The following is a 144,179-nucleotide window of genomic DNA, read 5'->3' on the forward strand; positions in this document are numbered from 1 at the left end:
GTGCCCCAGAGGGCAGAATTTGAAAGCCACACACTGAGATACCTCTGTGGCCTCTTTCATGGGATTCTGTGGCTGGATGAGGGACAGGGGTGCAAGGCTGAGTGGACAGGCAATTGGAGTTGGGTTTCATTAGAGCTGTGTGTTTTGGTCAGCAGAAAAGCAGAACCCAGCCGTCAGGGATTGCCAGCCGGGCCACCACATCCTGTCCATGTTTTTGTCCCTTTCTTTTCACAAACCCAGTGGTGGTGGCCTCCAGTTGTGCTCTGGAGGTTGTGAGGCTGGTGCTCCTGGCAGGTTCACGTGACAAAGTGGTGGCCTATGGAAGTGAGCATGGCTGTTGGGAACTTCTGTCCAGTCCCAGAGCTTATTACACAGGGATGGTGGGGCTCACAAGGTGGGACCTCTTTCCCAGGACAGCTGGCACCACTCTGGCCCCCGATCCTACTCTCCCAGGTCTCAGGCTTCAACTCTCCCACTCCATCTCCCAGACCTCTGGTGTCCTGATTCCTCAGCCTCCACATCCTCCCTGTTCTCTGCACGCTGCTCGCCGGGCACTCCTCTCCCACCGAAACTCCCAGTTTCGCATGTCCCATCCTAGGGGCATGTGCTGAACTGGAGTCGTCCATCCTTCTTCACCTCCTGAACCATGTGTGGAGCCTGCTCTAAGCTCAGTTGAGCAGAGGAAGATTGCGGCCAGGGACTTCTATCCACAGGAGACAGCAGGGAGAGCCCTACAGCTCCAGCCACGCATTTCCTGTAGCGGAGGAACTAAGCATTTCACAGGATCTTAACTTTCTCCTGAAAGAAGAGAAGAAGAGAATCAAGCCATCTCAGATAGCGTTCCTGTCCCTGGCACTTCAGGGGCTGGGTTCAGGGTGGCCAGGAAGGCCTGAGGAGGGGTCAGCCGTTCCAGTCCTCCCAGAACAATCCATGGGTCCCAGCATCTGGCTCAAATTCAAGCCATATCAGCATCAGCCACCAACTCCTATGCCTTTGTCTCCAGCCTATGTGAACAGATTTACCCTGCTATTAGCTTGATGCAGTCTTTACCTAACCATGGGCTTAAGAGAGGACTGGGGGCGCTCTCTGCCAGGAGGCTGAACCCGCTGGGGCTTCTGTCTCCTCACTTACTGCAGTCCCAAGATTGGCCGCGTCTGCTCTTGGGTTCCATTTATTTTGTCAAAATGCGTTGCTGGATGTCGCATGGTCCCCAAGGTGGCAGTGACCTCTGCCTTCTTCCAAAGAGGCAGAGGCCATGAAAAGCCTGGTTCCATCCTTGGGAGGCTTTCTGCATAGTGAGGTGTGGGTGACCGTACAGGGGGTGAAGAGCCTGCACAACATCCTCTGCCACAGTCAAGGCAGGGACATCCAGGTGCTCTGTGGCATTGCCAGGCAGCTGCATCCATCGGTTAACATAGAGGCGAACATTTTCAATCTAATACTGGCAAATCTAACTCAACGGCACATGAAAAGGATCATTCACTATGATCAAGTGGGAGTTATCTCAGGGATACAAGGGTGGTTGAATGTGTACAAATCTGTAAATAGGACAAACGACACTCACAGAATGGAGGGCCAAAGCCATAGGATCCTCTCCATGAATGCAAAGAAAGCATTTGACAAAACTCAGCAAATTCAGTATAGAAAGAATGTACCCCAATACAAGAAGGCCACATGTGACAGGCCCAAAGCTAACATCATATACAATGGTATAAAGTTGTAAACTTTTCATCCAAGATATCTGCAGCCCGAGGTGTATTGCAGTACTGTTCACGATAGCTGAGATACAGAATCAATCTGTCGATCAGCAAATGAATGCATAAAGGCAATGTGGCATATATGTAACAATGGAATACAATTTAGCCTTTAAAAAAAAAGAAGGAAATCTTGTCATTCATGATACGAATGAACCTGGAGGGCATCCATAACATTAAAATAAGCCAGGCACAGAAAGGCAAAACCACACAGTGCCACATGTGGAAGCTGAAAAAGTTGAACTCGTAAAAACAGAGAGTAGACTGGTGGTTATCAGGGGCTGGAGGTGGTGGTTGGGGAGACTTTGGTCAGTTAGGCAGGAGAAAGACGTTCCAGAGATCTACTGCATGACGTGGTGACTGGAGTTAACACCACCGTGTAGACAGGAAAATTGTGGCAGGAGTAGATTTGAAGTGCTCTCACCACAGGTAAGTGTGTGGGGCCATGCACCTTACATAACTCTGTGTGATTCTTCCACAGCGTGTTCACAGTTGAAAAGCACTACATTGTGCACCATAAATGTATCCAATGTTTACTTTTCAATGAAAAATATGAGGCAGATATTCTGCAGGCAGACCAAGCTGGGGAAGCAATTCAAGGTAGAGGGAACAGGCCAGGTGTGGTGCCCCCTTGGCGTGGGGCGGGAAGGGCACCTGGCACATGCTCAGTACATGGCAAAAGCTGGGTGGACCTGGTTCTCTTTCTCCTTCATCCAAGCCATGGTCAATGGTTTGCTGTGAGCATGATTTATGCCTGGGTACTACCTACCATTTAAACATACCCCTGAATGCCCTGTATTCACGCCCCTCTGACAGCCAAGCATACGGCCATCAGCTGGTGATTTTGATTCAAAACACTATCAAATCCAAGGATCCTGCCAAGGTCACAGCAGCCCTGCAAGTCTTCAGGGATGTGTTCTGCAGAGGTGAGAGGGAACGGGGCAGGGTCCTGGGGTTCTAGGACTCTATCATATTCCTGGGAGTTCTCCTTTTGCTGGAGACAGTCCAATATAGTAGTTAGAAGCACCGTTTTTCCCCTCTTTTTTAAATTGCATTTTAGGTTTTGGGGTACATGTGAAGAACATGCAAGATTGTTGCACAGGTACACACGTGGCAGTGTGGTTTGCTGCCTTCCTCCCCATCACCTATATCTGGCATTTCTCCCCACGCTATCGCTCCCCAACTCCCCACCCCACACTGTCCCTCCCCTATTTTCCCCCAACAGACCCCAGTGTGTAGTGCTCCCTCACCCCTGTGTCCATGTGTTCAACACCCGCCTGTGAGTGAGAACATGCGGTGACTGATTTTCTGCTCTTGTAAAAGCAGAGTCATCTCAGTGGGTTTGGATGTTGGCTGTCGTCTCACTAGCTATGCAGCCTTGAGCAAATGACTTTTAAGTCTGTGCCTCTACTTCCTCATTTGAAAAACAGAGGTAAAAATGATTTTTACCTTTAGGAATTTTTCATGAGTGTTAAAAACAAGTAGTTTAGGCAGTTCCTCTTCAAAGAGTTTCACTTTGTTTACAAACAAGCTGTTCTTCTCTAAGAGGTCGTTACTTCCTTGTACTGTCTGTCCTGAAGTATTATTTGCGTGTTCTTTGTCTAAAGTAATCTTGCCTGCCAATCCATCAGCCCCTCCCGCTCTGTTGTGCTCAGCCGTGCCTGCCAAGAAATCGCCCCCTCCCTGCTGTGACAGCTTTCCCCACCAAAACTGTTCTTTCCTGTGGTCTTCAAATTTGCTAATCGCATTTAGATTAGACTGTGTGGTATGACCCCAACCAATAGGGGAACAACACAGATGCTAAGGCCAACTGCATTAGGAATTAAAATCCCCTGCTTCCCTTTGTTCGTGGTGCTCTCACCATTGCTCCTTCTGTGAGATGCAACCTTCTGCAGAAGTAAATTTGCTTTGCCGAGAAAACTTACATTTGAGTGCTATTTCTTTTGTGGCATGAAAAATTTGTTTCTAACAATGTGGTGGCCTGTATGGGGAAGCCATTCTCTTCTGGAAAGGGTTCCAATCCTCTCCCATGAGGAGGAGAGCACTCCTGCCTTGTTAGGGTAAGGAGCTGAGACCCACCCAGTGTGATGAATAAACCCAGACTCTTAGCAACGTGGGAGGACAAGGCCTACAAACACCACAGTGACCAAGTAACTCTGTGCACGGACCAAGCGGGAGCTGGGAAACTATTTCCTTGGTGGTCGGGACCAAGGTAAGAAAAGCCTCAGGGGTGGTGAAGTATTTCTTAGTTGGGACCAAGTTAAGAAAAGCCATGGGGTGGTGAAGTATTCCTTGGTTGGGAACCACCAAGGCGAGAGAACCTGTGGGGATAATGAAATACCCCTGAGTTGGGGTATCTTGGAGGTTGGAAGGGTGTGGATGAGATGCACAATGCAGTACAAGTCCAGGTCTGTGAGTGTTGAGTCCGGATCTACAGTTCCGTGCTCACCTCATACGGCTTAGGGTGGCTCTCCTATAAAGGAGTCTGGATTGGGAGTTTATATCAACCCACCAATGCCAAGAGGGACTTAACATCCCCTTGAGGGAAGCAGCTAGAGAAGGATGAAGGGAAAGGGAGAGAGGCGAGAAATCTCCAGTAGGGGGACTGAGCCTCACACGAACTTCCAGTAGTAGGGAAGTCAAGAAATTTCCAGTAGGGGAAATTGAGCCTCACCCCAAAAGGCGAGAAATCTCCAGCAGGGGAGATTAAGCCTCATACCAAAACCGTCAAGATGGGAAATACCCGAAGAAAGGTAGGAGATGAAGAGAATAAAGCTAGCGACAATAATATTCCCCTGATAGTCCCCTAGGCCTAATGTTAAAATATTAGAAGGATGATAAAAAGACGTTAGAAAAATGACAGTGAAAAGAATTCGAGAGTCTGTACTCTGCATCCAAAACATTACAAAAGCTTTCAATCTACAACAAGGAAAAGATAAAAGACCTATACAACTCCTAGAAAGTCTCAAAGATCAAAGAAGGAAATATGTGGGTCTAGAATCAGAAGACCCTCTTGGATGAGGGATGTTAATCCTAGAAAGATAAACCTATAGAAGAATTTCTAAGAGAAGTTCAAAAAGTATATGTAAGAAGAGAGAAAAAAACTGGGAGAAAGGAGGAAGGGAGAAATCAACGAGGGAGAGAGGAAACGGGATGACAGAGAGACAAAGAGCGCAAATGAGAGAGAGACTTGAGGAAGAAACCCTGTGAATCTAGCAACAAAAATGTTAAACCCTGTGAGTCTAACAACAACAAAAGTTTCTGTGTTGGAAACAGAAAGTTTAGCGATTGGAGAGAATGAGTGAGAGAGAAACTGGAAGAGACAGAGATCAGAGGGCCACAGACGGTGAGACTGAGAAGAGCGATCGTGTAGAAGAGAGAGGGAGAGACGGGAGACAGATGAACAGTGCGAGTGAGCAGGTGAGGAGAGAGACTGAGAACGATGAGAGACAGCAACCAGGAGACAAAGGAGGTGGGACCCCAGAGCTGGCCCTTGCCAGAGGAGAGCTGACCTTGCAGCCTGAGCCTGGCCAGCAGGGCCTCCACCGTCTCCCCACTCAGCAGCCCGAGTCCCAGGCCGTATGTGATGCAGTTCTCAGAGTCGATGAATGTATAAAGACTTACATTTTGGCAAGACAGGTGACAGATAGTTGCTTAGTGTGTAGGAAGACTAATAAGCAGACCCTCAGAAAACCATGTCTTGGGAGGAGGGATCCAGGATGAAGACCGTTCCAAAGTATTGAAGCTGGTTATACCAAGATGCCCCTAATGGTCATCTGAAGTGCTTATTAGTAATAGTAGATCACCTTACTCGTTGGGTAAAAGCTATTCATTTTTAAAGTACAACAGCTAATAATGTAGTCAAGGCGTTAGTTGAAAATATTATACCCAGGTTTGGATTAATAGAAAACATTGATTCAGGTAATGGAAATCATTTCACTGCACATGTCATTTAAAAATTAGTCCAGGTACTGGATGTAATATGGGAATATCATACTCCTTGGCCCCCACCTTCATCAGGAAAAGTGGGAAAATGAACCAAACTCTAAAAAGCCACTTAACCAAATTGGTCTTAGAGACTCGGTTGCATGGACTGGATGCCTTCCCATTGCTTTATTGAGAATCCAAACTGCTCCTTGGAGAGATGTCGGCTTATCCCCTTATGAAATGTTATCTGGGTGGCTTTATCTACACTCCACTGCTGACATTCCCATGTTTGAGACAAATCAGTTTCTCAAGAACTATATACTTGATCTATTTTCCAATTTCTTTTCCCTCAGAACTACAGGTCTTTTAGTACAGGCCCAGCACACCGGCATCAACTGGAGATCACGTTCTCATTAAGAGCTGAAGAAAATGTCAACTGGCTTAGGAAGGACCCTATCTAGTACTTTGAGCCACGGAGACCACAGTTTGAACAGCAGAAAGGATGGACTCCACACACCCAGGTCAAAAGAGCACCACCCCCTCCAGAATCACGGACAGAGATTCCAGGGGCAGCTCCGACCAAGATAGAGCCAAGACGGGTTTGATCCTCTTATGTTACATCTCTTTCTTTTCCCCTTCTATGACTAGTCCTCCGGTTAGGAATGTAACTAGGTTGAGTTTACCCCAAACTATTACTTTTAACGCATGCCTTGTGGAGATTTCCCAAGCCAGCGGCAACTCTCCACTTCAGAAAAGTATCTCCATCCTTCCTAGCTCTCCTCAGACTGAAAACCTGTTAACTGGGATAAGTCAGTTTAGAAAGAGTTTGACAAAGATTCCAGTATAAACTGGGAGTTTTGTCCTTCTAGAGAGGAGCTTCTCTGCTGAAGTTGATCAAATGCTCTGTGAGATGCTAAAGAGCAAGGATGGACCACCCCAGCTAGTACTTACAGTTTCTTAAAACCATATATTCATTTTACTAAAGGAGTTACCCCTGCCAACTGTCAGCTGAACCAATGTAACCAGTAAAGATTAACATCTCTGCTCCCTAAAGTTCTTCCCCTTCATTAAACGGTTTCTATCGTATAGAAACGGAAGTCTCAGGGAAGGACCCCGTAGGATCCTTTAAAACGTACTCGCCACCTCCCGCACCTCCTTCTCTCTCCTTTAAGTTCTCCACTAACCAAAACTTTTCTCATTCATTATATGCCCAGTGATAAAACCAAAGCAGCTGTGTAGAGGTTAAAGATTTAAAGCAAACGACAACAATCGAAACCGGGTATCAAGACACAAATGCCTGGCTGAAATGGATTACATATCCTGTTCACAAGCTGAACAAAATCAACTGTATGTTTGTGCGACAGGCAGGCCGGAGAGCCAGATTATCCCCTTTCCACTTGGGTGGTTCTGTCACAGAACCCCACAGTCTGGGGCGATGAGTCATGCAAGATTCTTTTGCTGTGGTTCCCTGAGGTCAAGAGCCCTTTGAGTCAGCCCCCAAGAGCCATCGTGCCCCTAGGCCCCATATTAACTTCACCTCATGCCTTTCATGGGGGTGGGGGGGGGAAGGTTAGCTTTCCTTGAAGACTTAACAGGATGCAGTGAAACCACGCCTTTTCAAGAGCTTACCTATCAGTCTGCCCCTGTTCGTCCCTGAGCAGATGTGCGGCGGTATCGTGGGTCACTATTGCTGGGTACTCTGCTAGGTAATTAGAGCGACATTTGAGCCTTAGTCCAACTGCCGTCCGCTTCACCCTGGCATTTCATCAGCCAAGAAAGATAAGAGCAAAGCACCATGAAACAGGAAATGTACCTCGTGAGTCCTTTAACCCTCATGTTTATATAAATGCTATCAAAGTTCCACGAAGAATACCAAATAAATGTAAGGCCCCTGATCAAACAACTGCAGGGTATGATGAGTGCATATTGCTCTGGTAGTCAACTATACGTCAAAGTGTAGATTAAATAAATTACATCTATTACAACCAGCGGCAATTCGTTAATTATGCCAAAGATACTATTAAAAGAATAGGTAAACAATTAAGGCCCACCAGTCAAATGGCTTAGGAAAATAAGATAGCATTAAATACAATATTAGCAAAAAAAAAAAAAAAAAAAAAAAGGTAGAGTTTGTGTTATAAAAAAATTCAGTGTTGTACTTTTATCTTTAATAACACTGCCCTCAATGAAACCATAATGAAAGCACTACTCATTTGTCCAATGAGCTAGCTAAAAATTCTAAAATAAATGGTCCTTTCACTAATTTAATGGTAAAACGGTTTAGCGAGTAAAAAGGCCTGTGTCCTCAATCCTCACTTTCTTTGCTATTATACTAAATGTGTTTATTCTTGTTGAGTGTTTTACTATCCCTCAAATTCACAGGCTAATTGAGAGGCTTCTAGAAACCGCTCTCACTAAAACCCTCCCCAATTCTCCCCCACCCTATTCAAACTTTTCCTTCTAAATAATCAAAAAAGAACAATAAATTCAAGCCATGTTAAATAATTTGCGGAAGGAAGTGTATACATTCAAGAGGGGGAATATTGTTAAAAACAAGTAGTTGAGACAGTTCCTCTTCAAAAAGTTTCACTTCGTTGCAAGCAAGGTGTTCTTTTCCAAGAGGTCTTTACTTTCTCGTACTGTCTGCCCTGAAGTCTTATTTCCATGTTCTCTGTCTAAAGTAATCTTGCCCACCGAGAGGCTCAGGCGTGTCCACCAAGAAATCACCCCCTCCCTGCTGTGGTAGCTTTCTCCGCAGAAACTGTTCTTCCCAGAACTCTTCAAAGTAGCTAATTGCGTTTAATTTGGACTGTGCCCTCAGACCCCAACCAAAACCGGAACGACACAGCAGTGAAGTCCAACTGCTCTCGCCGTGACTGCAACTGCCAGACGCTCCTTTCTATGGAAGTAAATTTGCCTTGGGAGAACATTTATGTTAGAGGGCTGTTTCTTTTGCAGCACCAAAAATGTGTTTCTAACGGCGAGGGTGCAGTGAGCAAACACATGTGAGGTGCTGAGAACGGGGCCTGCTCTGCGTTGGTTTCACGGGGGTTTATCTGTGATGACTGCGGATGTGACATAGTGGCCTAGAGTTAGAACCTGAGCAACATCATTTTATAAAAGACAAAGCTGTTTTTAAAATAAGTTGTAGCGGCTGCCCCATTCTCCTCACAATGACTGCTGGTCTTGGCTTCTGTAAATAAAACTGCTAGTTTGCTCTGCAAAATAACCACTACGTAAAGTTGCTTACCTTTGCTGATCAGTGACTGCTTTCCGTAACCCTAATGTGACAGGCAAGCTGTCCTAACCCACGCCATCTTGGCTCCTGCGACTTGTATAATAAGTAACCAAGGTCTGTAATTTACAACGTGTAAACTAACGTTTGTCTTGACTTCTGTGAACCACTTAAGTAACAATCGGAATGACAAAAGTCTCCTGGCCCGTGGAATGTCCGGAGCCCCCTCACCCTCGTCTCTGCCCAGGAGGTGATTTACAGAATCCATTAGCCCTCGGAATGTCTGAAGCCCTTTATCCCCATCCCTGCTCCTCACCCTCACTCCTAAGGTGGTTTTATGGGTATAAAATGTCTTGGCACCTTCCTTTCGGGGCCACAGGTTGGAGAGACGCAAGTCCTCCATGGCCACCGGCAATAAAGACCCTGCAATTTGGCATACTTTTGTCTTGGTGTTGACTATCTATGCCCGGTCCAGTATAACACTTCGAAGAGCAGGCTTCATCTCCAACCAGGGGCAGATGTTAAACTTTCGCTGTGTGCTGAGCACTGGGCCAGGCACTGAGAATACACATAGAGAAGACAGCCCCTGCTCTCAGCGAGCTCACGGTAGGGTAGCAAGGGTGAGGTTTCCCACATGGTGACAGTACAGGGCAACATGCTCTGGGCTGCTGAGACAGGAGCGGTGATGCCCACAGGAAGGCGGGCGGGGGGCAGGTGGTCAGGGGAGCTGGGGTGGGCTTTATGGAGAGGATGGGGCCTAAAGCAGGGAGGAGCGTGTGACTACAGATCAGGACAAGGAGGCCACAGGGGAGGGGAGCAATGGCCGAGGTTGGAAAGGTTGAGAAGGATGCTGAGGAGGACAGCTCGGCTGGAGAGGTGGATTTGTGTGGGCAGTGGTGGGAGACTGCTAAGGGGTGGGGGAAAGTGCCGGCCAGGCTGGTGGTATCAGTGTGGTTGGAGGCGCAGGGATGGCTGAAATGCCAGCGGAGACTCCACCTGGCCTTTGACAGCCAGGACTGTACCTGGCGTTCCTCGCACCTGGCTGCCATCTGATGTCTCCCTGAACAGCAGAGGTGGGGAGGGGGCTGACCTCCAGCTGCGTGCCTGTGTTTACTCGTGCCCCAGACGTGGACCCTGAAGGGGGAGCTGATGAGTTCAGTGGTTCTGCTGATACAGGAAGATCAGAGACCCATGAGTGCAGAGGGTGTGTGTTTGCACTGGGAGGACAATTGCTTTCTTTCTTTCTTTTTTAAAGACGGGGTTTCCCAAAACCTAAAATGCAATAAAATGCAATAAAATAAAAAATAAAAAATAAAAAAATTAAAGACAGGATTTCACCATGTGGGTCAGGTTGGTCTTGAACTCCCGACCTCAGGTGATCCGCCCGTCTTGGCCTCCAAAGTGCTTGGATTACAGGCGTGAGCCACCGCGTCCAGCCGGTAATTGCTTTCTTGAGACCCTCACATCATGTAAATGGAGAGGGGAGGGAGATGGGGAATAAGGCACCCTCACCAAGCTAATTTAGCCCAAGACCCCTGCCCTTGGGGTACATTTGGGTTATTCAAAACCAGCGAAGAGTTTAAGAAGCACAAAGGTGGTTCCTACCGAGGTAACAGGTGGGCCTTGACTCCAGAAGTTGGGTCTACCCTGGACCAGATTGAAGACTGGCTAAACAGGGAAGGGGGGAAGCACCTGTCCACAAGAAATGCCTCCCAGTGCCATTCCAGTTTACCATTGCTATGGCAATGTCCAATGCTATCACCCCTTTTCTAGAAATTTCTGAGTAGACTGCCCCTTGGTGTGCATTTAATTCAAAGGGAGTATAAATGTGACTGTACAGCCGCCCCTGAGCGGCCACTCCCGACAGGTCGCCTATGGGGTCGCCCCTGCTCTGCAGCTGCCGCCTCAATAAAGCTACATTCTTCTACCACGGGCTTGCTCTTCTTTCCTCAGTGAAGCCAAGAAACTCCCTTGGTGAACCCCCCAATTTTGGGGCTCGCCTGCCCTGCAACACTACTTGCCTTCTTCTGAGCCTGTTCTGTGGGCAACACTGTGGTGTCCTTAGGGGAGACACGGAGCTCCAAATGACACTGACCGGGGCACTGAGAGCCCGCAGGCTGCTTGCGGGGAGAAACCCTCAAGCATCATGGCTGCAGTGGCGCCTGGGAAGCTCATATTTTTAGCAAGCTCCACAGCCCGGGGTGCAGGCAGCAGAGACTCCCAGCTGTGATGGTGCAGGACACCGCACCGGGACTGCAGCAGCACGGAGAGCTGGGTTTGAGTGCTAAATAGGGAACAATGCATCAGCCTGGAAGGAAAGGGCGCAAGTCCCCAGAAGGGTCGTGGGAGTCTGCGCTCTGTAGGGCTGGGCCCTCCGGACTTGCTGGATTGGTTCCTGGCTTTCCCTACGAAGACCACCACGTGAGACCTTTCCTTGACTCGGACTCTCTGGCACCAACACTCCTGCCAATTTCAGTATCTGCGAGCACATGAGGTGTGGGAAGGAAGTGCTTGGAGTTCTTCAGGAGAACAGTGGGGCTGGATGGGTCAGAACTGCAGGGCAGAGGCCAGAAGTGGGCAGGTCCAGCCATGGGTAGTCTGCTATGTCCATGGCACCCACGGAAGAGTCACAGTGGACTTGGAGTCAGGAGGTGCATGGCCCTTTAAAACCTTCCTGACCTGCTCTGATCCTCTGTGTGCTCACCTGGAACGGGAGGCCATCTGGAGCCCCGTTCCTGTCCCGCATGTGATGGTTTGTTACTCACAGGTATGCACGGCCCTGCTGGTCTGCCCTGAGATGCTGAGGCAGCGCGGCTACTTGACCCTGCCCCAGGGAACAGCATCATCCACCACCTTGTTAGGCTCAGCCAGCCGGGGCCCTCAGTGAGCAGGGCCTGGGGCAGGTGAGGGCGCCGGGAGTGGAACAAGCCAGGCGCAGGGGACAGAGAAGGGCAGGGGTGGCAGCAGAGACACGGAATAGGGGCCTGGCTGGCCTGACGGGGAGGGACTTTGGCATCCACACTCCTGATTGATCAGTGGGCCAGGGGAGGCCTTGACCCATGGGTCTCGGCTAGCATTGGTTTCAGATTTTAATTCTTCTCTTTTTCCAGAATGAAAGCACTCCCAGCACATGTGCACCAGGATCCTACAAATGGTAGACACAGTTAGGGCCAAAGAGGCCTTTCCATTTCCTCCTCCTCTGACTCCCCAGATCACTCCTCTGCCCCACTAGACTGCCTTATTTCTCCCCTCCCCTCCGTCTGACCCCCTGTACTGCCTCTTTCTCCCTTCCCGATCTCCGTCCCTTCCTGCTTGAGGGCCTGGGGATCCGCTCAGAGGTGGCTCAGCGGAGCAAAAGACAGGCATTGGACGGTGAATCTGGAGACCTGAGCTTGAGTCCCTCTGCGAGTTTCTAGCTGTGAGCAAATTGCTCTCTGAGCTACACTTTCTCTCTCTACATTCGAGGAGGAGATTCCCTGCTCTGCTCACGGCAACCTGCAAGAATTCCTGAAGACTCCTGTGGGCTGACGCACAGCTGGAGTTGGCCAGAAGGCCCTGGGAGGGGAGGATTGCGCGTTCTCTCCTCCCAGAGGCAAGCTGCTGGCCCAGACAAACCCGGTCTTCTGACCTTTAACATTCCTTCTCCCCTGGAATATTCCCAGGCAAAGGAGATGATGAATCACACCATTTCAAATTTTAAGCCACCCTTCTATCTAAGCATTGTTGGGGGAATTAGCGATGGAAGAAGGGTTTACAGTGTGCCTACATAAACTGGTTATAAGTACTGTATAAAAGAAATCAGGAACAGTAGATTGCCGGAGGTCGCAGGAGGCTTCTGGGGAGGAAAGCCTATTTCCCGTGTGTTCCCAGGTGTGGAGTGTCCTAAGCTCTGGGATTCTGAACATAGTACCCAAGGGCATAGCACTCCCTTGAAGCACTGGAATGTAACCAGACTTGTAGGCTCCTTGCCAAGCCTGCTCCCACCAGCTGCTGCATTGTCTGTAGATAAGCACATGCTTTTAGCTCTTGAGAAACTCGGGTAAACCTGACTCACAGCCTCCCTTTCACCGATTCACCCCACCATCTGCACTGTAGACTAAAGTGATCGTATTCAGTAAATACTGTTGAAAACCAGAGCTCGGGGCCTTCGCAGCTTCCAGTTTCGCACTGGCCCCTGCTCCCACTTTATGCATTTATCTTGGTGTTTGTTATCCTTATTATTATTATTTTCTTTTTTATTCTTCTTGGATACGTCTTTAGCAGCAGTACCCTGTCTTTTTCTCATTCATTGGTCGCCACCAAACTTGGGGTACCCATGGGTGGTGTGTGGGGGCTGGAACCCTACAAAGTATGTCCTTCCTAGTGTGATCTTCATAAGGACCTTGGTGACATTTTACCACTATGGGGCAGGAGGGGAGAGAGCAAGAGAGGAAGAGGCAGAGATGGGGTCAGATGGGGAGAGCGGGCTGTGCGTCCAGGCCTCTCTTGCTCCTCCAGAAAAGTGATCCAAGGTCATGGGATTGGAGAACTCGTGACGGGGCTGATTTGGGCTTGGCGTTGATGTCCTTGCATGTCACCTGCCAGGTGTCCCTGCCAGAACTCATCAGTTTCCTATGCCAGCCATACCACAGCCTTCATGGTTTTTCACTGGAGAGAGGAGCAAATTTACTTGCAGTTGATAGGTGTCAAAGAACAGCCCTCATTCTCGCCATGCAGTGTGGATCAGCAAACATGGTTAGCCTTCTTCTGCAGCAAAACATTGACATCTTTTCTCAAGATATGTTTGGGAGCACTGCGGAAGATTATGCCATTTTAAATCAGTTGACTGGCATTCAGCAACTAATTTTTGAATATAAGAAAAAACAGACACCTGAAAGTCTTCCTCAAAATAACAATCCTACTACTATGACCGATAGTGATAAGACTTGTGAGAGAGCCAAGAATCTGAACGTTGATGATCAATGTCTCCCTGTATCACCATCAACGTCTAAAAAACAGTCAGGCACCAAAGAATTGGGACAGACGAACTTAACAGAACAAGAAAAGATGAACCTTGGAGTTGGACTTCTCTCAGGGACTAGTACTCTGCATGATGTGTGCCAATCACAGCTGCCAGAAAACAAAGTGAGCAAAGGAGACCAAGACTTAGAGCTGCCGTCAGAGGAAGAGGAAGAAAGGCTTGAAGGAGGTGAGAATAAGCAGCCACAGGCTGAAGAAGAAATGAAGCGGCACACAAGTAATAGCCCGGAGTTATCGGGAAGCCGGCCCGATGGCGCTGCTGCTGGCAGGGATGATGATGGACCTCATCAGCAGTCTCCCAGGAAGGAGAAGGAAGTGCACGACAGGGCTGAAAAGCAAACATCTACTGAAAAGAACAAGGTCAAAAACTAAATACATTCTGGAGCTGACTTTGCTGACTCAAGGCGACCATCTGCAACTGCCTCCGAATGCAGGTCGTCTCACTCTACTTGTGAGAATTTGTTGTTGCTGATTGAACAACTGAAAACGGAGTGGAAAGGTCGGGCCGTTGCATAAATGCAAGACCTTTTAATGTATCCTGCAGTAATGTGTGTATACCTTGCTGAGAACTGATGCATGATAGTGAAGCTCATCCCAGAATGTGCTCAGCGTTAAAATAAAAAGAACAAATGTATAATGTAAAAAAAAAAATAAAAGATCTTCATGGTTTTTAGCCAGGCAGCTATAGAGGCTGCTCGGCAGGCTCCCGCTATGGGTCAGTTCCTCTTCCTCGGCAGCTTCCATTCACAGGCAGCAGTGCAAAGCTGAGTCACCTATGGGGAGGGGACGGCCAGGAATGCATTGGCCGATGCGGGCATGGAGGGATGGGGCGGGCTGGCGCGCTGTGAGGGTGTCACATGAGGAGAGGGCGCAGGTCTGTGGTGCGGGGGAGGCTGCAGATCGAGCCTCGACCAGGATGAGAGGAGAGCGCTTTTCAGAGCATCCAAAATATGATGAAAATCTGCAGTTGCCTCCAAGGCCTTCGAAACACAGTAAGTGCCCCGGTTTCCCTCACTTGTTCTCTGTCCTAACCAAGAAACACAGGTTGCACTCAGCTGCTCTGTGACCCCACCAGCTGCGTATTTTCCCTTGCAGGCATGAACCCAATGCAAGCTGATAAAGTGTTTACATTGCTGCCCAAAACACAGAAAGAAACGGGCCCCGGCTCCGAGTCAAATGCCTTAAACCCTCATATAGAGACTCCACTCCTTGAACCTCTGACTGAGGACAGAACTAGGTAGAACACCCCTTCCTCTTGCTGGCTGCCTTGAGGATCCAGGGCAGTCCATTATCTCCATGGCTTCCCTAATGAATGATCACCCTGGCATCCGGTGCTTCTTTCTCTGGGATCCCAACCCGCTCCATCTTGAGCTGGTTTGGGGTACTCTCTTGTGGGAACTCCCCTGACACCACTGCTGGGTTGACTCCAGCCACGGATTTGGCTAAGACAGAGCACAGTTATTGCTGACTAGCCCAGTCCCGTCTCTGGCAGATGAGATTAGGAAAAACTGTACACTGATGCCTGCACAGTTTACCGCTAGTGCCTTTTAAAGTGTGTCGAAGGGGAAAAATGAAAACAAAAAGAACTTAGCAATTTGCTCTAGGCTTTCAAAATTCATTGCAGGAATGGCCCAATAGGAGGGTGAAAAATGCCCTCCTTGTAATAGTAATTGAAATAAAAGAGTAACTGCTGCACAGACATTGAAGTCCACCTGCAGAAGTAGGGTCTGTCTAAAAGTCATTGTGAATCACGGTGAATAATTAGGGCTGTTGAGATGACCAGATCTCCAGAGCCCTGGAGGCCCAGAGTCCTGATCGAGGCCCTGGGAGACCATCTGTCCTCGGTGTTTATGAAACCCTGAGGCTTGGTGACCTCCCAGTTTCCAGAAATATCATTACCATAAATCCCATTGCTGAAGGTAACCCGGGAGGGTCTCTGTGGCCTTAAGGGAGTCTGACTGACATTTAGGCTGTAAGCATCTGGGGTTTGCAGAGAGAGCTGGGGAGAGCTGGGAGCAGAGAGAGCCACGACGCTGCCACTCTTGACTGTTTCCACCCCACCCTGCCCTTCTCATTCCTGCCACAGTGACAGACTACACCAGCCCAGAAGGAGGCCTTGGGTCAAGGATGTGGGCTCAGTCCAGTCTCTTAAAGTGCAAACATTGAGACAGGCACCTCCATCACTACCACTTGCTGCTCCAGGAAGAAACCACCAGTCCTTCTGCTCCTCCTGGGACTTGGTTCCAAGCCCCTAGAGCTTATGACACGGGTCACCATGTCTGTTTTTAGCCCCCGGGTTCTGCCCAGGGAGGCCTGATGGAAAGCCCTGACACTAGAGTGGGCGCCATCCCTTAAAACCTGTCCTTTCTCGGAGCCAGTTTGAATTTACATCTTTAAAATCTCCAAAATATTGATTTTATAAGGCAGGAGCTGTGCCCCAAAGCTGGTGACGTGGGGACCTAAGGTTCCTTGAAATCACCTGAGTGTGGAAGTGGTGACGTGGAGCTGATCTGAACTCACCAGGCTGACGTGGAGCTGAAAGCAGGCCCTGGTTCCGTCCCTCCATCCCCGAGACCCTCCCCCAGCCCCCATGGACACCCTGTCTACAGAGCCAGTGCTGCATGCCAGCCTCACTCCTGCATTCTGGAGATGCCATTCCAGGATGGCGGCTCCCTCATCTCCCTCCACCCAGCAAACTCCAATGGACAGATCCATACCAGCAACAGCTTCCCAGCCAGGCGCTGGAGGTACGGAGCTCATGGACCTTTCACTTACTAAGAAAAGCATGGTAGAGAGCCTCAGGAAGGCTGGCAGGTTCCAACAGAGCCCCCACCATGTCCCCTGCCCAGCCCCTCCCATCCGACCTCTTCCCTCCACCTGGGCTCAGCACTGTCCTGAGTCTCTGCGTAAGAGGTACGTTGAGTCCTATGGAAAAATAACCAAAGGGGGAACAATCAGTGTAGTTGCCATGAGGCCCTGGGTGCCCAGGACCGGAGGCTTTGATGCCCTCTGACCCGGCCCCTCTCGGGGGATCCTGAGGGCAATGGGGATGTTTGCCTCTCCACACACACGGAGCATCCCATTCCCTGGCTGCCTCTCCACACGGATTACTTTCTTACACCAGAGGTTTCCATGTTTCTTTAAAGGGTTGGAAATTTTGAAATGGTTTTTTTATGTGCTTATTTCTTACAATCTGCTCCTCTGCCTTCTTGCAACTGAGCGTTTTGAAAATACTTTAATGTTTTCATCATGACTTGGGGGCCTGACGATGAACACCATTACTGTGTTGAGGTGTTATTTCCCCCAGAGTGCGGGGACCACGTCTCGGTTCTCTGTGTGCTCCTCGGCACCTCAGCCAGCACGTGGCAATGCTGTGTGCGTCTACGGGGTTCGTCTGACAGAAGCCCACGGAGGCTCTGGCATGGAGGCCGACAGAGCCTCCTGCTCTAGGCGGCTCTGCTTTGTGAATATGCGTGCCTTAGTGTCTTTCCTTAGCATCCTCTCCTGCTATCGGGCTATCAGCTCACCAGATCTTGAAGCCCCTCTTTTTATTTTCACTTTTTAAAAATCGAGATATAATTGACATAAAAATCACCCCTTTAAAGTCGTTTTCATATACATATTCACAAAGTTGTGCAACCATCACCACTGTCCAAGGCTAAACATTATCATCACCTCCACAAAGAAAGCTCATACCGATTGTCAATTTCCATACTTCTTTGCCCTAACCCCTGGTAACCACGAATCTACCTTCTGTCTCTCTGGATTTGCCTGTTCTGCACTTTTTCATAGAACAGAATTCTGTGCCATGTGGTCCTTTTACACACGATATCCAACCCAGAGACAGGGCCGGCTTCCTAAACCCCTCCTGAGACTCACCAGCCATGAGCCCACATCTATAGCAAGCACTTCCAAAGGTCCTCTTTACTGCTGGACATTCTTCCTTTGTGCAAAAAGTCAGTAAACCCGTTTTGGTTCTTGAGGGTTTTTAGCTTAGGAGGTGAGTTCTTGATGCTTTTTAGCTTAGGAGGATTGGCAGAAATAGAGGTTCTCTGAGTCAGCTGAAGACCTTCCCACTTGGACAAGAGCCCCTGACTCAGTTAGGTCAGACAGCTGAGACGCACAGGACGTCTCCCGCTGTCTGAGGCACCAGATGGCCCACAGCTGGGAGGCAGCTGAGGCTGAACGGAATCTGATGTTTCCTTGAGGCCCCTCTGCTTCAGGTGCACTTTGTTCTAGGAATGAGGTACTGTGCGAGTTTTCCTGGTGATCTGATCAGATTTGCACCGCTCCTCGGTAAAACTGCTGTCCAGCCTTCTGAGAAATGCTCCTATGTCTATCTGCTGGTTGAATGTTTTGAGCCTTGTCTCTAAGTGGAAAATTCAGTGGTTGACAGGGTCCCAGGAAGTCTGTGATCAAGCTGGTCTCAGAGGCCACGGTGCTCAGGAGACCCCCTCAGACCAGCATTCACTGGAATCAACTTTGCCCCATGTCGCTGTTCCGCATCTAAGGGAGGTTTCCCCCTCAACCTTGTCTCCATGTACTTCCTGAGAACTGCTCGCTTTAAAGTTCTCTCTGCCTGGAATCAGGAGCATTGGGCGTAATCAGCCTGTGGCCTCTAAGCAAGCCCGGGAGGCACAAGGTTTCTTCTCAGACTGCCGGGGTGCCCATGGGACCTTCTTCATCGGAAGTGGCTCTTCCCTGAACCAGGCACCTGCTGCTCCCAGATTTCCTCACTGTCGTGTAAAGCCATCTTATGTCTCTTATGTGATTTAAGAGACTGTTTGAAATTGCAGTAGCCCCTCTGGGGAATTTTCACATGAAGGAGGGTGTTCATTTGAGAGGTTCTGTGCAGCAAAAAGGGAAGGAACCCCATGAAGAGCTTCTCTTGTGGGAAAGAGACATCTGTTTGCTTAATGCAGGAGGCACAGGCCCTTCCTCCTTTGTTTCCATACTTCAGGGATTAATAAGTGCTGGGTTTTGTTGCACAGATGGAGAAAACTGTCAAAGGCCAAGTTATTATCTAAAACAGGATAATTTCGCTACTAGCTTTGAATGTATTTGTCAAAAATATGTTTTTCTCTTCTAACGTTTCATTTCTAGCAAAAGAGCTGAATTAGCCTGATAGTTACATAATAATTACATTAGCCTGGCAGTCATCATTTCATACTTCCTGGAAGCCAGTTCCCTCTAATTTTTTGTTTCTTTAAAAATTTCTTTCTTTCTTTTTTTTTTACGTAAAGATTTCTGATCCCTCTCTGGATGCCAGGGCCATTTATAGTCACTAGGCATTCATTCAGCAAGTATTTACCAAGCAGCTTCTAGTCTGAGTGCTGGAGAGAGAACTATGAATCACAGTAAAGATGGGGTTTCACCATGTTAGCCAGGATGGTGACCATCTCCAGACCTCGTGATCTGCCCACCTTGGCCTCACTAAGTGTTGGGATTACAGGCGTGAGCCACAGCGCCCAGCCAATAAAAATTTCTTGATCATTCCAGCTCCAGGGAACCCAGCGGAAGCTGCAGGAACAAGAAGGCGAGTTCCGCACCCGTGAACGAGGCCTGCTGGGCTCCCTGGAGGAGGCACGTGCCACTGAAAAGCACCTCGCCCGCTGAAGCTGGAGGCGGCAGAGCTTGGCGCACTGCGACATCCCACCCTCCTCCTCCACAGCAGGTGCAGGAGTGACCATCCTTCTGGTCACTACAGCATGTTACGGTTTTCTGCATCAGTGCCCCTCCTCTTAGGAAGAAACATCCCCGGGCTGGGGTAGCTAGCTACCCCTTTTAGCCGTGCAGAATTTCTCTCTGGGCATTGATAGTGTTGTCCATATTTCTTAAGTGTCTGAGGCTACCTTGGTTACAGAGATGAATCAGGAAAAATTGGACTTTCCTGTGTATGTGTGCAGAGTTCTCCAGGCACAATAAAGCCTAAGTGAGAAGCAGCAAATGCTATTAGCAGGGGGGCAAGCCAGAACTGCCGTGCCCTTTTACACATCCTCAAGTCGTCCGCAAACACACCCATGTAATTATCGCCTTAGTTCATTCTCAAACATGAGATTCTAAATTCCAGGGCCTCTTTACAGCCCTTGACTCCCCTGCTCGAAAAGCTTCGATGACCCCCTATGCCTTCAAATTAAAGTCACAATTCCTTATCCCATCATCCAAGGTCACTTGTGATCTGGTCAAAATCTATTTCTAGTAGTATTGCCCACTGTTTCTTTTGTTTGTTTGTGTTTGTTTTTTTGAGACAGAATCTCTTTTATTTATTTATTTATTTATTTATTTATTATTTTTTTAAGAAGGGGTTTCTCCATGATGGCCAGGCTGGTCTTGAACTCCTGACCTCAGGTGATCTACCCACCTCGGCCTCCCAAAGTGCTAAGGATTACAGGTGTGAGCCACGGCGCCCGGCCCACTGTTTCTATTCCAGGATTTCAACTCAGTCTACCTCCAGCAGATCAGATTTCCTAGAAATAACTGTTTCTCCTTGTAAACTCCATGAAAAAAATTTTTCTGAAAAGGAATTTGGAGGAAAGAGACTTTATTCCAGTGGACAGTTTGCAAATGTGAGTGTTAGGTTTTGAAGGGAAGGCGAGGTTTAAAGAAAGACATAAACACAAGAGAGAGGCTTAACAGCAAATGCAGGCTTTATGTCCAGCGTAAAACCAACAGAAGTGGGGGACCAGCCTGATGCTAGAGCCCACTGCTGCTTACAGGCTGGGGAACTTTATAGGTATGGGCCGAAGGGGTCTGGGAAGTATGGCTTGCAGCCTGGCAGGATATTATAAGCTGTTCTCATGGTGAGATGGTTTGGGCCCTTGCTCCAGTGGGATGTTGTTGTGGTGTTCTGGGTGTTCCTCGGACTTTTGTCCAGCAAGGTATGATAGATGTTTCTTTCACTGGGCCTTTGCCTTGTGGTCATGTGGTTAGGCAGGACGTTTCTCATGGCCTGTTTCATTTTGACCAAGGTCTGCTAAACAGCGGGGAGCTTACAACATGGTGCAGTTTGGACTAACACGAAGAGACCCAGACTTCAGTGTAAAATGGAGGTGTGTTCTGAAAACAAGGAGACGAGTTGGGTTTTATAGCCAAATGTTCTGCCCACGTTCCCGATCAGGTTTGTTTGCATAGGCAGGATTGAAACTAGCTTTCTTCTGACGCAGCTGAGCCCTGATACCCAGAGCAGATGAGCTCTGACTGATTGGTTTCCAAGCCCCAAATTGGGAGTCTCTATTAGACTGTTGCTGGCCGGGGATGGGAGGCGCCCAGCAGCAATTTGTCCTGGGACCAATAGCAGGTGCTGGTTTGGCTTGATTGTGAAAAGGGGGGTCCTGCGATGCTCTTACATCTTTCCGAGAACACAGAGTACGTGACCACTCCCACACCTAGCTGTGGCCACTGGGTTTCTGTTTTAAATGTGAGCACCTCAGTGAGTCATAGGGAGCCCATTTGATCTATGCGCTGTGGACATACTTTAACAATCCCAATCCTGTTCTCTCTTGACAAATCACTTTCTCTACCCAAATACTGATACTGGAGGTATGTGTCTTTCCTCCCCTTAAGGGCAGGACCTCTTGGGCTGACTTTTGTTGGCCCCACCTAGGAGAGAGCCCGAAACATGTTAGGTCTTAATAAACACTGAGCGAAAGAATGACCACATTCTACTAGACATTTCATTTATCTGCCCCTGACTCCATGCCTGGGTAGAACGAACTCCGTCTGAAGATGGGTAATGTCTTGCGATTTTCACAACGGAACATAAAGCTGGCAAGTCGAAGGCAGCGTGACACTGGTTTATTTTTAGGGTTTGTCCTTGACACGGCACACCAGGAGCTGAGGTGATGGGACTGACTGTCCCTGTGGTTTCTGTGCAATTTTTAACCAGGATTCGTGGCTCGGGAAACAAAAGCGCTTCTTTGTCTGTATAACTTTGTTCCCTCCCTTCCTTTATTGCTTTAAATAGGCAAGATGTGGTTTGCATTCCTTTCACGGCTAATGTTGCTCCAATATTTCACTCAGCGGTCACTAAAGATCTCCTCCTCCCTTACACATTCCACTCATTTGTAATCGAGGTTCTCAGTGCTGCTAAAGGAGGGTCCCTCCGCCCCGAATCTTCTGTGCATAAAGTAGTAGGTAGTGGGCCCCGTTATGTTAAACATTGGGTAATATCGGTATCTCGGAACCTAACTATGAGAATCTTAAAGACGGAGGCATCATCCTCTGCTTATGATTGTTGTAGGCAAGAATGTGCACCAGCCCTCTCAGGAGTATAAAGATCATCACCATCACCATTGTAAGGTGGCAGCTCTTTACAGTTCACATATCCTTTTCCTGGGATATGATTTCCTCTTAATCATTGCAAAAGACGTGCAAGAGAAGTGTGAATCTTTCTAGGGCACAGCTGAAACCGTTCATTGTCTTCTCCTAGAGCACACAGCTCAGCGGCACGGACAATGCAATGTTAAATCTGGTGGTTTTTCCCTCTATGCTGCAGGGAAGCTCCGCTAGAGATTTACCTAAGGATAAGGTCTATGCTGGGTCAGATGGCCACCCGGTGGTGCTCTTGTCTGGAAGAAAGTGGTATAAGCCTGGGCACTGCGTACAGAATCATTATCATTAGTATTTCCATAATTATTAATAATTATTATCTTCTCCCTTGCTGTAATCTACTGTTTACCAGCTCCCTTGGCTAAGAAAACTCAAGCCTTTTCCACTCGCTAGATCAGCCGGATGAGCTAGCTGAACCCACCAGAAGCTCTTGAAAGAGCCAGAATAGTAAAAACAATCACTGGGATTAGAGTTTCAGAACTGAACGTACACTTATTTACCTATCCACCTGATACTGCCACCACAAAGATGTTAGGAAGCGGCTTTATCAAGCTTCTGCTACCAGGAAAAGCAAACGACACTCCAGTGAGTGCTCATAATTGCTTAATCAAAGCGCCCGGCAGATATATGTTTGTCTCTTCTCTCCCCTGCCAAGAGACACCTTTGGACGACTGTTCTGTGGCTCGTTAAAGTTTTTTGGAATCCTGTGTGTCAGCTTATACTGAAAAACAGATGAAGAGGACCTCAACCCGGAAGACAAAAGGCGAGTGTGCTAGATTGGAAAGCACCATCCACCCATCCAAGGATAAGAACCAGGGCTACTTTATCCAATGTGAAAGAGCATTCCAGAGCTCGGGGTCCACGGTGGCAAGGAAGGGTGCATGGAAAATAAAGAACTATGCAAGAATAAGGAGGAACGGGTATAAACAAGAGGGACCTGAATAATTAGGGTCTAATTAATATTGGCCATGTAAGGAGAATGAAGTTTCTGTCCCCCAATGAAAATTGAAATGTGGAGCTAGATTTTAAATCAGCTCCACATTTCAATTTTGTAACTTAACTCCTCATCCACGTCTGTATAGCTTTCTAAAGCTGAACGCCACGAGCCACATTAGAAAGATGCACTTGTTTTCTGCTGGACTCATTGGGTAAATATTGATTGAAATCTTGTTTTCTAGCCATGGTGCTTTTTACATATAAATCATGGGGGTGATATGTTCGGCTTTCAATTTAAAGAAAGACCACTCTGACAGCCCCAAGGAAGACAGAAATGTAGGTGGAGGGCAAAGGGAAAGGAAAAGTTACAGTCTGGAGACAACACAATTGTGTATGTCCAGACTAGGATCCCCACAGTGAGAATGGAGAGGATTCAGTAGGGAAGAAGAAATGGAAAGGAATAGAGTGGAAATAGACTGATAGGATCTGTTCCAGGAGAAAGGAGAAGGAAGCCAAATTACTCAAAGTGGAGTGGTCTTGAATAGAAAATAACAACAGCAGCAAGTTTTCTGGCCCAGAGGAGAAAAGGAGAAAAAAAAAGAGATGCTAAGGCAGATGTAGCTCTAGGTGAGGGCCGGGCTTGCGGGAATTTTTATCTCACACTAGGATTTCTCAGTGCACAGTCATTGCTGAGAGAACGATCGAAGAGACATTAGCAGGAGTCGAGAAAGGAGTCAACGTTTAGCTATTGAGAGGAGTGGAAGAGGAGGCTTATTGTGAATTTGTGAAGAAATACTGATCATATAGTGAAAGAACAAAGATTGGAAATCCCAAAGACATTGAGTAGCAGATGTGCTCTGAGTTAAGGGAGTGAGAGAGAAGCTCCACTAGAGATTTACCAAAGTCCTTGATATTTTAACCCAGCGATCAACTTCAGAACAGAGAAAATCTTCCAAAAGAAGATTCCAAAAGTATATTCATCCATCAACCATGACCTTATATTTGAAGGCAGGACTAAACAGACATTCTCAATGAAATCGTCATGAAATCGGTCTTCCAGGATCAGTTACAATCTGGGATTTTGTCTTCATCCTCCCAGATGTCTCTGATCCTGCTGTAACCAATCCCCAAATCCTAGGGCCTTTCTTCTGCTTACTTTACTCTTCCTGTACACATTTTCCAGGCACTTCCACCACTCACCACCCTCCAAAAGGAACTGATCCCTAAACTCATGCTGTGATTAAGGATTAATGACTTTTCCATTTGCCTGCAGTTATGCTACAAGATCTCTAGGCAAGGGACTAGCCAGGTATGCCTAATACATATATTTGTGTGATTTCGCGAACTGGTTTTTTACCATTTTTGGAGTGACGGTGCTTTTTAGGGTTGGTTGCAGGCAAGGGACTGCTGCCCCCTCCCAATTACTTCAGTTTCCTTCCACGGTGTCTCACTGGCTTCTGTCCGTCCCTGCCAGCAGCTCTTCATGGGACCCATTCTAACCCTAAAAGAAAGCAGAAAGTGGCGTTCCTGATACAAAAAGAACTTTCATCTAAGGTGAGTCCTTTTTAAACTATGAGGCCTGGAAAGATGTTAAAATGAGAGCAATCACACCTTACTCTCCGCTTTGAGCTACGTATTCATCTCTCAAGACTGCTTGCTATTGCCACAAGTAGCTATCAATTAATTATAATTTAGGATAATTATTATAGTGTCTCACCAGAACTATAACCCGCACACTATAGCTTAACAATAGCCAATTGCTCATCAGTTTTATTTTTGTAATCCAAAGACAGTTCCCAATAACAACTTTGTACCAGACTGCTGTCCCTGTCCCCCTTCTGCCTTTAAAAACCTGCTTGTAACAAGGGCTCTGGGAAGCTCACAGCCAAGGGTACTTGGGGCTGAGTCTTCCAGGCAGCCGTCCCCACTTTGGTTCAAGTAAACTCTTTAGATTATACTTTGTGTCTCAGCTTCTTCCTTTTGGGTCAATACTGAGGGGAGTAAATGAATGGCCCCTACTCCTTCTCTGTCTGAAGCTTGAAATTCTCCTGAGACGACTTCCTGCTTCGAGACAGGAGGATGTCTCGCTCAGAAGAAGAAGGAGCTCCTGTCTGCTGAGGACACGGGTACATTCAGTGAGGTCAGGTGGGCGGTTGGCGGCTTCCGTTAATTCCGTTGGAGCAGGCACGTGGCAAGTGGCAGTTATTTGAATTGAGGATGCTGGGATGGATTTTTACACGAGCAGTTGACTCTTAGGTTATGAGACCAGCGTAAGCGCCCATGGAAATGGAACAGCAGGGAGAGGGACATCACACACACCACCTCTTGATAGTCTCTGGCTTCCACATCTTTCCCCAAAACCTCAGCCCAACTCAGCCTCATTTTTCCTTCTTTTCACTGTCCCTCCATGGGAGAGCTTCCTTGGTATGGGAATAGCTGAGAAGAGGGAAAGATCAAGGGTAGTAAAAGCTGCCACAGATCATCTACAGAAAGCTTTGCTGGAATTAGGTTGTGCATCTCTGAATCTGAGCTAGATTTATTGGGTCAGGGACCGTGCTTACTGACTGGCCCAGGAATTGACAGAGGAGGTGTCTAAGACATGCTTGTTGGATGAATAAACAGCTGAGTGAGTGTTTACATGAGCCCGAACACTGCCTGCACCGGCACAAAATGAAAGCCCCAAGACCCTAATGGAAAAATATGCGTCAGCCCCAGAAAAATGTGGGTCAAATGGAGCAAACCTGGAGCTACACAGGAAACTGCCCTCCTCCTCTTCTGGCCTCTCTTCCACTGTGAGGCTCGAAATCCCATCAAGGCAAGGCTGGTCATCCAATCAGCAGGATGTAAACGGTCATTCGTCACTGTGGCCATTTAGAAGTGTCCTGGAAACTTGGCTTTCTCCTGACCATTGTTCCATGAGCATGGTGGTGACAAGCTTGAGCTCTGACATCAGAAAGCCCCCAGTTTGAAACCTCTAGCTTCTTCATAGCTATGAGACTTTGGGCAAATGAATCTCTCTAAACCTTAATTTCTCAATCTGTAAAATGGGGGTAGTATTGGGCACTGCACTAAACACGATGTCAGGAATGTAATTAGTGTTCAATTTTATCTTCGTTACCGCCAGACCTCATCCTCCCATTTTCTTTTTTCTCTCCCTCCTGAAAACCCCCAACTTCACTGCTTATGAACAGTGAAAGAGTAAAACAATCACAAAACTGGGCAGTTTTGATGGCCCAGAAGTTATTTACAAGTCCATGTGGTCTGCTCAACTGCTCGGTCTTTTGAAAAGCACATTTAGTCCATGAGCCCACATGCAGATTTGTTACATATGAATACACGTGCCGTGGTGGTTTGCTGTGTCCATCACCTCATCATCTACATTAGGTATTTCTCCTAATGCTATTCCTCCCTGTTCCCCCACCCCATGCTATCCCTCCCCTAACCCCACACCCCTCGACAGGCCCTGGTGTGTGATGTTTCCCTCCCTGTGTCCATGTATTCTCATTGGTGAACACTCACTTATGAGTGAGAACGAGCGGTGTTTGGTTTTTTGTTCTTGTGTCAGTTTGCTGAGAATGATGGTTTCCAGCTTTATCCATGTTCCTGAAAAGGACATGAGCGCATCCTTTTTTATGGCTACGTAGTATTCCATGGTGTATATGTGCCACATTTTCTTTATCCAGTCTATCACTGATGGGCATTTGGGTTGGTTCCAAGTCTGCTATTGTGAACAAGCCCTTAGAAGAAAAGAAAAAATAAGTTTAAAATCTACCATCTGGATACTGTTAGTCCAAACTGCTCCGTTTTGTAAGTTTCCTGCCGTTTCACAGAACTTGGTCAGAGTAAACATTCCCATGGGGGTCCGGCCGTGAGAAGCATCCTGTCCAACCATCAGCCCACAAGGCACAGGAACTTCCTATCCCACCCTGCTGAGCAAAGGCCCAACTGAAGGAACATCTGTGCCAACATCCTCTGGGGTAGAAAACCATGGCACCCAGACCCTTGCCACCCATAGCTGTAAGTACTCCGGACTGTAAGCAGCCGTGGGCTCTGGCCTAAACCTGTCCCCCGCCTCAGCAGGTTGCTCTGGCAACACACCTATGTTGCTGTCCAGCTGCCAACCTTCGTCTTTTTTTAACCCTTTCCTTCCCTTCAAAAATGAACAGATATGTTACCATTTTAATGTATGTTCTTTCTGTTTTACCTGTGCATTCATATGCACATGAATGTACATATGTGTGTATAGATATTTGTATATATGCAGTATGTACATACATAAGTGTATAATCTGGATATATCCAACCCTGTTACCCATACCATTGGATATGTCTACAACAGTAGCATACATATTTTGTAACCTGTCTTAAATTATTTTTGTTGTTAATTATTATTGATATATATTAGTTGTACCTGTTTTATTGGGTACATGTGATATTTTGATACAAGCATACAACATGTAATAATCAAATTAGAGTAACTAGGATGTCCACCACCTGAAACATTGATCATTTCTTTGTATTAGAGACATTCCAGTTCCATTCTTTCAGTTATTTTGAAATATACAATAAATTATTATTAACTACAATCACCCTATTGTCCTACTGAATACTAGATCGTAATTCTTTTTTTTTTTTTTTGAGACGGAGTTTCGCTCTTGTTACCCAGGTTGGAGTGCAATGGCGCGATCTCGTCTCACCGCAACCTCCGCCTCCTGGGTTCAGGCAATTCTCCTGCTTCAGCCTCCTGAGTAGCTGGGATTACAGGCACGCGCCCAGCTAATGTTTTGTATTTTTAGTAGAGACGGGGTTTCACCATGTTGACCAGGATGGTCTCGATCTCTTGACCTCGTGATCCACCCGCCTCGGCCTCCCAAAATGCTGGGATTACAGGCGTGAGCCACCGTGCCTGGCTGTATTTTTTTTTTAGTAGAGACGGGGTTTCACCATGTTGACCAGGATGGTCTCGATCTCTTGACTTCGTGATCCACCCGCCTCGGCCTCCCAAAGTGCTGAGTCCCAGGCACTTTGTAATCCCTACAGGCAGATCGTAATCCTTCTGACTGTATTTTTGTAGCTATTGTCAATCTCCTTAACTTGTCTTTTTTTTAACTTAGTGTGTACATTTCCCAATCATCAAATACCATTTTATAAAATTATTTTAAATAACAGCATTTATAAAACAACCACATTTTATAAAATCATTTTAAGTAACTTCACTCATGAATACTGGGGTAGCTGGGTATACATTTTTAGGCTGATTGTTATTTTCCTTCAAAACGTGGAAGCTGTCATTCTATTGTCTCAGCTGCTGTGGCTGAAGAGATGTCTGCTGTTGGTCAGGTGGTCTTGACTTTGCAGCAAATCTTTCTTTTTTTCTTTTAACCTTTTGGTGTTTCCTCATTGGGGTCCGCTGGGGGGAAATGGGGGAGGGACTGGGGGGTGGGGAGGTGGGAAGAGATGGCATGGGGAGAAATGACAGATACAGGTGAGGGGAAGGAAGGCAGCAAACCACACTGCCATGTGTGTACCTATGCAACAATCTTGCATGTCCTTCACATGTACCCCAAAACCTAAAATGCAATAGAAAAAAAATTTTTCACATTAAAAAAAAGTTTTTATTTTATCCCAGTGTATCTAGATATTGATTTAGCTGCTATCTAATAAATACATTTTTTAATCCTGTAAAAAACTTGATGTGCCTTTTCAATCTGATTGATATTGTTTTTATTTCTGAAAAATTCTCAGCCATTATTACTTCAACCATTACCTCTTGCCCATCCACTCTAGTTGTTTTTTGTTTTTTTTTTTAAAGACGGAGTCTCGTTCTGTCACACAAGCTGGAGTGCAGTGGTGCAATCTAGGCCCACTGACACCTCCACCTCCTGGGTTCTAGCAATTCTCCTGCCTCAGTTTCCACCATGGTGCACACCACCATGCCCAGCTAAATTTCTGTGTTTTAGTAGAGATGGGGGTTTCGTCGTGTTGCCCAGGCTGGTCTCAAACTCCTGAACTCAAGCAATCCACCGGCCTCGGCCTCCCAAAGTGCTAGGATTACAGGCGTGAGCCACTGCACCCAGCCTATTTATTTATTTTTTTAAATTCTCCTTAAGCACATAGTGGAGTAAAACTCTAAATTACTTTTCTCGTGTTTCTATATATCTGTGCTGTATATTGGGTCACTCTGTCTTCCAGTTCACTCATTTGCTCTTTAGCTGTGCCTAGTCTACTGTGAAACCTATCTAGTGAGTTGTTTAAATCAATCTTTATGTTTTTCTGTTTTGGACTGATTAACAAAAATATAACTCCATGTTTCTTTAATGTAAAATGCTACATCTATCTTAAAGTTCTTTTAACTTAAATATTTTTTGATAGTTTAGCACACAGAAAAGTTTATGCAACAATATGTATACCTCAGTGACTTGCCACAAAGAAGTATCTATGTCATCTTCACCTAGGTTAGAAAAAAAAAAAGGGACTTTGCCAGCATTCCAGAACCCACCATTGTGATGCTTCCTAGTCTCTATTCCCTCGCAAGATGAGGAGTAACCTGACGTTTATTATTTAAAAATCATTTTATTGTTTTTCTTTAAAGTTTTTATTTTGAAATTACTATAGATTCACGGGGAGTTGCAAAAGTAGTAGAGAAAGTCCCTTGGATGCTTTACTGGGCTTTCCCTAACAGTGCTATCTTACAGAACAGCAGGACACCATCAAAACCAGGGCACGGGCACTGGTTGACTAGTGTTAGACCACAGACCTTATGCAGTTTTCACAGTGTTTGCTTGTATTCTTTTGCGTGTGTGCGTTCTACGCAAGGCGATTGCATGCGCAATATCTTGTAACCACTTACACCACCGTCCTTGCCAAAGAACTGTTTCATCAGTGAGAGGAACTCACTTGTGCTGCCTCTTTTTAGTCACATCCCTGTACCTTGTCCCTGTCTCCTGGCAACCACCAATCTGTTCTCCATCTTTACAGTTTTGTTAGTTGGAGAATGTCTTATATATGGAATCTTATAGTGTAAAACCTTTTAGAAGATTGGCTTTTTTCATAAGAGAAAGAAACAAATAAAAACAACAATAACAAAAGACGGCTCTTTTCACTGAATTTCCTGCTCTTACAGACCTCCAAGTTACTGCCTGTGTCAATAGTTTTCTTGTTTATTCATGGGTAGTATTCTCTTAGATGGATATGGATCTTTCACCGTTGAAAAATATTTGGTTTCCAGTTTGGGGCTATTTTGAGTAAAGCTTTTAAGGACATTCATGTACAGGTTTTTGTGAACCTGTTTTCATTCTTCAGGTTAAATCCTAAAGAGTGAAATTGCTGAGTCACATAGGAAGTGTACCTTTGGTTTTATAAGAAACTCCAAACTCTTTTCCAGAGTGGCTACACCTTGTTGTAGTGACGCCAGGGATGTCTGAGTTGTCTGGTTTCTAAGCATTCTTGCCAGCATTTGGTGTCATCCTTGATCTTATCCATTGTAACAGACATAGCGATATCGCATCATTTTAATTTGCATTTCTCTAATGGTTACTGATGCTGATCATATTCACATGTGTATTTGCTGTTCATGTTCTTTCTTGGACAAAATGTCTTTTCATATCTTTTGCCCACTTTTTCATGGGATTGTTTTTTTTAAAAAAAATACATTGAGTTTTGAGAGCTCTTCATAGATTCCACATACAAGACCTTTGTCAGCTACATGGTTTGTGGATGTCTTCACTCAGCCTGTAACATGTCTTTTCACCCCTTAATAAACTCCTACACAGAGAAGAAGTCCTCAAAGTGGAGGAAGTTCATTTTATCAGTATTTCCTTCTACAGATTGTTATTTTGGTGTCATATCGAACAACTTAGTCTTGAATATTTCTACTATGTTTTCTTCTGAAAGTTTTGTAGTGTTACATTTTTAAATTTAAATCTGTGTTCTGTTTAAATTTATATTTATATAAGGTAGGGGCTTTAGGTTGAGGTTTAATTTTTGGCACATGAAATTTCAGTTGTTTCAGTAGCATTTGCTGAAAGATTGTCCTTTCTCTATTGAGTTGTCTTTGCAGCTTTGTTAGAAATCATTTTTCCATATCTGTGTAGATCTACTCCTGGACACACTCTATCCCATTGATCTCTGTGTCTATCCCTTCAGTGGAATCACACTGTCTTGACTACTCTCGTATTGGAGCAGAACTTTAAAATTCTGTAGTGTAGCTTCTCCAACTTCATTATTTTTTCTACTTTTTTATTGTTGCTTGTCTTTTTAAATCAGATTATCTAATCTATGACATACCCTTTGCTAGGATTTTGATGGAGTTGCATTGAAGATATAGATCAGTATGGGAAGAATTGAAATCTTTACTATATTAAGTGTTTCAATCCATGAATCCATATACTTCTTCATTGATTTAGGTCTTTGGTGATTTTGTTTACATCATTTTGCATATTTTCAGCATACAGATCCTATATAGACTTAATCATTTCATTTTTCAGAGATAGTACAAAAGCAATTATTTTAAAATGTTGATTTGCAATTATTTATTTTTAGTATATACAAATCAAATTGAGTTTTGTATGTTGATCTTGTGTTACTTCTAGGATGTATGTGTGTGTATGAGTGTGTGTGTGTATGTTTATGTAGTCCTTGGAATTTTCTATGTAGAAATCATCTTGGACCAGGTGAGGAGGCTCATGACTGTAATTGCAACAATTTAGGAAGCCAAGGCGTGAGGATCACTTGAAGCAGGCATTCATGACCAGCCTGAGAAACATAGTGAGACCCTGTCACTCCAAAAAATAAAAAAATTACCTGGGCTTGATGGTATACACCTGTAGTCCTAGCTACTTAGGAAGCTGAGGCAGGAGGACTGTTTGTGCCCAGGAATTTGAGGATACAATAAGCCATGATTGCGCTTAAGCCTGAGTGACAGAGAAAGACCCTGTCTCTTAAAAAAATAGAGAAGAAAAAGAAAAATCATCTTGTTTGTGAATAGAGACAATTTCTTTCTTTCTAATCTTTATACTTTTATTTTGTATCATTTTCATGTCTTATTGTATTGGCTAGGAATTCCAGTACCATGTTAAATAGGAGTGATGAGAGTAGACATACTCGTCTGGTTCTCAATCTTATAAGGAAGGCAGTCAGTCTTTCATCACATAAAATGATGTTTGCTGTAGGCTTTTTGTAGGTGCCGTCCATCAGGTTAAGAAGCTTGCTTCTATTCCTAGTTTGCAGAAAATCTGTAATAGGAAAATATGTTGAATTCTAGATAATGTTTTTCCTATATCAATTGATGTGATCATGTTAGTTTTCTTGTTAGATTATTACTATGGCAGATCACATTGATTGATCTTCAAGTATTGAAGCAGGCTTGCATTCCCAGGAAAAACTCACTTGGTTACGTTGTATTATTCTTTTTATATATTGCTGGATTTAATTGACTAATACTTTGTTGAGTATTTTTATGTCTATGTTCCTATGGAATATTGTTTTTTAGCTTAAGTATCTGGTAAAATTTGCTATGGCAATCATATTTATATGTAGTGTCTTTTTGGAGGGTTTTCAACTATAGGTTTTTTTTTTTTTTGAGACGGAGTTTTGCTCTTGTTGCCCAGGCTGGAGTGCAATGGCGCGATCTCGGCTCACCACAACCTCTGTCTCCTGGGTTCAGGCAATTCTCCTGCCTCAGCCTCCTGAGTAGCTGGGATTACAGGCACGCACCACCATGCCCAGCTAATGTTTTGTATTTTTAGTAGAGACGGGGTTTCACCATGTTGACCAGGATGGTCTCGATCTCTTGACCTCGTAATCCACCCGCCTCAGCCTCCCAAAGTGCTGGGATTACAGGCTTGAGCCACCGCGCCTGGCCCCCTCAACTATAGGTTTTATTTTTAAAACAGTTAAAGGACGATTTGGGTCATCTGTTTTAGATTGAGTAAGTGTGGGTAATTTGTGGTTTGTGAAACATTGGTTCATTTCACCTGTTGAATTTATATGAGTAGAGTTGTTTGTAGTTTATCTTTATGCTTTGAATGTCTGCACAAACTTTTCTTCATTCCTGATATTGCCTTTTTCGCTTTTTCTTTGTCAGTCTTGTTAGATGTTTACCAATGATCAGAGAACCAACTTTTAGTTTTGTTTTTCTCTATTCATTCAATTTATAATTTCCCCTAGGTTTTTCTGTTTTAAATTTCACTGATTTCTCCTAATATCTGTAGTACCGTCTGTTTTTAGTTGTTTTTAAGGTGAAAACTTAGATTATTGCTGTGTGACCTTTCTCATTTTCTAATACAAACAGGGCTATAAATTTCCCTCGAAGCACTACTATAACTGTATCTCATACATTTTGATACGTTATGTTTTCATTTTCACTTAGTTGAAAGCATTGCTTCTGAGGTTCACGTTTTCTTCCCCTCATTCCCAAAGTCTCTGACCCCAGTGAAAGTATCCTCTAGGAGCTGGGCAGACAGCCCAGGCCCAGGGGCAAAGTGCACCTTTCTTTCAAGAAGGCACTTCCTCCTCCCCTAATCAGGAAGAACAGCCCAGGGCATGCCAAGGAGGAGCCTGGACATGGCCAGACAGATGCCCCCTGTTTCAGGCACTTACAGAGTGCCTCAGCCAGTGCCAGCTCACCACCTGGTGCTGAAGGCCGTGGAGAGCCTGACCGACAGCAGTGCTAAGCAGTCTCGGGCTGGGATGCAGCTGATGAGCAAGGTCATGGAAGAGCAGGACCGAGACGTGCCGCAAGCAGTGTGGTGCTGAGGCAGGAGCTCTGCTTGCCAAGTAGGGGCCAGCCTCCCTCTTGGCTCCTCTTTGACCCGTTTTTCTGTTGCAACACCCATGGGCAGCGGTGTAGGCGGTGGAGGGCCTCATAGGCAGGGCACAGAGAAGCCTGTGGGGCATTCATGCCCCTTCCCTGGGGCATCTGGGGTCTTAGACTGTGGATTGCAAACCAACAAGCTGGTGGAGTGACTGTGACCTTGGAATGCACTTCCTTTTTAGGTTATCATGTTAAAACGGGAAGAATTTGCATACAAAGCTACATGTCCCACTTCACTACAAAAATTTTAAATGAGGTCACATAGAGCAACCTGGACTCTCTCACACCTTCCTCCACTCTCTGAGTCCCCAGACACCCATGACTTTCACTCATTTAGGTCACTTGCCTGGCATAGGTACCAGAAATGGAAGGATGCTCTGAAGGCATCTCTGGGAGCACTGCTTTGGAGTTGGCTTCCCAGAGGCCATGTGTTGGTGATGGGAGGGCCAGATCAGAGCAGTGGTCCCCCTCCTGCAATGCCAGCTGTCTCTGTAGTTTTGTGGAAAGTTGATCCCAGCTGGGAGTCGCAGCCCTGAAATGTCTCCAGGAGGGTCTTGTACCTCTTGAATAACTTGGGAACTCTGCCAGGGACTTTGGGGCTGTGGACAGGGTTTTGTTCCAGTGCGCCTTGGCACCAGCTTCTGGAGTTCCTCCTGCAGCCCGTGCTGCTTTGGCCTCTGCCACCCAGACCTCTGCCTAGAGAAGAAAGTCACAGGCAGGACTGCAACTAGGCCTTTTGAGATTGGGAGCTGGTAGAAAAGGAAAGGAGGAAGCCAGAGAGCAAAGGGCCAGGGAGACTTCCTGTGGCTCCTCCCTGGAGATCCAGGAGGTTGCGCAGAGCATCCTGGAGTGGCTCAACTAAACACTGGAGCCCAGCACGAAGGAGAAGACCCTGCAGGCCATGTGCTCGTTGGCACGCAGCAACACCCAGATTACCTCGCCATGCAGCTCAGAGACTTGCTACCTTGGGACAGGTACCTCTTCCATGGCCTGGAGCACATTCTGCAGCCCAAGAAACCCTCCCCTGCTGCCCGGCCCCAAGACCTACATAAAAGTCACCATGCAAGGATGGTTCCTCTCTGTCCCTCCTTCTCTTGGATGCCCATCAAGCCACACCTCCATGTCCTCTGGACAATTATTCTTTGGCCTCACTTCTAGTTCCTGAGAATTGGCTCTTCAAGGGCCCGAGACCAGACTAGTCCTAACAGCCTCATCAGTGAGGCCCATGACACAGCTGTCCCTGGGTCCCACAGAACCACTCTGGGCCCGTGGAAGGCTTTCAACACGCAGTAAGAGACCACCATTGGTGTCCTGAAGCTGCTCCTTGGCATCCTGGAAAAGACCCAGTCCAGTGAGGACGCTCAGGAGATGGACTTCCAGCCTGTGGCAGTCAGAACAAGGGAGGAGAGGGGACCCAGGACAGAGGGAAAGATGGATCAAAGGGCTTGACCTGAAAGGAAAGGCACAGAGGACCAGGTCCACACAGGACTCGCCATTCGACAGTTACTCTGCTCATAGAAGACTATTCAATGAGAAGAAAAAATTGTTAATCCTATTTTGTAAAAAAAATTAGCAAGATTATCTCCGGAATAAGTGAATTGTCTTCCTTTCCCTAAATAATAATTTATGTTTTAAGTATTTCCTACAGTGAAACAAGTGTTGCTTTTATGGCGGAAACATGGTTCTAAGCAGAGCTGTGCAACGCTGACCTGGCATGGGGTGGGAAGAAGGGGGTCGAGGAGGTGGTGCTTAGGGTCCAGAATCTGAGTTGGCCTCATTCTGGTTTCAGCTCTGGACGGGGTGAAGAACAAGACCCCAGAGCCCATCCTGTCCCTCTTGGATGACATACTGAGGGCTCAGAAAGATGTCCTCTTGTACCTGACCCAGCTTCCAGACTGAACCCCCTGAGCAGCTGCTTCGAAAAGCCTCTTGCGCCACAGCCATGCTTAAGGAAGACGCATATCTTCCATTCTGTTCACCAAGAAACTCCAAGAAACAACTGGATTCAAAGAATAAAAAATACCCTGCCACACTGGCAGGGCAGGCGGCTGAAAATCGCGCCCCTTCCAAAGGTAGTGTCTATAAAAGGACAACCGAGGCCAGCACCGAAGTCCACCTGCGGAAGGCGGGTCCGTCTCAATCCCAGCTGCCAGTCACTGTGAACCTTTAGAAGTGGGGCTGAAGCTTCTTCCAGTTGCTTGCCCAGATGTCAATGAGACCACTTCACAGCAGACGGGGGGAGCTGTGTGTCAGAGAAATCCCAGCCGCTAGGACGAGCTGCGTCCCAGGAAGATGTTTCTGCTCTTGTGCAAAGAACAGAGCAGTCCATTCCAGTTATCAGGGGGAGATGGTGCTTCATGTCAGGGCCAACTTGCAGGGAAGAATTTAGCAGGAAAGCCTTCCTGAGGGAGTGGGAGGGCCCAGCAAAGTTTAGGAGGAGAGAGCGGCACTCTTGGGGCAATCCTCTGAGTCTCTCTTTCCTCTTCAGGAATTGTTTAGGAAGACCCTGCAGTCTCTCTGAAGGTTCATGGGAGTGCCCAGAACTGAGACCATCACAGATCCAGGCCTGCTGTGAAGTCAGTGGGATGAGACCCTTGAAAGTGGGTGTATTGGGTTCCTAGGGCTCTCATAAAAACACGCCACACGTGGCTGATTTTAGACAACAGGAATTTATTCTGTCAGTTGTGAAGCCTAGAAGTGTGAAGTCACGGTGTTCGCAGGATGAGTTCCCACTGGAGCTGTGAGGCAGATCAACTCCACAACTTTCTCCTGGCTTCTGCTGGTTTCTGGCATCCATCCATGTCCCATGCCTTGTAGACATGTCACTCTAAGCTCTGCCTCTGTTTTCTTTCTTTCTTTCTTTTTTTTTTTTTGAGACGGAGTTTTGCCCTTGTTACCCAGGCTGGAGTGCAATGGCGCGATCTCGGCTCACCGCAACCTCCGCCTCCTGGGCTCAGGCAATTCTCCTGCCTCAGCCGCCTGAGTAGCTGGGATTACAGGCATGTGCCACCATGCCCAGCTAATTTTTTGTATTTTTAGTAGAGACAGGGTTTCACCATGTTGACCAGGATGGTCTCGATCTCTTGACCTCGTGATCCACCCGCCTCGGCCTCCCAAAGTGCTGGGATTACAGACTTGAGCCACCGTGCCCGGCTGCTCTGCCTCTGTTTTCATAGGACATATTCTCTTGTGTGTGTGTGTGTGTGAGTGTGTGTGTGTGTGTGTGTGTGTGTGTGTGTGTGTGTGTGGTGTGTTCTCTCATTAATAAGGACAGCAATTAGACTAGGTAGGGCCCACTCTAATCCACTGTGAGCTCCTTTACCTTAGTAACATCTGCAAAGACCCTATTTCCAAACAAGGTCACATTCCATGTTCTGGGACTGTCTTCTGAGAGCCTGTCTTCTAGGTGGAAGGATGCCCTCTGGCCTGCAGAGCCAGCCAGAAAACCAGGATTGGGCCAGGACAGGAGGATGCTAGCCTGAGATGGCTCCCACCCGGGTTGGGTGTGAGGAGCATGCCTGTGGCCTGGGACACTCCAACTCGTTCTATCACCTCATCTGAGATGGACTGTACAGTGTGTGTCCAGGGCTCAGCCCACACACTGCCTTCACAATGCTGTCTCTGCGCTTTGGAAATACGCTCAGCCCACTGTGTGGGGTGGTTTGACATAGGCCACCACCGTTTCTCAACCATCCCTGAATACCTGACCAGTGTCCCTCGGAGAGTGTGAGGGGTGTGTTTACCTAGTGAGTAAGGATGGGAGCACAGGGTATGCTGGGCCACCCTCTGCACAAACAATGCTTTTGCTCCAACAGGATGGGCAATGTTGGGTTAGGCCTAAGAACACAGATTTGATCTTGGAAGATACATTAGGGTCATGTGTTTTGTATGTTTTTTTTTTTTTTTGTTTCCTTGAATTAACATGGAATCCATTTCAATTTTCACTTAGTCTCTTTCTTTCTCTTCCCCCACTTCTTTCTCTCACTCTTTCTTTGGATATGGAAGAATTCTTTTTTTTTTTTTTTTAGACAGAGTCTTGCTCTGTCAACAGGTACCAGGCTGGACTGCAGTGGCACAGTCTCGGTTCACTGCAACCTCCACCTCCCGCGTTCAAGCAACACCTGCCTCAGCCTCCCAAGTAGCTGGGACAATAGGCGTGCGCCACCATGCCCAGCTAATTTTTTTTGTATTTTTAGTAGAGACGGGGTTTCACTATGTTGGCCAGGATGGTCTCGATCTCTTGATCTTGTGATCCACCTGTCGTGGCCTCCCAAAGTGCTGGGATTACAGGCGTGAGCCACCGCGCCCGGCCAGATATGGAAGAATTCTAACTCTGTGTTCCATCATGTCTAAACACTTGAATTTAGAGTAGACAGCAATACAGCAAGTTATTCAAGTTGCTTTGAAAAAAAGCCCTGAGTTTTCTAGGATTAAAACTATCAATAACGTCCTGGAGGAAAAAAAATGACAGACTCAGATGCAAAATGACATTTAATGGGGTGATAAGGAAGTAAAATGTGATAAGACAGCAGATTGCAGACTGTTCAGGATGTCAGGTGGTTCACGATTTTTTTCCAAGTTTGATACAGAAGAATCGGTGTGTTAAAATAAATAGTTTTCCACCTGGGATTTAAAACATTGTTTAAACAATAAACACATGTATGTATATAAAAATAGATATCTAGATATAAAAACATGCATATATAGGCACATAGACATGTATTATACATATACACATATATGTGGATAAATTTTTACTAACCTGTCAACTTATAAAACAAAATGAAAGATTTATAAAAGGTACATATATAGCTGTGAATTCTTTAAAGCTATTTTAAAGAAATTAATACAATCGTAAGGACTATCAGAATACTCATGTAGCACACAGCTACAGAAGCCTAATGAAGTACCAGACACTTTTCTTTCTTCAACCATTGTTCTATCTTATTTAGGTTTTCATTTTCTTACCAGATGTGTTTTCAATGATTTATGATATAATAAAATTTCTTTACCTCTTCCAGCAATTCCTTTGTCTCATTTGGAAACTGAACTACTGTTGATGTTGTAAAAAGCAAGGGCATATTCTTCTGAAAAAATAAAGGGAACATGCATTTTTATTCGATAGATAATATAAGCACATTACACCTTATCTTTTCAATAATTTTGAAAGAGGCAATCACTTTCCCATTTTATACATCCAGAAAATATGCTAATAATATTTAAGACACTTGATGAAACACATTCCATTAGTAAACAACGACAGAATTCAAATACTTGACACACTTCATGTAACATTCAACAAGAAACAAACAGCAACCTTCCAGGAAACAGTTGTATGGTCTCTGCAATATCTTAGTACTTGTTTTAGAAATTTATCAAATTTTTAAAGTTCCATTTCAGGATATCCCCACTCCCCTTTTTAAGTCAAAGTGCATAAAGGTAGCTTGGAACGGTCAGTCTTAGCATGAACAACAATGAACAATGACAACGACAAAAGACCTGGAATTTTAGTGTGGCTTGTATTTCAAGTTCAAATGGAGCCCTTTCAAGTTATATTGAAAGGATTCTGGCATTGAAAAACTCTGGTAACTGGAAAATGGGCTCATTCAGAAGACACATCATGGAATAAGGAAATCAGTATACAAAATAATGCCATCTGCTGTTTACTCTGCGAAGACAGAGATTGATTTTGGAAAGTTTAGTAGCTCAGGGAATGTTAGATGTGAATACCACGTTCAATAGCCTTAGGGCATGGCTGTTGGTTGCCTACCTTTTTCGTAATAATCGTAGGCCGTGACCGGGGCTGGCTGGATGTTGAACACAAGGTTGGTCTGCTCAACAGAAAACGTGAAACTGTCTGCTGTACCAGAAACCTGTAATGACACCAATTGTAATTACACTGTAGCAGTTCTGAGGCAAGATAATCACTGAGAAAATGATCCCCAGAAGTTTATGATCTACATAATTAAATAGATCTAGGGTGGCAAAACAGTAAGTTGTTAACCTTAAATCATATAAAATTTTAAGTTCCTTTGCTTACATTGAGGTGGGAGGAATATACCTGAAAGTCTTAGAGGAACATAGGCATTTACGTGAGTGGTAACGACACATGTAGAAAGGACATCTCTAAAGTGCATGCCACAGTTTGGAGTTTCCTTGGAAAAATAAAAATAGAACTACCCTATGATCCAGCAATCCCATTTCTGGGTATGCATCCAAAGAAAATGAGGTTAATATCTTGAAGAGAGAGCCACAGTCCCATGCTCATTCTTTCATTACCCACAACAGGCAACGTAAGGAATCGACCTAAGTATTAAAGACAGATGAATGGGTAACGAAACTGAGGCACATACATACAAATTATTCAGCCTTAAAAAAAGAAGGGATTTCTGCCATTTGCAACAATGCTGACAAGGTTGGAGGACATTATGAGGAGTGAAATACACACACACACACACACACACACACACACACACACACACTGCAGGATCTCACTTGTAAGTTAAATCTAAGGTGGAATTCATAGAGGCAGACAGCAGAATGGCAGTTATCAGGGATGGGAAAATGTGGGAGAGGCTGGCTAAAGGGTAGGAAGCTTCAGTTGTGCAGAATAAACACATTCTACAAATCTCAGGTACAGCAGTGGCCTACAGTTAACAATGAGGTACTGTGTATATACTATTCCCTAAGGGAGTAGATCTCAAGTGCTTCCCCACGAAAAAAGAAGTAACTGTGTGAAGAGATGGATGTGTTATTCCACGAATTCCCATAGTCACACTAGACGATAACGATCAACTCACTACATATATATCAAAACGTCACATCATAACCTTCAAGACACAGTTGTAATAAAAAAAAATTATATGGCAAACTTTGTGAGCGTTTAAGTTAAATTATAAAATACTTATACATCTACTCTGTGACAAGACTGTGTTTAATAGGGAGATCATGTTTCCAAAACGGAAAGCTATCTCGTCATTCAGCCAGGGCATATATGAAATAACCTTAGAACTAGCAAGCAGAGGATAATGAGTGGTAGAACACTGGTCATCCTTAACGTCCCTTATTTTTCCCTTCTACAAATCCCATCATACATATCTATAAGAAATGGAAGTATCCAATCACCCTTGGAAGGAAAAAAGAAAACCTTTAAAGAAAAAATTATTGCTAAACTTACATTTTCCAAGTAGAAAAGAGCATGGTCATTCTTGACTTCAGTCTTCAGCACTTGGCCCTGGTTTTCAAGCTTTGAAGAAATTTTTAGGGAGAAATGGAGGATGGATATTAGAACAAATGAGAGCACCACTCCAGAACTGAATGTCCATGCTTTCTATGTCAGATTCTGTTTTATGGAAGATTTTTTGGTGCCATGATGTTTTCATAAGCACAGCGGCAACTAAATAAAAATACGTGATGAACCATGGGAAATACTGACTGCCAATTGCTGCAAATTAAGTACACTAGCTCGCCAGTGTTAGAGGAAAAATATAAAAGTGTATGTTGAAGAAGAATTCTACAGTTTTGTTTTGCTAAACAACTATTCATTTCATCTTTATACTCTATGTAGCTGTGTTTGTGCTGAAAGATTAGGCTTCTATTGTTTACCTCTTCAATGGATGACATGACTGGAGTAAATCCTGATAGCATTTTTACATCTATAACCACCATATTGGATTTATTGTGAATTCCAGTATATCTGAAATTTTAAGAAAACATGAGTTTAGATACCAGTTTTAAAAAGTGACTTTTCTCCTGATGAGAGTGCCAGGTGGATATATACTAATTGGGGAGATGTCTGGAGGACAGGTAAAAGCTGAAGAGAAAATACCTGAAGAAAGTCATTTTCAAGCATCTGTGAACAGACACGAACAGAGTGATGATGAATGAAATGATACATAGCAAGAGAAGTTGGAGCAAATCATGAATTACCTGGACATGAAATCTTCCCCAAACCCTCCTCTTAAGCTTACCTACAGGCTCAAAGTTCAAATTGATAAACAAAGCTTCTAAATCTGTATTACATATGCTTAGGTTACTGTTAGATTTGCATAACACTTAGAAGACATGTTTGCTTAGCAGAATTACAGAGTAGATATGTCCCCAAGAGACCTTCTAGCTCAATTTCTTGCTTCTGGATAAGACTATTGGGGCATTAAGTTAAGAGTTCCATAATTCATCAGAGCATGGTGGCCCACATCTGTAATCCCGGCACTTCGGGAGACCAAGGCAGGTAGATCACTTGAGGTTCAGAGTTCAAGACCAGCCTGGCTAATGTGAAAAACCCTGTCTCTACTAAAAATAGAAAAATTAGCCGGGTGTGCTGGTGTACGCCTGTAATCCCAGCTACTCAAGAGGCTGAGCCATTAAGAATCTCTTGAATGCAGGAGGTGGAAGTTGCAGTGAGCTGAGATTGTGCCCCTGTGCCACTGCACTGCAGCCTGGGTGACAAAGTGAAGTGAGACCCTGTCTAAGAAAAAAAAAAAAAAAAAAAGAAAAGAAAAGAAAAGAAAAAAGTTCCCCTGGAGCTCAAGGGATTTTAATTTAGAAATTCTAGAAAATCTCTCTCAAACTAATTTTACTCAATGTTTTCCACATATTAACTGAGACTAAAAGCCTTTAGCATCTATAAATCATGCTTGAATTCAAGAGGATCATTTTGTTTTTCTATTCTGAAAAGTAAAAATCTAAAATTTTACTCTTTACAGTTAAAAAATAAACATTTGTAGGCTTGTTACTATATGACCATGCATGCTTGTCATGAGAAAGAAATATAGACTCTCTGTTTTTCAAAACTAGGAGAACTTCCATACAACAGAATAAAAAGCATCACTGGAATATCAGTGCAGCGAAAGCTTTCAAATCATGTTCACATAGAGTGCATGCTATACTTGCCTCATTTTAGCTCTGACTCAGCTGAAGATGTGCTAGATTGTGGTGTCCAGACAGAGGGCTAAAAAGTGACTGTGCTGTAGAATTATCACCACCAACATGCAAACTCATTGTATTACCATGATTTATATTTTGTTATTTCACTACTGTAAATTTTTTTTTTTTTAATTTTACCATCTTGCCAACATGGGAGTTACTATCAAAATATACCACTTACTTGAGAATCACTGTAAGGTCAAAAATGGTCTGGAAGTTATCTGAAGAGTAGTTCTTTACTATTTCCAAGGAAAGAGAAAATCCAGATGCCTTCTCTGGTAGGAGAACATTGTACCTAAGGGTGGCCTAGAAAGGATAGCAAATGGTAAGAAAACCCATCCCGTGTTAAGAATTAAACAGGCTGACTATAGTCAGTAGTAATGTAATTTTCAATTTTAGAATAACTAAGTGTATAATTCGGTCATTTGCAACACAAAAGATCATGTTTGAGGTGATGCATACCCCACTTGCCCCAGTGTGATTCTTACACTTTGCATGCCTACGTCATGTCCCCCATAAATACTTATACCTACTACGCACCCACAAAAATTAAAAATAAAATACTGAAAGAAATAATGTATTGTTTCTTTATTTCTATCATTAATGCAGTTTACATCTTTATCATTGGGGAATCATATTAAATTCTTTAGTTTTCAGAAGAATGTTATTTGATGAAGATAGAATACTTTCTAATAGCAATACTCCTCAAGAAACTTCTCTTAGTCAGCTGAGTACCTTTCCATAAGATAACTTGCATTTTCTGCTATTGATTTGAAAACATAAAAGAAAGAGTAATCATGTAAATACACAAAATGGTCAAATGACACTTCGCGTAGAACTGAATAGACAGTCTGACTTTTTTCCTGGCAAACATTCATTACCCTCTTAGGCAGATTTCTGTTACCTGGATAAAGGTACAACCTTGTCCTTCCACATCTACTGTGTATAGTCCAGGTGCTTTTGTTAGCTCTGAACCTTGGACCAATAGGCGGTTATCACTGTTAACCTCGAAAATATCGCTGGATCCTTCACTTCTAATGGTGACGGTGTTTTTATTTTTAGAGAAGGTTAATTTCATGTAGCGGGTTATGGCAAGCAGACAAACCGTAGTGTCCTGCACAGAACAGCACAAGCAATGACCCAGGCTCAGTTACGACACAATATTAGTCATCATTTGACCATGGACTTCATATCAATCCTTAGAACTATTCCTAAAACAGGTCTGCAGAACACCAAGAAGCAATATCCTGGACCACAGGAAAATACACTTGATTGTGCAAATTGTTTACATTGAAATTAATTTTCTTCAACAAATCTCAATTATATTTTTATTTTCTAAAAATTTCTAATACAAAATAGCCTCTGTGGTTAAAAAGGATGTCAAAGTTTCTCTAAAAGTTAAGGCATTACATGATTCAGTGGCCCTGTGGCTGCCACGGATAATTCTTTTTCTGCTCATCTTCAAAGAAGGGAAGTCAGAATTAGGAAACAATCTCTGTGAAATTCATCAGCATATGATTTTACTCAGAAACTAAGACGAAACACAAAGAGAAATGGTTTTTCTCATGGGAATAAAACTGCTTTTTTGCATTTTCAATTTGTTTCCAGTTAAGGAAAAACATGTCATTGTTCCTCATACCCCTCTTCCTCCTGTTTTTCTCCCTTTCACTTGCTTTTCCCAGTCCACAGCCCACAGAACTAGAGAGAAAGCTTTCTTTCTGGCCCATGTATAATTTGAACATAGTATCATCAGGTGTCTAACGTACCACCAAGAGTGATGCTTACGACAAAAAAAATGCCCTCTAGATTTACGTTCTGCGTTTGCCGTGTGAGTGAAGACACAAATGGTCATAAATTCCCGGAACAAGGGGCCTCATTTTATTCATTTCTATTTAGAGATTTCCTAGTAGAGGGCCTGGTACACGACAACTGCCTAATAAATAATTGTTGAGGAAATAAAATAGGATTAATAATATCGAAGATTCCTCTTCTCAGAAAGGATTTGTTATGATACCTTTACTATTAAAATCTCACTAGTCATGGAGTTACAGCATCTGCATTAAACATATTACTATTAATATCAGGCCTACGTCGATCACCTGGGTAGAAGAAAAGCCTCCATGGGAATTCATCTGTTGGGCAAGCCACTGCACAATCTTAGTAGCATAGACGAGGTCGGGAGTTTTCTGGGAAACAACAGCCAACAGCACATAGCAAGTCTTCTCAGTCTGAGCAGAAGGTGCCCGCGGAATAAAGGACGGAAATTCTTCTGTTTCGGGTTTCCTTTCTCTTTCCCAGTAGATGACATTATCTGAGAAAAAGGAAGGATTTTCACACAGTCTGTATAACAGTCATGGGTTACACATAAAGAGTGATGCAAATTCCATTCCTGGCCTCTGTTTGGGCTGAATTGTTCCCTAAAATTGATATGCTGAAGCCCTAACTCCAAGTACCTCAAAATGTGGCTGTATTTGGAGATAAGACTTTTTAAAGAGGTGACTAGGTTCAAATGAAGCTCGTGGGCCACAATCCAATCTGATTGGTGTCTTTTTGAGAAGAAAAAATTGGGACATATGAAAGGGACAGCCGGGCTGTGCACACACAAAAGATCTTGTGAAGACGGAAGGGGAGTGTGGTCATCTGCAGGTGAAGAAACCACACTTACAACACCTTGAATTTGGACTTCTAGCCTCCAGAAGTGTGAGAAAATAAACTTTTGTCGCTTAACTCATCCAGTATGTGGCAGCTATAGCAAACCAGTACGGCCTTAAACAGCAACTTTCCAGGCTCAAAATTGGTAGGGGAGATTAGCTTCGCAAGCAGTTATGATAGCCTATGGTTTGGTCCCCAGGCTCATTTGAGAGGAAGCTAACATAAAGCAAAAGAAGAAAGTCTAGAATATGCAGTGTTCTTGCAAGGCGTGAAGGTCACTGATGAATTCCATAAGAGAAATAGAAGCATACTAGTCAAGAGGGAGCTCCTACGTGACTGCGTAGAACGCTTCCCCACTGCGCTCCAAGATCACCTTCGTTAGCCACAATGAATGAGAACGCTTACTTGTTTTTGTGGCAGATTGATCCAGGGTCTGGAGTAAGGATTCCGCTTGTTCCTCTTTTCCAGCTAGGGCAAAAGCGTAAGCTAGAATGGCGTGAGTGTAGCCATTAGTGACACCACTGTACAATGTCGCTTCAAGGCAGAAGAGGGCACTTCGCAGAGGAGGAAACTGTTGGTCAGGAAGAAGATCATATATTGTATCATAGATTGATAGCCGAACATTCTATGAGCTTGAACATTTAAATGAATTATTGTTTATAATGTATATAATATGTACTTGAAGTATATTTTACATGCAAATCCATTTTTACATGTTTTATTCTTCAAAAATATGATAAAATAAATTTATAATGTCACTATTAGTACGTAAGCAATAATTTTTTTTTTTTTTTTTAGACAGGGTCTCGCTCTGTTAGCCAGGTTGGAGTGCAGTGGCATGATCTCAGCTCACTGCAACCTCCACGTCTGGGGTTCAAGCGATTCTCTTGCTTCAGCCTCCAAAGTAGCTGGGACTAAGGGATGCATCACCAAGCCCAGCTAATTTTTTTTTTTGAGACAGAGTCTTGCCCTGTCACCCAGGCTGGAGTGCAATGTTGTGATCTCGGCTCACCGCAACCTCCGCCTCCTGGGTTCAAGCAATTCTCCTGCCTCAGCCTCCTAAGTAGCTGGGATTACAGGCACGCGCCACCATGCCCAGCTAATTTTTTGTATCCTTAGTAGAGACGGAGTTTCACCATGTTGACCAGGCTGGTCTCAAACTCCTGACCTCAAGATCCACCCATCTCGGCCTCCCAAAGTGCTGGGATTACAGGTGTGAGCAACAGCACCTGGCCAATTTTTTAAATTTTTAGTAGAGACAGTGTTTCACCATGTTGGCCAGGCTGGTCTTGAACACCTGACCTCAGGTGATCCACCCACATCAACTTCCGAAAGGGTTTGGATTACAGGTGTGAACCACCATGTCCAGCCCAATAAAATTTAGTCAGAAAATGGCAGTTTTTATAGCTGATTGGTAACATTTTAGTTATGAATATCTTCTATGTGGCAAAATATTCGTATTTATTGTAGGCCTAAGATTATTTTTTCTAATGCCTAAAATAGAGGCTTACATTTCTTAAGATAATTTTCAAGGTATACTAATGACTCTGACAATTCATAGCATCTTAGTTAATGAATAGATTTTGGAAATCTAATCTGTGGATTGGGAGGTGGCTAGGGTGAGCCACACCTGAGTTGAACATGTTTACTGTTTCTTCAGAGAGAAACAGATACTAGGCTATGGCTTTACTTAGTGCACGGGTTCTCAATCTGAAATTCATGGCTGAACTTCAGGAGAGTTTTGAATGCCTGAAACTGTGTGAATAACTCGTTTATGTGTGCATATGTGTATTCTCCCGAGGGAGAAACCCAATCCTGTTCATCAAAGCTGTCTATGAATAAAAACAGTTTGCAAAACAGGAATTTAAAGGATGGTAATGAAATAAATATGTTCTCTTGGGGTTTCATCCAGTCTTAGAATCTCAAGTGACTCTGACTTTACAGTCTATTTAATGTGCAATCAGCTGACTGAAATCAGAAGATGATGGGAATCCATACAGTGAAATTGAGCCCAGCTTCGAAGAACATCCCAACAACGTATGCAGTGAGTAAAATGTCCTCTTCATCTCCAACCTGAAAACAAAGGAACAGTCAGTCATTCGGGACAGCGGAGCACAACATAGCTAGTATTCTTTTGAAGTAAAACTAGGTATAAAAAAAAAATACTGGAACAAGTACCATTATTCATAAAACACCTGAACATGTGTAGTTTTTAAATTAGATGGTTCATCATATTATCTGAGCAAAAATTCATTCAGACTCTATGCAATAAATAATAATTATTAAGTTGTTATTGCTATAACAATTAATTTCAAATATAGTAAATAACATATATAATTGTATTTATGTGGTCTGATGTTAAGCATGCATTCTAAGGAATTCACAGAACTCTACTGTCTCCATTTGGAATAAATCTGAAAAAAGCCAACAAAGAGTTTCTAATGAGGTGAGGCAGAAGGTTGCTGTGAAGATTCCTGGAAACCCCTAGAAAATCACCCTAGGAGGAACCAGAGTCAAGTCTCAGATTCTTACAATGTAAAAGGAGAAATGTATTTCTAAATCATGTGGTTTACAAACTGGGCGTGAAAGTCCCCTGGGGTACTTAAATCAACAGCATCCACACAGGGATTCGGATTCAAAAAACTCAGGAATAAGACAGCGAAATACATTTTAACGCATGCTCTAGTGATTCTGATGCAAATAGCATTCAGAATGGCATTTGAGAGCTACTGATCTTGTACAAGCCTCCTATTTTATCTATTTAAGCAAAAGACAACCCCTCTCTTCTTCAGAAAAGAAATATTTCTGAGAAACCAAGTGTTTAAGGTGCAAATAACAGCACATGGTAAGCACTGACATGAGGTATGGCGACCCACGTTACGTCTAAATTACAGCAAGTCAAGTAGTATCACCATTCCTCTGCAGTGTAAGCTTTTATTTTTCCTTTGTATTTTTATTTCTCTCAACTCAAAACAAACACAGACACCCGACCCCCCCACCCCCATATATTTAATTATAGAGAAAATAATGGATAAGAGCAGATAAACGGAAGCAGTCATCAGCAATCATCCATCGGTAATGAATCCAGTAAGAAGAAAGATGTGGAGAAGTTGCTTTAGAAGAGAACGTGGGAAAGTTTTTGATTTTCCTACAAAGGAGCAAGAGCTCTTCTCCATCAGGGTCCTCCTGCTGCAAGGAATAAGCTTGGAATAAATTAAGGACGCCACAGAGCGATCTGAATACAATTTGCATGCAAATTAAATATCATAGTGTGTTTGCTTTCATTCAGATTTTGACGTGGATTAGATACGCATTCTGTGTTTCAAGAACAGGAGTGGTGATGATGAGAAAGGATGCTGAAGAAAAGCTCAGGATATTTCAGGGGCCATCAGAGGATGCTAAAAAGCCGTGATAGGAGATTTTGAGCATCCAGAGGGGAAAAAGGGGGCTTGGGGAGGGGGAAGATGGAAGAGTGGCTGGAGGTGGACAGCTATCTGCAAAGAAAGGAAGTTGGAAGGGAGGGATTTACCTAAATATGGACAGAAAAAGGGTTGGATTCTGCCAAGGATGTACTTCACCTCTTGTACTTTGGCTCTGGGGCAAGCTTGGCCCTTGAAGTTTTCCTTGAGAGGTTCTTAGAAAAACTCGCTTCGTTCAAACAATGTGAATTATTAGATATTTTCCTCAGAACTTTCTTGCTCCCCATGGACAGGAATGAACTTTCCTTCCTCATATACTCACGGTCCCCTCCCTTTATACATTGCCTGTCTTCACATTTATGAACGTTTCTTTTCTAGGCTCTCCCCCACCCTTCTATTTCTAGTTTAGTTTCTGAAGAGCACTGACTGGGGAAGGACTAGAGATCGAGTAAGGCAGTCAAGGGACTCAGTAGGAGTCCCATCCAGGCTGTGGTTAAACATGCACGCAGTAGGAATGGTGCTGCTGACCAACCCGCCACAGGTTCAGGACCGCAGTGGCTCAGAAGGCTTCCTATTCACAGAAAGAATATTCCTATTTCAGATCAGGAAGGCCAGAGGCAGGGCAAGGCAGGCATGCCCCAGGAGCAAGGAAAGCCTGGAACTGCTTTCTCTCACCTCCCAGGCAGGGTTGAAAAGCTGGCCATCGTTCTTAAAGCAGCCACTCCTTTTCTGTTGGCTTGAAAGCCAGATTAAGGTCTGTTTTTGAACATTTTCATCAATTAACACGTATTTTTTCATTCTTTCCAACGTCTTAAAAATAAGAGCACTGAGCCTGCAACGCAAATCACCAAAGCAAACGTTAGATAAAAAGGAGGTGGTGACGCCAGTAATTCCACAGGTTCATCACCATTGTTCTGTTTGGGTAAGGCGTGCATTCCACTCATCCACAGCAAACCGGGCTTTATTAATAGTCAATCTTTCCTTTGTGTCAGGAAAATATTATGACTAGCAATAAGTAGAAACTAGAGGAGGTAATTTTCAGCATATTTGCACCCAAAGGTCTTGCTGTATAGCCCATTAGTTTAGCCATACATGGAGAGAGAAATGATGTAAGCAGGTATTTCGGGTTCTTCTAATGTCACTTTCCCGAATCTATGTGGGACTCAGAAGCACAGAGTGAGATGTGTCCTCTTTGGTGGAGTTCATCAGCTGTGCACGCATAGGGGCTGTCATGAAACGATTAGGCTGCTGAGCAAATCGTCGTCAGACTGAAGGTATATTGTTGCATTAGAATTAGAATGCCAAGTCTTTTAGTTTTATCTATTTCTTCTCTATAAATTGACTTTGAAACCCACTTTTCTTCTAAATCCCCACTGGACACAATCCTCCCTTGCCTCTTTGCAAGCCCGCCTCAGATAATTCCTCTATTGTAGAAAATAAAATTTTTATATCTCACCATACGCTTCCTTTCTGATTCTGCTGCCAAAATATACTATATGAACCATCAGAGTTTTTGAAAGACAACTGCCTTTGATAACCTAAAATACAACATTGTAAGAAATCATTTTTTAACCTCAGCAAGTGAGAAGAGAAAGAACAGGGCAGTGCAGGTCCTAGGTTTTGGTGTTAGACACAAATCACTAGGCTAATCATTTCCATTTGAATTTCTGAAACTCAGGTTCTGTATTCATAAGGGAGGAAAATTAACTCTTACTTTATAGGATTTCGAGGACAAGATAATACACATGGATATGTCTGGCTCAGTAATTGTCTCATCACTGGTACCTACTAATTATTTAGTATATTACCCCTAAGGTCATTATATTTCAGTGTTATCTTTCTGAAAAAGAAAAACCAAAGGACATTATTTTATGCTCCTGGACCTTTTTTTAACATCACATTTTACAACATTGGCCCTCTTTCCGTATACAAAGCCAGTCACTTCATTGCAACTGACCACAGCCGAGCAACCAAATACAAACATTGATAGATGAACCAATTGACAACAACTCTTAACAAGAAGAACAAGAACAAGCAAGGTAGCTTGCAAAATACCCGGCATTATAAAAAAAAGGAAGTGCACACCTTGAAAACTTTGCAGCTATAAAGTATGAAGCTAGCTGACAACACAGATTTTGAAGTCAAAAGGAAAACAGAGCTAGACTGAGTTCCTCCATTCAGGTTGACTTTCCCTTCACCAGACGATTGCGTTAAAACAGCTGATGACATCCTGGTATAAGTAACAATTGGTTTTTGGGCAGAAATGACTTAGATCTTCTTACCATTAGATAAGAGAAAGAAAGCCTTAGATTGAACTTCCTCTGTCAGTTGCCCAGTAGATTTCAGATAGTCAAGAACGTAAGTATCAGATGCTAGTAGGACAGCATTTTGCTCTCCGCTTCCATAGGGCATTTGCACTGTCACCAGATCCCGCGTGACAAGTCCCAGAACATCCCCTAAAAACAGGAAAAGTGGAAAGCCGTATTGCTTATAGCTGCCAACTCAGCATTAAGAACTATAGATAAAAGAGGCATAGTGGAATAGGTAACATTTAAAATTGAGGCTAAAAAGTGGAAACAAAGAAGTTTTTAGGAAGTAATTTGGAAGAGGAGATGGCCATGAAAAGTGAAGTTAAAATGCTATGAAAAATATTTCTGAAAATCTCATTGCCAGAAAGAGGAGGAAGTTAGGGGAATGTGTTTGCTGATTTGCTAGTTTTCTGGTTTTTGTTTGTTTGTTTTCTTTTTTGAGACAGGGTTTCACTCTGTTGCCCAGGCTGGAATGTAGTGGTGCAATCTTGGCTCACTGCAACCTCCGCCTCCCGGGTTCAAGCCATTCTCCCGTCTCAGCCTCCCAAGTAGCTGGGATGACAGGCACTCACCACCACATCTGGGTAATTTTTGTATTTTTAGTAGAGACAGGGTTTCTCCATGTCAGTCAGGCTGGTCTTGAACTCCTATCCTTGTGATCTACTGGCCTCTCAAAAGTGCTGGGATTACAGGCGTGAGCCACTGCATCCAGCCTAGTTTTTTTTTTTTTTTTTTTTTTTAAGAAACCAATCCTATAAATTATAAAGTGTAATCCAACCCTTCCAAGAAGTATTCATGTTAATAACAGACAAAGAAGGTTGCCTTTTTTAAGAACAACAACAACAAAATTCTTTTACTGAGAAAACTCCCAACATTCTTAACAGTCAAAGTTTATTCTGATTCTCCAAGAGGTGAATTTCATATCAGATTAATGATTATAAAGGACCTCTTCCTTTCTAAACACTAGTTACCGTCTACCTGAGCTAGGGTTTCCTGAAAATGTAGGTCTGCCAACGGTACTGTAATCCCTTCAGATCCTATAGAGGATCTGAACAATAATTCCCTTCAACTGATAGTTGAGAAAAATCTCTCTATTCTGTTATTTTAAGGATTTTTTTTTTTTGAGATCACCTCAACCAAGATTTTTAAATCATTGTGAAACACAAAATTTAATCAACATACCCACAACGGTGAAAAAGCCTCTGGCTGACCCTTCTACTACATTGTTTGGCAAGTCCAGAACTCCCTGCTTGGAGGCTTTGGTACCTGGAATGAAAATATTGATTTAAAAAAACGTGATGGCTTCTTTATATCAGCAGATTTGAGGACAGACGTATTGAAAATAAGATTCCGTGACTTATTTTTATTTTGCCGGTTGTTTATTAGAAGAGATGAAATTGGGGATTTGACCTAGTTTAGGATATCAGTACATTCAGAGAACAGCATATAAATCTGTGTGTTAGATTGTGGCCCCTATTCTTTACTGGTTTAGTGCCTGAACTACTTATGTATGAAAAAAAAATGTAAAAACTACACTGATTGTAACACATAAAGCAACATAAGTAAAAAGTAATGCTTGAAGTCTCTGATGAGGGAGTAAAATCAGATCACTGTCAACCACGGAAAATGATATCCCTCATGGCCATGAAACCAGCGATGAGGAGGAGGAGCAGTGATGTATCTACAGGTTATTTCACCCTAAGAGTACAAAAGCAAAGATTATATTGTGCTATTGGAGCCCAATCTGAATGTTCCATTGTCCAATATTGTGTGACAACCATATCATAAGAGGAGCCAAGAATACAGAGGATGAAAAAAAAAAATAGGTTGGGGCAGACCAACATCCAAAGTGAACTACAAACACCTCCTGAACATGCTTTTTCCTGGCTAACATTATACCAGTGAAGATGAAGCGTGAAATACAAGAATCCTCCATGAGATATTTAAAGTGAAATCACAGGGCTCATGGACTCATGTGGAAGGAGAGGACATACACTCAAACTTTTGGGGAATTTTATTTAGGACTAATTTGACTTCCTAAAAGATCCTCTTACCTTCTGTACAGATAAGGAAACTCTGGGTCCTTTCTTTTTCAATACCTTCAGGCTGTCAAAGAGTAACACAAACAAGTACAGAAGAATGAGTCTAGGTCCTCTGTCCATGAAAGGAAAGTGATTAAGCACCAGCTCACTTAAGGATGGCTGGTGCAAGTTTATCCCTGAGAGATCTACTCATGGTCCCCTTCTGCTCATATCTGGACGTCCCGGGACATCATCAGCACCCATTTTAACCTCTGTGTTCTGTAGCTGGGACAGGCATAGCCTTGATGTCATTGTGGGACACTCTCAGCTCCTCTGATCCTGTCTAGCATCTCTGGAAAGTAATTAAAAGTGCTTTGTGGAGCAGGGGGGTACCAAGAGGCAAATCCAGAGTGCTCCTCTGCTAAGTGCTGATTCTTGTTGAGGATGACGGGCACTGCACGGGAGGGTAGGACGAGTAGATTTGTCTCTTGAGTTCGAGAATTGGAAAAGGAGAAGGAAGAGAAATAGGTGTATAGGAAACATGCTGACTCAGAAACAAGCGAAAATTGTCAAGCCTGTTTCAAGTGTTAGGTTTTACTATCCTGGGTGAGGTATTAACTAAAGAAAGGATGAACTTTATGCCATTTTAATTCATTTTAAATGGCATGTGTTGTGTCAAAAGTAAATGCTGTCAACTAATTAAGTCTCTTAATGGAGAATGTCTTTTAATACAGAACCTTTTAGATGTCATCGGCTTCTTTTCAGGAAAAGCTTGGTGGTTTGCACATCCATACCTCTACCAAGAAGCTTTTGACCACAGTATCTTTCCAGTTTAGCTTTTGCTGCTCAATCCCTTCGTTTGGGCAAGCACTGCTTCGTTTGGACTCAGCAACTACAGTAATATTCACTTTACCTGGAAAATATTTCCAAATACTAATTAAATTGATCACTGGTCCCTTCGGTAGTGAGAAATGACTAGAGCCTGTGAAGCATGTCTTGAATTGGATGAACCAAATTCTATCATCAAGTTAATGCTTAGACCAAAATAACTTGTTTCCTCTCCTTCCTAGATATAATGTGGTATCTTCCATTTCACCTGTTCCACGATTTCATGTTTCCTTACATTAAGTAAGGAATGATAAATTTAGTTAATGTAAGGAATCATGAAAATCGTGGAACAGGTGAAATGGAAGATACCACATTATATGATAAATTTGCTTAATTAAAACTTAGGAAGTTTTAGGAAAAGTAACATCCCACAAAGTCATCTGAGTCAATTCCTTGATACTGATTGTTTATAAAGGTTACTCATGACAATATAGGTAAATAATGTCAGCTAACTAGGGCTGCTAACTTTTCCCAAACAAACAAAAACAGTAACATATGATATGGTAGACAGGTGCTGGATTGAAATAATGTCTAGCAAGGGAGCCATTGTTTTTAAACTTCCAGATTTCACATTTTATAATTAGAACTGATCTCCAGTTTCCTTGCTTGTAAAAATTAGAGGATTGAAGACAGTCATTCTTTAAGGTTATTATTATTTACATACCTATATACCAACATACATAACCAATATATTGTTCTTGGTTTTTATTTTTTGGGAGCTTTTCTTTTTGTTTCTCTGTCTCAGAAAGCTTGCTGTTTCACTCTTAAAACTGTGTCTTCGACTTAATGACATAGAACTATACAAGTTTGTACAGTATTCTATCTCAGTTGCCAAGGTAGGATTTTGAAGATGTTGTACAGCAGAAATATTGAGAAACTTCAAATCTAACAGAAAAATAATCTGAGAACAACATCACAACTGAACTAAAATAATCTCATAAATACAGTATTTGCTGTTAAAATAATACCATGAATACGACATTAAATAAAGAAAATTTGAATTTTTTTTAAAGTAGTGATTAAAAGTATCATGCATATTCATTCACATCTAGCATTCCTTGTTTACTACAGTTTTAAACTTTTTCCATTCTACGTATTTTCTTTTTCTTTTTCTTTTTTTTTTTTGAGATGGAGTTTCGCTCTTGTTACCCAGGCTGGAGTGCAATGGTGCAATCTCGGCTCACCGCAACCTCCGCCTCCCGGGTTCAGGCAATTCTCCTGCCTCAGCCTCCTGAGTAGCTGGGATTACAGGCACACGCCACCATGCCCAGCTAATTTTTTAGTAGAGACGGGGTTTTACCATGTTGACCAGGAAGGTCTCGATCTCTTGACCTCGTGATCCACCTGCCTCGGCCTCCCAAAGTGGTGGGATTATAGGCGTGAGCCACCACGCCTGGCCCTATTCTATGTATTTTCAATACGAGACAAGTTTATTGTTTCATCTTGTAGATAGCATATGCACTAAGACAATGTTCTCATTTCTTGATCTCAATTCAGTCATTTAGAGATTGTGGTATCCCCATGGCACATTTAGTAAATTTACAAACCTTACAATTCCCTAATAGATCATTGGGATAGAGCAGCAATTTTTGTGAAGGTGGTCTGGGTTCACGACGGTAGGGGAAAGAGCCAGCGAGAAGTCAAAGAATGAAGGTGGCATCAATGACAACATGGCCTTCATTTGGGATACAGCATATCCCAAACATTTAGGCCCTGATAGGTCATGCAAGTCAGCATTTATATTGCATTTTAATTACAACATTACACTCTTGAAAAATGAATGGTGGTTTTGCTGTACACGGTATGAACACCAGAAACTGGATTACTATAGATTAGAATTTTTAATGGACAATTTACAATAAGAATTTTAAAAATGTGAGGGAGAAAATCATGTTTGTATAGACAATTTAAGGAAAACAAAGGAGACAGTAAATCTGGGCTGGTTTTCCATGAGACACTGGTGTAGACAGGTAGCTACTTACCTAATTTCTTAGGTATAACAGTCCAGACATTTGGTTTCCTCCCTCCAGCTTGGATAATATCACTGCCATTGATTTTCCGGGTGTTAATATTTGCTTCATAATTCGGAGACTCCTCCACTTGAACAGAAATCTAAGAAAACAATCATAGCAATGAGGACAGCACTGGAACACACATCATTACGAAACGCCATGCTCCATACACCGTTTAAACCGTCACTGTGAATGAAAGCAGTTGCCTTGTTTGAAGGAATATGGACCCGAGTCTTATACCTTTATAGTAGCATTTTGCATTTGAGCACAAAGAGAATATGGAAATATTAAGAAACATTTTAACTTTGTTAGATTTTTGCCTCCCGATCGAAGAGAACAACTCACCTCTACACATGTATTCAGGTAGTTGAAGACATTGACAATCAAATCAAATTGTTCATTTTGAACAACTGAAAAGGGTGAGGCAATTTCTACAAAGAAAGGTTGGAAGACTTCTAGAGTGCTTGTAGAGGAAATACCAAATCCGACGTCGCCATTCACACAAAAGCCATTTGCCTCCCATTGGGTTATCGTATCAGGAATGCGGAATGAAAGGGTGGCAGAGCCTGAGGAACTGATAAGAGGTTATCAGTAAAACACATTCTTTGTCTGAATCAAGAACTTAAATTAAGTGCGGAGCAAGCGGAAAAGTGTTGATGGAAGCTCAAAAGTGAGTCACATTGTTTGGATGGGACATTAGATAAAAATAATGAGAGCTGAATTTTTGTAAAGTTTGAGTATAGAAATGTCATATTTCTTTTATTTATTTATTTATTTATTTATTTATTTATTTATTTATTTATTTATTGAGATGGAGTCTCTCTCTGTTGCCCAGGCTGGAGTGCAGTGGTGCGATCTCTGCTCACTGCCACCTCCACCTCCCAGGTCTGAGTGATTCTCTTGTCCCAGGTTCCTGAGTAGCTGGGATTACAGGCACAGGCTACCACGGCCTGCTAATTTTTGTATTTTTAGTAGAGACGGGGTTTCACCATGTTGGCCAGGCTGGTCTTGAATTCCTGACCTCAGGTGATCCGCCCACCTCAGCCTCCCAAAGTGCTGGGATTACAGGCGTGAGCCACCACGCCTGGCCTAGAAATGTCATATTTCTTTAAACACCACATTATTTTTTTAAAGTGGGGCAGCTTAAATCTGTCTGCATAAAATGAATAGAAGAGAAACTCTCGGTGAAAGTAAAACATTGCTAGAGAAAAATAAAATGTGTGATCAGTACATGCGAATCGATGATACATATTTTACAAATATGGCACTATTTTATATATCCAGGAATAAAAGTGAAGAAAGAAAAAGAAAACAGAAATACGCATAGGAGAGAACATGGTTAAAACTCACTCGACACTGACGAGGTCCCACATCCATGTCTCTGGGAAGTTGGTTCTTACTGTTTGAATTATAGCCTGTTCTACATAGTCAGTATTTTCCTCTCTGATTTTACTAGCTAAAAAACAAAAAAAGAAGAAGTTCCTTATTTAGGCTTTACACTCTGTAAACTATGGTTTATATATTATCAGGGTATAGGTCCTCATAAAAACATCTCACTTTCCTATACTGTAGTCACTTAAAATGACTATTCTCCTGCATCACCACACATTGCCTGTTCCCGTACACAGTCAGGCATCGCATAATGACATTGTGGTCAACGACAGACCACTTAGACCACAGTGATCCCATACGGTTATAATGGAGCTGAAAAATTCCTACCGCCTATTGACATCAAGTCATCATAACGTTGTAGTGCAATGCATTGCTCACGGACTTCTGGCGATGCTGGTGTAATCAAACCTACTGTACTGCCAGTCCTATAAAAATATAGCAGACACAATTCTGTGCAGTACATAATACTTGATAATGATAATAAATGACTATGTTACTGGTGTTTGTACTCTACTATACTGTTTACTGTTTAGGGTGTACTCTTTTTACTTATCAAAAAAAGTAACCGCAAAATAGCTTCAGATAGGTCCTTCAAAAGGTGTTCCAGAAGAAGGCATTGCTATCGTAAGAGATGACAGCTCCATGTGTGTTATTGACCCTGAAGATCTTTCAGTGATAGAAGATGTGGAGATGGAAGACAATAATATATATATATTTTTAAATTATTATTATTTTTTTATTGCATTTTAGGTTTTGGGGTACATGTGAAGAACATGCAAGATTGTTGCATAGGTACACACAAGGCAGTGTGGTTTGCTGTCTTCCATCCCCTCACCTGTATCTGTCATTTCTCCCCATGCTATCTCTTCCCACCTCCCCATCCCCCTGTCCCTCCCCCATTTCCCCCCAACGGACCCCAGTGTGTAGTGTTCCCCTCCCTGTGTCCATGTGTTCTCATTGTTCAACACCCGCCTATGAGTGAGAATATACGGTGTTTGATTTTCTGTTCTTGTGTCAGATTGCTGAGAATGATGGTTTCCAGGTTCATCCATGTCCCTACAAAGGACGTGAACTCATCGTTTTTGATGGCTGCGTAATATTCCATGGTGTATATGTACCACATTTTCCCTATCCAGTCTATCATCGTTGGGCATTTGGGTTGGTTCCAGGTCTTTGCTATTGTAAACAGTGCTGCAATGAACATTCGTGTGCACGTGTCCTTGTAGTAGAATGATTTATAATCCTTTGGATATATACCCAGTAATGGGATTGCTGGGTCAAATGGTCAAATGGGATTTCTATTTTTAGGTCCTTGAGGAATCGCCACACTGAGAAGACAGTAATATTAATGATCCTGATCTCATACAGGCCTAGACTAACATGTGCATTTGCATCTTCATTTTTAACAAAAAGGTATAAAAATTAAAAAAAATTAAAAATAGAAAAAAGCTTATAGAATAAGAATGTAAACAAAGAAAATATATTTGTACCCCGACTCTCTTAGAACAACTTTTAGTCTTGCAAGCTCCCTTCATGGGAAGAATCCTACATAAAAGTACAATTAAAAAAAAATCTTTTATACTACATTTTCTCTGTGCCTTTTCCATGTTTAGCAATGTTTAGATACACAAATAGTTACCATTATGTTATAACTGCCTGTAGTATTCAGTATAGTCACATGCTGTGGAGGTTTCTAGCCTAGGAAAAATAGGCTCTACCTTACAGCCTAGGTGTGTTGTAGGCTACAGCATCTAAGTTTGTGTAAGGACACTCTATGATGTTCCCACAACAATATCACCTGACAATGCATTTCTCAGAACAAATTCTCCATCACTAAGTGAAGCGTAACTGTATTTCTGACATTGCATTTTACCAATAAGCATAAACTATATCTCATATCTGAAGCGAATTCCTTGTTATAGCCAAAAGCATTTCTTGCCTGTCTTATTCTGCTTTATCCAACTATAGGATGCCTAAATGTAGCCAAAAACAGGACATAATTCACATATAAAATTCCAAAATTGTACAATTTTATCTCAAATACACTAAATTCCACAAATTGCTTTGGTCGTCCTCCAACATGAAATTTAAGATTACCTACATGCAATTCTAGATGGAGCACTATACATCAGACCGTAACTTCCTGCTCCTAGGTAACGGGGCTCAGGGGGTGGAAACCTTCTTTCCATCACGCATACTTCCGGTTTTCGGTAATGGAGATTGGTAAAGACTTTCAGACCCATGTTCTTTAAAGAAACAAACAAACAACAAAAAAAATTGTTCATTCTTTTCATGCAAAAACTATAAAAGGCCTAAATTTATATTGTAAAGATAAATGGATCATAAGTATCCATGTTTTCTGTGTTAAGAAAGGGCTAAGAACTTACAAGTCAAGTTACCTTAATTTGACTTAGGGAAACCCCCAAATTTAGAGAAAAAATGATAATCGCTATGATTTATCTAGCACTTATTATGTGCTAGTATTTTCTAAGTGTTTTCCATTATTCTCCATTTCATCCTAAGTGAAAAATACTTATAAGATCAGCACTATCATTACCCTAATTAACATCTCACACACACGCACACACACACACACACACACACACACCCACCCACACACCATGGCACATAAATTGAAGAGCTGGAACTTGATAAAGTCTGTCTGATTCAATGCCTCTTTTCTTACACACTTGTGACATTAATTCTAGAGATTCTTTCATGGAAGGCTCAGCATATCTCATTGATGCCCTAGGGATATATGGAGTCCACAATGTCTTAGCCTCTTGATTTGACTATCTTTGCATAAGATTTATTGTATTTTTTTTTTTTTTTTGAGACGGAGTTTCGCTCTTGTTACCCAGGCTGGAGTGCAATGGCGCGATCTCGGCTCACCACAACCTCCACCTCCTGGGTTCAGGCAATTCTCCTGCCTCAGCCTCCTGAGTAGCTGGGATTACAGGCACGCGCCACCAAGCCCGGCTAATTTTTTGTATTTTTTTAGTAGAGACAGGGTTTCACCATGTTGACCAGGATGGTCTCGATCCCTTGACCTCGTGATCCACCCACCTCGGCCTCCCTAAGTGCTGGGATTACAGGCTTGAGCCACGGCGCCCGGCCAAGATTTATTGTATTAATTGAGACTGTCTTACTTTTTAAAATGAGGTTTCGTAATCATAGCTACATGATTTGTTTTCAGCAGAAAATTTAAAAATCAACAAAATGAATATCTCCTTTTTATAAGACAATTTCTGTATACTTTATTGGCAGATTACAACACGAATCTCAGAGTAGAGGAGGAAAACTACATAATTAACGAAACATTGATAAGAATTATGAATACTAAAATTTGAGATAAAATATTTTCCAAAATTCTTAGTGATCTTACCCTGACAATATTATAGATGTCTCCATCCCCATAGTTGCTTACAGGTGTGTAATACAAACCATTGTAGAACATATCCTTCTGAGGAACGCAAGGGTCTGCTTTGCCATCCTCAAGATTGAGGCCATGGTAGAAATAACCGAACAGCTCTATATTTGGAACCATGTTATACACCTATAAGAAAAAAATTACCCAATAATTTCAAGCACTTCTTTTAAAATTACAAAATTGATACATTTTGTACTGTATCATTTAATTCTTGTTATTTTCTTTAAAAGCCATCATATTTAATCCAGTATTTTCACATTAGCTCTTCCTTTTGAAAGAGCAAACCAGTTTTGTTTTAGGCAACTGATGTCACGTTCACAGAATTTCTCAGCTTAGGTGCAGGATTTAAGAGAGAATGTAAGAAAGCGATTGCCTGATGATTAATTAATCCAAGGCCTGTTTTACAGACAATCCATTAAATTATAACGCTAGAACTCTTAGGTATGGAGAATAAAGTTAGCTGCCTGATTTTAAATCTTCTTACATAGTCTTCCAAAGAAAACATAAAATCAACAAAGAGAACAAGTAATGATACTCATGAGTAACATCTTTGACATTACTACAATACAGAGAATACCATGATCTTCAAATTATTTTTTAGTAGAGAAACACCAAATTCCAACATAGCTTCTATTGCTGTTGCAGAGGGAGGGCTTAAGAGACTGCAGTAAAAAAGAAAGCAGAATGTCTTGGAGATACTAGAAGACACACATACCAAGTCAACTCCAGGTAAAAGAAAGTCTAGTGCTGCGCAGGGTAGTTCACACCTATAATCCCAGCACTTTGGAAGGCTGAGGCGGGTCAATCATGAGGTCAAGAAATCGAGACCATCCTGGCCAACATAGTGAAACCCTGTCTCTACTAAAAATGCAAAAATTAGCTGGGCATGGTGGCAGGCCCCTGTAATCTCAGCTGCTCAGGAGGCTGAGACAGGAGAGTTGCTTGAACCCAGGAGGCAGAAGTTGCCCTGAGCCAAGATCACGCCACAGCACCCTAGCTTGTCGACAGAGCAAGATTCTGTTTCAAAAAAAAAAAAAAAAAAAAAAAAAAAAAGAAAAAAAGAAAAAGAAAAGACAGTCTAGCATTGTATAAAAATACAAATCAAAGTCCTCGGACTCCACAGTTCCCAGTGTAGCATACAGGGAAAGGCTAGGCATGAATGGGCCTGGAAGTGGAAGCTTCCAAAAAACATGGCTAATGGGCAATAATGAGGTCACCAGAAGAGGTGGGCAGACCCTTGAAGACAGGGCATTTAAAGAAGGAAAAGATGTCATAGGATAAAATACCTCCCTTTGCCCTCATTTCCATCATCAGCATTTTAAAGATAATCCATTTTGCTAAAAAACAAACAAAAGCAGAAAGGGGACTCTTCACCTATGAACACTGCCCACAAAATATCAAGAACTAGAAAAAATCAACTCCATAGGAAGCTGCTGTAAGAGACAGTAGCAAACGCAAACCAACATATTTCATCTAATGAAACTGCTCCACTAAAGTCGCCAACGAAATAAATTAAATAAGTAAACAAAGAAAAGCCATGCCAAAATAATTTAACCTAAGTGAAATATTCTCAAGCCTGTATTTGGAGTATTTAAAAGGCACCATGAGTCAGAAATTCAATGAGGAAAAGATAGAAATTGACAAAAACCAAGAAGAAACAAAGTGGGAGTTTGCTGAATTCAGAAAAACTAGACAAAATTATAACATAAATAAACCAAAAAGTATAAGGATACCAAGAGAAAACAGTTCAGAGAAAACTTTAAAAGCATCATAGAGGCTGGGTGCAGTGGCTCACATCTGTAATCCCAGCACTTTGGGAGGCCGAGGCGGGTGCATCACCTCAGGTCAAGAGTTCAAGACCAGCCTGACCAAATGGTGAAACCCTGTCTCTACTAAAAATACAAAAATTCGCCGGGCTTGGTGGCGTGTGCTTGTAATCCCAGCTACTCAGGAGGCAGAGGCAGGAGAATCACTTGAACCCAGGAGACAGAGGTTGCAGTGAGTCGAAAAGGTGCCACTCCAGCCTAGGTGACAGAGCAAGACTCTGTCTCAAAAAAAAAAAACAAAAACAAAAACAAAAACAAAAAACAGCATAGAGGAAAAACAAAAGAATAAAATTGAGAAATAATGCATTAAAACAGGTCACAGACAAAGTGACTCAATTGGAAAGCGGGCAAAAATGATCCAACAATTGTACAGAGTATTTTTTAGAAAAAGAAAAATGGAAAGACTAATATTTACAAGTATACTTCAGGAGAAATATTTGAAAATAAAAGAAGATCTGAGTTTACATATTGCATGAGTCTGCTGTATACCCGGCAAAACTTCTACAGAATAATACATTCTTACCAAAACTATTAGATTAAAGGATAAAGGGGAAAAACATTCAAGGCCTTCAGACATAAAGATAAAGTAGCTCACAATGGAAAAAGAATTAGACTAATGTTAGACCTATTAAAAACCATATTCAAAGGAAGTTAATAACAGGGTAGCATTTTCAAAAAAAATTTAAATGTATAAACCAAAGATTTTACATACAAATACCTGTCCTTTATTTACTTTGAATATGAAAATTTCAGAGAATTCTATACTTATGTGATATTCTGAGGATTCAAGTAGAGAATGGGTTTTACTTTTTAAAATTTTTCATTTTTTCGTTTTTGAGATGGGGTCTCTCTCCCTTGCCCAGGCTGAAGCACGGCGGTGAGATAATCGTTCACGGCAGCCTCGGTCTCCCAGGGTCAAGCAATCTTCCCACCTCAGTCTCATGGAGAATGAACTTAATGTAACCAAAAGATGAATCAGAAAACGAGTAAAAGTTGGAGAATAGGAGGAACAAGAGAGAACGTCAGCATGCTATTTTCTGACAAAAAATAAAAGATACGACAATAAAATGAGAAAAGAGGGAGAGAGGCCGGGCGCGGTGGCTCAAGTCTGTAATCCCAGCACTTCGGGAGGCCGAGGCGGGTGGATCACGAGGTCAAGAGATCAAGACCATCCTGGTCAACATGGTGAAACCCCGTCTCTACTAAAAATACAAAAAATTAGCTGGGCATGGTGGCACGTGCCTGTAATCCCAACTACTTGGGAGGCTGAGGCAGGCTCCTGGGTAACAAGAGCGAAACTCTGTCTCAAAAAAAAAAAAAAAAAAAAAAAAAAAAAGAGAGAGAGAAAAGAGGGAGAGAAAAGTGGAAACTAGAGATGACTGACTGTTGTGTAGGTAGCAGGTAAGACTCAAAGATTCCTATTTAAAAAACTGATTAGATATTAAGGTTAAGCAAGAAAAAATGAGATTAGTATATTATAAAATATGTAAATATAAAAATAACCACTAAAATAAAAATTCAACCCAGACTAAATACTCAAAGAAGCTTTAAGTGAGATAACAACAAACAAACAAAAAGCTAAAGAAATAAAGTAACCTTAAATAGAATATGGAATTACAAGAAAAACAGTATGATAGAGCTGAGGCCTAACATATACGTCATATCAATGAAGTGAATAGACTGTTTTCACCTTTAAAATACAAAGACATGTATATTTAAAACAAAACCCAGTGCTGTACTTGATACAAAAGCTAAGTGAAGTACATGTTTCACAAGGTGAAATCCAAAGGGCAAACAGAGGAAAATAATAAGAATGCAAAGGCCGCAATCCTCCTGATATTGGAAATAGTAAAAGTAAGGCCAAAAGACACCAAACAAGATAGAAAAGAATATTCACTGCTAAAAGCTGCAATTCATAATAAAGGCGCAACAGTTACCACTATGCAGAAACTACAGGATATGCAAGAAGAAGCAGAGTACTGTTAGTCGAGTATTTTAAGACACTATTCAGCAGAAGAAGGTTAAGTAAATTTAAAAAAACTTAGTAAGAATACAAAGGAAAAAAATAATGCAATCTCGTGGATAGAAAACAAACTATTTGCAATAGCAAAGACCTGGAACCAACCCAAATGCCCATCAATGATAGACTGGTCAAAGAAAATGTGACACATATACCCCATGGAATACTATGCAGCCATAAAAAAGGATGAGTTCATGTTCTTTGTAGGGACATGGATAAATCTGGAAACCATCATTCTCCTCAAACTAACGCAAGAACAGAAAATCAAATACCGCATGTTCTTACTCATAGGCGGGTGTTGAACAATGAGAACACATGAGCACAGGGAGGGGAGCATCACACAGTGGGGTCTGTTGTGGGGGGCTAAGGGAGGGACAGCAGGGGATGGGGAGGTTGGGGAGGGATAACATGGGGAGGAATGCCAGATATAGGTGACGGGGATGGAGGCAGCAAACCACCTTGCCATGTATGTACCTATGCAACAATCCTGCATGATCTGCACATGTACCCCAGTACTTAAAGTATAATAAAACAAACAAACAAACAATGTCTTCTCAATATATGTAATATATTTGCAAAAACTCACTGTATATTTGGGCACAAAAATGTATCAGTAGAAGTATTGCCGACCATGAAGAACTTGAAATTTAAAAGAAAACTCTAAAATAAATTCCTTTTTATATGAAAATTATAAAATATTCCAGTAAGCAATTTTTCAGTGAAAAGGTTAATACAAACAGAAATTACAGAATTTCTGAAAAATAAAAATGGTGCAATTGCTGTGTATCAGATCTATGAGATACTTCAAAAGTAGAAATCATAGAAAAACTTATAGGCTTAAAAACATCGAACCCAATAAAATTAATTAATGAAAATGAAGTCAATTTCTAAATGTAAAAGCTAAAAATAACAACAAAATAAAGCAAAGGGAAGGAAATAATAAAGAGAAAAATAGAAATTAATGTGGTGGAGTATCAAAAAACCTTATATTACATTATATTAATAAATTAAAATTATATGTTTTTGGAAAACTCAGCAAAACAGGTAAACCATGAACTAATCTAACAAGAAAAAAAAGTAGCTATCTACTTAGGAACAAAAGAAAAAGCGACTTGTTGCATGACTCAGTTTTCAGCTTCATTGTTTTTTTCGGTTTGGAATCGTGAATTAGGGTCCCGAGTTCTTATTTTCTCTTCACACTAGACTGATGTATGTAATCTAGCCTCAAATGATTCAGAAAAAAATCGAAATGCCATAAACAGTGTGTGTGTGTGTGTGTGTGTGTGTGTGTGTGTGTGTGTGTGTCAAGTGGAGAGAGTGAGAGAGAAAACAAGTATTGCAAAATGTTAAAAAACTGTTGAATCAGGTCAAGGGTACATGGGAGTTCTCTGTTTCATTCTTGCACTTTTAAAAATTATTTAAAACTAAAAACTAAGATTACATAAGATAATACTAAAAAATAACATAAACTTATAGAATATAAATTGGAATTCACTCATTTATAGAACTTTACTTGATTTACACTATTAATATAGTTATCAATTATAAACAAGGGCAACTTCTTTTGGCTCTGATATATTCTGTGACCCTTAAAAATGCTTCTAGAATTTTCTTTTTGAGATCCCTTGATAGTCTTTTCTTGAGGCAGTTTTCCTAAGATCTTGCCACCTCTAACTGTAGGAAGAATGAGCAGAGCTATTTATTTGGAATCCATAAAACTCTCAGAGAACAAAAAATATGTGTCTGTGCATTTAAATATATATGTGTATATACACATATATACATATTCCTTTTTTTTTTTTTTTGAGACTGGGCCTCACTCTGTTACCCAGGATGGAGTGCAATGGCATGATCTTGGCTCACTGCAACTTCTGCCCCTACCAGGGTTCAAGGGATTCTCCCACCTCAATCTCCCAAGTTGCTGAGATCACACAAATAAACCACTGTGCCCAGCTCACTTTTTATATTTTTGGTAGAAACAGAGTCTCATCGTGTTGTGCAGGCTGGTGGTCCCAACCTCTTGAGCTCAAACAGTCTGCCCTTGGCCTCCCAAAGGGCTGGGATTACAGGCGTGAGCACAGCACACGACCATATTCCATATTTACAGATAAATTTGCCCTTTATTTGTTGATGCCTCCTCAGATTCTGAAAGCTTCTTAAAGTATTTTCACTCCCTGTAACAGAAAACTTAAATGTATTTATGTTTTGAATTGAGAAAAATATATGGTTTATATCGTGATTCATAGTTATTCAATATTACTATTGAATTCTATAATATTGTATTTAAAACTGAACTTACTATAGCATGTTGAAAGCAAAATACAAAACTGTATTTTTCAGTGGGATCTCAAGTTTGTAAAATATGTATGCCTTCAGAAAAGAGATTTTAAAAATTACAACAAAACTATAAAGACATCTAAGCATTAGGACTATGAATGATCTGAAAGATTTCCTTCTTCATGTTTTTGTGTACTTTGCACATTGTCTATAACATATAGGTATAATCTTAATCAGAAAAAAATAAATTACTGAATTAGACTTAAATATGATTATAAATTTCAATAGTTATTTATATGTAATTGTGTTAGAAAACAAGGGAAAATATCCAACAATTGCTAACCGAAATAAATTTGATGTGTACTTCTGGAATTCCAGGCCTTGAAATGTTTAAAAACATACAAGATCCATTAATAGGTAACAAGTTTACACTGAATCCAAGCATATCCTTGAACATAGAGATTTCATTTTATTTCAGGTTTCCACATCTATGATTACACCTATGATTTTAAAAAATCACAGCTCTAAAACTCGTAAACTGTTATAATTACTATCAAATTCTGTACTGTTATAAGCATGTTCTTAGGATAGCCAAGAGAAATAAGCATATAATCCATGAAGGAGCAAAGGAAGAAAACATTCAATATCTTCAACATGTTGCATCTCAAAAACATCATCTGAAGGGTAACACTTCTGGGAGTTCAGAGAAACAAGAGAAACAAGAGAGAGTCAGAGAGCTTACACTTTCAGCTGACAGCTGTTCTGATTCCAGTAGAACGATGCTCTTGTCCACTGCCCGGAGAGCACAGAGTGAGTCAGGGGCCGCTTGAAGATAAAGACTAGCATTGGAACCAGGGAGGCCCTGCTCTTTAGAGAACTTCATGCTAACCTAAAGTCAAGAGAAAAAAAAAAGAGATGAGAGTGGAGACGATTTTATATAAAGATGATCTGAATACATTTAATTGCTCCTGAAAAAATCCTCGTAGATTTCTGTACCCAGCCCACTCTCACCCTCAGCTCTCCTTGCAGGAGACCCCCTTCACCACCATGCTGCTGTCTCAGGATTTTCACTGCTGCCAAGGATCATGCATTCTATTTGGTGATTCCCTCATCCCCTAATAATTCAATTATGCCAACACTGAGTGTGAGTTTCTCACGTGACGGTGATAGTAGTCAGACGAGAAGACATCAGGGAACAAACTGTTCCCAACATCACCTTGTGTTTAAAGCACTTGTCAATCTGGAATCGGATACTGTCAGCCACAATTTCCCCACTGGGGTGAAGGGTGTAGACAAACAAGACAGCCGCAGGAGCCAGATCAGCACTGATGCTGACTGGGAATGAGAAGTTTCCATTCCAGGCTGTGTAAACAGGAGACGAACAGATAAAATGCTGAAAGTTTCCTGGACCACTGGTATACTTAGATGAAAGAGAATGGCTCATGGACAGAAAGAGCAAATTGGGCTTTGTTTTCAAGGCAAATAAATCAAATAATAGGAAGTACCTATAAAATAAAGAAGACTGCATGATTTAGATAATAACAATACACTGGGATTTTGAACATCACTTTTCTAATGTACTCAGTGACCTGACAATGAAAGAAACAGAACTCTCCTTCATCAAGACATTTAGTAGCTCACCTCAGGCTGTGCTAACTATTCTCTTCATCTGCAAATTTAAATAAGTGCTCATTCTGACTTCTTTTCACTATATATATTCGTATGTCTAATATACATGCATGTGTAATATACACATATACAAATATTAGATTCTTATAAGAGTGCAAACCCTACTGTGAACTTCACATGTGAGGGATCTAGGTTGTGTGCCCCTTATGAGAATCTAATGCCTGATGATCTTTCAAATATATATATTTGTGTGTTACATATGTATACGTTTGTATGTGTAAATGTTATATGTATTTTATATATGTATATATGTACATTTTTAACATATATCAACATATTTTCTTTATATATAATTTCTCTATATATAATTTGTATATGTAAATGTTATATATATTTTATATATGTATATATGTATATTTTTATCATATATATCAACATATTTTCTTTATATATAATTTCTATACATATAATTTGTATATGTAAATGTTATATATATTTTATATATGTATATATGTATATTTTAAACATATATATCAACATATTTTCTTTCTATATAATTTCTATATATATAAAATTTCTATATTTCCTTAAGAAAAAATGTAGGTAGAGTACATATTTTAAAATAAGTATATTACATATACCTTTGTTTTGGATATCCTTTCGTCCACTGAGTAAGATAGCTCCTTTTGCCATCAGCTGTGCAGAACAAAGAAAACATAACATGCAATATAGTTCCTAATATTCTCATATTGTGATTAGGGAATTTATTACTTAGTGGTAATTCTGTTCCATAAGATAGGGCAGCTTCCGCAAGCAAATATTAAAAATTAACTTTGCATAGGAGCAGAGAAGGTGACTAAAATGATTGAGATTTTATTACGTACTGGGAACCTTGTGAACTATGTGCAATGCACTGTGCAAAGTGGCACATAAAGCTCTGAAATTGTCAAGACTGTCTGGTTTCAAATATGCCTTCGCCTGCTCATTAACTCTGTGACTTGAGACATGGTGTTTTCGCCTGTTTGCCTCTGTTCCATTATCTGTAAAATGGAGTTATCTATAAGGCTGATTAAATGAGTTATCACATACACAATCCTTATAACAGTGCCTTACACAGAACCCTTACCCTAAGAGGTAAGTTTGACAATCTCCAATTACAATGTACACTTGAGGAAACCAAGAATTAAAGAGTTGAAACGATCTGGTCAAGATGCACTAATTTACATGCTAACTAGGAGAGAGTGGGGAAGTTAAGTTAATGTCTTAATTTCCAAGTCAGTGTCTTTTCACTCCTCAACAGGCCTTAGCGCAGAAGGCCCCAGTTCCCAGGCTGTGTACCAGTAGGTACCTGTCCATGGGCTGTTAGGTACTGGGTCACATAGCAGGAGGTGAGTGGTGTGGTGAGCAAGCATTACCACCTGAGCCCCGGTCAGATCAGCAGAGGTATTAGATTCTTATAGGAGTGCAAACTCTATCGTGAACTGTACATGGGAGGGATCTGGGCTGCATACTCCTTATAAGAATCTAATGCCTGATGATCTGTCACTGTTTCCCGTCACCCCCAGATGAGACCACCTAGCTGCAGGAAAACAAGCTCAGTGTTCTCACTGATTCTACATTATGGTGAGTATGTAATAATTATAGAAATAAAGTGCCCAATAAATGTAATATGCTTGAACCATCGTGAAGCCATCCCCCCGTCCCCACCCCATCTGTGGAAAAATTGTCTTCCATGAAACCAGTCAGTTCCTGGTGCCAAAAACATCGGTGGCTCCTCCGTAGAGAGACAAAGTGGACAGAATCAAGAGAATGAAGTCTTTTTACTGCTTATCAAAATGAGCTTTCCACCTTACTTTCTGGCATCTGCCCAATATTTTACTATTACAGAGGGTCGTAAATACCTGCTATGAGTTACATTTGAATGCTTAAACAAGCAGACTCTGAATAGGAAGTTCTTCAACCTTAGGGAAACTTCAGTTCCCTTAGATCATTTTGTGTTTGTTTGTTGTTGTTAATGGACCGAAGAGTATTCACTAGCAGAGTGAGAAGGCTGCCCTCACTCTGGTCACCATGGAATGGCTGATGCATGCTTTCTGAGCTGTGCTAGGCTAAGTAGATGTACAACTGAACAGAATTCCAGGAACCCACTGACCAAGACTCACCAAATAGAAGAAGTTTACACTGGAGTCATCCTTATACGCTTCACTGTTTAGGGCGTAATGCACAGTAACAACCTTCTGTTGATTACATTCAAGCCGCTTTGGCTCAGGAACAATCTTCAGGAAGCTGTTGGTTCGGGAGTAAAAGCGTGAGACTAAGAAGTGAGCATCCAAGTACTGAGGCGTCAACCAGCTGGGAAGATAGCAGCTCTTAGGTCGAATATACGTGGCCTGAGAAGACAAAAGAAAGTGAAGGGTCTTAGAGCTATCACGACATCCGAGGACAGTTGTTACCGCAGAATGGAGGTTTCTCAACTCTTCAGAACAGGGAGGAATCTCAACTTGTGGCTGACTTTTTAATGTTAACTTAATGGAATCAAAATAATAATAGCACTCTGCTCTTTGTATACGAACCATGACCATGAAAGATTGTGTAAATATTTCATTAGACTGACGGAGAATTATTGTGTTCTTTATTCTTTCACTGAAGCCACAGGATTGGGCTTGAGCTCTGTTTCTTTCAGTTACATGTGAGCACTGAAAATTGTTGAACTGTGAAATTCTGTTTAAGCATCATAAAATAAAGAGAAAACATAGGATCTTCCCTATCTATGCATAAAATGATCTGAGTAAGAAAGCCAAATCATCATCAGGAGCTACTTCTTGTTTCCTGGAGGAAAATATTAATTGTTAGAGAATGTATAACAACTGTAATACACCTTTAGCTTCTTGTCCTCTTGAACAAGTATTCTCATATATTATTTAGTGAACAAGCAAATTATATAAAGCAAGCTACATTTTAAATTTTTATTAAAATATATGCTGCATACAAGTTATCTCTTAAGATATTCTTAATGTTTAATATTTCTGACATCCAAATCCTCTGTGGGATGTCTAATGGTCTTCCTCTATTCTTTGATGTCTTACTTTTAGATTGAACTCTGGATCAAATATGTCTGAAGTGTTGATGGAAAATTGAGCTTCGCCATTCTCATCTGTAGTGTAATTTCCTATAAATTCATCATTGAGCTCCAGTTGCAACAACTTATTCACCATAGGTACATTATCGGGACCCAAAAATTTAAGCTGTACAAGAAAAGAATAATAATATGATGTAAAACACAAAATGTTCACGTTTTCATAGGGAAATTTTTCTACTCATAAATGTGATCCCTTGTTATTTTCTTAAATTCCAACAGACAGAAAGAGGTTCTACTAAATACATAGATATGTAATATAAAGTATGGAAACAAGTATAATATTATCTATTGCTTCTTTCAGTCTAGGACATTTCTAGCACTTCAGACATAGTAATGCTTAAAATGTATTACAAAAGCAGGAAAAAAAGTGACCAGAAATTTTCAAAGGGCAATCTATGATCCAAGAAAATGAAATGGAAATACGTATTCTTTAGTCAAACCTACAGTTCCAAAATAAGAAATCCCTCTTCTATAGAAAGTATCCATGTTCTCAAAGTTCACAGTTCCAAGCAATTGAGTGATAAAAACTGAGGTCATCTCACTGATCTGCACACCTGTAAGAAATGATGAACACAGCAGAGTGAACCATATCTAGCTAAGTCACCATGCACAGCAATATAAGTGTGACCAGCTTGCCCAGTGTGAATAGCATCATGATATGGATCGGGTATGTTCATATAGAGCACTTTACAATGGCATAATCCCGGCAGGGTGCGGTGGCTCACGCCTGTAATCCCAGCACTTCGGGAGGCTGAGGCGGGTGGATCACGAGGTCAAGAGATCAAGACCATCCTGGCCAACATGGTGAAACTCTGTCTCTACTAAAAATACAAAAAAATTAGCTGGGTGTGGTGGCACGTGCCTGTAGTCCCAGCTACTCGGGAGGCTGAGGCAGGAGAATTGCTTGAACCCGGGAGATGGAGGTTGCAGTGAGCCAAGGTCGCGCCACTGCACTCCAGCCAGGCACCTGGTGACAGAGTAAGACTCTGTCTCAAAAACAAACAAACAAACAAACAAACAAAATCCATGGCATAATCCCAATCCCTTTTTAAACAACAAGAAATAATTAGTAAACAGGAAATAATTAGTAGTTAATTAGTAGTAAATTAACTACTAAGTAGTTAATTTTCCATTCCAAATTAAATAATTTTATCTCTTTCCCCCTTCTTTCATTCTTATTTTTGAGACTGAGTCTCACTTTCTTGCCCAGGCTGGAGTGCAATGGTGTGATCTCAGCTTACTGCAACCTCTGCCTCCCAGGTTCAAGCAATTCTTCTCCCGCCTCAGCCTCCCAAGTAGCTGAGATTACAGGCACTCGCCATCATATCCGGCTAATTTTTTGTATTTTTGTAGAGATGGGGTTTCACCATGTTGGCCAGGCCGATCTTGAACTCTTGATCTCAGGTGATCCACCTGCCTCGGCCTCCCAAAGTGCTGGATTACAGCCATGAGCCACTGTGCTCAGCCCCTTCTTTCATTCTTTTAACAAATACTTAATGAACACTCACTATGCATGATCTTTTAAAATTTTTAGTAATAATTTTTGCACTTGCCACGATTCCCGGTTTCATTAAATTAGAAATAATTAATCTGAATTCTGTACCTAGTGCTAACTCAACAAGCTTCTTCCAATGAATTGCCAGATATCCCCAGGTCATCTAAAAAATGCAATCATTACCTGTCCCAAATTCTGTAACAATTGCGGTGACATGAAATGTCATGAATAATCCGGTACGGTAGAGTTGGAAGACTCTTGTATTTACAATTTGAGAAACGCAACCATTTTCCAACTGAAAAATAAAGAGAAGGCATAATTTAAAAGTTAGTGTTCCAAGAGGTTTTTTTTTTTTTAAGTGTCTTTTAAAAATACAGTTTTCACACAAATATATTAACATCCCTGCTCCGTGCCATGGCTCTACCTCATAAACTTGTTGAAATGGCCAAAGAATTAAAGGAGAAGGAGGAGGCGAATATTTACATCAGCATTTTACATAAGGTAAGGAGGTAAGCTGTATTTTACAGATTTCAAGGAAATTCTCCTGGAAACATTGCATATGGAAAGAGATTAAAGGATGGAAATGAAGCTGAGTGGTATTTTGAAAGGAAAGGAAATTCAGGACCCCCAAATCACTAAACTGAAAAGAAAGGGCAATGGGAACTGCTGGGCAAATCTGTCTCCCATTTTATTCCTAAACAAGGTAGCTATGGAGATAGAAACTGCATACCTCCCTCACAATTCGTCCGCAAGAATTTCCTTGTGGGCCTCAGTAACTTTTCCTTAAAAAAGTTCTTTGGAAATTCACCCTGGTAATATAAATTCATAGCTTATCTTCAGAGGTTTGGGACAAAGGACAGAACTCAAAGTCATGCTTCTGCTTACCTCAGACAAATGCTTCCTCTGCCCTATAGTTTACGTAAAAATGCAGATTTACTGAGCCAGACTAAGGCATAAGTGATTATTCCTCTATCCTCCTTTCACACGTAAATTGTCTATTCAGCAAAAGGCTGATCAAAGACTTACTCCTTTTTTTCCCTTAGAGTCTTACTGTATTGTCCAGGCTAGGGCGCAATAGCACAATCTTGGCTCACTGCAACCTCCGCCTCCCAGGTTCAAGCGATTCTCCTGCCTCAGCCTTCTGAGTAGCTGGAATTACAGGCGCCTGCAACCATGCCCGGCTAATTTTTGTAGTTTCAGTAGAGACAGGGTTTCAGCATGTTGGCCAGGCTGATCTCAAACTCCTGACCTCATGTAATCCATCTGCCTCTGCCTCCCAAAGTGCTGGGATTACAGGCGTGAATCGCTGGGTCTGGCCTCAAAGACTTCATTATGCAACTGTTTGTCTCTTATCTACCTATGACCTGGAAGCCCCCCAATTTTTAGATCGTCCTGCCTTTCTGGACCCAACCAATGTACATCTTACACATGTTTGTTGATGGCTCACATCTCCCTGAAATGTATAAAAGCAAACTGTACCCCAACCACATTGGGCACGTGTCAGTAGGATGTTTTGAGGCTGTGTCATGGGTACATCCTTAATCTTGGCAAAAATACACTTTCTGGATTGATTGAATCTGCCTCAGATACTTTTGGTTCACAGTATTTTAAGAGGAATAAATTATAATCATCTAGAAAGGCGCTAAAACAGATGGAACAAAAGTGATCAGCAAATGTGTAACAACAAAACAAACACTTTTTCAGGTAAACTGCTTATTTGAAATAAGAAAAAAGCCTATAGATAATCTATCATCAGTAGCATCAATAATAGAGAAATATGGATATAGTTATATTTTACAACAAAGTGTTTATTAATTTCAAGTTTAAAATGTTATAAGGATATGTAAGTTTATTTGATACTCAGAACTATCATATGAGCTAGGTACTGTTATTATCTTATTATATAGATGAATAAACTAAAACAGTTACGTCATGTAACTTGTCCAACATCACACAGCTAAAAGATGGTAGAGCTAAGTAGCTGCTCTGATTCCAGAGTATGTGCTTCTCAATTTTAAATTACCAACTATTACATCAACAACAAAAGCAATTTTACTGTCTAATTATAATACAGTCAAATTAAAATGAAGTAATAGAAAGTGACCAGAAGAACCTTAATTATTTTAAAAATAAGAGAAAAATCTATTTTTCAGGAATACTTGAATCAAAGAGAAAATAAACCAACAAAGTAAACCAATAAGAATCCAGATATTAGAATAATGAAAAAAATGCTTTGCATCAAAATCAATGGTGTTCAGCTGTAGCTAAGAAAAATGTGGCTGGGCGCGGTGGCTCAAGCCTGTAATCCCAGCACTTTGGGAGGCCGAGGCGGGTGGATCACAAGGTCAAGAGATGGAGACCATCCTGGGCAACATGGTGAAACCCCATCTCTACTAAAACACCAGAAAATTAGCTGGGTGTGGTGGCATGCGTCTGTGGTCCCAGCTACTTGTGAGGCTGAGGCAGGAGAATTGCTTGAACCCAGGAGGTGGAGGTTGCAGTGAGCCGAGATTGTGCCATTGCACTCCAGCCTAGCGCCTGGCAACAGAGTGAGACTCTGTCACAAAAAAAAAAAAAAAGAAAAATGTAAATAATTTATTTTATGTTTATTATTTTTATTTCTTTTACTAAAAGAGATTTTAAAATGTAAAATAAATTATTTTATTAAATAAGCACAGAATGTGCTTGTTATGAAAAGAAATAAAAAATGTAAAATAAATTACTTAGGAACAAAAAATAAATGTAAGACAGAAAATCGTAAAATTTTTTACATTTTTTATTTCTATTAGTAATAAGCACTGAATATAGTAATAAGCACTGAATATAGTATGATATATATAATATTACTAAATACAAATAAATTACTGAATATAGTAATGACCCTCCCTCCTTGGCCTTCCAAAATGCTCCCATTAGCAGTGTGAGCCACTGCTCCTAGCTTTCACCAGATTGTTTATTGATTTTTTTTCACACGAAGGTAAAAAACAAACCATTAGCTGAGAGTACATCCATCATTGAGTAAACTGGTTGACTGAACTCTGTCAGAACCACCCAATGGAAGAATATACCGCTGACATGGGAGAATTCCACTCCACTTTTCTTTACCTGCATTTCCTATACAAAGGTAGGATTCTGCTTGTCTTTGTCAAGTTATCGACATTTACCTAGAAAATGTTCACTAAACTTGATGAGTAACTTTAGGACAATTGGAAGTAAAATATGAACTATGTGGCGTACACAGCTTCACTTTAGGGAGTCAAAAGACAATCTCAAAAGAGATAGGAAGAGTTGCTCACTGAAGGTTAGGATGCTACAGGTAGAGAGAGCAAATGATGACTTCAGATATAAACCGCAAGTCCAAATTAACATAGTGGGTGCTCTGATTGTAGATGATTGCAAATAAGCTGTTTCCATTAAAAAAAAAATCCAGGTGACATGGAGAGTAATATCACAGATTCATTTAAAGGATGATTAATGATTCTCCAAAGGACAATCAGGGAGGCTACCTTGCCAGTATATAAAACAATATAGCCAAGGATACCTTTCAGATTCTAAAAATCCCATGAATCTATAGGTGAATAACAATTTACATGGCCTATGGAATAAAAGACTACGTTAAGCACTGTATTTTCTTTTCTTTCTTCACTTTATTTAGTTGCGACCTCCCTTATCAATAAAATGAAAACAGTATTATTAAACCCCTCTTATAAATGAAATCAAAGAAACAATAAGAATGAAAAATGAGTGAGAACTTTTTTTTATATAGTAAAAATCATGGCCTGTACCTGTGCAGCAAATTGCTCACATATTTCATTGTCATTTTTCTCACAATTGCTTGAAGAATAATACTCTCTGCACACCCGGATTTGTGTTTTCCCTTGTACAGGCTGGCCAAAGGTGTACCTAATGGGGGAAGGTGTAGTTATGATTACAGATAAGCAATATCATAGCAATATTTTATGATCTTCTTCAGAAATTATATAGAAAATCTCTAAACCATGAGTAACCCAGTCTGATCAAATTGAATGAGGAATTCTCACCTATTGGTGAGAATTCAGGTTCTCTACAGAATTCAGGTTAAACTCCTGACAGATTAACCTGAATTCTGTTTAACCTGAATTCTGTAGGGAATTCAGGTTATACAGAATTCAGGTTAATCTCTTAGGAGGATTTGGCTGCTTTTTAAGAAATCAAATTCAGGGAAAGACAGAATCTAAAAGAATCTAAAATCTCATTGAATATTTAAGTATTACATTGAGTTTTAAAAAATATTTTGTAATCTTACAGAAACATCATAACATTGTAGCACTTTCCTTTTCATTGGAAAAATATGTGTATATGAAACTTGCATTATTCAGGATCTTGAAATATTTCCAGATTATTTTCAACACCAGTTTTTATTTACCACTCAGTACATATAAAGGCTATGGGGCTTGGCATGAACTCATTATGCTTTGACCAAAAATATAATACCTTACGGGGTGGGGCTGAGTGGCTTGTTTTCTCCTAAAATACAACCACTACAACACAAGATTTGTAAAGGTTCAACCAAAGGCGAATCCAGCCAACTGGAGTTTTTTGTTGTTGTTAATAGATAGCTAATGTAAAACTAGCATATAATAAAACTAAATACTATTTTCACAGATTATAAGACGTTTTTCTAATTGCCGGACACTGATATATATCATTGATTTTTCCCAGTGACCCTGATTTGGAAAATGAGGTCAAGTGACTTACTTCTCCACATTGTAATTGATGAAATTAGAATTCGAACTCAGATCTGCCTCACTCCATAGCCTGTGTTTTCTTCCCACTCATCTCTTTCCCTTTCTATAAAAATTCGTAACACTTTTGAGATTCTGAGTCAATTCACATCACTAAAATCATGTGTCAGGTTTCATGGTTATGTAAAGGCGAGACTTAGATCTGGCCACACATACCATACCTGAACATTTCTTCTTATTTCTACTTCGTGTCTTTTATTTATAAAATGAAACTCTTATTGTAGTATTATCTATGAGCTAACATATGTCCATAAGACATGTAGGTTAAATTTTTAAATAGGGGAGAATAAACATTCTCCCTTTGTTTGTGATTTGAAAAGCTTTCCATGAATGCTAATGCAGTGTATTGAAATCTTTTTGCCTGTAGGTAAATTTTCTTCCCTTTTAAAAGCCTAAGTCATCTCTGAGTTTGTTTGCTAAAATAATCTCATTTTTCTTGTTTTCTCCAGCCATTCTAAGCTAAATTCCAGAAAGTACTAAAGAAACAGACACAGTATCATATAATTTGAAACAGTATACAATTGATGTGAATTTTCTAGGCACAATGCTCTCACAGTCTGCCCAGAAATAACTTTGTAGCAAGCACAGCTTCAGTCTAGCTGCCTGGCTTCCCCGCAGGACATTATTATTGCTCATACTGAGTTACTCCTTAATGTAAATCTACCCAGAATACAATATTAAAGAAATTTCCAGAAATCAGGATCATGGATTATGTCCTTAACACCTGGCATAGCGCTAAGGAACTGCCAGTTCTCTGTCAGCATTTGGTTGGCAAGTCTTTTTCAAAGGCCATAGCTGAGAAACATTTCACTCCCCCAATCAATGTGTTGTCATTTTTTTTTCTCCCCATACTATTGTGCAGATACATAAACGAGATGTTAATGCCGTTGAAAGCTCTGGCTTTGTGTATGGTTTTTCCAGTGAGGCTCGTTTAGGACTCTAGATTTCTTCCATCTTATACTTATCACCTCCTCATTTTTAACATAAATGATCTACGGTCTCTCATTTAGTATGTACATTACATTCTGGCATTTTTGAACTACTCTTCATTAAAACTCAGAAAAAGTTTATAATCATTTCCTAAAGTCAAAAGATTTTACATGCTATTGATAATAAAAAAAAATGTTGAAAACTGGTTTCTAAGATTCACTGGGGCGTCAAAGGCATCTTTAAGAACTATCCTTGCATATTCATTAGCCTGCCTTTAACCTCTGTATCTTTAATAGACCGCTGAAAATACTCAAAGGTGAGTAATTTTCATGTCATAGGGTATTTAACAAATACGGCGAATTATTTAAATTGTGAACTGTTTTTATGCAGTACGTGAGAGTTACTGATGAGGAGAGTGGCTTTGAAGCTGAACAGCCTGGGTCTAAATCCCAGTTCTGCCATCAACAAGGTCCGTTACTGTTTTAGTTATTCTGATTCTCTGTGTCTTACTATCTTTCTTTATAAAATAGAGATGGTCCTATCTCCTAGCACTTTTGTAATGATGTACACAGAGCTTAACAAACTAGTTGACATTCCAAAGTGTTAGCTGCTGGTTTTCCTTTTCTTTTCTTTTCTTTTTTCTCACGAGATGGAGTTTCACTCAGTCGCCCAGGCTGGAGTGCAATGGCGCGATCTCGGCTCACCGCAACCTCCGCCTCCTGGGTTCAAGCAATTCTCCTGCCTCAGCCTCTCAAGTAGCTGGGACTACAGACATGCACCACCATGCTCAGCTAATTTTTTGTATTTTTAGAAGAGACGGGGTTTCACCATATTGGCCAGACTGGTCTCAAACTCCTGACCTTGGGTGATCCACCTGCATCAGCCTCCCAAAATGCTGGGATACAGGCGTGAGCCACCGCACCTGGTCGACTGTTTTAAAATTATTATCAGAAATTTGAGAAAAGGCACTAAAAGAATAATTTTTCAAAAACAAAATACAAATTTCTGAAATTTCGTAGAATTTTTTTTTTTTTTTTTTTTTTTTTTTTTTTTTTTTTTTGAGACGGAGTTTCGCTCTTGTTACCCAGGCTGGAGTGCAATGGCGCGGTCTCGGCTCACCGCAACCTCCGCCTCCTGGGTTCAGGCAATTCTCCTGCCTCAGCCTCCTAAGTAGCTGGGATTACAGGCACACGCCACCACGCCCAGCTAGTTTTTTGTATTTTTAAGTAGAGACGGGGTTTCACCATGTTGACCAGGATGGTCTCGATCTCTCGACCTCGTGATCCACCCGCCTCGGCCTCCCAAAGTGCTGGGATTACAGGCTTGAGCCACCGCGCCCGGCCCAGAATTTTTTTTTACATTAAGATAATTCAGATAATTCAGATTAAATTAATGAGATGCCTTATCTTCGGTTTGCCATATCAACAGCTCATATTCTTTTTTTAATGAAAATATGCCAAGATGGTGAAGAGTTGATGAGGCACGTTCATACCAGCTGCTAGAATTCTATATTGGCTCATCCTGTTTGGTGAGAAGTATGATAATCAGAAGACTAAAAGAATGTTACCTACTTTGTCTTGGTAATTCCTTTGCTGGAAATCTTTCTCAAGTAAACAATTTTTAATTCAAAAGCTACTTATTACATTTTATACACAAAGACATATACTGCAAAATTATTAATTACTGGGGAAACAAAATGAAACAGCTGACATATAGTAAAATAATTAAATTTGGTATAGTCACATAAAAATATGTTTGTGCAGCAGAAAATTGGAATTCATGAGATGGGCAAAATATGAAGACATGTTTTCTTAATTATGAATAGAAAAGTATGATTGAAGTCATGGAAAATATTAATTAAAATTGGAGGAACCTTACCATGCTAATGGCATTACAATGTTAATGGCAGTTGGACAGGTTAGTAATAGGTAATGTCTTGTGTTTTTCTCCATATTTTTCAAATATTCTACAATGAAGATTCATTGCTTCTCTAATAACATTAATATAAGCATATAAATAATTAAAGTTTCATGATTATTCTCACTTCTCATTCTCTCTGAGCTTTGTGTTTTCTTGTGAAGGTAAATCTCCTGAATAAATACTTACTTAGCACATACATCCACTTGGAATTCATCATCTGAAATAGTTACTGTGTGTGGTGCACTGACTTTAACTTCAAACTTGGGCAGCACTGGAAACAAAGAGAAATACACTTTAGCCTGCACAATCACAGGCAAGCAAACTTTATGCAGTCATATAGCTTACCATGATTCATGTACCTTCCATCTCTACGAGCTATGTATCATTTGCCCCAAATTGTGTGGCACCCGTCTACATGGCGGTGACTCACTAATGATTAATTTTTCCTCTTTTTTTTTTTCCTTTTCCCTATCGTCAGAATTTCACATTTGTTGTTGCTGTTGTTGTTTGTTTGACAGTGGGTCTCACTCTGTTGCCCAGGCTGAAGTGAATGGCGCGATCTTGGCTCACTGCAACCTCTGCCTCCAGGGTTCCAGCCATTCTCCTGCCTCAGCCTCCTGAGTACCTGGGATTACAGGCATGCACCGCCACGCCCGGCTAATTTTTGTACTTTTAATAGAGATGGGATTTCACCATGTTGGCCAGGCTGGTCTCGAATTCCTGACCTCGGGTGATCTGCCCGCCTCGGTCTCCCAAATTGCTGGGATTACAGGCGTGAGCCACTGTGCCTGGGTTCACATTTTGTTTCTGTTGCAGTCTGTTAGATATCTCCTAGAAGATTGTGGGGATTCTAGAAAAGTGTATATTTCCTAGGGGGAAAAAGAAGTCAGGAATTAGAATAAGGATACTGGGGAAGGAGTGAGGAGCAAGGAAGTACTGATGAGGAAGCCGACCAGGTCAAGGAAGGGAGATGAAGAAAACCAGATCAAGCTTCACCTCCTCCTGCCTACGTCTAACATAAATGTTTTGTTCCATCCTTTGAACTCTTCATCTACATAGGACACCTACGAATAGCAACTAGTTACCGTATCTCTTAACAGCAAATCGGTGTGTCACTGTCTTTCCTGAGTTTCTTTTCACAACAATCCAGTAATCTCCAAACATTGGTTCTGAAATCAGTTGGAATGAGAGCTGGGTAATATTTCGGAAAGAAGTCACATTTTGCCACTGAAAAATCAGATTGTTTTGAGGATCCTAGAAAATAATGAATAAAAGAAAAACAATTAGAGTTTGTATGAGAGTATTATCCTTTGCTGCTATATTTTGGATAGTTTCTGTAGTTGTTGGAAGTAAAGAAAATGCAACCATTTTATTGTACTGATTATCTCAAGGTGTAGAAATAACATAACTTCCTCAATGCATTCAACTCCATTCTTAAAGTATATCTCACTTAAAACCAAAATGGCTAAAAAATTATATGTAATTTTTTGCTTTTGACTTTTCTAAAGCAGAATTCCATAGTTAAAGAATTAAAAACTTACCGTGCTTGCTCCAGAATGGTGCTGTCCAAAGCGGTGGACTCACACCAACAGGGTGCAAAGAGACTCTTATGTTAACAAATGCTTATAAAAATGGTCACGGGTTTTTGTTTCGTCTCTACATAAGTTGGTCATGAATTGCACACTTTGCATGCAGGAGCTGCTAAATGGAACTTCTTATCACAAGAAAGGATCAATGATGCCAATATCAATACATCTATTAACTTATTAATAAGTAATCATTTAATATTTAATATTAAGAAACAGTTATTCAGCCATGATTTAAAAAATCTTGATTTAAAAGATCTCTGTAAAAAGACAAAGACATACTTCACTACTCACTACAATTTTTTTTTTCTTTTCTCTACCAGGAAGTCTAGAAAACTTGAGGCCAGGCACAGGGGCTCACGTCTATAGTCCCAGCAGTTTGGGAGGCTGAGGTGGGGGGATTGCTTGAGCCCAGAGTTCATAGCCAACCTGGGCAACAAAGTGAGAACATGTCTCTACAAAAAATAAAAATAAAAAAATTAGTAAGGCATGGTGGCTATTTTATTTGTTCCTGTGTAGCTCTGGTCCCAGCTACACAAGAGGCTGAGGCAGGAGGAACGCTTGAGGTCGGGAGGTTGAGACTGCAGTGAGCCACATTCACACGGTTGCACTCCAGCCTCCATGACAAAGCACGACCCGGTCTCAAAAATAAAAATAAAGTATTTAAAATGTCTTAAGGCTAAATTAATATCTCAGACTTCCTTTCAGTTAGAGTCATACAAGTGTTGGTCAATTAAATGTAAGGGGACGTCACTGGTTAAAAATTCTCTCTAAAAGAATCAGCTTCAGCTGGCAGTGAAAATAACATATTGAGGGTGGCAGAGAGTTAAGGAAATTAAGCCTGGATCCTTGGTAGTATTGTGCTGTGGCTTTTCTAACCCAAAGTGCCTACACTCAGACTCAGTGGTTTGTGAAAACAATGAATCTTTACTGGTTTAAGTCAACTTTAGCTAAGCTTTCTGTTTCTTTCAATGGAATATAATGTTAGCCGAATCAGGATGTGATGAAAATACTATTTATGGATTACTGTAATGCAGAAAATAGGAAAATGACTGAACTGATAACTATCCTACTACAAGGATGAACTTAGAGTAAGATACACCCGTATAACAAAGTCAAAGCTGTCTAAATTACACAAAGACTACTTGATGCACATATTAACATATATAATCATTAGTGCCGAGCCTGAATCCTAATGTACCCATCTTCAGACATAGCTAGCAATAATTGTGCATGTTGTATGGACAGATGAAAATACATATGTTGGAGATGGTTGATAGAATTCATTTACTGATAAGCATACAACTTCAAATGCGTTTAAAGATCCCACTGTTCTAGAGACTAGACAGGTAGGAGGAGCCTCCCTCAATTATTTTCTGAAAACAGAGTCAATTTTATAGTAATATTACCTTCTAGACTATTTCAAAATTTTCAGATGTTTGCATTTTCTATTTCCTTAAAACAAGAAGTGGCTAAATTAAGATTGAGAAGGGACAGCAGTCAAAATTAAGCAATTGCAGGCATGGACATCGCTTAGAAAGAGCCCAAGGTTTTATTCTCCATAAAAACCAGGATATTGCACTGGCCACAGGGCTTACACTAAAAGCAGCAGTAGTAGATTTAGAACTTCATCTGATGCCTTACATTGTGTCCGCACATAAAGTCTTCACCTCCCCTTATTTCAGTCATCTTAGTTTCGAATTATGAATCATAAAAACCAAAACACATCATCTATATCTAAACACTTTAAAAGAATGAATGGAAAAAGCAGGTCTCTTACCTGAACTGTGATTAAAGAATACTGAAAGAGGAAAAAAAAATACAGATTGATACTGTATTAGCATATTATTTTTTTTGCCAAATATTGCATCACAAAGATCTAAATATGTCTTAGCTTAAGTATCAAAAACTAGCCCTTACTTCCCCAGGGGACAATGTTTCTACAGCTAAAGATTCCAAGAAAATTACAAATGTGAAAGAAATCCAAAACATCTTCTGGGAAGTAGAAAGCAGGTTCCATGCAACCTATGTTTTCCTTGTATGATGAAAAGATCTAAAAAAGTATAAATCAACTCACTATAAATGAAAGTTTTACATTGAAATGTGAAGTTAGCATTGAAGCTATACCCATAAAGCACCCTATGTTGGAACCTCATTTCCATACTTATGGAAAGCTTCCTGAAGAAGCTTTGTATAGCAATGGATTTGTCTCATTTGTGTAAATTTTCTTGTACAACTAGATATTATTGAACTCACCACATCTTCAACAGGCTTGAACTTGGTATCCAAGGTCACAATGCGAAACTGTACTAAAAGAGAGAGAGAGAGAGAGAGAGAGAGAGAGAGAGAGAGAGAGAGAGAGGAGATTTTGTTGTTGTTGCTCTTTTCCCTGTAGGTATGATTGCTTGTAGATAGAGAAGGTAATTGCCTTGCAATCATGGAATACTACACTCCCTTCTGCCCTGGCTCTGACTTGACCCTTTCAGATTGGGGTTCCACTGGGAAAGATCTCTTATTGACATTTGTAATTCCAGAAAACCATCTTGGCTACTTTTGTCTTCAAATAGAAGTAATCATAAATCTGATAACCTAGGTAAAGCCCTTCTAGTTTCTTTTTTATTGTTGTTGTAAGTAGAAGGTAGCAGAAAGAACACCAAACTGAGATTCAGAAGGTTTTGTTTTGGTCTTGGCTCTGTCAATAAGTCATTGGCTTTCGCGAAGTAAACTCTGTTCTTTAGGACTTAGTTTTCTCATAAAACTAAAGAGTTGGAAGAAAGCATCTATACATTTAACTCCGATTATTATTATGTATTATATCATTTATTGAAAACAAATAGAACTAAAATCAGAATTCTTATACTTAGATTTCTGCTAAATTATATTCTCTCTTTGGACTCACTAAAGTGCTACGATGAATATTATGTAGAAAAAAGTAGCCAAGATAGTTTTCTGGAATTCTGCTAAAATTAATGTTTGCTAGCATCAATGTATTTTCTCAGGAAAATTATGTTTCTCTACTGCCACATGTATTTCACATTTGTCCTTCTATGACTAATTCCGCCACCAATGCTGAAGATATCTCTATGGGCTATCAGGGTAAAAGTTCCCAGTAGCTGCTAGCATCAGCCCTGGTCACAGCAGAGCATCCTGACCAGAGGAATTACAAATGTCAATAAGAGATGTTTCCCGGTGGAACCCCAATCTGAAAGGGTGAAGTCAGAATGCATTTCTGAAGCCAATGATATTAAGGAAACACAGATGTTGACTTACCATTCTCTCCTGGTTTATAGATGGATTTGTCGGTCTGTATAAAGGTTGCCTTCTCCTCTGAAATGACTGCTACAGATCTCCTCTCAGAGATTTGATGAGTATCTCCCTTAGCCAGCAAGGTCATAAAAGCCAACTGTTCAGATGACTTCTGAGAGACCTTTTCATGTGGAAGAGCAGAGAATGGGAAAGTTATTTTTGAATGTTAAGATGGTGAACAATGCCTTAATTTGGTTTCTCAGAATAAAAGAGACTTGTAAACCTATGTTTTCCTAACGGGAGGCAGTGATCCCCTGTTATAATTTCTTTATTTAGCAGGAAGACACTTTATAAGAAGTTTGTTTTTTATATCTTCTTGCCTTTTGTTTATGGTTTTTGTTGCCCTGAGTCCCAGCCCTTCTCTGCTTTATACACTTTCTCTTTCCTCAAACTGTGGAACAATTATACTATCTAAAAATTTTTTTACTATTACCTCATTATCTCTTTTTATAATAGAAGAATGGCAATATTTCACAAGTTTTGTTTCATGTGTAAATTTTCTTTATTTCTTGCCTTCCAGCTATTCTCCAATTTTCTTCCCTACTTTCTACAATTCATCCCAAACCAAGATTCATTAGCTCTGTAAAAATAATTTTTTAAAACTAATTTCATCTTTCGATCTGAAGTCCTGAAACATCATATTCAATGTCTGACCTTGAAATCTGCACAAGCATAGAAGTTATCTTCTTCCACAAACTGGTCAAAAATAGTGGTATTGGATCCATCATATTCTAAGACGACACTCAAGGATATAGATTCATTAAGTTTTAAGAGGTGGAGACAAGCTTTTCCTGTAGAATCACTCTGAATCACAGAAGAGACCCATAGGATGTATTGCCTATGCAAAGAAAGTAACGGACACTGTAAACACATGTAGGAGAAATGGCGAACATCCACAGAAAGCATCTTTACCTTCTTGAAATATTCCTGAAATATACACATTTTTTGTAGATGATATTACAATAAATAGGCACAGAGAAGTATCTTAACAAAAAGATGCCAATTCTCTTTATACTTGCTTCAGATTTATAGAGCAAACAAAACAGCACTCAGACTCAGAAGTTGAAATGATAAAAGCAGAATTAAATTTTAACATGAAACATATTTAATGAGGTCATTTTGCCAGTACTTTACTATAAATAGTGCAGTGTTTCCTTACGGTTCTGAAGCCACGGCAGCAGTAAAATGAAGCAAAATGGTGCTCAAGAGAATAGTAGCCACCATTTTATCCAGATGCCTGAATAATAAAGACTTTCAAGAGAAAATTTCTCACTGTCTCTTTCTCACTCATTAGAAATTAGCTACCTCAGCCCTCCACTTCCCTTACTTCCTCCTGCTCTGTCTCTCTGTCTCTACTGTCGTTTTTATAGTCACATGCAATAGAAGATCAATTACACTTTGGAGCAAGTACCATGGGATTCATCAATCTCATTTAGATCACCTCTCCTGTTACTTCTATGAAAAGTGTCACTTTATATGCAACTTCCTGCTTACGTTCACTGGACCCTGCTCTGCTTTAGAATCGGCAGCACAGGAAAAAACAGAACAAAGAAAATAGTTGTGTGACACTTAGAGGTTCATTAGTTTATTTTAGCGTCACACTGACAGGTATCAAAAGCATTGCTACCTAGGAATTAGCACTTGGAAGAAAAATACCTCTCCAAAGAGCTGGTAACGTACCAATTCCCAAAAAAGAAACTTTCCAGGCTTCTGAGAGAAGTAGCATTACTGGTTTTACCAAAATATTAATACAAACAGATATTCAATATAAGCTTATTTTATAGATAACTGAAACTGTTAAGTTACTCTTTTATAATTTCATAATATAAAATTCAACATTAAATATGTTGATCTGTGTTTAACATTTAATGTGATTTTCTTAGTGACGTTTTCTTTACAATGTTCAATGTCCTTTTCTACCGTCAGTATAATGAGAAAAATGAAAGAAAAGGTGATACACACGCAGACACACACACATACATATACAGACACACAGACACACATATCATTCCTTGGCAAAAGAACATAAACTTTTTAACCATTATTTTGATTGCGAAACGTGTTTTACAAAGCACATGAACCATACCAAGGAAACTAGGAAACTCTTGATAACATCCCTTGTGTGTTATTCTCCCATTTTTATTGTCTTTTCCTTTTTTCTTTTTTTTTTTTAAACATTCCTTTCACTTTAAGTATTGATGGAGTTAATGCATATGGCTTAAAGATTACATTGGATAAGGAAAGACAGAAACTGGGTTTAATCTTTTGGAAACAGGCCTGAAACAGCAAACACAACGGAAAGAACAACATAACCGATTATAACCTAATAACTGAGCAGCTGTAATGGCCCTAAAATACGGGCAGCCATGAGGTCTAGGGAAGCGGAGCTCCTTGTTGACCGTATTTCATGTTCTAGCACAGAACCGTAGCCATAAAAATCCTGACCATCTTGCTCTCTCAGTAGAGTTGAGACATTGCTCTCTTACCCATCCCCACTTAGGATTTTGTTTTTGTGTGTTTTTTCTCTAACCTGCATAGGAGCCCAACTCTCTGAAAATCTCTGTTACAGAAGTCAATCTTTACTTGCTGGCCGGCCCCGCCAATTTTAAGGTTTAATTTCTTTCCATTGGAATATCAAACGATCAGTCTTTATTTTTGACAAATCCTTCCCTCTGATAGCACATTAGAGTATTATTAGAGCCAGTCTTAACACTCCTCTCTCCTTGCTTAATTAAATTGAGTCACTAGCTTCCAAAACAGCTAAAACTTACCAGCTTTCACTCGCCAGCATTCAGGACAAATAGAACCACAAGGCAAATTGTTCATAAATCAAAGCAACCGATTCTTCATTACCAAGGCCGATAAATCTGAAGTAATAAAATGTTTCTAAACTTTTTATTTTTCCAAATGTAAAATTTTTCTGCTAAATAAATGACTTTATTTTTATTTTTTTATTTTTATTTTTTTGAGACGGAGTTTCGCTCTTGTTACCCCGGCTGGAGTGCAATGGCACGATCTCAGCTCACCGCAACCTCCGCCTCCTGGGTTCAGGCAATTCTCCTGCCTCAGCCTCCTGAGTAGCTGGGATTACAGGCACGCGCCACCATGCCCAGCTAATTCTTAGTATTTTTAGTAGAGACGGGGTTTCACCATGTTGACCAGGATGGTCTCGATTCTCTTGATCTCGTGATCCACCCACCTCGGCCTCCCAAAGTGCTGGGATTACAGGCTTGAGCCACCGCGCCCGGCAATAAATGACTTTATTGATCTTAAATTTAATAAAGGCTGTTTACTGCTAATAAAAATACAGGAAAGAATTTTTAAAAATGTACACTCTTAAAATGATTATCTTGGGAACTACCATGTTTTCATGACAGCTTTCTATTCTAATCCAGAATACTCGTAAATAATTTTATTTGATTAACATGGTCTTCAGGTTAAATGGACCCTTACCTCAGAAAGTTCAACATGATTCCAAGAGTACCTGTTGAGTGCATCTTATATAGCTTCTTACAGATAATAAGAATATAGCTTCTTATATGGCAAGAATGCTAGATTCTAGGGATAATGAGATAAATAAGATGCTTCTCTAAAAAAATTGACCTCTTATTAGAGAAGGGAAGAAAGGAAGAACAAAAAGCAAGCAGGAAGGAAAGAAAGAAGAAAGAAAGAGAGGAAAGAGGAGGAGCAGGACGGGAGAAGGAGGAATCAAGGGAGAGGGAGAAGGAAGGAAATACAGAAGTGGAGCACTGGCTGAGTATTTAATATGTAGCAGTCGGTGTGCCATGTGCTGGTATTTACAGTATCTCATTTAGTCCTCAAAACCCACAATTTAGAATTTATTTGCCCTCACTTTTTAGACAGGAAAACTACGTTATCAGAAAAAGTCATTTATTTCCAAGGGTCCCCCAGCTGTAAGTGGTTGGAAAAAATTTCTTTTAACAAACATGGATTGAAGAAGATCAAAGGACATCTTCATATATAAGAATATAAAAGGACATGATAATGTACTATGTCTTTATAAAGTAGGTTTCCGCTGAGCAAAGAAGTATGAAGAACAGACATTACATCACCTTCACTTGACAGATTCAACACTATTTAGGTTATTGGCACTCACTTCTGTAGTAACACCTCTGTTTACTCATTTATTTAGTTCGTTTTTATTTAATGCGCACTGTCTGCCAGCATGACCGTAGATGGCGGGGATGAAAAGGTGAAGGTAATTGTTGGAGTTATTCTAACAGGAAAGACAAAGATTAATTAATTGCACACTTAATTGTTTCATTAGAATCATGGTAAGTGTTACAGAGGAGACAACTATAAAATGTCATGGGAATGCCTGTTGAGAAAGACTAAGTATTAGACCTTGTCCTGGTGATAAACAGAAGAATAAGAATAGTTTCACCATCCACTCAGTGGGATATGTAACTGTAAATTGCAAGGACAAGTGATACTAAGAATATTCTACATTTGAACCTATGAGCAATGCTTTATAGATTCTCATTAAAATTATAAATGAGAAAGTTGAAAAGAAATTCATAAGGAGATAACGCTAGAATTGGAAATATTAACATGGTTAGAAGTTTTCCAGGTAGAGTAGAAACTGAAGAAATGGTTACTGAAGTAATAGCTCTCTAAAGCACATTGTAGAATTATAATCAACTATTGTGTGTTTTGAAAATAATAGTAGGTTCAGTTTTGCTGAAGAAAATAGTGTGGTATGAAATAACATTCATTCAATGAGCCTATTGGAAGAGTTATGGTTACCCTGTGAAAAGTCTTTTACTTGTGCTTAGGAGTTTGAATGTTAAATGAAGAACAGTGGATATTATTATTCTTCCACTCCATAGAGAACAGAAAAAAGTGGGAGTAGAATAATGGTAGGAAAACCACGTAAGAATTTGCATATGGGCATGGTGGCTCATGCCTGTAATACCAGCACTTCGGGAGGCTGAGGTGGGCAGATTGTTTGAGCTCAGGAGGTTGAGATCAGCGTGGGCAACATAGCAAAAACCCAGTACTCCAAAAAAAAAAAAAAAAAAATACAAAACTCAGCCAGGTACAGTGCATTTGCCTATAGTCTCAGCTACTCAAAAGGCTGAGGTGGGAGGATCACTTGAGCCCAGGGTGTCAAGGCTGCAGTAAGCCATGATAATATCACTGCATTCCAGCCTGGACAACACAGTGAGACCCTGTCTCAAAAAAAAAAAAAAAAAATATATATATATATATATATGAATGAATTAATGAATAAATAAATAAGTAAATAAAGTAAAAACATTAAAAAATAGAATTTGCTGCCAGGCACAGTGGCTCACACCTGTAATCCTGGCACGTTGGGAAGCTGAGGTGGCATAACTGCCCGATGGGTTCACACTATCTGCTGCCTGGACAGTTGATTTTTCAGGATGGGGATTGCAATGGAGAAAGAATAATTCATGCAAAGCTGGCTGTGCAGGAGACTGGAGTTTTATTATTACTCAAGTGAATCTGCCAGAGCATCTGGAAATCGAGTTTTCAAACATAATTTGGTTGGTAGGGGTTTGGGAAGTGGAGGGTGCTGATTGGTCAGGTTGGGGATGGAATTATAGGTGGTTGGAATCAAAGGGGGTTGAAGTGAGGTTTTCTTTCTGTCTTCTGTTCTTGGGTGGGATGGCAGATCGGGTTTAGATTATCAGTCAGTGTGGTGTCAACTAATCCACTGAGTGAAGGGTCTGCAAAATAGCTCAAGCACTGATCTTAGGCTGCACAACAAAGATGTTATCCCCAGGAGCCATTTCGGAGGAGGGGGCGGTTCAGACTCTTGGAGCCAGAGGCTGCACGACCCTAAACTGTAACTTCTAATCTTGTAGCTAATGTGTTAGTCCTGCAAAGGCAGACTAGTTCCCAGCCAGAAGAGGGTCTTCTTGGGAAAGGGATGTTACTTTGTTTCAGAGTCAAACCATGAACTGGATTCCTTCCCAAAGTTAGTTCAGCCTTCACCCAGGAATGAACCAGGACAGCTTAAAGGTTAGAAGCGAGATGGAGTCAGTTCTGATTCATTTCACTGTCACAGTTTTCTCAGTTACAATTTTGCAAAGGCTGTTTCAGCCCCTCCCTTTGGGTTTCATAACACCTTATTCCTAAGGTCTAGACTACGAAGATGGAAAAAGGCTGTCGATTACTCTGGCTTCTTCCTGCTGTCAGGGGACGTACTGCGGGTAGCACTTGACCCTAAGGTGAGAGGAGTGGAACCGTGTTGTAGCTGTCTGGGTCCTCACCCAGCCCAGGCTGTGGGGTTCCAAGGCTTTTATGACAAAGGTGGTAGTATATTTATTTATTGTTTTAGTGTAGCATTTAAACAGACAGTGTACTACAAGGTAAATAATGAGGTATAGGGTAAGGAGTGCAATTTCCAGTTTTAAAAGTAAAGATTTGAAAGCATTGGTTTGGGGACTTACAGTCCACAGAAAATTTATGATTTAGTCTAAATTGAAGAAAAATAAAAAATAAACATTCAAAAACAGCTAGCAACAGGTGTACTATAGTTTTTGGAACATGATTTTTCTCTCTCCAGTCCTTATTTGTATTAAAAACAAATTATGATAGGACTGATTTGTTTGCAAAATAAACTTTCGTTTTATTATAGTTGGCCTGATTATTCACATAAGGCACAGCAAGAATCATCTTTTTCACATAGGTTTTTATACATTGGCTTTGATGGAACTCTGTTCCACAGGAATATTTTCAAAGCCAAGCCCAGCCATGGGTTTGTACTCTCAAATAGCTATGAGTTGGGAAAACTCCTCTCCTCTTAACATCCCCTGATAACTTGGGGCTCCTGGTCCTGTCAGCAAGTGACATTTTTTTACTTATCACAGGCCAGAAACACCGTGCTACAGGGAGCGTGTGGATAAAGTATGAGGCAAGTTTCACCAGTGGCTTTTATCGGCTTTACAAGTCAGATTTGATTCCTTAAAGGAAAGCATGCTACTCCAGGTAAAGCCTGGGTCAAATAACCAGTTTTTCCAATTGTGCCCTGTTACAAAAGTAAACAGATTCTGATGGTACTTACACAAATAACTATATTGCCATAAATTAAGGATACTCACAAATTCTGCAGAAATCACGTAGAGATAAACAAATACGCTCCAAATTGTGTTCATAGGAGTATATGTTACTCAATTGCTGCAAGCTATAAATAGCTTAAAAGAGGTTTCCTTCACTCTGAAAAACAAAGCAGAGGATCAACGGCATTTTAAGCAAAGTTAAAAAGGTTACTTTAGACTTTTATTAATTTAGTTCATGCAGTTAACTTCTGTTTGATATTTATGAACACTTCAGCTCTCCGTGAGACTTCCAGAAGTGTATTCCTTTATTCTAATGTCATAATCTGCAAAGTTATCAGACACTTGCAATCAAGAGCCCCTGTCCATGATGCACAGCTGATTATAAAACCATCTTTAAAAGGGAACCACATGAAGACAGCAATTGTCTGTGGATGACAAAAACGTTTTCATCAAAACTAAAGACACAATTGACAAGGAAATTTGTTACCTTTTTGGCACACAATAATTCACACCAACAATTATAATTATTATTGAACACATATACTGAGGCATATCAGAATTATCGGAATTTTATACAATTTTACAACACATGCTAATAACAAATTTATGTAAATATAACCTAAAGAAAGTTAAACACCATTTTATATTTAACAACTTTTTCTGGATGATTTTAATACATTAAATAAGCCAAATGTGTCTTTTGGACTTTAGGGGAATTAATTTTTTTTTCTTTATTTTAAGTTTGAGCTTGATTTTCAAAGGTTTCTTAAGTATCAAAGGTTTAAAATACTGTATATTACAAAATAGAATCTTAAGTTACCATAAGTCATTCATTTAGCCAAAATGATAACTTACAAATTTTCAAAAGGAAAAACCATTATTCTTATAGGAGACTCAGCTTTCCAAACAAGACCCAATGAAGATAGGATGAGGCCAACTATGTTTCCTTTCTCTTGGGAGGTTTCAGTGGGAGGATTGTTTAAATCCAGGAGTTCAAGACCAGCTTTGGCAACACAGCAAGACCTTGTCTCTACTAAATTTACACAAAAACATTAGCTGAGCATGGTGGTACAGCACCTGTCCTCCCAGCTACTCAGGAGACCATAGCAGGAGAATCCCTTTAGCCTGGGAGGTCAAGGCTGCAGTAAGCTATAGTCATGCCACTATACTCCAGCCTGGGAAATAAGAGTGAGATTCTGACTTAAAAGCAAACATTTGCTCAAAGATTATCCTGGCTTACAGAAGTAAGGCCTTTACAATGGTAACATCTCTTCGAAAAGACATATTTTCATTCCAATTATTAGAACTTCAGGTTGTTTTCGGGGTTGACGGTAGGGGGTTGAACAAGAGGGAGAGGGTGGGCTGAAACTGATGGTAAATGGTCTAAAGTTAAGACAGAAAAGACAAAACAAATGAAATGATGATGAAAGTTTGGTATATATTAAGTATGAAGTACTGCAGTACAACAAAGAGGTGATACCGAATTGAGAGTCGAAATCAATCTTACACTCTGGAAAAAACAGATGTAGCTATAGATTTGGAAATGATTGTGCCCTATAGATGACGTTTAATATTGTGCTCTATAGATAACATTATAGATAACGTTTAATATTAACGACATGGATAAAATGATACAGAGAAACCATTTACAGTGGAAAGAAAGGATTTGGAAATGATTGTGCTCTATAGATAACATTATAGATAACTTTTAATATTAAGAACATGGATAAAATGATACAGAGAAATCATTTACAGTGGAAAGAAAAGTAGCCAGTTATAGGAAAGACTGGTGAAGATCTGACTACTCTGCCACTTGAGCTGAATGAGATCCACAGGCATGGGGACTGTTGGTTAATTTCCCTGGTGCCACTGTGTTGAATGTAAAACAATGCCTTGAAAAGTTGCTTTGACATCACATGCTTTACAAATTTTTAAACAACAGAAAACCATTTCCTTGATTTTCCCAGCTGCACAATTAATCATAGTATAGTTTAAGGGTCAAACATAGAGAATGTATTTCAGTTCTTGAGAACATCTGGAACTTCTGGTTCACCTTTATGAAGTGTTTTCACCGACACTACATCTAAAAGTATTGCCCAAGACCAGTGACATGTAGGTAGTTAATTATGCTGGAATATAAATAAAACTGTTCCATTCTTGATGTTGCAATCAATTGAAAGGAAAATCACCTTTTCCTTGTAAAGGAATAAGCTGCTTGACAAGTTAAATGGCTCTTGTTGATGTCACATGTTGATCTCTACCATCAAAGATTGATTGTCAGAGTTGCCAAGAAATTTCTGGGTACAACACCCACCCGTGGATGGGGGATCCAAAAAGAATGGGAAAGAGGCAAGTGGATAGTGAGGAGCCAGGTGAGCGTGTGTGATTTGACTTGTTCTGCAGAGTCATATCTTTTCAACTCTGCAAAGTTCAACAGCGTCAAAGTTATAATTTTATCCAAGGTCATTTAGGACCAGTTTTTATCTTTTCATTTGCCTAAGACTCTTCTAATCCTGAATAATAGCACACTACCCAAGCAAACAGACTGACAGACGTGTAAATAAACAGACAAATGTCAAACAAAGTCTTACTAAATGCAACCACCAACATCGTAGTTCATACATCTTTAATTCTTTTTTTATGTTAAAGAAATGCAGGCTTTATCAGATATATACTGAGGTTGCATAAGATTGGATTCAGGGGAAAACAGTTTCATTGTTAATAAATGCTTAAGAACCACTGATAATATAAATACGAGAATTCTGGACTTGAAAAATGAAGACTTTGTTTCACAACCATAATCCACCAGTGACTAGCTCAGTGACCTTGAGTCAATTGCTTAAAAGTTTTGGGCTTCAGTTTGAATCTACAACACAAGAGAGAACTGTGTTAGCATCTTAAAAAAAAAACCCAGAAAAAACATTAAAATAACTTATATGAGTGATATGGTTTGAATTTGTGTCACTGCCCAAATCTCACATCGAATTATAATCCCCAGTGTTTGGAAGAGGGTCGTGGTGGGAGGTTGTTGTGTCATGGGGGTGGAGTTCTCCCCTGCTGTTCTCATGATAGTGAGTTCTCATGAGACCTGGTTGTTTAAAAGTGTATAGCACCTCCTCCTTCGTGCTCTTCCCCCTTCGGGCATGTAAGACACACCTGCCTCCCCTTCCCCTTCCACCATCATTGCAAGTTTCTCTCAGACCTCTCCAGCCTGTAGAACCATGAGTCAATTAATCCTTTTTTTCTTTATAAATTACCCAGTCTCGGTTATGTCTTTATAGCCGTGTGAGAATGGCTTAATACAATGAAGGTTAAGAATCTCAGGCGATACCTGAATATTTGAAAAGAAGCTTGTTGGTGCAAAAAATGTTTAGTAGGTGACAAATGTGGAAAAATTATCTTTTTCTCAGATTCATCTCAACTTATTCATCTCATCTCATCTCAGCTACGTAACACTCCCTTGCTTTCTTTACTTTAACTAGTGACTCTACTTACCATGTTGCTCAGAAGAATATCAAGGTCATATGGGCCCATATACAGAATTCATGAATACCCAAAGGTATTATTGTAAGACGTATTCTATGCCTACTCATGAAGACCTTGAGGTTGACTTTCACTAGATGTTGAACACACATGATGAGGTTCTCACATGCTGAACTTGCCTGATCTCATTAGACGTCTTTAATTCTACAACTCTTTTCTTTACTACAGAATATAGTAAAAGCTGAAAGTGGTATATGGATGAGATGGTGAAGAATGCCTAAGAATGATTTAAAAACATAGCATTTGTAATTATGAAATTCACCACTGAACCCACTGTCCTGAAAATTTTGCTACCTTACTTGGAGAAGCGTGGCCTGAGCAAAACAGCTGTGATAATATTAGAGATGTAATGTAAGTCTCAATGCAGAGACGTATTCATTGACTCAAGATATACTTATCTGTTTATACTTAAGGTGTTGTTACTGAATGAAAATTAAGAAAATGATACATGGTTTCTTTTCCTCAAGCGTATATGCTTAGTGAGATAAACACACACACACAAAACTACTCCAGATCATGTAAGACAATGGACAAACATACAATTTAGGAAATCTACCTCAAGGAGGGTAGGATCAAACATGATTCCACAAAAGAGGTGCCACTTGAAAATCTTCCCACCTCAGCCTCTCGAATAGCTTCATCCCCAGGAATGCATCATCATGCTCAGCTAAGTTTTGTATTTTTATGTTTTCTGTAGAGACAGGCTTCTGCCGTATTGCCCAAGCTGGCTTCAAACTCCTAGGCTCCAGCAATACTCCCACTTTGGCCTTCCAAAGTGCTGGGATTACACGTGTGAGCCACCATTCCTGGAATAAATTTATTTTTATCTAAAAATCAGAGGCCTTAATCTGATGTTGCATTTCATAACCAGGACTTTAATTCAAACAAGTAGATAAGTCAGCAGTAAAGAAAACACAGAAGTTGGGTTGTGAAACTGTGGGGCCACAGAAAAATTTGAATTGAGATCCTGGATGTTAGTTAGGCTTGAAAATATGATGTTTTCCTTTCCTCCTTATAATAAAAGAAGATAAAATTTAGCTAACCTGGCATTCTAAGTTCCTCTGAACTGATGGAACTCTTCCTCTTTCAATAATTAATTCCTACAATGATAAAACCAATTAAGGTAGCACTTCTTTGAAGAAAAAGAGAGGAACTGGGAATTTTTATCTTTATTTTCTTTGTATCTTTTTTCCTTTTCTTGCTGTAAAGAAACAGTAAAATAAAGGAAAATATCCTTAGCTAAGTAGGTCTGATCTAGTGTGCTGTGATTGTCAGTGATCTTAAACTTATTTGAGTAATGCTTCTGGCCTGGACACCTAGCTTACTGTGATCACGGTGGTGATATTTAAAATATTGTTTATATATGACTCTCATTACATACTCCACAGAATTTTACACATCAGTCATTCTGCCACTTTCAAATATCATGGTGATACAGTGATGACACATTTAATGGAAATAAGTTATATTGCTATAACCTGAAGCATATTTACAAAAGTCCTTTTTCACATCCTTTTCACTCTAAGGTAGTCCAGATTTCCTTCTGACTCTGACGTTGTGCCTCCAACAGTAAATATCAAGCCTCTTAAGTTGAATTGCTATTATGGCACTCATGGAACAAGATATGACATAATTCAGTAATTTGGCTCAATTGCTACTCTATAATCAATCTATTCATTGTTGACCATGAATTTTTAAGGATAGCTCCCAGGTAGATTACCAGATTGCTAACTGGGCATGACATGTGAGAGTTCATCACTTCCTTCTTTTCTTTGGAGCCTTGTCAACGTCTGTAACCAAAGTGTTGCTGGAAAAGGCAGTGAATTTGGAAGTGATATAAAATACAGAATAATTTTTGTGAAATAATTACTGGATACTTACTATGTGCCAAGCATAGAAAAAGGGAATTCAACAATTAAATAACAAAACATATATGACTCCCACTCTCAGAGGTCTTTCAACTAGATGGGAGAGACATTTTAAAAACGGTTTCTCTGCAATGTGGCAGGTGCCCCAGGAGGAGCAGTGTTAGGTGTGAGAGGCGTCTGTGAGAGTCGTGCCCGCCCTGAACCTGCAGAAGAAGAGGCTGCCTTCTAGATGTAACTTCATTGTTTTAAGTGAAATAACTCAGAAACAGAAAGTCAAACACCGTATGTTCTCATTGATAAGTGGGAGCTGAATAGTATGTACTGATAGAAAAACACAGTGAGGTAATAGACATTGGAGACTTGGAAAGGGTGGAGGTTTAGAAGGGAAGGAAGGATGGAAAATCACTTAATGGGTACCTTGTGCACTATTTGGATGATGATTACACTAAGAGCCTAGACTTTACCGCTATGTGATATATCCATGCATAAACAGTGTACTCGTACCCTCTAAATCTATTAAAAAGGAAGAAGAAAAAAAAAGTGTGATATCTCGTGAAAAATAGGTGTACATTTATAATGGAAAGATATATCTGTTGTTAGAAAAAAGTGGTTGGTCCTTGCTATGGTTTGAATGTGTTCCCCAAGAAGCATGTGTTGGAAACGGAAACTCCTGATGCTACAGGGAGATGGGGCTTAAAGAAAGGTGTTTAGATCATGAGCTTCAACTTCATCAATGGATTAATGGCACTTATAAAAGCACTTGATGCTGCTCATTTGATCTCTTGCTGTCTCTCTCATTCACTCTTTGCTCTTTTTCATGACACGACACAGCAAGAAGACCCTTGCCAGATGCCGGCCCTTGGATCTTTTACTTCCCAGCCTCCGGAACTGCAAGTCAGTAAAGTCCTGTTCATTAGAAATTTACTCAGTCTCAGGCTTTCTGTTGCAGCAGCACAAAATACACTAAGATAGTCCTGATGAAGGTAAAATGTATGCCACAGCTTGTAAGACAGAATCTGTTTGTCAGTTACAAGGATTTAGCGTAGCCCAAGTGGCTAGAATACCAAAGACAGGGTAGGATGCCGTGAGACTTGAGGCAACAAGAAAATTGAGGTGCCGAATTGAATCTAGCTCAATTGGTTGGGATAGTTCAAATTGCTTCTAGTATTTTATCTTCGGTGCTTGTACTGTAGAAAATACATTTTGCCTTAGAGAAGAAATGCTCAATTTCTATTGGAATACACTCATTTAGCAGATATTTATTGTACTATTTTTTTATCTGAGGACAGAAACGGTCTGGCTGTTCTCAAGCATCTTATTTCAGGAAAGAGCACAGCGCCTGAAACACAGTAAGCATACAATACCTATTTGCTATTTATTTGTTGATTTGCTTTACTCATTAAAATGCGGGCAAAAATTGTGTCTTCCCAACACCTTAAAAAATGTCTGGTAGCAAATATATGTTCAACTAATTTTTATTACATGATTAAATGTGGGGGCTCATCTTATTCTTTCCCTACCTCAGCCTTAGAATCAGCCATTTCTCCAAAAGTTCTGGTTTCTTTAAGAGGAAGACAGTATTTGAAAGTCAAGGTCTGAGGTCTCCGTGTGCTCATTATTACTGGAGTATCTTATTTCTAGCTCCTTTCAATGGAGGGAAAGCTATCAAAGGTAAATTATAGATAGAGAGATAGATTAGATACATCTGTAACTATGAGTTCATAATGGTACCTCCAATTCTAATCTAATACTTCAGAGTTATTCCATGTTTTTAAGTACATTTTCCACCTGAGATAAACCTGGCTCTTATCATTTACAATGCCTTTATTTATTTATTTGCTCAATTAAAAGGAATTATTTGCTCAATGTGATGAATCTCCAGACCACCCCTGGATATCTCCTCCACCTGCTAGTTCCTCACCCGTCTTGAATGCACTTCTGCCTGCCTCTCCTTATCTGCCGCAGAATCCCTGCATGCCTCCAAGAAGCCTTCATATAGGGCTCCCCCACCACAGGTAGATCCTGACACCTCCATACCAGGAAGGAAGAAGGAAAAAAATAATTGGAAGAGAAGATAGAGAGGGAAATTTAGAAAGAAATGGACAGTGGGAAGGTAATATGTTTTATTATTTATTTTAGTCAGGAGTTTTATGAATTACTTTTGCAAAGTCAATTTTTTTTTCTTTGCTCTCTCTTTTTTCTTTGTAAAAGATATCCATGGCTAAGCTTATTTGGGTTATTCTAAGCTTATTTGGGTTAGAGTGCTGGTTATGCATAAAGAAACATCAAATGTTGAACCCTTGCAGGACGAAGGTGAAGAAGCGTGGCTGGATTACGGAAGCCAATGACGGTGCAGGAGCAGAAAACAGAACTGAGGCTTGACCTATGAGGGCCTGTAAGACTGGGTACTGCCTACCTCGGCATCCTCAGCTGCCTGCAGGAGAGTGATGCAATTAACGCTTCATTCAGGTAACTTCGTTTCAGTTCAGCCTCTTACCTCTCAGCCTCCACGGTAGGAGTGGAGGACCCTTATTCATCCCCACCCGCCTACTATTTGGGTGAGAACATTTTCCGTCAGATCCGAGGAAGTCTTCTCACATTCCCTCACGCAATCCATGGGAACTCTTGTCCTTTCTCTTTCAGAAACCCATGCTTCTGTTGGCAACCCATCCATCTTCATCCCCCCAAACTATCAAGAACTGTGAAGAATCTGAGATGTTTATCCTACTTCCCAGCTAACAAGTTAGCCCGTGTGTTTCATGAATGAGGCAGAGAAAAAGAAACCTAATTATTCATGCATAGCTAGAAGAGTCAGTTGCAATTTTGCTTTGCTTCCCCTCGTCCATCCAATGTCTGAATATTCATTTTATATTTCATTATCTTGTGTATGAACATTTCAAAGTATCCTTTTGAATTTTCCAGATACACAATAATATTATCATCAAATAATGACAGTTCCTTATACATATATTCCACTTTCAATAGGGAGAAAATTTTCTGGATTTTAATTATAAAAGAGGAAATTCAAATTCCAGCTCTGGGCATAAATTGTTCCTTTCCACTGACTGATATTTACTGGGTGTGCTCTATGTATCAGAGTCCAGGAATCCTCATCCCAAGAAGCAGAGAAAAGGAAGAAGCTGGGGTTTTGTTCATGCCTCAGGAAAAAAAAATGCATTATTCATTTGTAAATCGACTTACTGATGTTTACTGATCAGAAAAGGAAAAAAGTTGGATAGTATTTAGTTTGTAAATATTTGTTGCTCATTTTTGAGGTATAATATATTAAGCGAATTTAGTGTTGAACTGCTTGCTACATTTAATAAAAATGTCGATGATGAGAACAGACATGCAAAAGCAATTCACCATGGCCTAAACTGATAAATACAATTTTATTATACCAGATTAAATAAATATAATACAGTTTAAATTATGTTGTTAAAGAATAAGAGATGTAAAATATGACTACTATATTCATATAATAATACAAACATCTGTGTACAGTTTTACCATTTGAATACATTGATTGGGTAACACTGCTAGATATCAAGTATTAGAATATATTGTGTTTAAAGTGTAGGCTCTGAAATCTGACAGGGTTCAAATCTGGGCTATTTACTGACAAACTGATTGACACTGGCCATGTTGAAATCTCTTGGGAACCGAAGTTGTTCATCTATAAAATGAGAAAAATAATAATGCCTGCTTTATAGGGTTCTCATAAGGATTAAAGGAGTTACTGAAGACAGAGTGTTTAGAACAGTGCTTGGCAAAGAGTAAACATTCAATAAATGTGAGGACACGTAAGATGAGATGAGACATTGAATTTAAGCAAAGTAAAAGTCTTTGGCCTGACCTCACTTCTGCTTTTGTAGAATATGGCCATAGTACAGTGTGCAGTCTCTATGATTCTAAGTTTATACAGCCTATTTCTATGGTTAGATTATTTGAAGTTCCAGGTCAGAGACAGGATCGGTTGTTAGAAAAGCAAATGGTCATTTGCTTGTTGGCGGGGCAATGATTTGCATTGTTCCAGGAAGGAGGAAGGAACATAAATGTTTTGCTATGAACTGGCCTCTGCCTAATTGATCTGGCATTGTGTAATTGACTAGAACCATATTTGCTTAATTTAGTCCAACACAAACATGGGGAAATGCTTCCTCACCTACTCCCTCCTCCAGGACTCAAACAAAACAAAACAAAACAAAACATTCAAGTGCTATTGAGCTCTTATAAAGGCCAGGCACTTCTTTTGTGAACTAAAGATTGTTTAAATATGAGAGGATTTATTGGGGATTAGAATATACTTTAGAGTTCATCTAACACTAATGTCTTTGTTAAAAGCCTTCTAAAGATCTGAACTGCGAGTTTTCTTTGATTGACCAGTTATATCTCAAAGTATTATAAGATAGTAAAGAGAGGAGCTTCAAAGAAAGAAAGAATAAAAAAGAAATGGAGCCTCTTTTTTTCTGGTAAAATCTTTATTATTCAAGATAGCCCTGACCAAGAATGATACACTCTTATTTTTAATCATGTCCCAGTTGTGAAGAAATAACACAATTACACAAATTAATGCCTTGTAGAGCTAAACTGTTGATGGCCCAGCTAAGCAAGTTACTCCATTTCCATTTCCTGTGACTCTTTTTACTTTTTCAAAGTTTTATCCTATGACATCAATAAAATTGAGAATATCACATATTATTCCCCTCCACCACTACTCAAATCTTCAAATATATTTGAATCCACTTTCCACAACTCCTTTCTTATTGTGGTAAGAACATTTAACATGAGATTTACCCTCTTAATACATTTTCAAGTGCACAACATGCTACTGTTAATCCAGCACAATATTTTACAGCAGACCTCTAGCTCTTATAATCTTGTACAACTGAAACTCTGTGCCCTTTGAACAGCAATTCCATTTCCCTTCCTCCCAATCAACCCACATTCTACTCTCTCTTTCTGAGAGTTTCACTATTTTGGGTACCTCATATAAGTGGAATCATGCATATTCATACTTAGAGTCTTCCTCTTCCATTTAAGGCCAATTGTTCCATTTGCTTTGTAGATCCCATTCTTTCTATGTCTTTGAAGTCTTGTGTTATAAATAATTGGTCCAGGGCTGAAACAAGCTAATGTTTAATCAGTTGGTTTTCAGATTACTAGATCAGTGAGAATATCCCATCTTGATAATGCCTTTGAAACATATAATTGAACATTAAAAAGTTAGCCCAATATAGAATTTGTGATTTGTCTTAAATATTGACTGAGTAAATTTCAATATTTAAGACAAATCACATTCACTTCCCTCTGTGTTACAATACCTAGGACTGTCAACTTCAGTCTACTTAGTGAATACTATCAACATTAAAACCGAGGCTGGTGGGGCTGACCAGTTGGAGTTGACCTTGCTTGGGGCCGTAGAAGTGATAAAGGTCATGATTCTAAGTAAGCAAAGGGGGTCCTTTTGGTGTTATGGAGAACTGGTGCTCTTTCTTTGTAAGGATTTCATTTACACAGCTTTTGAGTAGCACAGATTTTCTACTTATAACTTTCTTTCATTTTTCAAACCCTAATAAACAATTTTAAAAGTCTGAACTCAAGAAACTCTGTAACAAAACTAAATGGATTAAAAAAAAATTGCCCACTTGAGGCTGGGCACAGTGGCTCATGCCTGTTATCCCAGCACTTGGGGAGGCTGCAGCAGGTGGACCATTTGGGGCCAGGAGTTCAAGACCAGCCTGGTCACTATAGTGAAACCCTGTCTTTATTTAAAAAAAGATTAACTGGGTTTGGTGGCACATACCTGTAATCACAGCTACTAAGGAGGCTGAGGAATAAGAATCACTTGAACCTGGGAAGCAGAGGTTGCAGTGAGCTGAGATTGCATCACTGCACTTCAGCCTGGGTATCAGAGAGAGACCCTGTCTCCAAAATAATAACAATAATAAATAAGATAAAATAAAATAAAATAAATTGGCCCCACTTCAGACCTCGCAGACTTCTTCCAATCCTCAATACTGACGGCTTTCTTACCACAAGATTTTTAACTATGCTGTGATCTATGACTAAGATGTTTTTATTCCTCATTCCCTAGAGAATCCCTAAGGGACATAAGGTGTAAATCAATATTTTGTAACACTGAATCTGAATGGCAGGATAATCCTTTCCCACTGAAATATCTTTTACTTCATGTGGCATCTTTCTTTTTCCCTTTTCTCCTCCATGTTGTATTGCTGATTCAATATTTGTCTTCCCTACTCAAATGTGAACTCCGTGAGGGCAGAGAACAAAAAATTGTGTGTTCTTTTCTAGTATTTTCAGTGCCTAGTACTATATAACAGGGGTTACTAACCCCTGGGCCATGGATCCATAATGGTCCATGGTTTGTTAGGAACTGGGCTGAACAGCAGGAGGTGAGTGGCTGGCAAGCCAGGGAAGCTTCATCTGTAGTTACAGCTGCTCCCCGTCACCTGCATCACTTCCTGAGTTCCACTTCCTGTCAGATCAGCAGTGGCATTAGATTCTCATAAGGGTGCAAACCTTATTGTGAACTGCACATGTGAGGAATCCAGATTGCGCGCTCCATATGAGAATCTAAAGCCTGATGATCTGTCACTGACTCCTATCGACCCCAGAAGGGACAGTCCAGTTGTAAGAAAAGAAGTTCAGGACTCCCACTGATTCTACGTTACGGTGAGTTGTATAATTATTTCATTATATATTGCAATGTGATAGCACTAGAAATAAAGTACATAATAAATTATATATGCTTGAAATCACTGAGCCACCATGCCTGGCCCCAAAACCTATTTTCATCAAAGGAGCCAAAGTAATATAAAAAGTTAAATCTACTTGATCATGGTGGATAAGCTTTTTGATGTGCTGTTGTAATCGGCTTGCCAGTATTTTATTGAAGATTTTTGCATCTATGTTCATCATGGATATTGGCCTGAAGTTTTCTTTTCTTGTTGAGTCTCTGCCGGGTTTTGGTATCAGGATGATGTTTGTCTCATAAAATGATTTGGGAAGGATTCTCTCTTTTTGGATTGTCTGGAATAGTTTCAGAAGGAATGGTACCAGCTCCTCTTTATATGTCTGGTAGAATTCGGCTGTGAACCCATCTGGACCTGGGCTTTTTTTGGGTGGTAGGCTCTTAATTGCTGCCTCAACTTCAGACATTGTTATGGGTCTGTTCAGGATTTCGACTTCTTCCTGGTTTAGGATTGGGTAGATGCAAGTGTCCAGGAATTTATCCACTTCTTCCAGGTTTACTAGTTTATGTGCATAGAGTTGTTTCTAATAATCTCTGATGATGGTTTGAATTTCTGTGGAATCTGTGGTGATATCCCCTTTATCGTTTTTTATTGCATCAGTTTGGTTATTCTCTCTTTTCTTTTTTATTAATCTGGCTAGTGGTCCGATCTTTGACAAACCTGACAAAAACAAGCAATGGGGGGCCGGGCACGGTGGCCCAAACCTGTAATCCCAGCACTTTGGGAGGCCAAGGCAGGTGGATCACGAGGTCAAGAGATCGAGACCATTCTGGTCAACATGGTGAAACCCCGTCTCTACTAAAAATACAAAAAATTAGCTGGGCATGGTGGTGTGTGCCTGTAATCCCAACTACTCAGGAGGCTGAGGCAGGAGAATTGCCTGAACCCAGGAGGTGGAGGTTGCAGTGAGCCGAGATCGCGTCATTGCACTCCAGCCTGGGTAACAAGAGCGAAACTCCATCTCAAAAAAAAAAAAAAAAAAAAACCAAACAAAACAAAACAAACAAACAAACAAAAAAAACAAGCAATGGGGAAAGGATTCCCTGTTTAATAAATGGTGTTGGGAAAACTGGCTAGCCATGTGCAGAAAGCAGAAACTGGACCCCTTCCTGATACCTTACACTAAAATTAACTCCAGATGGATTAAAGACTTAAACATAAGACCTAACACCATAAAAACCCTAGAAGAAAATCTAGGCAAAACCATTCAGGATATAGTAGTAGGCAAGGACTTCATGACCAAAACACCAAAAGCATTGGCAACAAAAGCCAAAATAGACAAATGGGACCTAATCAAACTCCACAGCTTCTGTATGGCAAAAGAAACAGTCATTAGAGTGAATTGGCAACCAACAGAATGGGAAAAAATTTTTACAGTCTTCCCATCTGACAAGGGGCTGATATCCAGAATTTGCAAAGAACTAAAACAGATCTACAAGAAAAAAACAAACAAGCCCATTCAAAAGTGGGCAAAGGACATGAACAGACACTTTACAAAAGAAGACATACAGGAGGCCAACAAACATATGAAATAATGCTCATCACTGGTCATTAGAGAAATGCAAATCAAAACCACATTGAGATACCATCTCACGCCAGTTAGAATGGCGATCATTAAAAAATCTGGAGACTACAGATGCTGGAGAGGATGTGGAGAGATAGGAACACTTCTACACTGTTGGTGGGAGTGTAAATTAGTTCAACCATTGTGGAAGACAGTGTGGTGATTCCTTAAGGACCTAGAAATAGAAATTTCATTTGACCCAGCAATCCCATTACTGGGTATATATCCAAAGGATTATAAATCATTCTACTATAAGGACACATGCGCACGAATGTTCATTGCAGCACTGTTTACAATAGCAAAGACCTGGAACCAACCCAAATGCCCATCGATAATAGACTGGATAGGGAAAATGTGGTACATATGCATCATGGAATATTATGCAGCCATAAAAAATGATGAGTTTGTGTCCTTTGTAGGGACATGGATGAACCTGGAAACCATCATTCTCAGCAAACTGACACAAGATCAGAAAATCAAACACCACATGTTCTCACTCATAGGTGGGTGTTGAACAATGAGAACACATGGACACAGGGAGGGGAGCACTACACACTGGGGTCTGTTGGGGGGAAATTGGGGAGGGATACAGGGGTGGAGAGTTGGGGAGAGATAGCATGGGGAGAAATGCCAGATATAGGTGAAGGGGAGGAAGGCAGCAAATCACACCGCCATGTGTGTACCTATGCAACAATCTTGCATGTTCTTCACATGTACCCCAAAACCTAAAATGTAATAAAAAAAAGTTAAATCGATTTATTCATTAAATTACTATCTCTTCAGTTCTAACATAACAACTCATTTACTGAAACATATCTATTAGCTACCATATATGTTAGCAGTCCCCAACTTTTTTGGAATCAGGGATTATTTTCATGGAAGACAATTTTTCCACTGACCTGTGTGGGGGTCTGTGGGAAACTGGTTTTTGGGAACTAAAAAATGGAAGCAGAGAAACCACTAAAGTAGGCTGTGGAAGAGATACACATACAAGGCTGTGGTAACTTGGTACTGACGTGGTGCCTCGGGAGATAGAATTAACAACATTCGGAATATGTTATGAAAGTGAAGTAACCTGGACTTGCTATGAAAGTTAAAGAAAAGGGAGGAGTCAATAATTAGTCCTTTGTTTTTGCTAATGGTATGAAATTAATACTTAATGTGAATTTCTGAGATGGAGTATTAATGAGCAGATAAGAGTTCTACTCTACATACAATACATATAAAATATAAACCTTTTTTCAGACATCATGTAGCAAGTTCAAGTAGGCAATTGGAAAAATTAGTCTAGAGTGCAGGGGAAAGATGGGACCCAAAGATATGATTTTTTGGGGGGGCCTCATTGGCAGGTACAATTGACCCTGGAAAACCATAGCTCCTGCACAGCTGAAAATCCACATACACCTTGACTTCCACTAATCTTAACTACTCTTTTTGACTGGAAGCTTCTTGTTGACTGGAAGCCTTGCCAAAACCAGAAATAGTCAATTAACACATATTTTGTATGATATATACTGTATTTTTTCACTAAGGTAAACCAGAGTGGAAGTGGTCATCATAAAGGTTTTGCCCTTGTTTTCTTCACATTGAGTAGGCTGAGGAAGAGGAGGAAAAGGAGAGGGATGGTCTTGCTGCCTCAGGAGTGGCAGAGATGGAAGAGAATCCAGTATAAGTGGACTCAGGAAGTTCAAACCCATGTTGTTCAGGGTCAACTGTAGTTCATATCCATATTAAATATTGACCAAGCTTAGCCAGTTAGATTCTCATAGATTATGAAATCAGTACCTACAGTGCTATTTATCTTAAAGCTACATGGTGTTTATATATTATTACTTTTAGAATCAGCAGATTCTCTTCAAGTTTCTCTTAAAGATTTTTGATGTGTGACCATAGGGGATTTAAACAAAAATTTTCCCCTGAGCTTTACGTACTTTCACAAGGCATTTAGATTCAAAACATAAATCCCGTTTTTTTCTCTTATGAAAAAAGCATATTTTTTCAATATTTGCCCTTATGAAACAAATAAGTAGCTTTTGTTAGAGCTTGTGAGGGCCCAAGAACCCTAACGTCTATCAATCATAGAAGATTATACACTATGCTTTGGTCATAAGAACTTGTACTGCCTATATTCTTTTTTTTTTTTAATCATTGTAATTTTGCATACTTAAAGGATACAATTTGGCTGTGCACAGTGGTCTCACACCTGTAATCCTAGCATGTTGGAAGGCCAAGATGGGCAGATCACTTGAGCCCAAAAGTTCAAGACCCGCTGGGCAATGTTGTGAAACCCCATCTCTACTAAAAATATAAAACTTAGTTGGGTGTGGTGATGCATGCCTGTAATCCCAGCTACTCTGGAGGCTGAGGCAAGAGAATTGCTTCAACCTAGGAGGTGAAGGTTGCAGTGAACCATGGTAGTACCATTGCACTTCAGCCTGGGTGACAGAGTGAGACTTTGTCTTCAAAAAAAAAGGTGAGGAGGGGGGTACAATTCGGTGCTTCAACACACAAACACACACACATACACACACACATGCACACACATATATATCTATATATAGTATAATGATCAGATTGGGGTAGTGTTACCAGTACCTCATTCATTTATCTTTCTTTTTATGGTGAAGACATTCAAAAGCCTCTCATCTAACTAATTTGTAATTTACTAAATCTTACTGTAAACTATTGTCACCCTACCGTGCAATAGAACACCAGAACTCATTCCTTCTTCATTCTTTTCAGATTAAATTAAATTAAAAAACACTTGTAGAGTGCTAAGGACTAATCCAAATGCTCAAGGCACAAAAATGTTTATGACATGATCACAGCCCATATTAGCTTAAAAGTTAGAGCCACTGTTCTCCCTGTTATTGGAGTCATCTAATTTTCTTGCATGATTGCTGCAATTCACATTCTGTAATCGGAGTATAGATCTCGAAATAAAGTGTTGGCTTAATCATTGCTGTTCTAATCAAATTAAATTACACATTAATGAAACTTACAATAGTTTTCCTTGCATATTTAATTCTATCTCTTCCCAGCCCAAGTCAAAAAACAAACAAACAAACAAAAAACCATGAACCCTTGGAAGAATTACATGTAGAAGTTACAAATCCTAGTCTAAATATTTAAATACATAACATGAAGAATTTAGACCGAAAGTTTATTCTGCTAGGTCTGTTTTTTGACGTACTAATAAAACTGGCCATCTCTGCTGTAGTTTTGTTATATGTTCTAGAAGTAATCTCAAGAAGAAAGTAGCCCTATTAGATTATGTTTAGGATGGATAGTTCAATATATATTTTGCCAAAATATTATATTCAGTTTACACAAATAAACACACACAAGCCATCATAATAAGTTCATTTAGAAACTGTTTTAGGATACTTTTTTATTCTGGAAGATCCATAATGAATTATATTTTATATGAAGGTAGGATTATCTTTTGCTTCAATATTTTGATAGTGAAGAACACTGGTGCATTAATAAAGTACTTGTATATTAAACAAATTAAAGATGTTTTGTGAACTAGCTGTTCCTTGAAGACTCACGTGCCTTGGTATTTGATACTGTCATTCTTAGAGATAATTATCTCCAGGTTGTCCTTCTGCTGGAGCTAATTATCTCTAAATCCATTCTTAGAAGAGTGAAACCAGAACTTCAAACCTAATCAAAATTGATTGGTTGAAGGATTGAGTGTTCCAAAAGTTATGCGATGAAGGGCCTTCATATTTTTGACATCCATTTTTATTAGATCCTTCTTTTCTGGAGATTAGGTATGTGAGAAGCTTAGAGAAATAATCTTAGGAGAGCCAAGCAGAATTTCTGTATCTAAATCTATTTTACTTACATAGAATATGTTGTTCTTTAAATACAAAAATTTGTGAATCTGTAGAAGATCAACCAATATGAGTAAAGAAAAAGTCTGATCCTGCTTGAAATAAATTATCTAAGCCATCTGTATTTAGAGATGAAATGTATTGGTCAGATCTCTCCTGCTAACGTGAGCAGTAAAGGAATTTATTAAAAGGTTACTAGGATCTTTTTATTCCGTTTGCTTTTTTGTTTATTTGTTGTGTTTGTTTTGTTTTGTTTTGTTTTGGTTTGGTTTGGTTTGGTTTTGCTTGCAGTAAAGCTCATGGACCATTCAGATTCTTTACCATTCGTCTGGTCTTAATTTCATAAACTGAGGAATCTGATGCATTGATGGAAAGGGGTGGGACGGTAACATTCTCCTTCTGTTAAACGTAAAGACTGCATTGTGGAATGTGGAGGGGCTCCATGAGATCCATTTAGTTCCATTCATCCTCCTGTCCCCAAATGTCATTTACATTTATTAGTAAATGTATTGTTTCTTGAGAATTTGGCTTTTATCCCAGAGGCCTAGATGTGGGAATCTCCAAATTGCCGGATAACAGTCTCAGCTTCCAATTCAGTGGAACTATTCTTAAGCATATAAATGAAAATATACTTCTTTCCTGGATCCTAAAAAATCTGACTGAAAAAGGCTCCTATTCCTGAGGATGGAAAACAGGTATTTTGCAAAAGCCACTACCAAGCCATACCATGGTTCCCAGACTCACATATTCTATCTCTAGAAGAGACAGAACCAAGTCCTTTAATATAACTCATTCCTCAACTTCCTAGCAATCAGTTCCTTAATAACTCTTGTTCTAAATTCCTGATCATCTTGTTACACATTTGTTAAGGCTTATAAAATCGGGTACATCTTTACCTCAGGCTGTTTGTGGAGTTGTCATATACTTCGGTAATTTCCCAACGTATATGTTTCACTTCCAATAGAAAAGTTAGAAGACTCCATTCCCAGATTACCTTGAATCCAGGGGGCAGGTAGATGCCAGGCTCAACCAATGAGAAGCACTGTTCTGAGACCGGGAATCAGAAAGAAGTGAAATGAGCATGCCATGGAAGAGTTTATTTTCAGGGAGGCGTGAGTATGATAGCAACTTCTAGTTCATTGAGGATAAGATAGGCAGAAACTTTTCACATCTACTCCAGTGTGTTTATTCCACACATCCAGGAGCCACAGTGGGAATTCGAATCATTGCTGGACGTGCCAATTACACCTACACATTTGGAAACTGGATACATACCCAGAAGATGGATCTGGTCTCTGTTAGACCTACAATGAAGACAATTTGGCCCCAAATTCAAGTTGTTCCTGATAGTCATAATCTTTGCCTCTCACCTCAAATGTTATTAGTGAGGTACTATTCAATATTTCATAGAATATTTAGAAATTTCTCTTTCCAGGAGCTCATGGGCTTGGTAATCAGTTTGGGTATCTTTGAGAAAGATAGGAGGGAGGACTTAGGGATGGGTGTCTGCCTAACTGAAGTGGAAATTACACAAATTATACAATGGAAATTATACAGATATTAAGGTGTGAAAATTCAGCAGGTCATATCGCACACTGGTGAAAAGATAAATCAAATAATCTCCTGTTCTCCACTGACAAAGTACTCATTGACAGCAAGCATTTGGGGACCATGCATTTCCACTGCTATAGAATGGTACCAGGCTCATCACTTCTAAAAGTTCTGGGAAAAAAGAAAAGAAAAGAAAAAGAAGCTAGGAACTCTAAATTAGCCGTTATCATCCAAAGTTCTGTAACAGAATTATCCCGAATTCTCCAGTACATCCACTGAATGTAATAAACCACCGGTACATTTATTGATGCGTATATAGTACCATTCTCTCCTGTGTATCCTGAATGGTACTATTTATGCGTCAAATAGTCTCTTGAAACATTCTCTGTGGAGTTAAACAATTAAGCAATTTTCTCATATAACTCAGCTGACAAGGGTTGCTCTAAATTTTGGTTGGAGACATACATTGAAAAGTGAGTACTTTCCATTTTTATGTTAAAACTCCCGTTTATAGCCGAGCAGTTCCGTAATCAAAACTCCTCATTATTATATATGCTGAGATAGGTGCTGATCGGCCTGTGAGGAATTTTTTTTAAATTGCCGACTGTGGTAAAAGGCTGGGAAAGATGTCTTCCAAGATGTTCCCTAAAGCAAAGTTCTACAATAATTAAAGTCATTACGTACTGAACCCTTAAAGTGTTCCAGACACTTCTAAGTGCTTTACATGTGAACATCCTTTGAAGCTCACTGTCAGTCCTAAGTGGTAATTACTATTGCTATTGTATCTGTTTTGCAAATGAGGAAACTGAGGGAACAGAGGGATTAGTTAAATCGTTCAAGGTCAGGTAGCTAATAAGGGGCAGATTCAGGATAAGAACTCATCAGCCTGGCTTCAGGGACCACACTTCTTAACCACTAAGAATATCGCTTTCTTAGGTTGTATATGTCATGTGGTCTGCCCTAATATATATTTCTATTCTAATTCTGAAATTTTCGATACCTCTGTGATTCTTATATATTACTTTACCGCTGAAGCTTGTTTTCCTTAGTTGAGTTAGATGCCAATAGTTAAATTAGTCTCCGAGTTCATTACCAGTTATGGCTTTTTTAGAATTTAATGAACATAAGATGCTATTATTGAAAAGTCAAAAAGTTAACAGATGCTGAGGAGATTGCAGAGAAAAGGGAATACTTATACAATATTGGCAGGAATGTAAATTAGTTCAACCATTGTGGAAAACAGTATGGCATTTCCTCTAAGAGCTAAAAACAGAGCTACCATTCAACCCGGCAGTTCTGTTACTGGGTATATACTCAAAGAAATGTAAATCGTTCTACCATGAAGACACATGCACGTGAATGTTCATTGCTGCACAATTTACTACAGCAAAGCCATGAAATTAACCTAAATTTTCATCAATGACAGATGGGATAAAGAAAACGTGGTACATATACACCGTGGGATACTATACAGCCCTAAAAAAGAATGAGATCCTGTCTTTTGGAGGAACGTGGATAAAACTGGAGGTCACTATCCTTAGCAAACTAACACAGGAACAGAAAACCAAATACTACATGTTCTCAGCTGTAAGTGGGAGCGAAATCATAAGAACTCATGAACACAAAGGGAAAAACAGACACTGGAGCCTCTTTAAGGGTAGAGGGCAGGAGAAGGGAGAAGAGCAGAAAAAAACAACTATTGAGTACCGGGCTTAGAATCTGCGTCATGAAATAATCTGTACAACAAACCCCTGTGACATGAGTTTACTTATACAACAAACTTGCATATGTACCCCCAAACCTAAAATAAAAGTAAAACAACAGAAAGGAAAAAAAAATAGTCTGTGCACATGGTTGAACTCAGGTTGTAAGTAGAAAGGGGTTCTTTGGGGTATAAAAAGAAAACTGCAATTTTTTTTTTTTTTTTTTTTTTTGAGACGGAGTTTCGCTCTTGTTACCCAGGCTGGAGTGCAATGGCGCGATCTCGGCTCACCGAAACCTCCGCCTCCTGGGTTCAGGCAATTCTCCTGCCTCAGCCTCCTGAGTAGCTGGGATTACAGGCACGCGCCACCATGCCCAGCTAATTTTTTCTATTTTTAGTAGAGACGGGGTTTCACCATGTTGACCGGGATGGTCTCGATCTCTCGACCTCGTGATCCGCCCGCCTCGGCTTCCCAAAGTGCTGGGATTACAGGCTTGAGCCACTGCGCCCGGCCAAAACTGCAATTTAAACTTTTTTTCTCACAAACTATTTGTATTGAAACAGATTACAGATTATGAGTGGGCAAGAACTACGTAATGTATCGTTGGACCTAACTGTGGCCATACCTTGCAACCCACTGAGAGCCCAATATGCACCTTCTTGATAGTATATATTTAATAATAACCTGATGATAATAAATAGATGGATAATAAATCAGTTCATGAAAACTTGGTCCAAAATAACTTAATATTAATATGAGAAAGAACATAAAAATAATCCTGCATTCTGTGATTTCTGAGTTTTTCCAAGTTCTCACAGCCACAGCTCTGTCTTGTGAGAGTAAGAATGAGGGCTATTTATTTTGTGACGTTACAAGTCTGCTTACATCAGTGCCCACCACGAAAGCTGTTGCTGTGTTATCAAGAATTTAAAGGTAAGAAATCACATCTATGTAGGTAAATTTTTAGATTCTATTTAGAAGATTATTTTCTTGTAGGGGTTTGAGTATTATTATATTTTGTAAATATTGGGAATACTTATCTGGATAATCCTTGGAGAATTAAACAAAGCAATGTTGAAGATATTCTGTTTATATATTGTACTAAAATTCAGTTTATACTTGGTTTGAAGAGAAAGAGCAAAATTTAGCCTGAAGACATGTATATTTAATTTGAATTGTCCAAACAGGCTAGGAGTTTGTAGGTTTTGATTATCTTTGAATACTGAGTAAATTTTGTAAAATAGTATAGTTTTTGCCATCCAAATTCTGAGAAAATATATCGGTACTGCCAAATGCAGGCATGCTGAATGAGTCATGAAACTAATTTGGTTTTTGTATTGGTCAGAATCCATTTAGGAGCTAGAAGTTATACTAGCAATTGAACAGGAAAATTTATATAAAGAATTATCAGCATGGTTGAACTTGGGAATTAATGTAAATGATTGAACATTTTTGGTTCATTATTTACAGAGAAACATGAATATGTATATAAGATACTAATTAGTATCTGTTGATTAAGGGCATTTTAATACTTTATTAGGATGGCAGATTCAATATCACATGGACATTGCCTTATTTAACATACTGATCAGTAAAGCTTTAGTTAAATCTGTCATCTGTTAGCATATATATATTTCTCTATATGTGAAAATGCATGCATGGAAACGTTAAATTTTTTACTGTACATTTTCACATAAATAGTTCACATTAGTAAAATTAGATTTGTCCTTTTTTTCTGTTAAATGACCAAGTTTTCTATGTTTGAATAACAGATAGTCATTTTTTTCCCTAGCAATCTGTTCTGCTAACTTTGTTCTTGCTGTATTTTAACAAACAACTTGTCCTTCGAAGTATTAAAAGTTCCTGCTAATCTTTGCCCCTTGTGGTGGGGTATCTATAAAACACGGCACTGTGTTTATATCTTGTTTCTTTTAACCATACTCAATTTTGCCTTTCTGAAATTTAGGTCCCAAGTTAGAAATAATAGAATGGTTGTGAATTCTTTTTATGTATAATCAAATTTTCAGGTTTCTTGGAAAAGCTCCCAAAAACATATTTGTTCCTTTGTTTTAGTCAAACAAATGAGGAAACAGTAATAAAACTAATCTACTTTGTATTCAAAATTTGACCGTTTTACAACCACTGTGAAACTACTTTGGTTTAACAAGCATAAGTCAAAATTTAAAAAACTGGTCAATCCAGAAGACAGTACTGTCTTCTTAGATTACCTTTGTTGAAAGATGCAATGTAAATATGTTTCAGTGACTGTATATTTTCAAATTAAATGAAGCATATTCATATTTAAGCAGAGACTGGTATCATTGTTTTCAAAAATATTTTGCCTTTAACGGCCTAGATTTGTAAACTCTTGTCAGTTATTTATAAACTCTTGTGAATTAGGGGCACTCTTTTTTTTTTTTTTGAGATGGAGTTTTGCTCTTGTCACCCAGGCTGGAGTATAATGGCGCAATCTCAACTCACTGCAACCTCCGCCTCCCAGATTCAAGTGATTCTCCTGCCTCAGCCTCCCCAGTGGCTGGGATTACAGGCACCTGCCATCATGCCTGGCTATTTTTTTTTTTTTTTGTATTTTTAGTAGAGATGGGGTTTCTCCATGTTGGCCAGGCTAGTCTCGAACTCCTGACCTCGGATGTTCTGCCTGCCTCAGCCTCCCAAAGTGCTGGGATTACAGGAGTGAGCCACTGCACCCAGCCAGGGCACTCTTCTTCTACCTTATGAGATATATTAATAAACTTGCCGTTATATTAAAGTCCTGTATTATTTCTCTTGTCTTCACATATCAGTATCCACCACTGCAATATACTGAATCCAGGTGCACTCCTTTCTATACTAAAGAAAAAAACCTCTTTCAATGATGAAACCTGTGTGAAAATATTATCTAGGCTTTACACAGGCTTATTGTAGATTTCCTTGAGTAATCCCGATTGAGTTTTGTTTTATAATGGTTTGCATTTAAAAACAAAAACTTGAAATTATCAAGCAGGCTATACAATTACAGATTCAAATTCAATCTTGGAACATGAGACTCTCCTGGAATTTATATCAGTTCGCGTAACTTGAGTTGGTTGTCCTCGTATGAGCCTCTCAGGTAAAAAAAGAAACAAAGATCAACATTTATACAAATAATAGGTGTGTTGTAGTATGCTTGCTCATTGTTTATTTTGAGGACTACCTTTCACTGAGAATGTTATTAAATACCTTGGTAAGGCTTTACTTTCTACTCAAAAACTTCATTGTTCCCATATGCAATCTTTAGTAAAAGTACAGATAACAAATGATTTCAAAACCAAAAATTGGCAATGCTCTCAGAGACTTTAGAACTTCCATGGCCTAAAATATTGCCATAAGCCTTGATGACATACATAGGTTCTTTCTTAGGATTAATACCAGGCCATCCCATGAATTTAGGATACTTCCCTATGGTAAATGGATATGACTAGATATCATCAGTTTTACCATTAAACTGGTACAAAAATAATTTCCAAAATAACTACTCATGACCCTGAACAAGGAAATGTAGTCTTCTTAAAGAAACCCCATTAAAAAAATCTACCCTTACCCTTTTAAGGAAACAACCTTACCAGGTACGGTAACAACCAGCATAGCAGTAAAATTCCAAGAAGTTGATCCCTGGATTTATGTTTCTTAAACAGACAGACATTATTTTCTTTTGACCACTGAATATCATCTTCTTTTAGTAGCTGAATGTTCGTTGAATTGGGAGACTTTCAATTGAGGATTCTTAACTGTCTTCTAAAATCAGAAAGCTCTAGGGGGTAGAAAACTGTCGCCCAGCATGGACAAACAAAATCAACTTTGTGATTCTCTGTCATCCCATCCCTTTGTTTGCTCTTCTGTGATCTTGCCTACTACTGTACTGTAGCATATCATATTGACAAGAGACTGATTTCCCAACATGCTTCCTCCCACTGACACCTAAGGTCTTCGGTTGCTCAAAGAGAAACAAAATTCTCTTTTGCGTTTTCTTCAGATCATTTCTACCACTTTGTATTAACTGATTGTTGCTCTGTCATCCTCCATTCAATCCTGCTGCCATGCATTTAATAGCCTTCTCTTTAAAACATGCATTCTCAACAGGAGTGGCATCACCCCCACGGGAGCAAAAATCTGTTCTCATGAATTGAAAATGTCTTATCCTCTTTATGTATAATCATGCTTCAACACATGGTACATGAACAGGTATGCATCTATGTGGTATTAAAATTTCTTGGGTGTGGCAATTGGAAACAAAACACTTTTCAGAAAATAATATTGAACAAAGGTTGACAAACATCGCATAAATATTTCAGAAGGCCGATTCTCTTTTAGAGGTCTTGTCTGGTACTTAAATTACCTTTACATTATTAACTCCAACCTTTAATCGTAGAAAAATTGGATCTTAACCCTACTCAACAAAATGCTTCCATTGAGGCCATTATATCCTTATCAGCTGGGTGCAGCTCATCAGACACGGGTACTGATTTCAAGACTATCATTCCTAGTCTGTCTTTGGTTCTTTCAGAAACACTCCAGCCTGCTCTGCAGAAATTATTTCTCTCTACTTAGAAAATCTGACTAACTTAAGGTACTAATGATTGACTCACCTCTGTTAAAATGAAGGCTACTTATATCACCAGTGGGGCTGTTCTAGGGTATTAGTTCTTATGTGAACATGACTTCTGCTCTGAAGACTCAAAAAACCATTTAAAATCCATTGGCCAAGTTTAGAATACTCTTTGATTTCCTTTCAAGGAATTCCCAGGGGAGTGCTACGTTACAGCAAAATACTTCTTTCTGTACTTCGTAAATATAAACAGTCAAGTAAGTAGCCATGACAAAGCTAGAAGAAAAAGCCATCCAGCTCTCTGAAACAGACCCAGCAACACATTGGGATGCTTTAATGGTCTGGGTGTAGTTCTGGGTCCCTGGCTTTGTGGTCTATTCCAAGGACTGAAGCAACTCTGCTGGTATTTGTCTGTATTGCAGTTGGCTGTTTACATCCTATCTGAAATTTTAGTTGCTCTTTGCACAGCCATTGTCATGTTACATGATTCAACAACTTGTAACAAAAGCAGCAGGAAGGATTAACTCTAGTCCAGCTTCAAGCAACATATGCTGGAAAAATCTGATTCACAGAATTTCAGCTGTGAATGAATTGATGTGTATTTTATTGATTGAAATTTCCCTTCTTCATCTCTTAATTTTTGTGAGTGAAATCATAGAATTGTTGAATCCTAATGATGGAAAATACCTTAAAGGCTATCTAGTACCAACACCCCAACTGATAACAGAAACTTCTCTGCAGATACTTTGTGAAGTCCAATATAAAAAAATAATTTTAAAAGTTATATGTAATTTGAGTAAAAAATTAGCATGAGTTCTGCTTGTCTACACCTCTTTGCACCTACCCGCTTTGTAATGTGACTTCACACCTCCTCTCATCAGGATGAGAAGTCTATTTCTCCCACCCCTTGAATCTGAGCTGGCCTTTTGACTTGATTTGTCTAATAGAACGTCGGGGGTGACAGTGTTTAGTTGCAAGTCAAGTCGCCTCTACTTCTTTGAACTCTGCTCAGCCACCATGTGAATAGCCTGGGATAAGCGGATGGAGAATTAGAAACACATGGACATGAACTAACTGTCCCAGAAGTAACTGAGGTCATCCTAGACCAGCCAGCCCTCAGCTGGCCAGTCAGCTGCTCACAGAAGCATGAGTGAGCCCAGAACAAATCAGGTGAGCAAAGACCAGATCAGTAGAAACTTCCAGCTAACCTGTCATTTCCAGAGCAACACTAAAGCGTTTTGATTTAAGCCACTAAACTTTGGAGCAATTTGCCATGTAGAAAATCTTAAGTGACATAGGGAGCAAACTACAGTTGTAATTATAGGTGTTTATTCTATTAGAGCCCTATTTTAGCATTATATAATTCCAATAATTACATTTGAAATGGTTTTGAGTAATTCATTTGCTCTGATTTTATTGGATAAAAAAATTTGGGTTTTTTGTTTTTTCTGGATTTTGTTTTTAGAAAGTATTCCTTTAGGTTGTGTTTGTCTATGTTTAGCTGCTAACTGCAGTGAATCCTAATTTAGAATTTAGGACGGAATATTGAGAAACCAGAAGCAGCTCAATTATCTGCTAAGCAAGTGCTAGGTAGTGTGAAAATTTTCAAATAAATGTAAAAAAAATGGCCTTAAAGACCCGCATTTTTCTCAGTATCGTAATGAAATTGAGACAAAAAAATTGAAAATATATGTAACACAGACCAGGCTTGGTGGCTCATGCCTGTAATCCCAGCCCTTTGGGAGGCTGAGTCAGGTGAATCACCTGAGTTCAGGAGTTCGAGACCAGCCTGGCAAACATGGCGAAATCCCATCTCTACCAAAAATGCAAAGTTACCCATGCATGGTGAAGCATGGCTGTAGTCCCAGTTACTCGGGAGACTGAGGCCAGAAAAACGCTTGAACCCAGCAGGTGGAGATTGTAATGAGCCAAGGTGGTACCACTGCACTCCATCCTGGGTGACACAGAGAGGCTCCTTCTCAAAAAAAAAAAAAAAAAAAATTGAATCTGTATCTGTATATAGATATAGGTATAGATATACATGTAATACAACATGCAGAACAGAGATTGCAGTTGCAATAAGATTTCAAAGAAAATAGTATTTACTGCAGTGCATCCTCAGAGAAGACAAATGTAATTTGAATCTTAAAAATATTCTTAAACAGGTACAGAAAAAAATAAGGGTTTTAATTAGAAAAACAACGTGAGCAAAGGCATTCTCACTCCATATAATGTCTCCTGAAGAATGGCTCTATTAACTGGCTACAATTCCTACAGAGTTTAATTGACATGGAAAATTTATAAGTTTTTTAATACTATCCTTTATTCAATAGCCACTGAGTGCCGACCATGTGGAAGACATTTTTCTACGTCCTTGGGATACAACAGTGAAGAAGCAGGCAAAAATAATTGTTACTGAGGTGCTTGTATTTTATGCAGGAATCCACTCCTTCATTTTCATTTAGGAAAAATCACTTAACCTATAAATTAACCAACAATTTAAGTCATCCTGTACTCTTCACTTTAACACCAAAAAAAAATCCAAATAGAAATAAAGTCATAATAATTGGACATGACTGTTAGCATTTTGAGCCTGAAAATCACTACTGATGAATAAAAACAACTGAACACAAACCTGAGAGCAAAACAAGCGATCTGGGGATCAATTTCAGTCAAAACTGGAATTACGTTTAGTGATTATGCCTGTTCGACTATTTTTGCCTGGAAATGTTTGTGTAGCAGTTACTTGCTTCTCAAAGTAGAATACTGGAAATTTTTTATGAAGTGCAAGGGACAAATCAGAAATACACTCTAGTTTTGCAGTGTCTCCATGTTTATTTTGAAAGGGCCCTGGTGGGTTGTGTGGAGGCAGAGCACACAGTGGGCTTCCAAGACCTGGGAAATCAGACTTGCTTTCCAGCCCCAGGAGTGGGTTACCTTATACATGTTGAAAAATTCTTCTGTGCACATGCTTTAGTATTTGAAAAATATTACTTTTGGAAATACCACCTTGCTGAGCCCAGGTGATAAAGAAAATTGATTCTATAATAACTAATTTGTTCATAAGAAATATTTTTGAGCATCTACTTATGCAGCAGAACCATTTGTTGGTTAATAATGCTAAGAAGGTCCTTGCCCTCCTGGAGCTCACATTCCCAGGGAGAGGGCCTAATAGTAATAGTACTAGGAGCAATAATAACAAAATAATAAGAAAATAAACAAACACATTATTCTATTTTATTTATCATGAAAGAAGTAAGATGTTACAAAGGGGAGAAGTTGACAAATTTGTTCTGATTGATAAGAAACTGTTTTTTATTTGTTCTGTTTTGCTCAGTTGGAATGAAACAAGAGCATCATCAAAGGCAAAACCGAAAACAAAACAAAACGAACAAATAAGCCTCTAAGGTAGGAGAATGAAGCTCATCACAAACAGCTGTGGAAGTAAACTTGAATTGCTGCCAAGGAGTGGAGCAAGGTCTGTCTCCAGCAGACTCAGGTAAGTTAGTGCTTCATTACTCCATAGGTGTTTAAAATTCAAAATTATTTTTAGAATTTTTTAAAAGGTGGACTTCTCAAATTTTCCCTTTTCCAAGCTGCTTGGTATGGACGGCAAGAGTTACTTTTAAAAGTCTGTTTCAGCGTTATGAAGGGTAGAATCGATTGGTGGCTGAAAAACGTTAAGCGGATTGGAAAGACTGGTTAAACAACCAGTCTGAAATGTTTTCCTAAGTAATCTATTTTCTAAGTAATTGGCATAAAATAAATTTTACTTTGATTTTTGATCTCTTCAAAAGTTATCATGAACGAATATTATAAATCCTCATGTATGAGATGCAGGAATGGAGCCATTGTTTCAGCCACTATCATATGCACTTGAATTTATACAATTCAATTTGGTAATGAACTATTAGGGTAAGCAGATGTGCATTTTTCAGAATTTTATTATGGTAAGTCTTCTTATCAGGTAAATCCACGATTTTCATTTATTTTATTTCCATGGATACTCTGGCATATTTTAAAGAAAGGTGGACATTCAAGAGATCTGTTAACAACAAATGTTTCTGTTTTTTAACTTTAACTTCAGAGTTAAAAGGTATAACTTATTTCTATCAGAATAACTAAAGATTTAATTATACATTTCCTCCAGCTTGTTTGTGTGAGCCGTAGATAGAATGAGACATGAAAGAAAAAGGTGTAATAAGAAAATCAAAATGGGAAAAACCATGGAATGGTAGGAAGAGTTAAGGTCATTCCCCAGACTCCTTTAATTTTGGGTCTCTCATGTCAGAGTTAAAAGAATGGACTTTAATCAATGTTTTGGCACAACTCAATTGCGTGGTGGTTTAAAAAGTGATAGGCTATGATAGATGCACAGGGATTTAGCAATTTTTACTAAAACTTTCCAGGAGATGAGCCTTGACAGGAAGGGATCGATGAAGGGCACACGTCCAAGTCAGGATTAGAATCTAATTCCCTTCATCAGGTCTGGGCTTCTTTCCATTGTAGGGGAGCCAGAGATCACCTCCAAAGTCCCTCTTTAGCTCATAGCGGGCTTGTCTGTTGGATCTAGAAATGAAAGTGGTACTGGGCAGACGAACAAAATAAAAGTATATACATTTTATTCATTTTGCATGTATGTGAGGCACTCACGAGAGTGTGAAATCCAAAGTGGCTTAAGTAAGATGCTTTTGTGCTCTTTTGACCAAGAATGATGAATTTGAAAAAAAAAAAAAAATGACAGGACAAAGAAAAGCTGGCTAGGGGCAATACATTTTCTTGGGGAGTCACTAGGAGATATGTTGGTTGTGGGAACTGTAAAGTAGGTGAAGTGTGTTTCTTTATTAAATACGTTTATTCAGGTTCATTGCAATGTCCAATTCCAAGTCTCTGACAATAAGGGCTATTTTCTTGCCCTTGTATGATGAGGGTAACCCTTCCAGAGGAATCTTTATGGCTTGCTGTGTGCGGGAAGAGACAGGTCAGCTGTCTCTTTCTGAATCTACAATTTCTCCACTGTTTTAAACACAAAATAATCAATATATCAGTCTGGCATATTGTGGGACATCCTTCACTCCTTCACCCTAGAATATCACTGTTTCTTTAAAATGATCCCTATTTTCTCTAGGTCTCTGTTTCCTCATTTTATACAATGAATATGATAAACATGAACTTCTGTAAGATTCATAACAGTTGTACAGTTCTCGGAATTTGTTCATTTTGTGCCACTAGATGAACATTAGCTGATACCAATAGTATATGCAGTTAAAAGAGATCAGTAATGGGAAGCAAATAAATTGAGATGGGCTTCACAGTCATGGCTTACACTTCATTTCTCACGGGTGTTAGTTCTTTTTGGCAGATCCATTTGTTTTCTGTGCTACAGTACTCAGAAAACACAGATGTCTGTGAAATGTAAACACAGCTGTTTTCTTTAGTATCGCCTGTAATTTTTAATCTGTGGAGCAAAAGAAAAGTCTGCCTTAGTGTTTAGGGTTTTCTCATAGCTATTCACATTAGTCATTGTTTCCTAGCACTCTCAGTGGAATGATAAATTATTAAGCAGGGAAGGTACACAGTCACAAATATCATGGTGTGAACTTGTAAGATAGAGCTAATGTAAACCTCTGAAACATTCAAGTTTATCTTCGCTGGAAAAGAATCCTTTAACAAGAACCTTCACAATTACATCGCCAAAAGAAAGAAAGTTTGGAAACTGGGAATTCGGTCTTCTTATTGTACTACTAACAGGTCACATTAAAAAAAAATCTCTTAACTTCACTGAGCCATGGTTTTAAAAAATATTTAGATGATAACCACCTAATATTTAGGAGAGGCATGGAGATGGAATATGAGAATGTGGTAATGCTTCAAAAGTGTGTGCTCAGTAAATATGATAAATATCTAAAGGCATGATGGATATTCAGGGTCTATAGAATTTGGAAGCAGTCAGAAAAGGTGGCTCGGTTCATAGCCATGTAGTCAGAGGTTCCTTTCATTCTCATTCCAAACAGAGGTCAATGGGTGTCTGCCGCAGCATAGCATTACTTTCAAACAAGCATGAGTCCCTTGGCTCACTGCAGGTGGTAGGTGGCAATATAATTCAAACAATGGGACAGGCTGTAATAGGACTACCTCGCAAAGATGGCATGAATTCAAGACTCTCCCATTTGTCCCAAGTGGATGAGGTGGTGGCAGCGTGCGGGGCTCCATCACGGCTTTTCTTTAGTCTTGCGTTCAATGTCTTCATGTAGCATCTTGGGGCTGCTTACCTGATTTCTTCCTACTGCCCGACCTTCTAGTCAAACCGAGAACTTCTTTCAACCGGGCTATTGCAGGAGTTCCCTACCTTTTTATCACTTCCGCCCTTTTAATTCTTTCTTCAATTGTCGGGGTAATTTTTTAAATGCTAATCTAGCCAAGTCAACAGTTCCTTTTCCAAAAGGCCCTCAGTGGTTTTCCAGGCCTTCCTTGATGAGACATCTGCGCAGCTCTCCCACATCGTCCCCTGTAGCCCCCACAACAGTCCTGTAAAAACATTACTATTCTCTCCTTTCTTTTCCTTCCTGAAAATCAGGGCTCAGAGAGTCCAAATAAAAGCAGAGTCTAACTGGTGCTCTTTCTACTGTATCATGACACCTTCCAGGTTGACCTGACCACTACTGTCTTCATTGAAGCACCATCTTTCTCCTCAGAATAAAATGAGAGGTTCAACTGAGTTTACATCATCCACTTTCATATTTATGATCACATTTCAGTGTTTTCAAATTTTATTTTTTACTGTGAACCACAATAAAAGAAACATTTTGCATTATGACCCCATTAAGAAACACACACAAACTATATTTAATAAATGATAAACCATGTATGAAAAGATAAAAATAAATTAATAGCAAATCGACTTGCATTTATTTGTAAATAAAATATCGAAAATAACCCCCAGAAAGCAATATAAAAATCAAGAGAGATGGTTTTAAATAGAATGTGTATGTTTGGCTTTTCATAAATTCATTCTAGTCCAGAACATTTATCTTTAAATCATCTTAGGCTGGGCATTGTGGCTTATGCCTCTTTCACTCCCTGCACTTTGGGAGGCTGAGGCAGGCGGATCACAAGGTCAAGAGATTGAGACTGTCCTGGCCAACATGGTGAAACCCTGTCTCTACTAAAAATACAAAAAATTAACTGGGGGTGTGGTGGTGCATGCCTGTAGTCCCGGCCACTTCGGAGGCTGAGTAAGGAGAATCGCTTGAACCCAGGAGGTGAAGGTTGCAGTGAGCTGAAATCGTGCCACTGCACTCCAGCCTGGTGACAGAGTGAGACTTTGTCTCAAAAAAAAAAAAAAAAAAAAGTCTTTATTTTAAAATCTTACACTTTATAAAGTATTTGGAATGTGGCTCATATAATGTCAAAATCTGCTAATTCAGCCAACATTTCTTTCAGTGTTTAATACTTTACATACTTCATAAATTATTAGTATACTTTAGATAGACATTTTATGTTTTAACCTCTTGTTTTTTGACTGACAGAAAACACATTTTAAGTGTAAATTCTGCCAATTTGACTAAATCATTTATAGACTCATTAAATACAACTCTCTATATTATCTTTTTTGAAAAATTAAAAGTTCTTTACAGAAATATGGTTGAAAACCTTCAGACTTTTGCTTGTAAGGAAAGAAAATACCTTGCTCCTTTCTGCAAAATTAACCACAAATTCTGCTAAAATATGAAATTTACTTGTGTTGCATCAACCCTCATACTAAGTTGATGGTTATTTTGACTGTCTTACATAAGAAAAAAGAATGTGACATTGAAGAGAAAACAGCAAGTAGCTCTTTTGTGGCTTATGCATGTTTTTGTCACATCCTCTCAAAAACCTCTCTCTTTTTCACACCAGTGGTTCAAATATACTGCAATATTTGTCTCAGTGTGGGTGTCTGGGTTCTGCACTCTGATATTTACTATCTTTTCTTTCTTTTAATGTCAGCGGTGACCCATTACATTGGTCTTATTGCCCACTAAAGTATATTTTCCCACAGTTTGAAAAACACTACTTAAGACATTCTGTGTGCCAATGGCCTCCAGCTAGACATTATTTTTAATTTAATGTGCCCCTTCCAAATAAATCAGTCTATTTCCTGTCCCTTAAAACTCCATTGCAGATAAAAATGTATTTTCTTATAAAGAGCTGATGTCTTTTCATATATAGAAATTTCCAAACAACGTTGAAATCATCCACTTTCTTACCCTATTCTGAACTTCTGGAGAGTTGTTAAACCAAATTAAAACTACAAAACTCAATCTTCAGTGCTACTACCTTGCAGTGTAAACCTGATATAAGTTGAATATTAAAATGAGCTCATCTAATACTCACTCATCAGAATTTAAAAAAGAGTCATTTATCCACTTCCATTTCTTCTCTTGTAACGAAAACTTTAATCCAATCCAAAATGGAACTGCTTTGTCATGTATCAGCTTCTGTATGAGTCTCTACAAATGGAATAGAAGAATATGATGTCTGCTTATCTATTCCTAGTTTGATCCCCTTAAACCTAGTTCAAGCATCACCCCATCTCTGAAGTCTTTCCTAACTCATCAGCATTATTTCTGATGATATTTCTCTCTATATTTTTGTGATATTTCTCTCTATATTTTTATTTCTATTACTGTATTCATCACCTTATATTCAATTATTTGCTTACATATTCATTTAGTCATTCAAATTGGGAAGTCAGAGTCTTCACTTCCATTGCATAAAACCTCTGGGCTGGCCGGGCGCGGTGGCTCAAGCCTGTAATCCCAGCACTTTGGGAGGCCGAGGCGGGTGGATCACGAGGTCAAGAGATCGAGACCATCCTGGTCAACATGGTGAAACCCAGTCTCTACTAAAATACAAAAAAAATTAGCTGGGCATGGAGGCATGTGCCTGTAATCCCAGCTACTAGGAGGCTGAGGCAGAAGAATTGCCTGAACCCAGGAGGCGGAGGTTGCGGTGAGCCGAGATCGTGCCATTGCACTCCAGCCTGGGTAACCAAGAGCGAAACTCCCTCTCAAAAAAAAAAAAAAAAAAAAAAAAAAAAAAAAACACAAAAAACAAAAAACAAACCTCTGGGCTAAGGCACGGACCTATTAGTGTGGTTTAAAGAAAGTGCTAAGTTTCATTAAGGTATTTTGTTTAATGATTTACCAATTGTTCCTTATCTTGAATAAGCAGCAAACGGGATTCTTTTGTGGAACAGTCAATTCGACTGTTATTCCAAGGGTTGACAGTGTGAGAAAGTAACAAACATTTCTCTCCGACTTTCTCCCAAGATATTGGGCAGTTTAAGAGACTCGGTCTCTCTAAAGTAAAAAACAGAAATATGAAGTAAATGTTTTATTTCTAACCTGTCTCTGACAAACCACAACCAATCACACACACGTCATTATAAATGCTTAAAGTCCCAGCCTGGCCAACACAGTAAAACCCCATCTCTACTAAAAATACAAAAATGAGCTGGTTGTGGTGGCTGGTGCCTATAATCCCAGCTACTTGGGAGGCTGAGGCAAGAGAATCACTTGAACCTGGGAGGTGAAGATTGCAGTGAACCAAGATCACGCCACTGCACTCCAGCCTGGGTGACAGATTGAGACTGCATCCCTCCCCACCAAAAAAATGCTCAAAGTCTTTGATTATCACTGTGAGAACTATGAATTTGTTATAAAGTTGAGGTTTTTGAGATCTACTGTTCATTCTGGTACCAAGAATTGGGAATTAGTGACCAGTTATCTTGAGCATAAATGGAATCACAAAATATTAAAATAGGAAAATACCATCAGAATAATTTATACTGCCACATCTTACATTTTAAGGCAGTGAGAAACGGAATAACCTGTTCAACTCCATCCAGTCAGACGGACTGTTCTAAAATCATCACCAGTACCTATTCCACTACATGGGCAACAGTATAAAACTAACGTAAAAAGTGCGGACTTTAAATGATGTACAAAATGCACAGCAAATAATAATAATTTTCACTAAATTCATGAGAGATAAGACCATTTCTAATTGCTGAATGATGTGTTTACCTATCTCATGTGATCTATTGGATAGAATTTTCCAGAAGGACTTTCAGGGTTTCTTAAAACTTCTGTGAGAATGTGCACACAGATCACATTATGCTATAGTCACTCAACAACAGTCACCTTTGTTTTTATTAATACACACTGGAACAAGATGAATCGTAAAGAATTCACTCTATGTTTTCAGTTCTATCAGTTAACTTCATACCAAACTTCATAGTTCACTAAAATAATCAAATATTTCACGTATTTTCCTGTCAAAAATAGAGTATCCCAGCAGAACTTCTCATGAGGCAGCATGCCCTGCCGATTAACACCTTAGGCTCAGAAGTCAGACCACTTACATATAATTCCCAACCTCATCACCTTACATATAATTCCCAACCTCATCACCTTGCTTATGTGACCCTCAGCAAGTTGTTGAGTGTTTTTATGCCTCAGTTGTCTAACACAGAAAAGCAGAATGACAAGAATAACTTAACATATAGACTGTTGTGAGTTGTACCTAAGGGAACACATGATATCTATCAAATATTAATTGCTATTCTTAGGAAATTCAAACCACACAATTACCTGTTGTTTTACTCATGTTCTGTTGAATGTCCACACTGCATTTTTCTATTGATGATTTCTGTATTAATGATGTCACTAGTACATAAGGAAAAATCATTAAGAGGGTTAAATGCTGAAATGTGTGGTATGGTGGATATATTACATTTGTCACTTCGGGAAACAAAATAATCTCAACCAGCTTGAATATGGATAAAAGATAAAGTTAATAGCAATGTGGTTAAAAAAAAAAAAAAAGATCTCACCTACAGGAAGGATACAGAAACAAATAAGAAAAAACAAAACACGTGGACTCACACAGGCACTAGATTGACTAGATAAGTCAATCTAAGGGCATTACTTCAGCTCTTAAATTGCCTACAGTTTCACCCAAACTGTATCATCTTCAAAATGAGTCTAATTGTTCCTGTTCCAAGAGAGGGACTGTCTGCTGCAATCTGGAATGTTAGTAGGCACATAATGAACCATAAATAACTGTAAACTTTTCTTTTCTTTGTTATCATCTTTGGTCACACTTGTGATCTTTCTAAATTGTTCTTGGAGCACATGTATAATGCCCCATGATGACGCTCAGGGCAATTAGGAAGACAAGTATGAAAGGCCAATATCCAAAGTGGATACGCCCTGACTGTTCGAAGCCTTCTTCCATGACTTTTTATTCATTGATCTTTCACTAAGTTTGAGGTGGCCAAATTATGTTGAGATGCTGTAATATACATGATGGAAGTAGAGGAGGTATCATGAAACAAATGATGGTGCCTCACTTACCTGAAACACTCAACCCAGTAACAACCAAGGCAAGAATAATAATTCCAGCACAGCTAAGTTTCAGGGCAAATTGGTGCCAAGATGAACCCTGACAGACATCTGAGAAGTTAAAAACAAAAAACAACTCAGTTAACTCAGTTGAGTACATCTGGTACAAAAATGTCCCTGAGATAACATAGGGACAATTAGATTCAGGTTGGGGCCTGGGGGCAGGAAACAACCTCTATCAGCCATTCTAAAAGGACACTCCTGCAAGATAGGTTCTCAGATCCAACAGAGTTTACTCATTGATAAAACAGGAACACTTATGCATCTGTGTATACAAAGGATTGGTGTAGGAATCAAATGAGAAAGATGTTTTGAAAATTGTCAAGTGCTATACAAAATTGAAGTACATGTCTTAATGTAGGAAGTAAGTCAAAGCATTTTGTCCAAGAAAGAAGACCTTCATTTAGTCGAGATACTTTTTGAGGCTCTATTTTGTGCCAGGCACCGTGTTAGGTGCTGGTGATACACAGAAATTCTGATCTTGAACATGGAATCCTCTGCTTTTCTGTTATCTAGAACAATCATCTCCAAGGTGGGTCAAATGTATGGCGTTCAAGGAAGAAGGCTTTGTGACTGTATATCATTTTCAATATTACAACTAACATAACATAACATGCCCTTATGTCTACAACGTTGCATAAATGAAGTGTCAGATCTCTCTGCTTTTCTGTGTAGTCATATCAATTACTATATAATGAATCTGTTTCTTTGCTCCAGGATGGCTATGAAAGCCATTTCTACTTTTTCTGGTACCTTACCCTTGACGATTAAGTTGTGCAGTCCAGTTTGCCGACCTGATAATACAATCTCTCATGTTAGGATGCTGACACTTATAGAAGTGGATTAGCTCTCTCTAAAACGGCCCTGAGGAGACTGAGTTAGACATGATCAGAGATTATGGGAGGAAACATAATACACTGGACTCAGGGTTGTGACATATGAATTATCATCTGGTACTATTTAGGACATGCTGTATCAGTGGAGCTGGGAGGGAAGAGTAAATACCTAGTAGAGACTCCAAGGTCCCAGGCATACATCTGAATGTGGGTAAACCAAGCTTGGTAATATTGGCCTATAACTTTTTTTTTTTTTTTTTTTTTTTTGAGACGGAGTTTCGCTCTTGTTACCCAGGCTGGAGTGCAATGGCGTGATCTTGGCTCACCGCAACTTCCGCCTCCCGGGTTCAGGCAATTCTCCTGCCTCAGCCTCCTGAGTAGCTGGGATTACAGGCACGCGCCACCATGCCCAGCTAATGTTTTGTGTTTTTAGTAGAGACGGGGTTTCACCATATTGACCAGGATGGTCTCGATCGCTTGACCTCGTGATTCACCCGCCTTGGCCTCCCAAAGTGCTGGAATTACAGGTGTGAGCCACCATGCCCGGCTGGCTTAGAACTGCTAATGAGAGCTAGTGTGATACAACAATGGCTAAATGCAGTCAGTGAGCCCAAGACAGCACCGGGATGTCTTTTCTTCCAGTTTTACATACGTACATGATTTCACCTTTCTGTCTTCTCTTCCTCACCCTTTTCTTTCTTGAAACTCTTTGTTTGCCAAGTGAAGAAAGCTCTGTATGGTCACTATTTTAATTGCTAAATTAATTCTATTACTAAAATCAATTTAGTAATTTTCACTACTGAAGTCTAACATTAAGAATTTTCCAATCTAGTAAATCTGAGTGTCAACATACTATTTTGGAAAACATGTTCAACCTTCATAATCCACAGATTTCCTCATCTGTAAAATGTGGAATATCTAGTCATGATATTTTAGAGAGGTTTATATGAAACAATTCTTCTAAATGCTGGGCACCGTGTCTGGCACACGGTAACTGTTCACTGAATAGCAGTTCTTTTCTTCTAAAAAAATTTTTTTTAAACTATAGTTAAAAGGCAACTTGGTGACTTTTAAAAATCGTTATTCATTGATGCTAAAATCTAAGGAATTGAGTGGCGTGTTCTTTGTCTGGGAGGAATGCAGTCCTGTACCGTGTTTCTGTGGCACCGCATGAGATTAGAATTAATGAAGCTACAATAAATCACTACAGAGGTCAGGTGGATGTTAGCTATCTAGAAATACCTACCCAGGGCTATTCTTCATTTGGGCTTTAAAAAGTGTGTTAAGTCATCTCAGTTCACTGTTCTAAACCTTCTAATGGCTTTGCATCAGGCAAATCTGAGTGTGAAGAATGGCTCGTACATCCCTATTCAAGCCGGCCCCACTGCTTCACTGCTCCCATCCCCTGTGGCCTCCATACACACACTCTGCAGGCATAAGCCTCCTACAATGTCACAGGCATGTTTTCATTTTGAAGGCTCCTCTCTCAGGAGCTTAGGGCTTTGTCCCTTACTTCTGTCAGGTTTTGGACTCACGTCATTTTCTCAGAAAGGCCTTCCGTGATTATTCTGTTTGATATGCTACCCTCCCCGAAAGCTGAATCCTATTTTCAAATTCTTCTCAATAACACTGAACACCTCATCTTTTATACCAATTTAGTTATTTGTTTATTGTGTTGATCGTTTGCCTCCATTGCGCTATAAGCTCTATGAAGGAAAATAATTTTTTTCTATTTTGTTCACTGCTGTATTCACAGCATGCCTGGCACAGGTAGGTGCTTCTTTTTGATCAAATGAATAAACTCTAGAGGCGTTTTTGCAAACACCTTATCCACTCCTCTAACAGACCAAACCTGTGGCCATCTGGCCAAAAGCAAGATAGGTGGTTATCACCCTCACATCTCTTTCTGGTTTTGCTGACGGCCTTAGATACACTCACCATGCTGCAGAGCGACCACAGCCTGAACAGTTTAAGAGTCCCATCGTGGTTTTACGATTTCTTAATATCAGACCAGTGCTCTATATAGTCACATTTTTTTTTGCTCTGGCTTTTTCTTACTCTTTTTTAAAGTTTACATTCAGAATGGCATTTTATAGGATAATTATTACGATCCAAGTAGAAAAATTTTCTGCATCCATCGGTTTGAGATCATGGCAACATTTGGGAAAAGTCTCATTATTTTTCTCTATATTCACTTTCTCACAAGGCCTGTTCCCCACCTTTTGCTAGATCTGAACAGAGGAAAAGAAAGACTTACACCGTTTTCTTTAAAAATGTTTGCTTGAACAAATCCTCCTTATAGTTATTAGAATACTCTAATTTCCTCTAAGCTTACATGAAGATTATAGTGAAACTTAATTGACAGCTCTTAAGACTTTATTCTCTAAAACTTTGAGAATTCAGTAGTTTAAAACTTAAAGAGTACAAGTCACATGCTTGGCATGATATGGAATGAATATCAGAATGGTAAACAATTGCAATATTACCAAAGACAGTAAATTCAGTTAGATGTCAGAAAAGAATAATGTGTCATCATAATTTCATGCGTATTTTCTGCCTCAGTTTCTAGTCTCTTCTCATCCATCCCCAGGCCATGCTATCCATCATGTATCACCGCATACTGGTGTTCCCGCTTCTTTCACTCAGAATCCTAACTCTTCAGAGACCTAGGAAAGTGCCAGTTTCCACAAATTGGAAGTAGGTTCATTACTGATACGCTCGAGTATCTTGTGGCTTATCTCCTTCTAAGCTGTGATACTTTTTAAACTAGAAACTATCAGGTAGTAATACTATTCAAATCTTTCACCTTGAATATGATTTTTTTTCCCAGAGAGTTTTCCTCTCTTGAGAGAGTATGTTACTCATTAAGCCTACATTATTATTTATTTATTTTTTTTGAGACAGAGCCTTGATGTATCACCCAGGCTGGACTGTAGTGCACAACCACAGCTCACTGCAGCCTTGATCTCTTGAGCTCAAGTCATCCTCCCATCTCAGCCTCCCGAGTAGCTAGGACCACAGGCATGTGCCACCACACTGGGCTATTTTTTTTTTTCTAATTGTTTGTAGACACCAGGTTTTGCCACAGTGCCCAGATTGGTCTTGAACTCCTGGACTCAAGGGAGCCACACGCCTCAGCCTACCAAAGTGCTGGGATTACAGACATGAGCCACTACAACTGGCCTACACTTTGTATTCTGAAAGGAATATTATAGATGAAAATGCACTGGGACTTAATCACAGTATTGACATTTTGTAGAGGAATTTAGAATAATGTACATCACTATCACAGCAAGTTTGCAATGTGTCTTAAATATTCCTTATTTCATACATGTAAAATGTTTTTCCTTTCCTCCCTTCCTTCCTTCCTTCCTCTCCTTTCTTTATTTCTCTCTTTCTTTCTTTTCTTTCTTTCTTCTTTCTTTTCTTTTCTCTTTCTTTCTTTCTTTCTTTCTTTCTTTCTTTCTTTCTTTCTTTCTTTCTTTCTTTCTCTGTCTCTCTCCCTCCCTTCCTCCTTCCCTCTTTTTCTTTCTTTCTTCTCTCTCTCTTTCTTTCTTTCTTTCTTCTTTTTCTTTCTTTTTAATACTAATCCTTATGGAGCAGGGTAACCCATAGGCAGTGTGCCCGGGGTAGCCTAAACTATTGTTTCTTCCAAGTCTTTTAACCAAGTTTCTTCCAAGTCTTTTAACCAAGACTCAGTAAGAGAAGTGATGTTTGCCTTTCACGCTAACTTGATGGAAAAAAAAAAAAAGAAATGTATGAGGCTTACAATTATTTTTCAAAGTTGTCATTATCTACAGGCAAGTCATGCAACACCTATTAATATAAAACTGCTGATCATCTTTCAAGCAGTGATTTAAAGCCATGAATGTAAGAGAAAAATCTAATTCTGGAAGACATACAAATGCCAAAAGGCACAGTAAAGCCACTTACCCCGAGGAAGAGATGAAGGTGAAGCACTTTCTGGGCCTGAGTTCCTGGGTAAGTTTAAATCAGCATACATCACCTGGTCCATTGCAGACAGAGGAAGGGGGCATTAGACTTGCGTGTAAGAACAAACTCTCAATTCCGTGAAGCAAAATCAGAAAAAGGAAGTGCTCTACCTGTAGTACTTCGTTGTCTCTCTTCTGTCCCCACCTACCTACACTTCTAGTTGGGGGGTTTCTCTATAAATTACTGAGACAATCCACCTACTGCATGTTCATTATACCTAGCTATTAACATCTACTTTCCTTAATTAATTGACCTGTTGTTTGACAAAATTCTGGGAGGCTTATTTGTTCTTGTTTTTCTAGCCATCGCTTCTGTGTTCCTCTCTCAGGGCCAGAACCAGAGTGAAGCAAATGAGGCAATCACCTAGAGTTCCAAGTAAGGGGCCCATAAAACTCAGTAATTAGCATAAATAATATTTGATGTAATTTTATAAAAGTAAAAATTAATGCAAAAAAATGTCCACAATGCTATTCAAAAGTTCTAAAATCTTCCTGAAATACCTATGCTCCAAAAAAGTTGTGATATATAAAAAATGGGAACATAAATTTTGAGAAAGCCCCCTGAATGAAACAACAGAAAAAGCAGTGTGCTAAAGATTAACAGCCTACCCTTTGCTTACTTTAAAGGCGCTCTTGGATATGATAGCATTTACACATAAGTAAAAGTATTTGGAAACTGCCAGAGTTACAGGAAGTGGAGTATATGGAATTTTTATCTCTTTCAAAGATTTTCAGGTGTAGAAACTTAGAGCAAGATCTTAGGTGCCTCCAAGTCTAACATTCTCACAATACAGGTTAAAAAAAACAGGAGGGATCTAAGATGGCTGAATAGGAACAGTGCTGGAGTGCAGTTCCCAGTGAGAGCAGTGCAGAGGGTGAGTGCTCACCACACTTTGAAACAAGTTTTCACTGCCCACAGACCAGGAGATTCCTGGGCTGAAAAAGCGCCATGAGTTTTCTGCACAGCAGTTTCAGTGGGTGCCATGTCAGCACTCAGAAACTCACACAAGTCTGGGCTGCCTTTTTGGCTGGCTCCCAGAATGCCTGGGTGACAGAGCCAACCATTCAACTGAAAGGGAGGGGGCTAAGACAGGGAGCCAGGGGATCTGGCTCAGCAGGTACCACCCCCACAAAACAAGCAATCTGAAATGCTCTGGTTTTGCAGCAAGTGCAGCGGAACCCAGGACCGTCCAGCTCAGTGTGGGGAAGGGTGTCCCCCACTACTGAGGCAGTCCTCTGCGACTGAGGCAGTTCACAAAGCAGCAGGACAGAGCCTGTGGCAGCTCAGCAACACCTCTGCTGGCAGACTGTGACTAGACTACTCCATGCGGGGCAGGGCATCTATAAAAAAAGGCAGCAGCACAAGAGGGGCTTATAAATAAAGCTAACTTTCCTAGGACAGAGCATCTGGGAAATGAGGTGGTTATGAGGTCAGCTGCAGCAGACTTAAAGGTACCTGCCCAGCAGGTTTGCATGGAACAGCGGAGCTTCCAGCATTGCACTTGAGATCCCATAAGGGACAGACTGCCTCCTCAAGCAGCTCCCCAACCCCCGAATACCCAAAGAGACATCTCATGAAGGGGAGATCAGGCCAACATTTAGCGGGTACCCTTCTGGGACGATGATAGCAGAGGAAGAAACTTGTGGCAACCCTTGCTGTTCTGCAGTGCCTGTGGGCAACCCCCAGGTGGAGGGGATCTGGAATGGACTTCCAGCAGTCCTGCAGCAGAGAAGCGAAACTGTTAGAAGGAAAACTAAGAAACAGAAAGAAAAAGCTTCAACATCAACAAAAAGGACATCCACTCAGAGATCCCATCCAAAAGTCATCAACTACAAAGACCACAGGTAGATAAAACCACTAAGATGGGAAGAAACCAGCGCAAAAAGGAGGAAAACACCAAAAAACAGAACACCTCCCCTCCTCCAAGGGATCACAGCTCCTCACCAGTTAGGGATCAAAGATGGATGGAGAATGAATCGGATGAATTGACAGACACAGGCTTCAGAAGGTGGGTAGTAACAAACTTCTCAGAGCTAAAAGAACATGTTCTAACCCAATGCAAAGAAACTAAGAACCTAGAAAAAAAGTTAGATGAGATGCTAACTAGAATAAACAGCTTAGAGAAGAATATAAACGACTTGATTGAGCTGAAAAATGCAGCACAAGAACTTCATGACGTGTATACAAGTTTCAATAACTGAATTGACCAAGCAGAAGAAAGGATATCAGAGACTGAAGATCAACTCAATGAAATAAAATGAGAAAGCAAGAATACAGAAAAAAGAGTGAAAAGAAATGAACAAAGCCTCCAAGAAATATGGGATTATGTGAAAAGACCTAATCTATGTTTCATAGGTGTACCTGAATGTGACAGAGAGAATGAATTCAAGCTGGAAAACACTCTTCGGGATATAATCCAGGAGAACTTGCCCAACCTAACAAGGCAGGCTACCATTCAAGTGCAGGAAATACAGAGAACACCACAAAGATATTCCTCAAGAAGAGCAACCACCAAGGCACATAATCATCAGATTCACCAGGGTTGAAATGAAGGAAAGAAATGCTAAGGGCAGCAAGAGAGAAAGGTCAGGTTACCCACAAAGGGAAGCCCATCAGACTCACAGCGGACCTCTCGGCAGAAACTCTACAAGCCAGAGAGAGTGGGGGGCCAATAATCAACATCCTTAAAGAAAAGAACTTTCAACCTAGAATCTCATATCCAGCCAAACTAAGCTTCATAAGCGAAGGAGAAAAAAAATCCTTTATGGACAAGCAATTGCTGAGAGATTTCGTCACCACCAGCCCTGACTTACAAGAGCTCCTGAAAGAAGCACTAAACAAGGAAAGGGGGCCAGGCGTGGTGGCTCACACCTATAATCCCAGCACTTTGGGAGGCTGAGGCAGGTGGATCACAAGGTCAAGGGATCAAGACCATCCTGGTCAACATGGTGAAAACCCCGTCTCTACTAAAAATACAAAAATTAGCTGGGCATGGTGATGCATGCCTGTAGTCCCAGCTACTTGAGAGGCTGAGGCAGGAGAATTGCTTGAACCCAGGAGGCAGAGGTTGCAGTGAGCTGAGATTGTGCCATTGCACTCCAGCCTGGGTAACAAGGGTGAAACTCCATCTCAAAACAAAACAAAACAAAAACAAGGAAAGGAACAGCCAGTACCAGCCACTCCAAAAATGTACCAAATGGTAAAGACCATCGACACAATAAAGAAAATGTGTCAACTAATGGGCAAAACAACCAGCTAGCATCAAAATGGCAGGTTCAAAATCAAACATAACAATATTAACCTTAAATGTAAATGGACTAAATGCCCCAATCAAAAGACACAGACTGGCAAATTGGATAAAAAGTCAAAAACCATCAGTGTGCTATATTCAGGAAACCCATCTCATGTGCAAGGACATACATAACCTAAAAATAAAGGGATGGAGGAAGATTTATCAAGCAAATAGAGAGAAAAAAAAAAAAAAAAAAGCAGGAGTTGCAATCCTAGTCTCTGATAAAATGGACTTTAAACCCACAAAGATAAAAAGAGACAAAGAAGGACATTACATAATGGTAAAAGGCTCAGTGCATCAAGAGCTGATGATCCTAAATATATATGCACCCAATACAGGAGCACCCAGGTTCATAAAGAAAGTTCTTAATGACCTACAAAGAGACTTAGACTCCCACACAATAATAGTGGGAGATTTTAACACTCCCCTGTCAATATTAGACACATCAACGAGACAGAATCCAGGACTTGAACTCAGATCTGGACCAAGTGGCCCTAATAGATATCTACAGAAATCTCCACTCCAAACCCACACAATATACATTCTTCTCAGCACTGTGTGGCACCTACTCTAAAACTGACCATATAATTGGAAGTAAATGACTCCTCAGCAAATGCAAAAGAATGGAAATTATAACACAGTCTCTCAGACCACAGTGCAATCAAATTAGAACTCAGAATTAAGAAACTAACTCAGAACTGTACAACCTCATGGAAACGGAACAACTGGCTCCTGAATGTCAACTGGATACTTAATGAAATGAAGGCAGAAATAAAGATGTTCTTCGAAACCAACAAGAATGAAGACATAACATACCAGGATCTCTGGGACATATTTAAAGCAGTGTCTAGAGGAAAATTTATAGCAATAAATGCCCACATAAGAAGCAAGGAAAGATCTAAAATCGACACCCTATCATCAAAATTGAAAGAGTTGGAGGAGCAAGATCAAAAAAACTCAAAAGCTAGCAGAAGATGAAGAAACTAAGATCACAGCAGAACTGAAGGAGACAGAGACAAAAAAATTCTTCAAAATATCAATAAATCCAGGAGGTGGTTTTTTAAAAAAAAATCAGCAAAATAGACTACCAGCCAGATTAATAAAAAGGAAAAGGAAGAAGAATCAAAAAGATGCAATAAAAAATGATAAAGGGGATATCACCACTGACTCGACAGAAATACAAATTACAATCAGGGACTACTACAAACAACTCTAAGCATATAAACCAGTAAACCTGGAAGAAGTGGATAAATTCCAACATCCGGCGGGTAACCTTCTGTGACAATGATAGCAGAGGAAGAAACCTGCGGCAACCCTTGCTGTTCTGCAGCTCCCGCAGGCAATCCCCAGGTGAGCAGGGTCTGGAGTGGACATCCAGTGGTCCTGCGGCAAGGAGCCAGACTGTTAGAAGGAAAGCTAAGAAGCAGAAAGAAATAGCTTCAACATCAAGAAAAAGGACTTGCACCCTGCCAAGCCTAAACCAGAAAGAAGTTGAAACCTTGAACAGATCAATAAAAAGGGCTGAAGTGGAGGCAGCAATTTATAGCCTACCAACCAAAAAAAGTCCGGGTCCAGACAGGTTCACAGCTGAATTCTACCAGACATACAAAACAGAGCTGGTACCATTCCTTCTGAAACTATTCCAAACAATCCAAAAAGAGGTAATCCTTCCCAAATCATTTTATGAGACCAACATCATCCTGATACCAAAACTCGGCAGAGATCAACAAAAGGAGAAAACTTCAGGCCAATATCCATGATGAACATAGATGCGAAAATCTTCAACAAAATGCTGGCAAACTGATTGCAACAGCACATCAAAAAGCTTATCCATCACAATTAAGTTGGCTTCATTCCAGGGATTCAAGGCTGGTTAAATATATGCAAGTCTATAAATGTAATCCACCACATAAACAGAACCAAAGACAAAACCCACATGATTATCTCAATAGATGCAGAGAAGGCCTTTGACAAAATTCAACAGCCCTTTATGCTAAAAACTCTCAATAAACTAGATATTGAAGGAACATATCTCAAAATAATAAAAGCTATTTATGACAAACCCACAGCCAATATCATACTGAATGGGCAAAAACTGGAAGCATTCCCTTTGAAATCCAGCACTAGACAAGGATGCCCTCTCTCACCACTCCTATTCAAAACAGTATTGGAAGTTCCAGCCAGAGCAATTAGGCAAGAAAAAAAAAAAGTATATTCAATTAGGAAAGGAGGAAGTCAAATTGTTTCTATTTGCAGATGACATGATTGTATATTTAGAAGACCCCATCGTCTCAGCCCAGAATCTCCTTAAACTGATAAGCAACTTCAGCAAAGTCTCAGGATACAAAATCAATGTGCAGAAATCACAAGCATTTCTATACACCAATAACAGACTAACGGAGAGCCAAATCATGAGTGAACTCCCATTCACAATGGCTACAAAGAGAATAAAATACCTAGGAATACAACTAATGATGTAAAGGACCTCTTCAAGGAGAACTACAAACCACTGCTCAAAGAAATAAAAGAAGACATAAACAAATGGAGAAACATTCCATGCTCATGGTTAGGAAGAATCAATGTGAAAATGGCCATACTGCCCAGAGTAATCTATAGATTCAACACTATCCCCATCAAGCTACCAATGACATTCTTCACAGAACTCGAAAAAAAAACCACCTTAAACTTCATGTGGAACCAAAAGAGAGCCCACATAGCCAAGCCAATACTAAGCAAAAAGAACAAAGCCGGAGGCATCACACTACCTGATTTCAAACTATAATATGAAGCTGCAGTAATCAAAACAGCATGGTACTGGTACCAAAACAGAGATATAGACCAATGGAACAGAACAAAGGCCTTGGAAACAATGCCACACATCTACAACCATCTGATCTTTGACAAACCTGACAAAAACAAGCAACTGGGAAAGGATTCCCTGTTTAATAAATAGTGTTGGGAAAACTGGCTAGCAGTGTGCAGAAAGCAGAAACTGGACCCCTTCCTGACATCTTACATTAAAATTAACTCCAGGTGGATTAAAGACGTAAACATAAGACCTAACACCATAAAAACCCAAGAAGAAAACCTAGGCAAAACCATTCCGGACATAAGCATAGGCAAGGACCTCATGACTCAAACACCAAAAGCATTGGCAACAAAAGCCGAAACAGACAAATGGGATCTAAGTAAACTCCAGAGCTGCTGTACAGCAAACGAAACAATCATTATAGTGAACCAGCAACCAACAGAATGGGAAAAAAGTTTTGGGAAAAAAGTTTTGCAATTTACCCATCTGACAAAGGGCCAATATCCAGAATCTACAAATAACTAAAACAGATTTACAAGAAAAAAAAAACCCATCCAAAAGTGGGAGAAGGATATGAACACACACTTTTCAAAAGAAGACATATATGAGGCCAACAAAACATATGAAAAAATGCTCATCATCACTGATTATTAGAGAAATGCAAATCAAAACCACATTGAGATACCACCTCATGCCAGTTAGAATGGCGATCATTAAAAAATCTGGAGACAACAGATGCTGGAGAGGATGTGGAGAAATAGGAACACTTTTACACTGTTAGTGGAAGTGTAAACTAGTTCAACCATTGTTGAATACAGTGTGGCACTTCCTCAAGGACCTAGAAGTAGAAACACCATTTGACCCAGCAATCCCGTTACTGGGTATATACCCAAAGGATTATAAATCATTCTATTATAAAGACACATGCACACGCATGTTCATAGCAGCACTGTTTACAATAGCAAAGACCTGGAACCAACCCATATGCCCATCAGTGATAGATTGGACAAGGAAAATGTGGCACATATATACCATGGAACACTATGCAGCAATAAGAAATGATGAATTTGTGTCCTTTGTAGGGACATGGATGAATCTGGAAACCATAATTCTCAGCAAACTGACACAAGAACAGAAAATCAAACACCCTATGTTCTCACTCATAGGTGGATATTGAACAATGAGGACACAGGGACACAGGGAGGGGAGCATCACACACTGGGGTCTGTTGTGGGGGGGCCAAGGGAGGGACAGCAGGGGGCGGGTGGGAAGGTCGGGGAGGGATAACATGGGGAGAAAAGCCAGATGAGGGTGCCAGGGGGATGGAAACAAGCAAACCACATTGCCATGTGTGTGCCTGTGCAACAATCCTGCATGATCTGCACACGTACCCCAGAACCTAAAGTACAATTAAAAAAAAAACAAAACAGAAAAATCTGAGGTTTCCTCAAAGTCATTTTCTATTATTGGAGCAGTTATACCAAGTGCCCAAATTACTTGACAAACAAACAGCTTTCTGGGTTTGAACTCAGAAGACGGGAAGTGTTTATTGAAGAAAATGTTCATTGCGTGTCAGTCATGAGGGCACACACTTATTTCTTAAAGATCGCTGATGAAGTGAGATGTGTGTGTCAGTTTCACGATTTGTGCTCTAGTGTTTCAATTAAAATGCTCTTCAACTGTCTGTTTGATAACTGACAGTCATTTTATTGGTGCTAGGGTATCTGGTTCTGCCGTATACCTCATCTGAATTTTTAGATGCACAGAGTCTGTCACAGACATGAAAGGGTGTCCTGGGTCATGTGCGTGGGATAATAGACATAGTTATAGGACTCTTCTCAACCTTTGGAATATAAAGCTGAAGTGCATAGAAAGACCTCAGACTACAGTATATATAAGAATAAATTGAAAACTTGTTAATAATGCTGATTCTTGTCACATAAACCCCTTTTTCTTCCCAAAGTACAGTTAGCTTGGATGGAGAATATGCTAAAATTATTTCAGGTGGTTCATGGACCATATTTAAAGAAACATGCATCAAGTAAATGAAAAGTATGGCATATTTTAGAAAGGTCAAAAGAGTAAATAGAAGTCTGATGGTGTAATAGGGGATTAAGATCGTGGTTTAGTGATTTAGTGCATTCAAGTGTAACTTCAAGTTCTGAAGCATGACTGTGACTACTAGGAATCTACAATGGCATATCAAAAATAACTGATTTGAGGTGAGGTGTTGTTTTCAAACAGATACTTGCAAAAGCCTATATGGTGCAAAAGTATAAACTAGCTGGAAACTATCAACCAAAAAAGTCTTCACTTGTCCATACATAGCATGAAACCTATCAATGGATCATTTTGCTTTTTACAGAGTATGTAGAGCAAAAACCAGTCACCTGCACAATTTTCTTCTGTCACAACAGATCTTTGTTATACAATTATTAATGTGTGTGTATTGTATATATGTATATCATACATATAGAGATAAAATATATTAATATAGAATATAATATATTTTATATACATATTTTATGTATAATATATCCTCATATATAATATATACTATATAGAATATATGATATATAAGAATATATAATATATAAGATATATATAAGAATATATAATATATATATAATATATAATATATATATAATATATAACATTATATATAAGATATGTGAAATATGTAATTCTTTTAATAATATATAAGAACATATACATGCCTATAAACATATATGTTCTATCTCTCTATATGTAGATATATACACATATATAAAACCCTCATGAAAATTCACACCTATAATTTTTTCTATGCTAATAAATCCATTTGATGATCTAATTATGCAAATTATACTTTACAGCAAAGCATATCAGAATTTACGAATATCTTATCACTAGAAAATATAGAGGATTGACAAAACACACACACACACACACACAATGTAACATGAAAGCTAAAAAAATTCAAAGAATGAATGATTATATGTAATCCTAAGATTTATAATGTACTAATAGTAGAAGTAATATTGAGCAGTTCAAGCAACATTAAGGACAAGAGTTTGACTAGATTACTTACTTTTGATACTGAACTTTTCCAGGTTGGCAGTGGGCACTGGGGTGGGCAGGAAAATACAGTGAAATGAAATCAATGGATCTGTTGAAAGCAAAGAGCCACAACAGAGGCCAGAAGGTGGCCAGAAAAAGAAGTGACTAAGTGGATAATTTTGTCCAAGAAGGTAAAAATTCAAAAGTCAGCAAGTGTTAATCACGAGATGAGGGAATCTACTTCGGGCTTAAAAAGTTAAAAAAGGAAGGGATGGCCTTAGCGAGAGAGCAGAACAGGAAACTACAGGACC

The 144,179-nt window shown here is 40.1% G+C and overlaps 2 protein-coding genes across 2 annotated transcripts; both read right to left on the bottom strand.

Annotated features, from left to right (window-relative positions):
• Window positions 1-35,187: 35,187 nt before the first annotated feature.
• LOC101038219 (ovostatin homolog 2-like) lies at window positions 35,188-96,554 on the bottom strand. The gene is made up of 35 exons (XM_074403478.1): window positions 96,516-96,554; window positions 90,147-90,208; window positions 86,626-86,809; window positions 85,936-86,092; window positions 84,922-84,974; window positions 82,165-82,333; window positions 81,266-81,350; window positions 77,231-77,348; window positions 73,620-73,740; window positions 72,395-72,504; window positions 71,898-72,056; window positions 70,960-71,201; window positions 68,399-68,594; window positions 67,925-68,071; window positions 61,015-61,185; window positions 59,727-59,875; window positions 57,588-57,680; window positions 56,583-56,811; window positions 56,208-56,337; window positions 54,132-54,250; window positions 53,371-53,422; window positions 52,499-52,582; window positions 51,290-51,463; window positions 50,464-50,545; window positions 49,683-49,839; window positions 47,587-47,661; window positions 45,994-46,159; window positions 44,997-45,247; window positions 43,841-44,014; window positions 43,118-43,242; window positions 41,422-41,707; window positions 39,782-39,884; window positions 37,334-37,437; window positions 35,861-35,982; window positions 35,188-35,461 (listed from the first exon to the last, which is right to left on the bottom strand). The coding sequence occupies exons 1-35, from the start codon at window positions 96,552-96,554 to the stop codon at window positions 35,188-35,190; spliced, it is 4,962 nt and encodes a 1,653-aa protein (XP_074259579.1).
• A 25,830-nt stretch (window positions 96,555-122,384) lies between these two features.
• On the bottom strand, window positions 122,385-134,796 carry KLRB1 (killer cell lectin like receptor B1). Its single transcript, XM_003944933.4, has 6 exons — window positions 134,669-134,796; window positions 129,852-129,950; window positions 129,087-129,161; window positions 127,639-127,793; window positions 126,826-126,941; window positions 122,385-123,907 (listed from the first exon to the last, which is right to left on the bottom strand). The coding sequence occupies exons 1-6, from the start codon at window positions 134,748-134,750 to the stop codon at window positions 123,772-123,774; spliced, it is 663 nt and encodes a 220-aa protein (XP_003944982.1). The 5' UTR covers window positions 134,751-134,796; the 3' UTR covers window positions 122,385-123,771.
• Window positions 134,797-144,179: the final 9,383 nt, after the last annotated feature.

The sequence above is a fragment of the Saimiri boliviensis genome, chromosome 7, assembly GCF_048565385.1.
Source record: "Saimiri boliviensis isolate mSaiBol1 chromosome 7, mSaiBol1.pri, whole genome shotgun sequence".
Taxonomy (NCBI): domain Eukaryota; kingdom Metazoa; phylum Chordata; class Mammalia; order Primates; family Cebidae; genus Saimiri; species Saimiri boliviensis.

Excerpts from the sequence above, each read along its gene's own strand:
- LOC101038219 (XM_074403478.1), bottom strand. The coding sequence starts at position 96,554 with ATGGGCCCATATGACCTTGATATTCTTCTGAGCAACATG. Across the intron at positions 41,708-43,117 it reads GACCTTACAGTGATTCTCAA|ATATACTGGAATTCACAATA; the intron begins GTAAGTGGTATA and ends TTAAAATTTCAG. Across the intron at positions 35,983-37,333 it reads TCTTTGCAGATGTTACTAAG|AATGGAAGATATGCGTCTTC; the intron begins GTAAAGGAGCTC and ends CTTGGTGAACAG.
- KLRB1 (XM_003944933.4), bottom strand. The coding sequence starts at position 134,750 with ATGGACCAGGTGATGTATGCTGATTTAAACTTACCCAGGAACTCAGGC. Across the intron at positions 126,942-127,638 it reads TTCAAGATAAGGAACAATTG|AGACTCATACAGAAGCTGAT; the intron begins GTAAATCATTAA and ends TTCCATTTGTAG. Across the intron at positions 123,908-126,825 it reads TCTTTTTTAAATTCTGATGA|ATTAAAAATTACAGGCGATA; the intron begins GTGAGTATTAGA and ends TTTGCTCCACAG.